Source organism: Salmo trutta, chromosome 12 (genome assembly GCF_901001165.1).
Source record: "Salmo trutta chromosome 12, fSalTru1.1, whole genome shotgun sequence".
In the NCBI taxonomy this organism is placed as follows: Eukaryota; Metazoa; Chordata; class Actinopteri; order Salmoniformes; family Salmonidae; genus Salmo; species Salmo trutta.
The window spans coordinates 79992562-80121080 of NC_042968.1; the positions used below are offsets into that span (position 1 = coordinate 79992562).

Consider the following 128519-nt stretch of genomic DNA (forward strand, 5'->3'; position numbering starts at 1 on the left):
TTTTCGTCCCCCGCGACGCCATTTTCCAAACCTAGCCAACTATTACCGACGAGCAGCATTGTAGAAACTAAATACATTACAAAGGAACGTCTTGATTAGTGTTATGTTAGCTAGCTACATAGTTGCTTTTGTATCATGATGAAGGTGTAGTACTGAAACTATTGAGGTTACCTAGCCAGCTACACTTTCAAACAAAGTCAACAACGCAGCCGCTGCTAGCTAGCCTACTTCACCAGCCAGCAGTACTGTATCATTTTAGTCATTTTAGTCAATAAGATTTTTGCAACGTAAGCTTAACTTTCTGAACATTCGAGACGTGTAGTCCACTTGTCATTCCAATCTCCTTTGCATGAGCGTAGCCTCTTCTGTAGCCTGTCAACTATGTGTCTGTCTATCCCTGTTCTCTCCCCTCTGCACAGGCCATACAAACGCTTCACATCGCGTGGCCGCTGCCACTCTAACCTGGTGGTCCCAGCGCGCACGACCCACGTGGAGTTCCAGGTCTCCGGCAGCCTCTGGAACTGCCGGTCTGCGGCCAACAAGGCAGAGTTAATCTCAGCCTATGCTACCCTCCAGTCCCTCGACTTCTTGGCGCTGACGGAAACATGGATTACCACAGATAACACTGCTACTCCTACTGCTCTCTCCTCGTCTGCCCACGTGTTCTCGCATACCCCGAGAGCATCTGGCCAGCGGGGTGGTGGCACTGGAATCCTCATCTCTCATAAGTGGACATTCTCTCTTTCTCCCCTGACCCATCTGTCTATCGCCTCCTTTGAATTCCATGCTGTCACAGTTACCAGCCCTTTCAAGCTTAACATCCTTATCATTTATCGCCCTCCAGGTTCCCTTGGAGAGTTCATCAATGAGCTTGACGCCTTGATGAGTTCCTTCCGTGAGGATGGCTCACCTCTCACAGTTCTGGGTGACTTTAACCTCCCCACGTCTACCTTTGACTCATTCCTCTCTGCCTCCTTTCTACTCCTCTCCTCTTTTGACCTCACCCTCTCACCTTCCCCCCCTACTCACAAGGCAGGCAATACGCTTGACCTCATCTTTACTAGATGCTGTTCTTCCACTAATCTCATTGCAACTCCCCTCCAAGTCTCCGACCACTACCTTGCATCCTTTTCCCTCTCGCTCTCCTCCAACACTTCTCACTCTGCCCCTACTCGGATGGTATTGCGCCGTCGCAACCTTCGCTCTCTCTCTCCCGCTACTCTCTCCTCTTCCATCCTATTATCTCTTCCCTCTGCTCAAACCTTCACCAACCTATCTCCTGATTCTGCCTCCTCAACCCTCCTCCCTTTCTGCATCCTTTGACTCTCTATGTCCCCTATCCTCCAGGCCGGCTCGGTCCTCCCCTCCTGCTCCGTGGCTCGACGACTCACTGCGAGCTCACAGAACAGGGCTCCGGGCAGCCGAGCGGAAATGGAGGAAAACTCGCGTCCCTGCAGACCTGGCATCCTTTCACTCCCTCCTCTCTACATTTTCCTCTTCTGTCTCTGCTGCTAAAGCCACTTTCTACCACTCTAAATTCCAAGCATCTGCCTCTAACCCTAGGAAGCTCTTTGCCCCCTTCTCCTCCCTCCTGAATCCTCCTCCCCCTCCCCCCCCCCGTCCTCCCTCTCTGCGGATGACTCGTCAACCATTTTGAAAAGAAGGTCGACGACATCCGATCCTCGTTTGCTAAGTCAAACGACACCGCTGGTCCTGCTCACACTGCCCTACCCTGTGCTTTAACCTCTTTCTCCCCTCTCTCTCCAGATGAAATCTCGCGTCTCGTGACGGCCGGCCGCCCAACAACCTGCCCGCTTGACCCTATCCCCTCCTCTCTTCTCCAGACCATTTCCGGAGACCTTCTCCCTTACCTCACCTCGCTCATCAACTCGTCCTTGACCGCTGGCTACGTCCCTTCCGTCTTCAAGAGAGCGAGAGTTGCACCCCTTAAAAAAACCTACACTCGATCCCTCTGATGTTAACAACTACAGACCAGTATCCCTTCTTTCTTTTCTCTCCAAAACTCTTGAACGTGCCGTCCTTGGCCAGCTCTCTTGCTATCTCTCTCAGAATTACCTTCTTGATCCAAATCAGTCAGGTTTCAAGACTGGTCATTCAACTGAGACTGCTCTTCTCTGTGTCACGGGGGCTCTCCGCACTGCTAAAGCTAACTCTCTCTCCTCTCGGCGCGGCCCACGCTTGGATTGCGTCCTACATGACAGGACGCTCCTGCCAGGTGGCGTGGCGAGAATCTGTCTCCGCACCACGTGCTCTCACCACTGGTGTCCCCCAGGGCTCTGTTCTAGGCCCTCTCCTATTCTCGCTATACACCAAGTCACTTGGCTCTGTCATATCCTCACATGGTGTCTCCTATCATTGCTATGCAGACAACACACAATTAATCTTCTCCTTTCCCCCTTCTGATAACCAGGTGGCGAATCGCATCTCTGCATGTCTGGCAGACATATCAGTGTGGATGACGGATTACCTCCTCAAGCTGAACCTCAGGCAAGACGGAACTGCTTTTCCTCCCGGGGAAGGACTGCCCGTTCCATGATCTCGCCATCACGGTTGACAACTCTATTGTGTCCTCCTCCCAGAGTGCTAAGAACCTTGGCGTGACCCTGGACAACACCCTGTCGTTCTCCACTAACATCAAGGCGGTGACCCGATCCTGTAGGTTCATGCTCTACAACATTCGCAGAGTACGACCCTGCCTCACACAGGAAGCGGCGCAGGTCCTAATCCAGGCACTTGTCATCTCCCGTCTGGATTACTGCAACTCGCTGTTGGCTGGGCTCCCTGCCTGTGCCATTAAACCCCTACAACTTATCCAGAATGCCGCAGCCCGTCTGGTGTTCAACCTTCCCAAGTTCTCTCACGTCACCCCACTCCTCCGCTCTCTCCACTGGCTTCCAGTTGAAGCTCGCATCCGCTACAAGACCATGGTGCTTGCCTACGGAGCCGTGAGGGGAACGGCACCTCCGTACCTTCAGGCTCTGATCAGTCCCTACACCCAAACGAGGGCACTGCGCTCATCCACCTCTGGCCTGCTGGCCCCCCTACCTCTGAGGAAGCACAGTTCCCGCTCAGCCCAGTCAAAACTGTTCGCTGCTCTGGCACCCCTATGGTGGAACAAGCTCCCTCACGACGCCAGGACAGCGGAGTCAATCACCACCTTCCGGAGACACCTGAAACCCCACCTCTTTAAGGAATACCTAGGATAGGATAAAGTAATCCTTCTAACCCCCCCCCCCTAAAATATATAGATGTACTATTGTAAAGTGGTTGTTCCACTGGATATCATAAGGTGAATGCACCAATTTGTAAGTCGCTCTGGATAAGAGCGTCTGCTAAATGACTTAAATGTAAATGTAAATGGTGGTGTCAGCATCATGCTGTGGGGATGTTTTTCAGTGGCAGGGACTGGGACACTAGTCAGGTTCGAGATGAATGGAGCAAAGTGTAGAGAGATCCTTGATGAAAACCTGCTCCAGAGCGCTCAGGACCTCAGACTGGGATGAAGGTTCACCTCCCAACAGGACAACAACCCTAAGCACACAGCCAAGACAATGCCAGAGTGGCTTCGGGACAAGTCCTTGAATGGCCCAGCCAAAGCCTGGACTTGAACCCGATCTAACATGTCTGGAGAGACCTGAAAATAGCTGTGCAGCGACGCTCCCCATCCAACCTGACAGAGCTTGAGAGGATCTGCAGAAAAGAATGGGAGAAACTCCCCAAATACAAGTGTGCCAAGCTTGTAGCGTCATACCCAAGACGACTCAAGGCTGTAATCGCTGCCAAATGTGCTTCATCAAAGCACTGAGTGAAGGGTCTGAATACTTATCCCCCAAATTTTTTTTTGCTTTGTCATTATGTGGTATTGTGTGTAGATTGATGAGGGGACAAAACTATTTAATACATTTTAGAATAAGGCTGTAATGTAACAAAATAGTAAAAAGTGAAGTGATTTGAATACTTTCCGAATGCACCGTACATAGCACCGGGTTTTAGGTTAGTGCAGCAACGCTTTTTAGTCCACACAGATTTCGTCTGCGCTTTAGGCTACACCACTCATAATATTTCAGTGGGGCATCCAGAAGCTAATATGGAGTGTGGTTATGAGCCTTCACACCAGGGGGCACTAGAACAGCTTATCTGACTGGCTCTGGCAATAATAACATCACCGTGTTCGAAGATTCACCAAGACTCAAAAGATAGCCTACAATCATTCATAGATTACATCCTGGTTTAATATGTCAACTCGTTAGCCCACACTACCTAATTGCTGACAAGTGATCACAGAATAAAAAGGCCAAAATACTTAACCCTAATTTGCTCCAGGGGCGCCGTACTACTATGGCTGACTCTGTAAAACAACACATTTCACTGTACATATCCGGTGTATGTGACTATATATATTTTTTCTTATTATTTATGTTGTACCTAATATTATCTTGGAGCAGATCATTAAGGGACTAAACGGATCATTTTTGTCCTTTTGTCCTTCTGACCGTAAAATGTAAGGAAGAAAAAGGCGAGTGCAGTTTTTAGATTGTCCACAAGGTGGAACTTCAGTCTTACAGTTAGCACATCGCAAGTGATGCTTGGCCCTTGTGATCATATGCTGTATCTCACTACTAGAAATCTTGTCTGTGGTAAAAATCAAGCATTTCTATTGGGCTACGGCTATTGATCCTCATATGATGGATAACCTTGCTTTAGATATGTCAAGATAAAACGGATAGTGGTAAATGTCTCTTCCTTTGGTGTTTCTGGGATTGAGAGCACTGGCTGAGAGAGATAATGTCCCTAAACAATGGGTGCCCTTCTCTTTTGACCCTCTGTTACAAAGAGCCTTGAGCTTCTTCTAGAGAGTTTTTTTCTCAATCTTTGATCTTCTCCTTCATGTGAAACCATTTTATTGTGTAGAGGTCAGAGGCGTGGCTGGGTGGAGTTCTGAGTCCTCGCCTGTTTGATCTGTGAGGTCAGTTTCAACTCACCTGTGATGTTTTTTGTCCAGTGTCCACTTTTTGTGTTTCATTTCATGTCAAACAGAGAGTCCTCACTGATACTTTGAGGACACAGCTATTGATCAAGGAGGAATGACAAAGTGAGTATCCACTATCCACACAATATAGATTGTTTTGTGGCAAAGCCTTCATGCTCCGCCAGTTCATTTTTGTTCCACTCAGTAGGAATACCCTTTTTCCTTTCAGCTAAGCTAGTTGTCGCCTGCTGGGTGAGTGAGGGTTGCATTTGTTGTGTAATCCTTGAACTGGGTCATCTAATGGCTATACACTTTTTAAATCACAGATCCTATTTTCATCATAAAAATAGTTATTTTAATCCATTTGAAGTTTAGAGGGAATATGACACAGATTATAAACCATAATACAGCTGATAACGCCAGCATAACAACATCTCCCCGAAATGTTTCCCTGGAAAGTTGAGATTAGGGAGGCACGTGGGCGCATGCTGACAATAGGGTGCCAGCCCGGTGCCACCATAATAACATGGTACTGTTTTGTCTGGCATCTCAAGTGGAGGAGAGGCTGTGTTGTGTTGGCTCCAGCTGCCTTCTGCACACTAAATCCCACAGCTTTACATGTTATTTCATTCCTCCAATATTTGTGGATCTAACATGATCCAGGTTAGCCTGAAACCCAGACCTGTTTTGTCTTAGTATTCCACTCCTTTTACTCTGTGTCATACCGTATGTTTGGCATCAATCAATGAATATTTAATAAAGCCATTTTTACATCAGCAGTTGTCACAAAGTGCATGACAAGGAGTGGAAAAGAGTGGAATGTTGTCATAAACAAACTGGTACCAGGCAAGATCCAGGTGTCTTTTGATGAGTATTTCTAGTAGTGTCGTGGTCAACATGGGATTGAACTACCACTGTCCTTTTGTCTGACCCACGGAATAAGATATGCTTTCATATTCCCTTTCTGTGTTTTTAGGGTATTAGGAGAGTGTTCATATTTGACATCAAGGCAGCATAATAAAAAAAGGTTTTATTGTCACTGAATAAGTACAGTGAAATGTGTTGTTTTACAGGGTCAGCCATAGTAGTACGGCGCCCCTCGACCAAATCAGGGTTAAGTGCCTTGCTCAAGGACACATCAACAGATGTTTCACCTTGTCAGCAAGGGTATTCAAACCAGCAACCTTTCGGTTACTGTCCCTCTGACCGCTAGACTACCTGTCATCCTAATAGCTGACCTGGAGGCTGTTTCATCACATCCAGTGTTGGGCTGGGGTCAGCTACTACATGGGAAGTTACTGTCCCTCTAACCGCTAGACTACCTGTCATACTAATAGCTGACCTGGAGGCTGTTTCATCACATCCCGTGTTGGGCTGGGGTCAGCTACTACATGGGAAGTTACTGTCCCTCTGACCGCTAGACTACCTGTCATCCTAATAGCTGACCTGGAGGCTGTTTCATCACATCCAGTGTTGGGCTGGGGTCAGCTACTACATGGGAAGTTACTGTCCCTCTAACCGCTAGACTACCTGTCATCCTAATAGCTGACCTGGAGGCTGTTTCATCACATCCCGTGTTGGGCTGGGGTCAGCTACTACATGGGAAGTTACTGTCCCTCTGACCGCTAGACTACCTGTCATCCTAATAGCTGACCTGGAGGCTGTTTCATCACATCCCGTGTTGGGCTGGGGTCAGCTACTACATGGGAAGTTACTGTCCCTCTGACCGCTAGACTACCTGTCATCCTAATAGCTGACCTGGAGGCTGTTTCATCACATCCAGTGTTGGGCTGGGGTCAGCTACTACATGGGAAGTTACTGTCCCTCTGACCGCTAGACTACCTGTCATCCTAATAGCTGACCTGGAGGCTGTTTCATCACATCCAGTGTTGGCCTGGGGTCAGCTACTACATGGGAAGTTACTGTCCCTCTGACCGCTAGACTACCTGTCATCCTAATAGCTGACCTGGAGGCTGTTTCATCACATCCCGTGTTGGCCTGGGGTCAGCTACTACATGGGAAGTGCTGATGCACAACAAAGACTTTCTCCCCCTAATGTACAGTGCATTCGGAAAGTATTCAGACCCCTTGACGTTTTACACATTTTGTTATGTTACAGCCTTATTCTAAAATGGTTTAAATGTTTTTTTCCGTCTGGCCACTCTACCATAAAGGCCTGATTGGTGGAGTGCTGCAAAAATGGTTGTCCTTCTGGAAGATACTTCCATCTTCACAGAGAAACTCTGGAGCTCTGTCAGAGTGACCATCGGGTCTTGGTCACCTCCCTGACCATGGCTCTTCTCCCCCGATTGATCAGTTTGGCCGGGCGGCCAGCTTTAGGAAGAGTCTTTGGTGTTCCAAACTTCTTACATTTAAGAATCATGGAGGCCACTGTGTTCTTGGGGACCTTCAATGCTGCAGAAAGGTTTTGATACCCTTCCCCAGTTCTGTGCCTTGACAGAATCCTGTCTCGGAGCTCTACGGATAATTCCTTCGACCTCATGGCTTGGTTTTTACTCTGACATGCACTGTCAACTGTGGGACCTTATATAGACAGGTGTGCCTTTCCAAATCATGTCCAATCAATTGAATTTACCACAGTAGTACTCCAATCAAGTTGTAGTAACAGCTCAAGGATGATCAATGGAAACAGGATGCACCTGAGCTCAATTTCGAGTCTCATAGCAAAGGGTCTGAATACTTACATAAATAAGGTATTTCTGTTTTTTATTGTAATACATTTGCAAAAATGTAAAAAAATCTGTTTTCGCTTTGTCATTATGGGGTATTTTGTGTAGATTGATGAGGATATTTTTGTATTTAATCAATTTTAGAATAAGGCTGTAAAGTAACCAAATGTGGAAAAAGTCAAGGTGTCTGAATACTTTCCGAAGGCACTGTAAGTATGTAAGAGCTTTGCTCCTCTTCTATTATTCACTAGAAACTACAAGCCACAAAACACTAGCAAGCCTCTGTCTGAACTCCTAGCAAGCCTCTGTCTGAACTCCTAGCAAGCCTCTGTCTGAACTCCTAGCAAACCTCTGTCTGAACTCCTAGCAAGCCTCTGTCTGAACTCCTAGCAAGCCTCTGTCTGAACTCCTAGCAAGCCTCTGTCTGAACTCCTAGCAAGCCTCTGTTTGAACTAGCAAGCCTCTGTCTGAACTCCTAGCAAGCCTCTGTTTGAACTAGCAAGCCGCTGTCTGAACTCCTAGCAAGCCTCTGTCTGAACTCCTAGCAAGCCTCTGTTTGAACTAGCAAGCCTCTGTTTGAACTCCTAGCAAGCCTCTGTCTGAACTCCTAGCAAGCCTCTGTTTGAACTAGCAAGCCTCTGTCTGAACTCCTAGCAAGCCTCTGTTTGAACTAGCAAGCCTCTGTCTGAACTCCTAGCAAGCCTCTGTCTGAACTCCTAGCAAGACTCTGTCTGAACTCCTAGCAAGCCTCTGTCTGAACTCCTAGCAAGCCTCTGTTTGAACTAGCAAGCCTCTGTCTGAACTCCTAGCAAGCCTCTGTCTGAACTCCTAGCAAGCCTCTGTCTGAACTCCTAGCAAGCCTCTGTCTGAACTCCTAGCAAGCCTCTGTCTGAACTCCTAGCAAGCCTCTGTCTGAACTCCTAGCAAGCCTCTGTCTGAACTCCTAGCAAGCCTCTGTCTGAACTCCTAGCAAGCCTCTGTCTGAATTCCTATTTTTTCTCTAAAGGCTGTGTGCTCCCTCCGCCCGAACCATTTTCCTAAACAGTGTCTAAATTAGAGGCTTTCAGTGAGTCTGACATTCAGTGGGTGAAATAACAGACTAATGCCACTCTGTCTACATAGTACTGTCAAACTGCCAACGGGACGGAGGAATGGAGGGGGTTTCAGTCTGAGGCGACATCTTAATGGACGTTCTCTTTTGATGCCCCTCCGGTCCCCCTGTGAGCATGCAGCGTGTGCTGTCATCCCTCTCCAAACCTCTTCATTAGAAAATGGGGTAAAGAGAACAGGCTACTTGTTACTCTGCACAAAAGGTAACTGGCTGTGGTAACCATAGTGATGGGAGAGAGGATAAAGGAAATCCAGGTCATGTCTTTTTGTTTGAACCTCCCCAAACTCACACCGCCCCTTCCTCCATACCCACCCACTAACCTCCAATTTCATCCACGTCATACAATAAATATGGCGACAATGTTCAGACCCCACATGCCTACACAGTCTCTACAACACCCTCAGCTTTCACGCCATCTTTGTTTCCATACAGTGTAACCAGCATGCCACGCCCCTGAAACAATTGTAACTCTTTATCTCCTGCAGTCGGTCAGAGGGGTGTTCCAGGCTCTAGTCTGTCTGTAGGTCTGCCTCAGACTCAACTGGCATTGAGAGAGACAAAGCCCTCTGCCACACTGACTGCACAGGCACTGACTGATATCACCTTGCAAAGTGCAATAACACACACACACACACACACGCATACATACACACAAACATACACACATGCATGTGGTGCGGGGAGCAGCTGTGATTCCCCAGATGTGATGATAAGTATCTTTGAGGGAGAGAAAGCACAGTACTTCCATACACACATGATGTCATCCTCTAGTCCTCTAGTGTTCACATGGTTTCCTGGCAGTGTGTGTGACTGAGCTCATCCCTAACCCTGGGCCTCTGGATGTAAACCACTTCTGGCTCCTCAGAGCATGAATGGGGTCTCATTAGACACACAGTTTTATGGAGGGGTCATCATCCTACTGGTACTGTCATCACTACTAATTCCTCCCTTTCCACCCGCTCTTCTGAAATCTGTGGCAACCAATTTCAACCCCACTGGACCCTCCAACCCTTGGCTTGCCTCATGGCCTGTCTGTTTGAGTCAGGGCTGCATGTTGGGTCGATGTGATGATGCCCTGTCATGCTTCCTGCTGGTCAGCCACATACTGATGATGTCACTGAGTGCTCCAGCAGAGTGCTGACTGAGCCAGGAAGGAACAGGAAGGAACAGGAAGGAACAGGAAGAGGCCGTATGATGGATCCATTCAGACTGCTGCTGTGATAAAAAGCTTTCTAACAGCACTAATTAGTTTCTCAGAGCCATATTAGCTCATCGGCTCAATCATCAATGAATCTATCAGAAAGTATAAAGGAGCTGCTGAAATATGATCAATAAAAGTGGTCACAGTGGTCTTGCTGATAACTTTTATCATGATGAGATTCATTATCAGCGTATTTAGACTGAAAACTGTGGTGCATAATGGTTAATGTTATTAACATGTGCATCGTTGATGGATTGACTGACTGGCTGGCTGACTGACTGTCTGACTGGCTGACTGGTTGACTGGCTGACTGGCTGACTGACTGGCTGATTGGCTGACTGGCTGACTGGCTGACTGACTGGCTGACTGGCTGACTGACTGGCTAACTGGCTGACTGGCTGACTGACTGGCTGACTGACTGGCTGACTGACTGGCTGACTGGCTGACTGGCTGACTGACTGGCTGACTGACTGACTGACTGGCTGACTGACTGGCTGACTGGCTGACTGGCTGACTGACTGACTGGCTGACTGGCTGACTGGCTGACTGTGTGTCAGACTTCACACTGTTCTAGTCTGGAGAACAGCAGGTGCTCCTTCCAAACCCTCTTTAAAAGATGAAAGACCAGGGACCATGTATCTGTATGTTATCTCACAACACAGCTGTCTCACCATCATATAAATACAACACAGCAGACATTTACATCACTTCACTTTTATGAAGAGAAATATTCATGCATATAAACGTTTAATATGCATCTTGAACTATTTGTATGATCAGATCCTTTGTTAAATGATTGAGGGATGAAGCTGGTGGTTTTCTAGAAACACCACCAGGGTGATAAAATGCAATTTAGCACAAACTGAATTATGGGATCCATTTTCAGGTCAGGATTTGATTATATGATCCTTATTTGATCACAGCTGAAATTAATACCAATGTTTTTATTTGTTTGGCTAGATCTGACAGCGTGGTAGCTGACGAGACACAACAGCTAGGAACACAACAGCTTTAATATTTGATAGTCTAGTGTCTATCATTGCTTCTGTTTCCACTGAATTACAGAAGGATAGTGGGTGAGTTTCTATGGGTATGTATAGTTCTACCAGCCTGAGTCAGGACCCCCCTCCCCCACCTGTCTCCTATAGTTCTACCTGCCTGGGCCAGGACCCCCCTCCCCCACCTGTCTCCTATAGTTCTACCTGCCTGGGCCAGGACCCCCCTCCCCCACCTGTCTCCTATAGTTCTACCTGCCTGGGTCAGGACCCCCCTCCCCCACCTGTCTCCTATAGTTCTACCTGCCTGGGTCAGGACCCCCCTCCCCCACCTGTCTCCTATAGTTCTACCAGCCTGGGTCAGGACCCCCCTCCCCCACCTGTCTCCTATAGTTCTACCAGCCTGGGCCAGGACCCCCCTCCTCCACCTGTCTCCTAAAGTTCTACCAGCCTGGGTCAGGACCCCCTCCCCCACCTGTCTCCTATAGTTCTACCAGCCTGGGTCAGGACCCCCCTCCTCCACCTGTCTCCTAAAGTTCTACCAGCCTGGGTCAGGACCCCCCTCCCCCACCTGTCTCCTATAGTTCTACCTGCCTGGGCCAGGACCCCCTCCCCCACCTGTCTCCTAAAGTTCTCCCAGCCTGGGCCAGGACCCCCCTCCTTCACCTGTCTCCTATAGTTCTACCAGCCTGGGCCAGGACCCCCCTCCTTCACCTGTCTCCTATAGTTCTACCTGCCTGGACCATGCCCCTCTCTACCTGCCTGGACCATGCCCCTCTCTACCTGCCTGGACCATGCCCCTCTCTACCGGCCTGGACCATGCCCCTCTCTACTGGCCTGGACCATGTCCCTCTCTACTGGCCTGGACCATGCCCCTCTCTACCGGCCTGGACCATGTCCCTCTCTACTGGCCTGGACCATGCCCCTCTCTACTGGCCTGGACCATGCCCCTCTCTACCGGCCTGGACCATGCCCCTCTCTACCGGCCTGGACCATGCCCCTCTCTACCGGCCTGGACCATGTCCCTCTCTACTGGCCTGGACCATGCCCCTCTCTACCTGCCTGGACCATGTCCCTCTCTACCGGCCTGGACCATGCCCCTCTCTACCTGCCTGGACCATGCCCCTCTCTACCGGCCTGGACCATGCCCCTCTCTACTGGCCTGGACCATGCCCCTCTCTACTGGCCTGGACCATGCCCCTCTCTACCGGCCTGGACCATGCCCCTCTCTACCGGCCTGGACCATGTCCCTCTCTACCGGCCTGGACCATGTCCCTCTCTACCGGCCTGGACCATGCCCCTCTCTACCGGCCTGGACCATGCCCCTCTCTACCGGCCTGGACCATGTCCCTCTCTACCGGCTTGGACCATGCCCCTCTCTACCGGCCTGGACCATGTCCCTCTCTAATGGCCTGGACCATGTCCCTCTCTACCTGCCTGGACCATGTCCCTCTCTACTGGCCTGGACCATGTCCCTCTCTACCTGCCTGGACCATGTCCCTCTCTACTGGCCTGGACCATGCCCCTCTCTACTGGCCTGGACCATGCCCCTCTCTACCGGCCTGGACCATGCCCCTCTCTACCGGCCTGGACCATGCCCCTCTCTACCGGCCTGGACCATGTCCCTCTCTACCTGCCTGGACCATGTCCCTCTCTACTGGCCTGGACCATGTCCCTCTCTACCTGCCTGGACCATGCCCCTCTCTACCGGCCTGGACCATGTCCCTCTCTACCTGCCTGGACCATGTCCCTCTCTACCGGCCTGGACCATGTCCCTCTCTACTGGCCTGGACCATGTCCCTCTCTGCTAGCCTCATGGACATCAGCCACCATGACCCATCGTCTGTTTACGTCCTCGTCAATCCATCGACATAGCAGCCCCCTTACCCATTGCAGGCCCTTTTTCTCAATACCCCAAAACACCATCTAAAGATCTGCTCTCACCTCACTCCTACGTTGTGCATCAAAGTGTATGTTGTAGGCACAGTAATAGCTAATTCACTGTAGATAATCTGTTCATCATTTGAACAAATTGCTAATTGACTCATGTTGAAATATATGTGTACAGTAAGCTAGGAGTCAAAGGAAAACACATAAGCTTAATCTGATTTAGGTTCTCAGCGGTGGTAAACGTAGTCAAAATTGAAGCCCAAATAAGCTTAATCCACAAGAGCTTTTTAATGAGGCACAGCGCATGTTGAGTTTGGCCGAAGCATTGTGTGACACAGCACCCCACTGAGTGGCTAAGGTCCAAATCTGCCCCCCTTCCTGTGCCAGCCCCACAACCAAATGCACTCGTTGCCCCTCCTGTCTGTGTCCCGGCAGTCTGCGGGCGAGAGGCAGCCCCTCTCAGACAGCTGGGGGAAGTGGTGAGGAGGCAGCCCCTCTCAGACAGCTGGGGGAGGGGGTGAGGAGGCAGCCCCTCTCAGACAGCTGGGGGAGGGGGTGAGGAGGCAGCCCCTCTCAGACAGCTGGGGGAGGGGGTGAGGAGGCAGCCCCTCTCAGACAGCTGGGGGAAGTGGTGAGGAGGCAGCCCCTCTCAGACAGCTGGGGGAGGGGGTGAGGAGGCAGCCCCTCTCAGACTGCTGGGGGAGGGGGTGAGGAGGCAGCCCCTCTCAGACAGCTGGGGGAAGGGGTGAGGAGGCAGCCCCTCTCAGACAGCTGGGGGAAGTGGTGAGGAGGCAGCCCCTCTCAGACAGCTGGGGGAGGGGGTGAGGAGGCAGCCCCTCTCAGACAGCTGGGGGAGGGGGTGAGGAGGCAGCCCCTCTCAGACAGCTGGGGGAAGTGGTGAGGAGGCAGCCCCTCTCAGACAGCTGGGGGAGGGGGTGAGGAGGCAGCCCCTCTCAGACAGCTGGGGGAGGGGGTGAGGAGGCAGCCCCTCTCAGACAGCTGGGGGAGGTGGTGAGGAGGCAGCCCCTCTCAGACAGCTGGGGGAGGGGGTGAGGAGGCAGCCCCTCTCAGACAGCTGGGGGAGGGGGTGAGGAGGCAGCCCCTCTCAGACAGCTGGGGGAGGGGGTGAGGAGGCAGCCCCTCTCAGACAGCTGGGGGAGGGGGTGAGGAGGCAGCCCCTCTCAGACAGCTGGGGGAAGTGGTGAGGAGGCAGCCCCTCTCAGACAGCTGGGGGAGGGGGTGAGGAGGCAGCCCCTCTCAGACAGCTGGGGGAAGGGGTGAGGAGGCAGCCCCTCTCAGACAGCTGGGGGAGGGGGTGAGGAGGCAGCCCCTCTCAGACAGCTGGGGGAAGTGGTGAGGAGGCAGCCCCTCTCAGACAGCTGGGGGAGGGGGTGAGGAGGCAGCCCCTCTCAGACAGCTGGGGGAGGGGGTGAGGAGGCAGCCCCTCTCAGACAGCTGGGGGAGGGGGTGAGGAGGCAGCCCCTCTCAGACAGCTGGGGGAGGGGGTGAGGAGGCAGCCCCTCTCAGACAGCTGGGGGAAGTGGTGAGGAGGCAGCCCCTCTCAGACAGCTGGGGGAGGGGGTGAGGAGGCAGCCCCTCTCAGACAGCTGGGGGAGGGGGTGAGGAGGCAGCCCCTCTCAGACAGCTGGGGGAAGGGGTGAGGAGGCAGCCCCTCTCAGACAGCTGGGGGAAGTGGTGAGGAGGCAGCCCCTCTCAGACAGCTGGGGGAGGGGGTGAGGAGGCAGCCCCTCTCAGACAGCTGGGGGAAGTGGTGAGGAGGCAGCCCCTCTCAGACAGCTGGGGGAGGGGGTGAGGAGGCAGCCCCTCTCAGACAGCTGGGGGAGGGGGTGAGGAGGCAGCCCCTCTCAGACAGCTGGGGGAGGGGGTGAGGAGGCAGCCCCTCTCAGACAGCTGGTGGAGGTGGTGAGGAGGCAGCCCCTCTCAGACAGCTGGGGGAGGGGGTGAGGAGGCAGCCCCTCTCAGACAGCTGGGGGAGGGGGTGAGGAGGCAGCCCCTCTCAGACAGCTGGGGGAAGTGGTGAGGAGGCAGCCCCTCTCAGACAGCTGGGGGAGGGGGTGAGGAGGCAGCCCCTCTCAGACAGCTGGGGGAAGGGGTGAGGAGGCAGCCCCTCTCAGACAGCTGGGGGAGGGGGTGAGGAGGCAGCCCCTCTCAGACAGCTGGGGGAGGGGGTGAGGAGGCAGCCCCTCTCAGACAGCTGGGGGAGGGGGTGAGGAGGCAGCCCCTCTCAGACAGCTGGGGGAGTTGGTGAGGAGGCAGCCCCTCTTAGACAGCTGGGGGAAGTGGTGAGGAGGCAGCCGCTCTCAGACAGCTAGGGGAGGGGGTGAGGAGGCAGCCCCTCTCAGACAGCTGGGGGAGGGGGTGAGGAGGCAGCCCCTCTCAGACAGCTGGGGGAGGGGGTGAGGAGGCATCGGTCAGACTGAATTAGAGTTATGTGTGACATGCACAGGAGAGGCTCCAGAATGCAGCAACAGCTGAGTCTGAAAGTGTGTTTTACGCCTGAGGGGAGAGGGGGGGAGCAGTCAAAATAGTGACCCCTCTGAAAAGGACTAATGTTTCTGGGAGCTCTCTTAGGCGACAAATGGTGGCCTTGTGTTATGTCATGTTAAATAGGAAGAACATTTGTAAAGAATTAGGCTGCTCTATTTAGGTGATCTATTTGACAGAGACAGTCTTTTTGACAGGGACAGTCTTTTTGACAGAGGCAACTGTTTGAACAATCAAACTCCCTGGGATTTAAATATACAAACCATTGTCTGTATCTAATAAAAAACACAGTGGATAGAGAAACAAATGGATACATAACCAAAAGAAAGGCCACCCTTCCCGTGTTCTTGGCACCAGCAGTACCAGAGAGCATGAAACATTAAACAGCAGGACTGTCTCCCTGGTGTAACAGAGGCAGAGATTGGTGGTTTCTGTGGAATGAACGGCCACAAGTAATTTCTTGCTGTGAACTGCAAGATCAATTGGAAACTATTTCCTGAAAATGTCCAACGGAAATAGTTTCACAAATTGAGAAAATCAACCCTCGCTTTGCTCCAGCGGTCCCCATAGGCGCTGAAGTCACCAGCCACTGTTCCAGTGTTCATACCTGGCTTGGTAGAACATTTTGTGTTTTATTTGTCATTGTACTCTGTCATGATTTTTCCTCGTTGATACACTTTGACCTATCGATGGGTTAGGACAAGCAAGAATCAACCTGACTAGAGTTCTGAGAGTATCCAATGACATGCTCCAGGTCAGGTCCCTCAGGTCAGAGGTCTCCTGGTCTACACTTTATGGCTGCACTGCTCTGTCAGAGTTGTGAGTGACTAACGTCAATACTACACCACACTCTCATTTTATGATACATTCTGCCTGGCCATGAGGTGAGGGGACAAATGTAGACAGCACAGCTTTGCAAATCAGTGTGACATCAGCAAGATCAAATGCTCTGGTGACTCACTTGGACCGAGTCCAATGGATCCTATATTTGATGGAGGGCGGTATTGTTATTGACGGTGAAAGGAGCCTTACAAAGAGGTGATGGTGTTATATGACACCACACTACTCCCCTCTGTCACCACAGGGTGATGTAGTGTGTGTGTTGTTGACTGGACCAAGACACACATTTGATTTAAAGAGTCGGCTCGTCTTAAAACCCCAACTCCACAGAAGCAAGGCAGATTGGACACATGCATTGAGGTGTTTAGGCTTTTATCAATACTCCCCAAAGAGGCCCTGCATCACAACACCATTACTGATTAGTTTGAAAGAGATCAAATCAAATTATATTTTATTTGTCACATGCTTCGTAAACAACAGGTGTAGACTAACAGTGAAATGCCTTCTGTCAGGCCCTTTCCAACAATGCAGAGAGAAAAATAGAAAAATAATGAATGTGTAGCATTAGAAATAAATACACAATGAGTAAGGAAACTTGGCTATATACACAGGGTACCAGTACTGAGTAGATGTGCAGGGGTATGAGGTAATTGAGGTAGATATGTACGTATAGGTAGGGATAAAGTAACTAGGCAACATGATAGATAATAAGCAGTAGCAGCAGTGGTATGTGATGAGTCAAAATAGTTAGTGCAAAGTGGGTCAATGCAGATAGTCTGGGATGACTTTGTCTCAGTTCATTACACACAGGATTGTATGATTATAACTTAATACACACACACACACACACACACACACATATAAACACAGGTGCTCATAAACACTTCCACTTGCACTTGAAACACACACCACACACCAGGTGCCTGCCATATAAAGAGCCTCTTATCTGGAAGGACATCAGCACTTTAGAGCTGTCCTTTCTCCTGTCTCTCTGGCAGTGGTGTAGATAATGGGCTTTCACCTTCAGAAGACAAGACACACACACACACAAATACACACACATCCGTCAATGAATCAATCTACAATCCTGCTGTTTCAGCCTCTGGAAATATAACATGGATGTTGTGAAGAGCAGTTCAATCTGTTGGGAGGGGGTTATCAACACTACATTGCTTTACTATAGAAATAGTGGAAAGATCCTGTGGCATCATTTTCTCAAAACACAGGGATCAAATCAACACAGCAGGCAGATTTTTTCTCTCTCCAGATTTGTATTTCTAATTTCAATAGGCAGCATATACAGTGCATGGGTGTCTGAATGAATAAAAAAAACTATTCATCATGGCATAGTAGATTCCCGAAAGTTAAAAAAAAATCAGCTCTGAAAAGGTTTACATCATCCTTTTGTGAGAAATACCCCAAAATGCCGGTCCGTGCCATTGCCATGCTAGGGCGGGTTGGGCGCAGGTCGCCTCTAGGACCCAGCAGTGCAGCCGGTCAGGTAGGCTCAGCTCGTAGACTAGAGAGAGGCAGACAAAGGCAGAGAGCTCGTGCCGCTATCCTGCAGCATCCACACCCACCTCACTCCAAACGCTCCAGCGCGGGTGAGTACCCGATACTTTTTATATTTTGGTTAAACATAATTAAATGGCGAAAACAGATTATGTCAGTATTTAAATGATGTTTCTGACGGTGAGTTAAGTTGTTGTGTTCAGGAATATTGGACACTGTTAAAGGATTGGTTGAATTTTTGCCTATTTAGGCTGTCGGCTATATGAGCAGGTGATTATAGGTGTGCGCGTACCCGTTGGTACAACACTGTCATGGCTCATCTGTATGTACGGCGCCCACCGCTTTTCTCTGAGGTCATATGGACAAATGATCCGGTTTTTTTGTTACTGAAAGCTAGAGGGGCTACTGAAAAACTTTTGTTGTTATTTTTTTTCTATGACTTAAAACCAGCTCAGACTGGCTTAGTGTTACTAGATAAGACACAGATCTGCTGTGATGAGGATGTTTGGGGTGATTGGATGCAGGACGTTGACGGGCAGGTCAGAGTTGTTATCTGGGCGGCTGTAGCCTCACATCTCTGTCGTGTAGTTAGACATGTCACAGTCACACAATAGAACAGCTTTGCAGTCTGTCTGCTGCGCTGGGAGCAGGAATTAGTAGCCTGCCCTGGTTAGGTAAGCATGGTGAGAACATTGTATTATTTTACACATATTCATTTATTTGTGATATTCAGGGTTTGAATGACATATTATCTGTTGGGGTGCGTTATGAGTAGTGGTCTGGACCTTATGGGGATGGCCATTTTCCATACTCAGGGGCCCCTCCCGTAATTTGAGCCCTGATGATTGTAATGCACTGGGGTGAATCATTAGTCCAATAATACTATTATTTGTAGTTGTATCTGTGTGTGATGTAGCACTACAGTAGTAGTAGTGATGGGGGTGTCCCTGTGAGACAATGGGCTGTCCTGAGCGTAGACCATATATAGTCCTAAGTGACATCATAGGGAGAGGGTCAGTGATGAGGGGAGCAGATGGGCTCCCTGCCCCTGTCTGTCGGGAGGAGTACCACTACCCATAACCCATCCCTTCCTGGTCTGGGACCTACCCCCATCCCCATCTCAGGACCTGTCAGAAAAGCTCAGCCAGACTCAGCACCAGGGTGTGCGGGGGAGGGGAGGTCCCAGACACATTAAGGGTGGGGACAAAGTGGTCCTCTCTGTTTGTCTTTATGGAGGAGGACACATGTGTGATGGGGCTGTGAAGAGACAAAGGGAGGAGGACATATCAATCATAATCAGTATTTCGCCATTAAAAGCTGTGAGTTTCATGACCTTTGGCATTGGGGCGTTGCCAGTCTAACACAATCATTGTTTAAGCAGAAATGAGTTAACAAGCCCCTGTTAAGTCATGGAGCCTACATTTGGTTGCCATTACCCAGCAGTAGAGCCATGTGTGGGTATTGTATGTGGAGTGAGAGCGGGTGGTAGCAGGGGTGTGGAGGGGTTAGGCTGCATGTCTTTATCTGAAGCCATCGAGGTGTGGTCACTGGTCACAGCCACTAGGTGAGGATTTGACAGGAAGTGGCCAGGCTTTAATTTGTAAAGCTGCTTCAATCCTTGGCCCAGCCCAGGACTGGTCTGTCTGTCTGTCTGTCTGTCTGTCTGTCTGTCTGTCTGTCTGTCTGTCTGTCTGTCTGTCTGTCTGTCTGTCTGTCTGTCTGTCTGTCTGTCTGTCTGTCTGTCTGTCTGTCTGTCTGGCAGGCAGGCAGGCAGGCAGGCAGGCAGGCAGGCAGGCAGGCAGGCAGGCACAGATCAGAGCTTTAAATGTCACAGATAGCAGCCTCTAGTCTACACACCCTCACTAGCGGCAGGTTGATGTTTATTGGGACGAGTATTGTCCTGGAGGCAGAACTGAGCAATTTGCGCTAGATGGGCCAGCTGCAAAGCCTAAATTGGCTAAATTGTAAAAATTTACAAAAAACAAAAATGAGCTTTTTGTCTTAATTTAAAGTTACTGTTAGGCATTGTGGTTAGGGTTAAGTTTTAAAATCAAATGTTCTGACTTTGTGGCTGTACAAGCTAGTGACCACTCTGCAGAACTGCCTCCAGAACAAGATTCATGCCAAAAATGTTTATCTTGCCCACTAATTAATGGCCAAGATGGACTGAACATGTTGACATAACAATGTATGCCAAAGCCCATTTATTGCTAGTTAAAGCTGTTTTTCCAGTTCTTTAATGTGTGATGAAGCTTTGTGTGGCCATTAATCAAACTCCCCCACTGTGTTGATCAGCGGTCAGATAGAACCTGACCTCCCTCCTCACATGCGGGTCTGTGTGTTGGGTAGGGGCATGGTGAACAGCAGCTGTTACAGGGCTACCCTCTGGAGGTGACTGTTTATTTCAGTCCTACCGATAATCAAACTGACAAGCCCAGATCTAACACCTAGAAATCCAATAATTGTCCTGAGCACTGGGTTTATGTGCTGTTTAAAAGTAGATTTAACTACATGGTGCATTGAGGTGTATTATAAAGTTACCTTACAATGTAAGTCTCACTCTGTATAAAATTAATTACTGAGTCATTGATCATCTACATATGATGATTGATTGATCAATCAATGTTCACAAATAGTCTTAAGAATGTATTTGTGGAGTTGATTGTGCGTGATAATCTTGTGTATCAGAGAGGCAGCCGTTCTGGAAGAGTGTCAGTCAGTCTGTCACCAGTGAATCAGAGTTGGGATTCTACCTCTCTTTTCCTAAACACAGGCCTAGCTTTGCTACATTTCCCCAGAGAGCAGCACCCCCAGCCTCGTTCTAATACTAACACTGCATTAGGAATTTAGCAGACGAATCTAATTCTCGACAGGATATGAAAGTGCCCCAGGGGGCTCACAACAAGAACAGTATATTTTTGTGGGATGGGTTGGGGTGGATAGTTAAGGCCACTTGAAAAGGGCTTGTCATCAGGCAGAGGCATGTGATGTTAGTAGGAGGAGGGATGGAGGGATGGAGGGGGTCCTGTTATGTGTTTTGGTCTAGTCCAGGAAGGGGATGTGGTCTCTGTGGGACGGAGGTCAGACTGTCATAAATGACTCTCATTTATCACACATCATCTGCTCCTGCCTCCTGCAGCCACTACACCTCCTGCCCACTTCAACACAACACCCTACTGGCCCATATCCTGGGAGTCAGCTTGGGGGGGCCACAGTGACAAATGCTTTGTTTGTGAACAGTGGGCGTGAGCTTATTGACGAGTGGTTATTGATCAGAATTGTTTAGAAGAGGCATTTTGGGGCAATTGAGTGAGAGGGGCTATTGATGATGGTTGAACGATATAGGAAAAAGATAGGCCTGGAGCTAAACAGAGCACCCATATTGTCCCTAGAGTACTGATGTTGTTTTACTTGGTAGTTACTGTACTTTGATAGAAGTTGAAAGATAAAAAGATGGCATACCTTGTGACTTGCAGTGTAAAATACAAAGCCACTTGTTCCTGTTATCAGATGTCTTTTACAGAGAAGCTGTTCGCCTTGTAAGCATGGCTACAAATGCAGCCAGACAGCCCAGACTTGAGTGTCAGCCCATTCTAGGCAGGTGTAGATGAGGTTTGTCCCACTGCAGCTAACCTCATTCACAAGTCTTGTACAGTACAATATGGCTGCTGTGACTGTGCTCTAGCACGTGGATACTGCTGTAGTGCACTGAGTCTTTGTTCTGACATGGAGCAGCCAGCATTCAGCTCTACTGTGCGGTCATCATAACCTCACGTTTTCCATCTCATACAGAGGAATTCTATTCACTTTGATTAGATCACACAGAGATGGCTAATGACATTCATTAGAAAGGGGGCTTTCTGTGTCGTTGTAGCGAAGCAACCTGCCCCACGACTCTGACGTGTTTCTTTGTCTGCTCTGCAGTCGGCTAGTTCCACTCCTGAATGCTCGGAATGGAAACGTTCGTTGGACTGAACAGACAGACTGCCAGTCTGACCTGGGCAGGGCAGGACTCCCAGCATGTTCCAGGGCACAGCGTTTCAACGATGACCTTCACTGTGCCCTCTGTCCTCCTATGGCGGGGACATTGTTTGACTGGTGTGAGATGTGAGACATGGCAGAGAGGGTGACTGATGCTGGGATCCCATTCAGAGTGGCACAGTAATGAGTGCTCTCTGCCCGTTTAGTGGCTAATCTCCTCATTATTCCAAACTGTCTATTGCAAAGTTCCAGTCCGAACTGGGTAGCAGCAAACACGTCTCTGGCCAGCCAACCAACCAGCCAGTCAGCCAGCCAGTCAGTCAGTCAGCCAGCCAGCCAGCCAGCCAGCCAGCCAGCCAGTTAGTCAGCCAGCCAGCCAGTCCCTCCCACCATGCTTTCTTTTCTTCGGTCTTTTTGCGGAGGGGATAAAACGGTCTGTTTGCGTTTAAAAAGAGCAGATGTTAGTGGAGAGTTTTGGCAGGAGCGCGCTGTGCTCTCTACCCCTCGCAGCATCTACAGGCTTTACAGAGAGATCTGGACTGCCCAGAAAGAGACCATTCCTGCTAGGCTGCTCAGGCCTTTACACAAGCTATGTTATCTGCCAAAAGACACCAAATAGAAAACCATTTAAAAAATACATTGAATCATTTTTTTACCCTCAACCTTAGTCATGGTTCTTTCTTTCAGAGTCTTTGTATGCTATAAGGTTTTAGACCGGCTTCCTTTGCACATTGGATTATGTAAACTCGTGGGTGGATCACCCCATGTACCTTTCCCAGTGGTAGAGGATGAGTAACCACTGAAACGGGTGAATACACCCTCACACATGGTGCTCAGCACCACACATCGATGTAGTGACTGTGATACCATGGACTTTACATCAGTGACTGTGATACCATGGACTTTACATCAGTGACTGTGATACCATGGACTTTACATCAGTGACTGTGATACCATGGACTTTACATCTGTGACTGTGATACCATGGACTTTACATCAGTGACTAACGCTCCAAATGTTCAGCTCAGCTCTCTGGTCCAAGAGCCCTTTATGGGATGATGATTCTACAGTAGACCCTGCTCATAGCTCAGACCCCGAGGTGTGGGATGATGATTCTACAGTAGACCCTGCTCATAGCTCAGACCCCGAGGTGTGGGATGATGATTCTACAGTAGACCCTGCTCATAGCTCAGACCCGAGGTGTGGGATGATGATTCTACAGTAGACCCTGCTCATAGCTCAGACCCCGAGGTGTGGGATGATGATTCTACAGTAGACCCTGCTCATAGCTCAGACCCGAGGTGTGGGATGATGATTCTACAGTAGACCCTGCTCATAGCTCAGACCCCGAGGTGTGGGATGATGATTCTACAGTAGACCCTGCTCATAGCTCAGACCCTGAGGTGTGGGATGATGATTCTACAGTAGACCCTGCTCATAGCTCAGACCCCGAGGTGTGGGATGATGATTCTACAGTAGAACCTGCTCATAGCTCAGACCCCGAGGTGTGGGATGATGATTCTACAGTAGACCCTGCTCATAGCTCAGACCCGAGGTGTGGGATGATGATTCTACAGTAGACCCTGCTCATAGCTCAGACCCCGAGGTGTGGGATGATGATTCTACAGTAGACCCTGCTCATAGCTCAGACCCCGAGGTGTGGGATGATGATTCTACAGTAGACCCTGCTCATAGCTCAGACCCGAGGTGTGGGATGATGATTCTACAGTAGACCCTGCTCATAGCTCAGACCCCGAGGTGTGGGATGATGATTCTACAGTAGACCCTGCTCATAGCTCAGACCCGAGGTGTGGGATGATGATTCTACAGTAGACCCTGCTCATAGCTCAGACCCCGAGGTGTGGGATGATGATTCTACAGTAGACCCTGCTCATAGCTCAGACCCCGAGGTGTGGGATGATGATTCTACAGTAGACCCTGCTCATAGCTCAGACCCCGAGGTGTGGGATGATGATTCTACAGTAGACCCTGCTCATAGCTCAGACCCGAGGTGTGGGATGATGATTCTACAGTAGACCCTGCTCATAGCTCAGACCCCGAGGTGTGGGATGATGATTCTACAGTAGACCCTGCTCATAGCTCAGACCCCGAGGTGTGGGATGATGATTCTACAGTAGACCCTGCTCATAGCTCAGACCCCGAGGTGTGGGATGATGATTCTACAGTAGACCCTGCTCATAGCTCAGACCCCGAGGTGTGGGATGATGATTCTACAGTAGACCCTGCTCATAGCTCAGACCCGAGGTGTGGGATGATGATTCTACAGTAGACCCTGCTCATAGCTCAGACCCCGAGGTGTGGGATGATGATTCTACAGTAGACCCTGCTCATAGCTCAGACCCCGAGGTGTGGGATGATGATTCTACAGTAGACCCTGCTCATAGCTCAGACCCCGAGGTGTGGGATGATGATTCTACAGTAGACCCTGCTCATAGCTCAGACCCCGAGGTGTGGGATGATGAGTCTACAGTAGACCCTGCTCATAGCTCAGACCCGAGGTGTGGGATGATGATTCTACAGTAGACCCTGCTCATAGCTCAGACCCCGAGGTGTGGGATGATGATTCTACAGTAGACCCTGCTCATAGCTCAGACCCGAGGTGTGGGATGATGATTCTACAGTAGACCCTGCTCATAGCTCAGACCCCGAGGTGTGGGATGATGATTCTACAGTAGACCCTGCTCATAGCTCAGACCCCGAGGTGTGGGATGATGATTCTACAGTAGACCCTGCTCGTAGCTCAGACCCCGAGGTGTGGGATGATGATGCTACAGTAGACCCTGCTCATAGCTCAGACCCCGAGGTGTGGGATGATGATTCTACAGTAGACCCTGCTCATAGCTCAGACCCGAGGTGTGGGATGATGATTCTACAGTAGACCCTGCTCATAGCTCAGACCCCGAGGTGTGGGATGATGATTCTACAGTAGACCCTGCTCATAGCTCAGACCCCGAGGTGTGGGATGATGATTCTACAGTAGACCCTGCTCATAGCTCAGACCCCGAGGTGTGGGATGATGATTCTACAGTAGACCCTGCTCATAGCTCAGACCCCGAGGTGTGGGATGATGATTCTACAGTAGACCCTGCTCATAGCTCAGACCCCGAGGTGTGGGATGATCCTCTGATTCAGATGGTCCTGGCTTGTTTCTGACATAGCTGTTCTTTAAAATGACCCAGGTGGTGAAACATTTTTGTTAGCCTTTTCATGTAAGATATACAGTACTTGCAAATGCACATCCCAAAAATGTGTATATTGTCATGGTTGTAAGTCAATGGGGAACTGTACAGAGATCAGATACAGAAACCAGAATCACATTAAGCACATATTGCATGCTGGCATTTATTGTCATGAATCTTTACCTGGAGGCAGTTCTACAGAGTGGTCACTAGCTGTTACAGCCACAAAGTCAGAAAATCTGATTTTAAATACAACCCACACTGCTAACCCTAACCTTAAATGAAGACCAAAAAGCATTTTTTAAAATTTTTATTTAATTTTTACAATATAGACAATTTTCCAGCTGGCCCATCTAGCGGAAATCGCTCAGTTCTGCCTCCAGGACAAGACTCATGACAATCATTGTCAACCTGCGCACATATCCTGGAGCCAGAGGGAAAGTGTCTCGTTTCTCACCCTGGTCAGACCACAAACAGCAACACTCTCTGATGAGACATTTTTCTCCAAAATATCACACATCCACTTGGCCTTCTTAATAATAGTCCCTTCCTGGCCACTCCCTTCCCCTCTCTGAAGGACGCGGGCTGAATGTAGGGTAGATGACGTACAGACGTACAGGCAAAGCAACCTCCGCTCTACAGGAAACCTGAACTTCCCATTTAGTGCATACCATGTTTAGTATGTAGTGTATGTTCATAACTAATGGGTGAAGGGTTGTAATGCCTACATAGGACATGTACTACTGAGTATACAGCTGAGTGATTCTGTTCACCTGACGTTAAATATTGATCCCCTGTTCACTCGGGAACATGCTAAACGAGGCTTGTGTTTCTGTTGCTGCGCTGTCATGGCAGAACATTCTCCGGTTCCTTTCACACACACACACACACACAGAGAAGGGCTGAGGGTTAACACATCTGTGTCTGTCTGTGACTGGGTGGGCTAATCGATAGGGAGGGCTGGAATTGATTGGGCTGGCCTAGCCTCTCTTCATCTTGCAGAAACCAAACACCCTCTGGAGAGGCAGGGCATGGGGAGGCAGGGCATGGGGAGGCAGGGCATGGGGAGGCAGGGCATGGGGAGGCAGGGCATGGGGAGGCAGGGCATGGAGAGGCAGGGCATGGGGAGACAGGGCATGGAGAGGCAGGGCATGGGGAGGCAGGGCATGGGGAGGCAGGGCATGGGGAGGCAGGGCATGAAGAGACAGGGCATGAAGAGACAGGGCATGGAGAGGCAGGGCATGGAGAGGCAGGGCATGGAGAGACAGGGCATGGAGAGACAGGGCATGGAGAGACAGGGCATGGAGAGACAGGGCATGGAGAGACAGGGCATGGAGAGACAGGGCATGGGGAGACAGGGTATGGGGAGACAGGGAGAGACAGGGCATGGGGAGACAGTGCATGGAGAGGCAGGGCATGGGGAGACAGGGCATGGGGAGGCAGGGCATGGGGAGGCAGGGCATGAAGAGACAGGGCATGGTGAGGCAGGGCATGGGGAGGCAGGGCATGAAGAGACAGGGCATGGGGAGGCAGGGCATGAAGAGACAGGGCATGGGGAGGCAGGGCATGGAGAGGCAGGGCATGGAGAGGCAGGGCATGGAGAGACAGGGCATGGAGAGACAGGGCATGGGGAGACAGGGCATGGGGAGACAGGGCATGGGGAGACAGGGAGAGACAGGGCATGGGGAGACATGGTATGGGGAGACATGGTATGGGGAGACAGGGAGAGACAGGGCATGGGGAGACAGGGAGAGACAGGGTATGGGGAGACAGGGTATGGGGAGACAGGGTATGGGGAGACAGGGAGAGACAGGGCATGGGGAGACAGGGAGAGACAGGGCATGGGGAGACAGGGAGAGACAGGGTATGGGGAGACATGGGGAGACGGGGTATGGGGAGACATGGTATGTATGGGCAGACATGGGGAGACATGGGGAGACATGGGTATAGGGAGACAGGGTATGTATGGGCAGACATGGGAGACATGGTATGGGGAGACATGGTATGGGGAGACAGGGCATGGGGAGACATGGTATGGAGAGACAGGGCATGGGGAGACAGGGCATGGGGAGACAGGGCATGGGGAGACAGGGCATGGGGAGACAGGGCATGGAGAGACAGGGCATGGAGAGACAGGGCATGGGGAGACATGGAGACAGGGCATGGGGAGACAGGGTATGGGGAGACAGGGGGAGACAGGGTAGGGGGAGACAGGGTAGGGGGAGACAGGGGGAGACAGGGTAGGGGGAGACAGGGTATGGGGAGACAGGGGGCGACAGAGCATGGGGAGACAGGGCATGGGGAGACAGGGGGAGACAGGGTAGGGGGAGACAGGGCATGGGGAGACGGGGAGACAGGGTATGGGGAGACAGGGTATGGGGAGACAGGGCATGGGGAGACAGGGAGAGACAGGGCATGGGGAGACATGGCATGGGGAGACAGGGTATGGGGAGACACGGGGAGACAGGGCATGGGGAGACAGGGCATGGGGAGACGGTATGGGAAGACATGGGGAGACGGGGGGAGACAGGGCATGGGGAGACAGGGTATGGGGAGACATGGGGAGACAGGGCATGGGGAGACAGGGCATGGGGAGACAGGGTATGGGGAGACATGGTATAGGGAGACATGGGGAGACAGGGCAGGGGGAGACAGGGGGAGACAGGGCAGGGAGAGACAGGGTATGGGGAGACAGGGGGAGACAGGGCAGGGGGAGACAGGGCAGGGGGAGACATGGGGAGACAGGGCAGGGGGAGACAGGGCATGGGGAGACAGGGGGCGACAGAGCATGGGGAGACAGGGCATGGGGAGACAGGGAGAGACAGGGCATGGGGAGACAGGGGGAGACAGGGTATGGGGAGACAGGGTATGGGGAGACAGGGGGAGACAGGGTATGGGGAGACAGGGCATGGGGAGATATGGAGACAGGGTATGGGGAGACATGGAGACAGGGTATGGGGAGACAGGGCATGGGGAGAGGGAGAGACAGGGCATGGGGAGACATGGCATGGGGAGACAGGGTATGGGGAGACATGGGGAGACAGGGCATGGGGAGACAGGGCATGGGGAGACGGTATGGGAAGACATGGGGAGACAGGGGGAGACAGGGCATGGGGAGACATGGTATAGGGAGACATGGGGAGACAGGGCATGGGGAGACAGGGTATGGGGAGACATGGGGAGACAGGGTATGGGGAGACAGGGCATGGGGAGACATGGAGACAGGGCATGGGGAGACAGGGCATGGGGAGACGGGGTATGGGGAGACAGGGAGAGACAGGGTATGGGGAGACATGGGGAGACAGGGCATGGGGAGACAGGGTATGGGAAGACATGGGGAGAGAGGGTATGGGGAGACAGGGGGAGACAGGGCATGGGGAGACAGGGTATGGGGAGACATGGTATAGGGAGACATGGGGAGACAGGGCAGGGGAGACAGGGGGAGACAGGGCAGGGGGAGACAGGGTATGGGGAGACAGAGCATGGGGAGACAGGGTATGGGGAGACATGGTATAGGGAGACATGGGGAGACAGGGCAGGGGGAGACGGGGAGACAGGGCAGGGGGAGACAGGGTATGGGGAGACAGGGGGAGACAGGGCAGGGGGAGACAGGACAGGGGGAGACATGGGGAGACATGGGGAGACAGGGCAGGGGGAGACAGGGGGAGACAGCGCATGGGGAGACATGGGGAGACATGGGTATGGGGAGACATGGGTATGGGGAGACATGGGTATGGGGAGACAGGGCATGGGGAGACATGGTATGGGGAGACATGGGGAGACAGGGTATGGGGAGACATGGTATGGGGAGACATGGGGAGACAGGGTATGGGGAGACAGGGTATGGGGAGACATGGTATGGGGAGACAGGGTATGGGTAGACATGGTATGGAGAGACATGGGGAGACATGGTATGGGGAGACATGGGGAGACAGGGTATGGGGAGACATGGGGAGACAGGGTATGGGGAGACATGGTATAGGGAGACATGGGGAGACAGGGCAGGGGGAGACAGGGGGAGACAGGGCAGGGGGAGACAGGGCAGGGGGAGAAAGGACAGGGGGAGACAGGGCAGGGGGAGACAGGGCAGGGGAGACAGGGGGAGACAGGGCATGGGGAGACAGGGCAGGGGGAGACAGGGCAGGGGGAGAAAGGACAGGGGGAGACAGGGCAGGGGGAGACAGGGGGAGACAGGGCAGGGGAGACAGGGGGAGACAGGGCATGGGGAGACATGGGGAGACATGGGTATGGGGAGACATGGGTATGGGGAGACAGGGCATGGGGAGACATGGTATGGGGAGACATGGTATGGGGAGACATGGGGAGACAGGGTATGGGGAGACATGGTATGGGGAGACATGGTATGGGGAGACATGGGGAGACATGGTATGGGGAGACATGGGGAGACAGGGTATGGGGAGACATGGGGAGACAGGGTATGGGGAGACATGGTATGGGGAGACATGGTATGGGGAGACATGGGGAGACAGGGTATGGGGAGACATGGTATATGGGGACATGGGGAGACAGGGCAGGGGGAGACAGGGCAGGGGGAGACAGGGTATGGGGAGACAGGGTATGGGGAGACATGGTATAGGGAGACATGGGGAGACAGGGCAGGGGGAGACAGGGCAGGGGGAGACAGGGCAGGAGGAGACAGGACAGGGGGAGACATGGGGAGACAGGGCAGGGGGAGACAGGGCAGGGGGAGAAAGGACAGGGGGAGACAGGGCAGGGGGAGACAGGGGGAGACAGGGCAGGGGAGACAGGGCATGGGGAGACATGGGGAGACATGGGTATGGGGAGACATGGGTATGGGGAGACAGGGCATGGGGAGACATGGTATGGGGAGACATGGTATGGGGAGACATGGTATGGGGAGACATGGGGAGACAGGGTATGGGGAGACATGGTATGGGGAGACATGGGGAGACAGGGTATGGGGAGACATGGGGAGACAGGGTATGGGGAGACATGGTATGGGGAGACATGGTATGGGGAGACATGGTATGGGGAGACATGGGGAGACAGGGTATGGGGAGACATGGGTATGGGGAGACAGGGCATGGGGAGACATGGTATGGGGAGACATGGTATGGGGAGACATGGGGAGACAGGGTATGGGGAGACATGGTATGGGGAGACATGGTATGGGGAGACATGGGGAGACATGGTATGGGGGAGACATGGGGAGACAGGGTATGGGGAGACAGGGGAGACAGGGTATGGGGAGACATGGTATGGGGAGACATGGTATGGGGAGACATGGGGAGACAGGGTATGGGGAGACATGGTATATGGGGACATGGGGAGACAGGGCAGGGGGAGACAGGGCAGGGGGAGACAGGGTATGGGGAGACAGGGTATGGGGAGACATGGTATAGGGAGACATGGGGAGACAGGGCAGGGGGAGACAGGGCAGGGGGAGACAGGGCAGGAGGAGACAGGACAGGGGGAGACATGGGGAGACAGGGCAGGGGGAGACAGGGCAGGGGGAGAAAGGACAGGGGGAGACAGGGCAGGGGGAGACAGGGGGAGACAGGGCAGGGGAGACAGGGCATGGGGAGACATGGGGAGACATGGGTATGGGGAGACATGGGTATGGGGAGACAGGGCATGGGGAGACATGGTATGGGGAGACATGGTATGGGGAGACATGGTATGGGGAGACATGGGGAGACAGGGTATGGGGAGACATGGTATGGGGAGACATGGGAGACAGGGTATGGGGAGACATGGGGAGACAGGGTATGGGGAGACATGGTATGGGGAGACATGGTATGGGGAGACATGGTATGGGGAGACATGGGGAGACAGGGTATGGGGAGACATGGTATATGGGGACATGGGGAGACAGGGCAGGGGAGACAGGGCAGGGGGAGACAGGGTATGGGGAGACAGGGTATGGGGAGACATGGTATAGGGAGACATGGGGAGACAGGGCAGGGGGAGACAGGGCAGGGGGAGACAGGGTATGGGGAGACAGGGGGAGACAGGGCAGGGGGAGACAGGGCAGGGGGAGACATGGGGAGACATGGGGAGACATGGGGAGACAGGGCAGGGGAGAAAGGACAGGGGGAGACAGGGCAGGGGGAGACATGGGGAGACATGGGGAGACAGGGCAGGGGGAGACATGGGTATGGGGAGACATGGGTATGGGGAGACATGGGTATGGGGAGACATGGGTATGGGGAGACATGGTATGTTTAGACATGGTATGGGAAGACATGGGGAGACAGGGTATGGGGAGACATGGTATGGGGAGACATGGGGAGACATGGTATGGGGAGACATGGGGAGACAGGGTATGGGGAGACATGGTATGGGGATACATGGGGAGACATGGTATGGGGAGACATGGTATGGGGAGACATGGTATAGCGAGACATGGGGAGACAGGGCATGGGGAGACAGGGTATGGGGAGACATGGGGAGACAGGGTATGGGAAGACATGTTATGGGGAGACATGGTATGGGGAGACATGGGGAGACAGGGTATAGGGAGACAGGGTATGGGGAGAAATGGTATGGGGAGACATGGCATGGGGAGACTGGTATGGGGAGACAGGGTATGGGGAGACAGGGTATGGGGAGACACGGTATGGGGAGACAGGGTATGGGGAGACATGGGGAGACAGGGAGAGACAGGGTATGGGGAGACAGGGTATGGGGAGACATGGTATGGGGAGACAGGGTATGGGGAGACAGGGTATGGGGAGACATGGGGAGACAGGGAGAGACAGGGCATGGGGAGACAGGGTATGGGGAGATATGGTATGGGGAGACAGGGAGAGACAGGGCATGGGGAGACAGGACATGGGAGACATGGAGAGACAGGACATGGATTGACTGGGCATGGGAGGCATGGAGAGACAGGGCATGGGAGGCATGGAGAGCCAGGACATGGGAGGCATGGAGAGACAGGACATGGAGTGACTGGGCATGGGAGGCATGGAGAGCCAGGACATGGGAGGCATGGAGAGCCAGGACATGGGAGGCATGGAGAGCCAGGACATGGGAGGCATGGAGAGACAGGACATGGGAGGCATGGAGAGACAGGACATGGGGGAGCAGGGCATGGGAGGCATGGAGAGACAAGGCATGGGGGAGCAATCATGGGGGAGCTGAGCATGGGAGGCATGGCTTAGTTTCCTGCATGTGAACCCCAGCACAGCTGTGGTGCATGGTACACTACTGTATTAGAGGGATAGAGATGGAAAGGGATACCCATTGCAGGGGAATTTCACAGTAGCTAGATGGTGGAATGTTGAGGGATTCATTTTCCACTTTGGTACTCTGTTATTGAATAGCCCTTTTTAGATGTTCATGCCTTAACTAAAATATCTCTACCAAGTGTCCTTAGTTTTATACTGTATGATCATCAGTATAACTCATAGTGTTATGTTTTTCCAATGCCAGACTTCCCAGAGCTCACCACAACCAGCACCTCTCTACCACGGACCTTCCCTGACATCTGTCACCATGGAGCTGGACTTCGGCCATTTTGACGAGCGCGACAAGCCCCGTACCCCACGGGGTGGGCGCATGAACGGGCTGCCTAGCCCTACCCACAGCGCCCACTGCAGCTTCTACCGCACGCGCACCCTGCAGGCCCTCACCAACGAGAAGAAGGCCAAGAAGGTGAGGTTCTACCGCAACGGAGACCGCTACTTCAAGGGAATCGTGTACGCCGTGGCTGTGGAACGCTTCCGCACCTTCGACGCCCTGCTGGCCGACCTGACGCGCTCCCTCTCCGACCACATCAACCTGCCTCAGGGGGTCCGCTTCATCTTCTCCATCGACGGAACGCGCAAGATCACCACCATGGACGAGCTGGAGGAAGGTGAGCTCACAGGGGTTGGGTGGTAGGGAGTGGGGGTCATGGTAGAGGAAGGTGAGCTCACAGGGGTTGGGTGGTAGGGAGTGGGGGTCATTATGGAGGAAGGTGAGCTCACAGGGGTTGGGTGGTAGGGAGTGGGGGTCATTATAGAGGAAGGTGAGCTCACAGGGGTTGGGTGGTAGGGAGTGGGGGTCATTATGGAGGAAGGTGAGCTCACAGGGGTTGGGTGGTAAGGAGTGGGGGTCATTATAGAGGAAGGTGAGCTCACAGGGGTTGGGTGGTAGGGAGTGGGGGTCATGGTAGAGGAAGGTGAGCTCACAGGGGTTGGGTGGTAGGGAGTGGGGGTCATTATAGAGGAAAGTGAGCTCACAGGGGTTGGGTGGTAGGGAGTGGGGGTCATTGTGGAGGAAGGTGAGCTCACAGGGGTTGGGTGGTAGGGAGTGGGGGTCATTATGGAGGAAGGTGAGCTCACAGGGGTTGGGTGGTAGGGAGTGGGGGTCATTATGGAGGAAGGTGAGCTCACAGGGTTTGGGTGGTAGGGAGTGGGGGTCATTGTGGAGGAAGGTGAGCTCACAGGGTTTGGGTGGTAGGGAGTGGGGGTCATTATAGAGGAAAGTGAGCTCACAGGGGTTGGGTGGTAGGGAGTGGGGGTCATGGTAGAGGAAGGTGAGCTCACAGGGGTTGGGTGGTAGGGAGTGGGGGTCATTATAGAGGAAAGTGAGCTCACAGGGGTTGGGTGGTAGGGAGTGGGGGTCATGGTAGAGGAAGGTGAGCTCACAGGGGTTGGGTGGTAGGGAGTGGGGGTCATTATAGAGGAAGGTGAGCTCACAGGGGTTGGGTGGTAGGGAGTGGGGGGTCATTGTGGAGGAAGGTGAGCTTACAGGGTTTGGGTGGTAAGGAGTGGGGGTCATTATGGAGGAAGGTGAGCTCACAGGGGTTGGGTGGTAGGGAGTGGGGGTCATTGTGGAGGAAGGTGAGCTCACAGGGTTTGGGTGGTAGGGAGTGGGGGTCATTGTGGAGGAAGGTGAGCTCACAGGGGTTGGGTGGTAAGGAGTGGGGGTCATTATAGAGGAAGGTGAGCTCACAGGGGTTGGGTGGTAGGGAGTGGGGGTCATTGTGGAGGAAGGTGAGCTCACAGGGTTTGGGTGGTAGGGAGTGGGGGTCATTATGGAGGAAGGTGAGCTCACAGGGTTTGGGTGGTAGGGAGTGGGGGTCATTGTGGAGGAAGGTGAGCTCACAGGGGTTGGGTGGTAGGGAGTTGGGGTCATTATGGAGGAAGGTGAGCTCACAGGGTTTGGGTGGTAGGGAGTGGGGGTCATTGTGGAGGAAGGTGAGCTCACAGGGGTTGGGTGGTAAGGAGTGGGGGTCATTATAGAGGAAGGTGAGCTCACAGGGGTTGGGTGGTAGGGAGTGGGGGTCATTGTGGAGGAAGGTGAGCTCACAGGGGTTGGGTGGTAGGGAGTGGGGGTCATTATGAAGGAAGGTGAGCTCACAGGGGTTGGGTGGTAGTGAGTGGGGGTCATTATGAAGGAAGGTGAGCTCACAGGGGTTGGGTGGTAGGGAGTGGGGGTCATTATGGAGGAAGGTGAGCTCACGGCGGTTGGGTGGTAGGGAGTGGGGGTCATTGTGGAGGAAGGTGAGCTCACGGCGGTTGGGTGGTAGGGAGTAGGGCTGTAGGCTATGTCATAACATTTTGCCAACCGGTAATTGTCATGCAAAAGACTGCCGGTTTCACGGTAATTGACGTTAATTAACATAAACATGTTTAGCATCTCCAGGCCTCCACACAAGCTGTATTTAAGATGCTGATACGCAACATTGGGAACAGCTACATTTAAAAAGTGTCATCAATCAATTTCATTTACACCATCACAACAAATCCACTATCTATGTTAGGCAGGTCTAAAGAAACATGATGATATGAAGAAAATGTATTTCAGAAGAACAGAATATGAGTTGGCCTACTGTATGTTTTCTGGCTATGCTCCATGTCATAGACCTGGCTATGCTCCATGTCATAGACCTGGCTATGCTCCATGCCATAGACCTGGCTATGCTCCACCTGGCTATGCTCCATGTCATAGACCTGGCTATGCTCCATGTCATAGACCTGGCTATGCTCCCTGCCATAGACCTGGCTATGCTCCATGTCATAGACCTGGCTATGCTCCATGTCATAGACCTGGCTATCCTCCATGTCATAGACCTGGCTATGCTCCATGTCATAGACCTGGCTATGCTCCATGCCATAGACCTGGCTATGCTCCCTGCCATAGACCTGGCTATGCTCCATGTCATAGACCTGGCTATGCTCCATGCCATAGACCTGGCTATGCTCCCTGCCATAGACCTGGCTATGCTCCCTGCCATAGACCTGGCTATGCTCCCTGCCATAGACCTGGCTATGCTCCATGTCGTAGACCTGGCTATGCTCCATGCCGTAGACCTGGCTATGCTCCCTGCCGTAGACCTGGCTATGCTCCCTGCCGTAGACCTGGCTATGCTCCATGCCGTAGACCTGGCTATGCTCCATGTCGTAGACCTGGCTATGCTCCATGTCGTAGACCTGGCTATGCTCCATGTCGTAGACCTGGCTATGCTCCATGTCGTAGACCTGGCTATGCTCCATGCCGTAGACCTGGCTATGCTCCATGTCGTAGACCTGGCTATGCTCCCTGCCGTATACCTGGCTATGCTCCCTGCCGTAGACCTGGCTATGCTCCCTGCCGTAGACCTGGCTATGCTCCCTGCCGTAGACCTGGCTATGCTCCATGTCGTAGACCTGGCTATGCTCCCTGCCGTAGACCTGGCTATGCTCCATGTCGTAGACCTGGCTATGCTCCCTGCCGTAGACCTGGCTATGCTCCATGTCGTAGACCTGGCTATGCTCCATGCCGTAGACCTGGCTATGCTCCATGCCATAGACCTGGCTATGCTCCATGCCATAGACCTGGCTATGCTCCATGTCATAGACCTGGCTATGCTCCCTGCCATAGACCTGGCTATGCTCCATGTCATAGACCTGGCTATGCTCCATGCCATAGGCTGTAGGCTTGTTCATTTATCCGACAAGATATGTTTATGTCCAATGCCATTATTTTATATTATATGATTTTATAGTAAGAAGAATAGAATTGAACTTAACTGAATGAAATAGAAGTTATATTTTTCCCATTCTGGCGCGAGTGCAAATATGAAGTGGATATGTGGAGCGTAAAAGTGATCATTTGAAACAGGTCCTATATGCTTGATTTTTGAGTTATTTGGCAACTTTAGTTGTGAATGATAGAAACCTTAGAATATCTTACAAATCAAAATGTATATGGGCTGCATGACGGGACTATAGGCTATTGATGATTTGAGAAAGTCGCAAAGAAATGCTTGCTCTCTGTTCCTTGCCTCAGGCTGCACATGCTGTGTCCCCTCTCATCAAGTGATCATATTTTCACCCATCAGACTATTCTCTCGTCTTTACTAATATGTAACATTTGTTTTGATTTAGAATGGCCCATTTATCAAATGGGCAAGAACAGGAGCAAGACAAGAAATATGTCTGGAATAGCAAATGGAGTCCACATTCCCGCCAGTATGGTTTTAAGTCATGTCGAGTAGGCTACTCGGGTATTTAAGTCATGTCGAGTAGGCTACTCGGGTTTTTAAGTCATGTCGAGTAGGCTACTCGGGTTTTTAAGTCATGTCGAGTAGGCTACTCGGGTATTTAAGTCATGTCGAGTAGGCTACTCGGGTTTTTAAGTCATGTCGAGTAGGCTACTCGGGTATTTAAGTCATGTCGAGTAGGCTACTCGGGTTTTTAAGTCATGTCGAGTAGGCTACTCGGGTATTTTCGCTGCAGGACAGGTGATATTCCGCCCAAACTCTGTATGCCATGGGCTCTCCAACCCTGTTCCTGCAGCTACCCAGTGCTTCATTTGGGAAACCAAGTGAAATTTGTTCGGCAACATCAATAGTAACATGTTTTCACATTGAAACATATTTCATTATACGGTTGACACCTGGAGAAAGGAATGAAGAAGAGAGAGGAGATGGAACTCATGGTGGTGAGATATTCTGTAGCTAAATGTAATGTCAGCCTATTAATTATAAAAATGGCCTATTACCAGGCTATTCCAAATCAAATACAAATGCACTATAATTGTAGGCTAAGGCTAAATTAAACAAATTCAGATTATCTTAAATCAGTTTTTTTTTGTGTTTTTCTGCTGTGTGTAATTTGTGGTAGGCTATTAATTGTGTAATGGCACAATCATAATTGTAATTCAGTTTTTTTTCGGGCTTGGGCTCATATACAGTATCGGCCAATGCTTATGCATAAGTTATAATATGCATATGAGTGTTTTGAATGAATCATCACCTTAGAAAGCGCTGTCCTTTTCGTTGTGTTAGGCTTTGAAACATCCACAACGACCATGTTTTACACTCAGTGTGAACCTGCTGTTGAACTTCTTTTTCAAATTGATCAAACACAGTGAGGTGAGTTTTAAAAGCACATACTGTTTTGATGATAAGTGTTTGATGGGATTTTCAATTGGATTTACATTGTCATAGTGGTTAGAGGGACAATAGAGCCCAGAGCACCGGGCCAGTAGGACCTGCTGGTTGTTAGTTGGTTGGGTCCTTTAATGCATGTTCAGAGTGCATTAAATGAGATTATCGTGACTCAACAGTCATGTAGAATTTTACTGCGGTCATGACTCATGACTGCCAGTGTGGCAGTAATACTGTCACTGCAACAGCCCAAGTAGGGAGTGGGGGTCATTATGGAGGAAGGTGAGCTCACAGGGGTTGGGTGGTAGGGAGTGGGGGGTCATTGTGGAGGAAGGTGAGCTCACAGGGGTTGGGTGGTAGGGAGTGGGGGTCATTATGGAGGAAGGTGAGCTCACAGGGGTTGGGTGGTAGGGAGTGGGGGTCATTATGGAGGAAGGTGAGCTCACAGGGGTTGGGTGGTAGGGAGTGGGGGTCATTATGGAGGAAGGTGAGCTCACAGGAGTTGGGTGGTAGGGAGTGGGGGTCATTATGGAGGAAGGTGAGCTCACAGGGGTTGGGTGGTAGGGAGTGGGGGTCATTATGGAGGAAGGTGAGCTCACAGGGGTTGGGTGGTAGGGAGTAGGGGTCATTATGGAGGAAGGTGAGCTCACAGGGGGGTTGGGCGGTAGGGAGTGGGGGTCATTATGGAGGAAGGTGAGCTCACAGGGGTTGGGTGGTAGGGAGTGGGGGTCATTATGGAGGAAGATGAGCTCACAGGGGTTGGGTGGTAGGGAGTGGGGGTCATTATAGAGGAAGGTGAGCTCACAGGGGTTGGGTGGTAGGGAGTGGGGGTCATTATGGAGGAAGGTGAGCTCACAGGGGTTGGGTGGTAGGGAGTGGGGGTCATTATGGAGGAAGGTGAGCTCACAGGGGGGTTGGGCGGTAGGGAGTGGGGGTCATTATGGAGGAAGGTGAGCTCACGGGGGTTGGGTGGTAGGGAGTGGGGGTCATTATGGAGGAAGGTGAGCTCACGGGGGTTGGGCGGTAGGGAGTGGGGGTCATTATGGAGGAAGGTGAGCTCACAGGGAAGTCGGGTGGTAGGGAGTGGGGGTCATTGTGGAGGAAGGTGAGCTCACAGGTGGTAGAGAGTGGGGGTCATTATAGAGGAAGGTGAGCTCACAGGGGTTGGGTGGTAGGGAGTGGGGTTCATTATGGATAAAGGTGAGGTCACAGGGGGGTTGGGTGGTAGGGAGTGGGGGTCATTATGGATAAAGTTGAGATCAGGGGGGTTGGGTGGTAGGGAGTGGGGGTCATTATGGATAAAGGTGAGCTCACAGGGGTTGGGTGGTAGGGAGTGGGGTTCATTATGGATAAAGGTGAGGTCACAGGGGGGTTGGGTGGTAGGGAGTGGGGGTCATTATGGATAAAGTTGAGATCAGGGGGGTTGGGTGGTAGGGAGTGGGGGTCATTATGGATAAAGTTGAGATTACAGGGGGGTTGGGTGGTAGGGAGTGGGGGTCATTATGGATAAAGTTGAGATCACAGGGGGGTTGGGCGGTAGGGAGTGGGGGTCATTATGGATAAAGTTGAGATCACAGGGGGGTTGGGTGGTAGGGAGTGGGGGTCATTATGGAGGAAGGTGAGGTCACAGGGGGGTTGGGTGGTAGGGAGTGGGGGTCATAATGGAGGAAGTTGAGATCACAGGGGGGTTGGGCGGTAGGGAGTGGGGGTCATTATGGAGGAAGTTGAGATCACAGGGGGGTTGGGCGGTAGGGAGTGGGGGTCATTATGGAGGAAGTTGAGATCACAGGGGGGTTGGGTGGTAGGGAGTGGGGGTCATAATGGAGGAATTTGGGATCACAGGGGGGTTGGGCGGTAGGGAGTGGGGGTCATTATGGATAAAGTTGAGATCACAGGGGGGTTGGGTGGTAGGGAGTGGGGGTCATTATGGAGGAAGTTGAGATCACAGGGGGGTTGGGCGGTAGGGAGTGGGGGTCATTATGGAGGAAGTTGAGATCACAGGGGGGTTGGGCGGTAGGGAGTGGGGGTCATTATGGAGGAAGTTGAGATCACAGGGGGTTGGGTGGTAGGGAGTGGGGGTGTTTGTGCATAGTTTCCTCCTTAGGTGACCCCTATCATTGTAAGTTCTGTTAATGTGATTAGGAAAGGATACACAGCGGTATTCTGATGGCCATCACCAGCTCTGTCTGTCTTCACCTGTAACACGGGAATAACGAGAGGCGTGAACGTCTTCTGCTCTGACATGATGAGTCTAGTCTGGCTGGTCTAGTCTGGCTGTAATCTCTGCATATTAAATAGGATTGTCTGATGGTTTACAGGGTGATGGAGCAGTGGGTCGGTGTACTATGCTAGTTTACACAGTGTCCTCCAGAGACTCTGGAGCCACTCTGCTAAAAGCTGGTACTTGTTGAGCAGCAGAAGTACAGTCACTTCAGTCATGCTGTTAAATCTCAATAATTCATTAGCAGTGATTCAGTCAGCGCCTCAGGAGCCAGCGAGCAGCAGTCTCAGCAGACCTATGATAGCATCAGAATGTCATCTAGACCGGAGGTTCTTCAACTTTTTCAGCTCCAGACCCAAGTGAGAAATGTACTGTCCTCAAACGACCCAAATTAAGAACTAGTCTGAAATTAGAAATGTTTACTCATAATTCGCGACCCTCCGCTCACATGCCCAGGGCCACTTTGGTTCCCAAGCCATAGTTTAGGAAACCCTGATCTAGATTAACTCTCCTAATATGAGGAGTTGAGGTTGTGGTAGAAGACCTCTGTGCTGGTTTAAAATGTTACCACCACTGTTCCTTCACTTTGCCACCGCTGTTCCTTCACTTTACCACCGCTGTTCCTTCACTTTACCACCGCTGTTCCTTCACTTTATCACCGCTGTTCCTTCACTTTACCACCGCTGTTCCTTCACTTTACCACCGCTGTTCCGTCACTTTACCACCGCTGTTCCTTCACTTTACCACCGCTGTTCCTTCACTTTACCACCGCTGTTCCTTCACGTTACCACCGCTGATCCTTCACTTTACCACCGCTGTTCCTTCACTTTACCACCGCTGTTCCGTCACTTTATCACCGCTGTTCCTTCACTTTACCACCGCTGTTCCTTCACTTTACCACCGCTGTTCCTTCACTTTATCACCGCTGTTCCTTCACTTTACCACCGCTGTTCCTTCACTTTACCACCGCTGTTCCTTCACTTTACCACCGCTGTTCCTTCACTTTACCACCGCTGTTCCTTCACTTTATCACCGCTGTTCCTTCACTTTATCACCGCTGTTCCTTCACTTTATCACCGCTGTTCCTTCACTTTACCACCGCTGTTCCTTCACTTTACCACCGCTGTTCCTTCACTTTACCACTGCTGTTCCTTCACGTTATCACCCTGTTCCTTCACTTTACCACCGCTGTTCCTTCACTTTACCACCGCTGTTCCTTCACTTTACCACCGCTGTTCCTTCACTTTACCACCGCTGTTCCGTCACTTTATCACCGCTGTTCCTTCACTTTACCACCGCTGTTCCTTCACGTTACCACCGCTGTTCCTTCACGTTACCACCGCTGATCCTTCACTTTACCACCGCTGTTCCTTCACTTTACCACCGCTGTTCCTTCACTTTACCACTGCTGTTCCTTCACTTTACCACCGCTGTTCCTTCACCCTGTTCCTTCACTTTACCACTGCTGTTCCTTCACTTTACCACTGCTGTTCCTTCACTTTACCACCGCTGTTCCTTCACTTTACCACCACTGTTCCTTCACTTTACCACCGCTGTTCCTTCACGTTATCACCCTGTTCCTTCACTTTACCACCGCTGTTCCTTCACTTTGCCACTGCTGTTCCTTCACTTTACCACCGCTGTTCCTTCACTTTACCACCGCTGTTCCTTCACGTTACCACCGCTGTTCCTTCACTTTACCACCGCTGTTCCTTCACTTTACCACCGCTGTTCCTTCACTTTACCACTGCTGTTCCTTCACTTTACCACCGCTGTTCCTTCACTTTACCACTGCTGTTCCTTCACTTTACCACCGCTGTTCCTTCACGTTACCACCGCTGTTCCTTCACTTTACCACCGCTGTTCCTTCACTTTGCCACCGCTGTTCCTTCACTTTGCCACCGCTGTTCCTTCACTTTGCCACCGCTGTTCCTTCACTTTACCACCGCTGTTCCTTCACTTTACCACCGCTGTTCCTTCACTTTACCACCGCTGTTCCTTCACGTTACCACCGCTGTTCCTTCACGTTACCACCGCTGTTCCTTCACTTTACCACTGCTGTTCCTTCACTTTACCACCGCTGTTCCTTCACGTTATCACCCTGTTCCTTCACTTTACCACCGCTGTTCCTTCACTTTACCACCGCTGTTCCACCACTTTACCACCACTGTTCCACCACTTTACTGACTGCTTTAGTGCTCTGTGGGTCTTTTTAAAGGTTGATGGATTGTGATAATGATGCATACTACTGTCCTCATGATCATCATAGTCAGTAGGGTGGACACGGATAGTGAAACAGTTTTCACAATTCTGTCTTCCTCCTCTCATTGATATGCATGGTGTAGTGGTAGTCTGTTGCTGTCATTGTGTGAAACCCTACACTATTATTAGAGATTCTCACTGAGGTTTTTATCCAGTCAGTGACTCTCACTGGAATGTACATGTGGAATTCTCCGCTCATAAGTGGAGGGAGAGAGAGCATTGCAATGAGTGCTTGGCAGGATCCAAAGCTGTAATCGCTGCGTCTGCATCCAGGAATTAGGAAATGGTTTCTAAACGGAGCCTGTTGTCCCAGTGGAACCATCCATCCATCTGCCTGGAGGCTGGAGCACAGGCAGCATTCTGTTTGATGAGCCGACAGACGGGGTCTCGGCCCCTCTCCTTGGCGTGATGTCTCCTTCCCTCATTAGGGGGACTCCCCCACCTTTGATGTGATCGCTGAGTCTCAGACTCTTCATAATTATCCATACGGGAGTCTTCCAGCCAGCTCAGCCAATCTCTCTGAAGCAGAATATCATGGAGACTGCTGGATGCTCTACAAACTGCCCTATCCCACCTGGACAAGAGGAACACCTATGTGAGAATGCTGTTAATCGACTACAGCTCAGCATTCAACACAACAGTCCACTCCAAGCTTGACACTGCTTAAGGACCTGGGTATAAGCACCTCCCTCTGCAACTGGATCCTGGACTTCCTGACAGGCAGACCTCGGGTGGTGAGAGGAGTCAATAACACCTCAGCCACGGTGGCCCTCAACACGGGGGGGCCTCCCAGGGGTGCATGCTCAGCCCCCTCCTGTACATCTCTTACTACTACTGTTGAGGGGGGTATTAATATAACAGAGTTATTCCTTCTTAAGGTTGCTAAGGGGGGTTATATTAGTGGGAACTATCAAAGTCTACCAGTAAACTAACAGAATTCTGGTAACTTTCAGGGTTTGGAATTTCATCAAGTGATATCTAGTGGCATTTTTGGGTACTTCAGATTCACACGTGTCTGTAATTATCTCTGTCCCTCTGTGTTGCCTTACTGCATGTAAAATATATAAAATAAGAGGATTTGAAAATAAAAATTTGAATGACAAAGCTGTAAAACATTCTCCTAAATAAACACCAATGATTACCATTGGTGTTTAATATTATTTTTAATTACATTTTTATTTGAGTAATTTAGCAGATGCTCTTATCCCGAGTGACTCACAGGAGCAATGACTTGCTCAAGGGCGAAGGTGTCACGTCCTGACCATAGAAAGCTGTTCTTTTCTATGGTAGAGTAGGTCAGGGCGTGACAAGGGTTTTTTCTAGTTTAGATTTTCTATGTTATGTTCTAGTTTTTGTATTTCTATGTTGGGCTTTTTTGGGATGATCTCCAATTAGAGGCAGCTGGTCATGGTGGTCTCTAAATGGAGATCATACTTAAGTAGTTGTTTTTTCCACCTGGGTTTGTGGGAGAATGTTTTTGAGTAAGTGTCTGTTGTAACTCTTCGTCACGGTTTGTTGTTTTGTTATTTTCAGTTTATTTGTATGTATTGCATAGTTTCACAGTTTAATAAAGAAAATGTGGAACGATACACACGCTGCGCTTTGGTCCGCTCCTTCATCCTACGACAACCGTGACAGGTTTCAGCATATATATACAGTATATATTTTTACACACATTTATTTGACTATGTCAGTATGTCTTTGGAAATGTTTTGGCGCCAAACTGGTGGCAGTTGTGAAAAAAAAGTCCATAGTTGAGTTGCAGAATTCATAAAAAATAATGCATTTGTTGATTCTATAATTGTTTTCATTAATTAGGCTATTTTCTCTTGAATCATATGATTTATCCACTAGAAACTCATGGACAATAGGGACACAGATATAGAAAAAATATATATTTTTAAAGTTATTCAAGTATAAATGACCAAAGTTGCCATAGATTACTTAAGTTACAGAATACTCAGGTAAATTTGGTAAATTACCAGTAGCTTTGCAACTCTATTCCTTCTTGTTAGAAAGGCGAAAAATAAGGCGGAAGTGGGTCTGTAACTATATAAAAACAGGCTCTCCTGGGAATGAAGTGATTCACAGTCTGAGGAGGCTGACAGGTAGGTGGAGCTGAGCTTCCTCTCTCTCTCCAGACACCAGCTGGTTCCCTGTATAGGGGAGAAGAACTGTTGCTGCCTGCCAAGAGAAATAGATCATATTGGGGCCTATTAATTGAATATAAATAGAGCGTACTGCTACTTAGCGTTCTAAAACGTTTTAGATTATGTTATGTTGCCAGCTGGGAAATAATCTATGGTTGTTAAAAGGGATGACTTGAGGAAAAAAAGAGAGCCTGCGTGTTTGGACTACAACCAAAGAGAAAAAAAGCAAGGACAAATGAAAAAGGGTGTGAAGGGCCATGTAGTGAAAGTGAAGGAATGTAGAAGGCAATAAAAGAATTCTTGTAGTTTCACTATACAGCAGTTCATTACACTATGCTATTTGAAATACAGCTTGCCAGTAAATGTACTCTACCTTTGGGTTCATTACCTTGAGACCACACCCCTCAGAGTAAGAAAACCCTGTAACCATATACACTTCACTCTGATGCAATTACTTACCTCTTCCTCTCGACTCGTATGACCCGGGAATTCAGTGTCCTCTGCCAGTGTTGATTAAGACTCTCCCTCAACGCCATCTGCCCTGGAGGCAGAGTTTTTCAATTACACTCAACACCCCTGGCTAATTGTGCTGTTCACTTCCCTGGATATCCTCCCTCTTTCCTACTGACACATTATGTCTTGTCTTTCTGCTGACACCAATGAACAGCAACACAAAACAACATGCCAATTCATTCCAGTGTGTGGCACATGTATTTTCCAAAAAGCTTGGAAGCCCTTCAGGGGGTGTTTCTAGGGAAGGGGGTGGGTGAAAGGGGATGGGATTATACAAATGATACAAAGAGATAAACCCTGGCATAATTTGATCAAAATGAGGTGATCATCTCTTGTTTACTGCCTAGGAAAGAGAGGGGCCTTGAGGGAGTGGTTGTATGTTGTGTGGGGCGGCTGAGGCGGGCCAGGTGGAGACAATGTATGGCACTAGTGGCATACTGCAGTTTCATTTTACATTTACTGTTTTGTCATTTAGCAGATGCTCTTATGCAGAGCAACTTACAGTAGTGAATGCATAAATGTTTCCATACTGGTCCCCCGTGGGAATCGAACCCACAACCCTGGTATTGCACATGCCATGCTCTACCTACTGCGCCCCCCCCCCCCCCCCCGCAAGATCAGAAAAATGTGCAGTTTCATAGATAATCTCATGCTATTCTACACATTTTGCAATCAGGCTGAGAGAATTTTGGATTTTTAAAGCTAATTACTTGCACTTCTACACATTTGCCATGTGCCGGTTTTTTTAGAGATCCTATAAAATGATTAGGGGCTATGTCATAAACCCTCAACGTTCCAGAATGGCGTGAAAATGGCAGCCATATTGGTCAGGGAGAAATCCAAACCAGTCTAATTGGAATGAATGGCAGTAGATGCATACTCCTGATTTTTACTTATGCAGGAAAATTAAACAAAGATGTGATATATCAGAAATTCTATAATAGAAAACTTGTCAACCTAAAATATTGTCATATAATCATAAAAAGTTTATTATGGGTTTTATACACATTTTCTGTATGAATAGCCCCCCAAAAAAATCCAAACATAAAGATCTCAATGTTTATTTTCTTGGAAAGCTGAGAGTCCTTTTATATGATACAATATCAGTACTTGTAACTTGTCTAAGTCCTATCATCAACTGATTTCAGCCAGTGTATGTGTAACATGGGTCGTATAAAGGTGACCAAGGCGCAGCGTGTAGAGTGCTCATATTTCCTTTTAATGAAAATACTTTTATACAAAACGACCGACAGTTCCGTCAGGTGAACTACACTAAACAGAAAACTACCCACAAAACCCAGGAAGAAAAACCCCTACTTAAATATGATCTCTAATCAGAGGCAATGAGGATCAGCTGCCTCCAATTAGAGATCAACCCCAAACAATCCCAACATAGAAATAGACAAACTAGAGCCTAAACATAGAAATAGAAAACATAGATTAGCACAAAACACCCTCTGTCACGCCCTGCCCTACTCTACTATAGAAAATTACATCTTACTAGGGTCAGGACGTGACAGTATGGGTGGGAATTGAATGCATAGTTTGAATGGAAAGTTGACACATTGGTAGTTAATTTGAAAAATGTATGAAATAATTGTCTGGATAGCTAGCTAACAAACATACAGTGCAGATACATTTTTCAAATGTATTATTTTACACGGTCTTATCACAACACTAGCAAACTATGTTCTACCAGCTCCCTGACCAAAATGGCTGACCTTTATCCCATCATAAGAAGGTGTGTGTGGTACACCAGTGTATGGCACAGCAGGGAGAGTGTGTGTGTGTTTGTGCAAGAGCGAGAGTTTGTGTGTGGTGGCGGGAAGAGGACAGGTCCTCCTCTTACAGAGGATAATGAACTCTGCGCTGTATTATCCCCCACTGTCCTTGTCTGATGCTGCATTGGCACAGGGAGGGATGTCCTCTGGATCTCTCTGGCTCTCTCTGCCTACATGAGAGAGCCTCCACACTGCAGTGTCTGACTGTCTGGGCTACATGATGGAGAGACCAGGGAGGGACATATGGAAATGGAGGAGAGATGGGTAGAGACATGGAGGAGAGATAGAGGGTATTATGAAAAACAGATAGAGGGGGGTGGCTGGCTGCTCCTCTTTCTCATTTAGGTCACTAACAGTGCAGTGTATGTAGGGAAATGAACCCAGACTGCTGAAGGAGGCTTCCGGATGCTTCGGGCGCCAGCCGAACCGGTAAGGAGAACCGAACGAGTATGCTCGCATACTCCCTTAAAATACCATTGCTTGAAAAATGAGAGAAAAGTGGCAATAGTACTGTTTGTCCATCTTGAGACGCTGTAGCCAGTATACACTTCCTCAAAATGGTCAGAATTAATCTAAGATAACTCAAGAAATCTGTCATTCGTTTTGACGGTTTTTTTTTGCAGAGGAAATCTTAGTCGCACAATCTATCTAAGATGTTTGGTGCAGTATTTCTCATGGAAATGAGTCGTCTATTGTTGAATGACAACAAACACTTAATTGAAGAATCCCTACCATTGACCAATCACAGACGAAGGGGCGTAGACTTTCGTGTGCACGAACAGCCGAAATACCCGTTACGGAAGACCATTTAGAGGAAGGCTTACATGATACAGTATTAGCCTGAGTTAGCTGCCGCACCACCTTACAGGCCTCTAGACCTTACGGTACTGTACGGGTCAGAGAACTGGATCTCAGCCCAAGCTGCCAGTCCACCCAGGCATAAGGCTTAGTGGGACTGGCTGACTCTATAGACTCGCTCAATTATAATAATGAGAGGTGGCAGGCAGTTCTCCACCGTTCTACTACTGAATCTGCTAGATCTGATGAAAGAGAGAGATAAATATATTCTTTCCAGGTGCTGTGAGTAAGCAGTGCACTCTAGGTAGATGCTGTCATAACACTGTTTGAAAAGCTGTTTCTGCTGTCTCTGCACTTTCACACAGGACAGCCACAGTTTCAGATGCAGCGTTATGTGCTCGTGTAATGTATTCACTTTCCATTGGAAAAACGTGTAGAAATATACCTCTGATACGGTGTTGGATCTCATGACACAACATATCATGATTTTGAGCACCACATGTAGGAAGACTTCTAGTAGAAGTTCACATTAGTATTTCGACTAGACATAGAATATTATATTATAACAGTGTTTTGATGCACAAAGAGCTCATTTTAGACTTAACTTATTAATTTGCTTAGGCAAAGTCATGTAAATAATTGTGTGCATTCTCCAGGGATGAACATGCTACAGTAGGCTATGTAGCTATGATCACATCTCAATGACAGTGCATTCTCTGTGTGGCGTCTGGAACAAATGCAGAGAATATAATGAGTAGGAAGGAGGTGCCAAGTAGTCATGCGGTTATGAGCATTGGACCAGCAACCGAAAGGTTGTTGGTTTGAATCCCCTAGCTGACTACGTGACAGATCTGTCGGTGCCCTTGTGCGACGCACTTAACCCTAATGGCTCCTGTAAGTCGCTCTGGATAAGAGCATCTAGTAAAATGTAAATGTAGAGTGAGCTCTGTCCATCAACCATGTGACCTGTCACATACACCCACTGACAGGCAGATCTGGGGGAATTCAGGGCTGACTATGTGGAAGCAGAAGCCCACTGCTTTTCAAAGTAAAGAAAAGTAAAGGTTTGTCATAGTTTCATTGTTGTTCTGGTCTTCCTGTCCTCTGGTGTGTCATTGCTCCTCTGGTCTTCCTGTCCTCTGGTGTGTCATTGCTCCTCTGGTCTTCCTGTCCTCTGGTGTGTCATTGCTCCTCTGGTCTTCCTGTCCTCTGGTGTGTCATTGCTCCTCTGGTCTTCCTGTCCTCTGGTGTGTCATTGTTGTTCTGGTCTTCCTGTCCTCTGGTGTGTCATTGTTGTTCTGGTCTTCCTGTCCTCTGGTGTGTCATTGTTGTTCTGGTCTTCCTGTCCTCTGGTGTGTCATTGTTGTTCTGGTCTTCCTGTCCTCTGGTGTGCCATTGCTCCTCTGGTCTTCCTGTCCTCTGGTGTGTCATTGCTCCTCTGGTCTTCCTGTCCTCTGGTGTGTCATTGCTCCTCTAGCACCTAGCTAGCTCTCATCACCAGCCTGATGAGTTTTGTCTCCCAGCTCTCGCTCCTGCAGATTCCATCTATCTTTCTCTGGTTCACTTCCTCTCTGTGACAGGGATCATCAGTCTATCCACTGACTGTCCTGTCTCTTCTCCTCTTCTCTCCTCTCTTCAGCCTCTAAACATTACGCTTGCTTCTCCTCTCCACTTTAGGGTCATGTGGTTTGAATAGTTATACCTAATTTCTAGCCCCTTTCATGTACCTAGTCTCTCTGTATATCAAATGTTTATCCCTGACTCTCTTAACTGGAGGCCAGTATAGACGTCATCCTGTCACTGGTCTATAGAAAAGACCTATAGCTGGCCCTGGTGTGCTGAAACCCCTGAACCACAGTGACCGGTCCCGTTACTGCTCTTCCTACAGTACACTACCTACAGGTCACAGTAGAACCACCCTCCTCCTACAGGCCACAGTAGAACCACCCTCCTCCTACAGGTCACAGTAGAACCACCCTCCTCCTATAGGTCACAGTAGAACCACCCTCCTCCTACAGGTCACAGTAGAACCACCCTCCTCCTACAGGTCACAGTAGAACCACCCTCCTCCTACAGGTCACAGTAGAACCACCCTCCTCCTCCAGGTCACAGTAGAACCACCCTCCTCCTACAGGCCACAGTAGAACCACCCTCCTCCTACAGGTCACAGTAGAACCACCCTCCTCCTACAGGTCACAGTAGAACCACCCTCCTCCTACAGGTCACAGTAGAACCACCCTCCTCCTTCAGGTCACAGTAGAACCACCCTCCTCCTTCAGGTCACAGTAGAACCACCCTCCTCCTACAGGTCACAGTAGAACCACCCTCCTCCTTCAGGTCACAGTAGAACCACCCTCCTCCTTCAGGTCACAGTAGAACCACCCTCCTCCTACAGGCCACAGTAGAACCACCCTCCTCCTACAGGTCACAGTAGAACCACCCTCCTCTTATAGGTCACAGTAGACCCACCCTCCTCCTACAGGCCACAGTAGAACCACCCTCCTCCTACAGGCCACAGTAGAACCACCCTCCTCCTACAGGTCACAGTAGAACCACCCTCCTCCTACAGGCCACAGTAGAACCACCCTCTTCCTATAGGTCACAGTAGAACCACCCTCCTCCTATAGGTCACAGTAGAACCACCCTCCTCCTTCAGGTCACAGTAGAACCACCCTCCTCCTACAGGTCACAGTAGAACCACCCTCCTCCTACAGGTCACAGTAGAACCACCCTCCTCCTACAGGCCACAGTAGAACCACCCTCCTCCTATAGGTCACAGTAGAACCACCCTCCTCCTACAGGCCACAGTAGAACCACCGTCCTCCTATAGGTCACAGTAGAACCACCCTCCTCCTACAGGTCACAGTAGAACCACCCTCCTCCTATAGGTCACAGTAGAACCACCCTCGTCCTACAGGCCACAGTAGAACCACCCTCCTCCTATAGGTCACAGTAGAACCACCCTCCTCCTATAGGTCACAGTAGAACCACCCTCCTCCTACAGGTCACAGTAGAACCACCCTCCTCCTACAGGCCACAGTAGAACCACCCTCTTCCTATAGGTCACAGTAGAACCACCCTCCTCCTATAGGTCACAGTAGAACCACCCTCCTCCTATAGGTCACAGTAGAAGCACAGGTCTTCATGATCAGCACCAATTAGCCTGAAGCTAGCCCGGCCAGGGCTCCTGTGCTACCACCGAAGCCCACTCCTGGGCTACAATATCCGGACCCCTTCTACTGCCGGTACGGGGCATGGAACCCCACCGATCCTCTACGACTGGAATACCGACATAATCTGCCCGAGGATTCCAACAGGCCCCTCAGGCGCAACGTCCGTTGAAGGCCCATTCTGCTAACTACTAGCTACCTAGAGCTACTTGGAACCCTACTAATTCCACGACTGGTCTATCGACGTCTACACGAAGAGGGAAAAACAGACTTACCCCCATCGCGACGTCCCACAAAGGCTAACTTGCTAACACCGGTTTATTAACTGCTAGCTTGCCAGCCCCGGTTTGCTAACTGCTAGCTTGTTTAGTCCCGGCCTACTAACTGTTAGCTTGTTAGCATCGGCCTGCTAACTGTCTGAATCGCCGTGTCCCCAGTCAGCCCAACCACTCACTGGACCCATATGTTCACTTGGCTACGCATGCCTCTCTCTAATATCAATATGCCTCGTCCATTACTGTCCTGGTTAGTGATTACTGTCTTATTTCACTGTAGAGCCTCTAGCCCTGCTCAATATGCCTTAACCAACCATGTTGTTCCACCTCCTACATATGCGATGACATCACTTGGTTTAAACGTCTCTAGAGACTATATCTCTCATCATTACTCAATGCCTAGGTTTACCTCCAGTGTACTCACATCCTAACTTACCTTTGTCTGTACACTATGCCTTGAATCTATGCTATCGTGCCCAGAAACCTGCTCCTTTTACTCTCTGTTCCGAATGTGCTAGACGGCCAGTTCGTATAGCCTTTAGCCGTACCCTTATCCTACTTCTCCTCTGTTCCTCTGGTGATGTGGAGGTTAATCCAGGTCCTGCAGTGCCTAGCTCCATTCCCACTCCCCAGGTGCTCTCATTTGTTGACTTCTGTAACCGTAAAAGCCTTGGTTTCATGCATGTTAACATTAGAAGCCTACTCCCTAAGTTTGTTTTACTCGCTGCTTTAGCACACTTTGCCAACCCGGATGTCTTACCCGTGTCTGAATCCTGGCTTAGGAAAACCACTAAAAACCCTGAAATCTCCATCGATAACTATAACATTTTCCGCCAAGATAGAACTGCCAAAGGGGGCGGTGTTGCAATCTACTGCAAAGATAGCCTGCAGAGTTCTGTATTAGTATCCAAGTCTGTACCCAAACAATTCGAGCTTCTACTTCTAAAAATGCACCTTTCCAGAAACAAGTCTCTCACTGTTGCCGCTTGCTATAGAACTCCCTCTGCCCCCAGCTGTGCCCTCGATACCATATGTGAATTGATTGCCCCCCATCTATCTTCTGAGCTCGTGCTACTAGGTGGCCTAAACTGGGACATGCTTAACACCCCGGCCATCCTACAATCTAAGCTTGACGCCCTCAATCCCACACAAATAATCAATGAACCTACCAGGTACAACCCCAAATCTGTAAACACGGGCACCCTCATAGATGTCATCCTAACTAACTCACCCTCCAAATACACCTCTGCTGTTTTCAATCAAGATCTCAGCGATCACTGCCTCATTGCCTGCATCCGTAATGGGTCTGCGACCAAACGACCACCCGTTATCACTGTCAAACGCTCCCTAAAACACTTCTGCGAGCAGGCCTTTCTAATCGACCTGGCCGGGGTATCCTGGAATGACATTGACCTCATCCCGTCAGTAGATGATGCCTGTCTATTCTTTAAAAGTGCCTTCCTCACCATTTTAAATAAGCATGCCCCACTCAAAAAATGTAGAACTAGGAATAGATATAGTCCTTGGTTCACTCCAGACTTGTCTGACCTTGACCAGCACAAAAACATCCTGTGGTGTTCTGCATTAGCATTGAATAGCCCCCGTGATATGCAACTTTTCAGGGAAGTTAGGAACAAATATACATAGGCAGTTAGAAAAGCTAAGGCTAGCTTTTTCAAACAGAAATTTGCATCCTGTAGTACTAACTCAAAAAAGTTCTGGGACACTGTAAAGTCCATGGAGAATAAGAGCACCTCCTCCCAGCTGTCCACTGCTCTGAGGCTAGGAAACACTGTTACCACCGATAAATCCACTATAATTGAGAATTTCAATAAGCATTTCTTTATGGCTGGCCATGCTTTCCACCTGGCTACCCCTACCCCGGTCAACTGCCCGGCACCCTCCACAGCAACCCGCCAATGACCCCACCATTTCTCCTTCACCCAAATCTAGATAGCTGATTTTCTGAAAGAGCTGCAAAACCTGGACTCATACAAATCAGCCGGGCTAGACAATCTGGACCCTCTCTTTCTAAAATTATCTGCCAAAATTGTTGCAACCCCTATTACTAGCCTGTTCAACATCTCTTTCGTATCGTCTGAGATTCCCAAAGATTGGAAAGCTGCCGCGGTCATCCCCCTCTTCAAAGGGGGTGACACTCTAGACCCAAACTGCTACAGACCTATATCTATCCTACCCTGTCTTTCTAAGGTCTTCGAAAGCCAAGTTAACAAACAGATTACCGACCATTTCGAATCCCACTGTACCTTCTCCACTATGCAATCTGGTTTCAGAGCTGGTCATGGGTGCACCTCAGCCACGCTCAAGGTCCTAAACGACATCATAACCGCCATCGATAAGAGACATTACTGTGCAGCCATATTCATCGACCTGGCCAAGGCTTTCGACTCTGTCAATCACCACATTCTTATTGGTAGATTCGACAGCCTTGGTTTCTCAAATGATTGCCTCGCCTGGTTCACCAACTACTTCTCAGACAGAGTTCAGTGTGTCAAATCCAGTTCTCTGCTGCCAATGACTGGAACGAACTGCAAAAATCTCAGAAACTGGAGACTCATATCTCCCTCACTAACTTTATGCACCAGCTGTCAGAGCAGCTCACAGATCACTGCACCTGTACATAGCCCATCTGTAAACAGCCCATCTATCTTCCTCATCCCCATACTGTATTTATGTATTTATCTTGCTCCTTTGCACCCCAGTATTTCTACTTGCACATTCATCTTCTGCTCATCTACCATTCCAGTGTTTAATTGCTATATTGTAATTACTTCGCCACCATGGCCTATTTATTGCCTTAACTTACCTCATTTGCACTCACTGTATATAGACTTTTTGTTTTCTTTTGTTCTACTGTATTATTGACTGTATGTTTTGTTCATTCCATGTGTAACTCTGTGTTGTTGTATGCGTCGAATTGCTTTGCTTTATCTTGGCCAGGTCGCAGTTGCATATGAGAACTTGTTCTCAACTAGCCTACCTAGTTAAATAAAGGTGAAATAAAAAAATCAGTATTTTTAAAACTTGGAGAGCATTACCACACCTAGGATCTAAGGTAATTCCATCAGCTGATGTTAAGAAGTTGATACACCCACTAAGAGGACCACGTCATTGTCACCGTGTGTTGATGCAGGTGACCCTAGAGTGCAGGTGGAGTGTGAGTGATGTAACAGGAAGTCCAGAGTATGAGTATGGACTAATGCTTCAGCTTAGGTGTAATAACGCCCTCTTCACATTGCTGTAATAAAGCATGGTGGAGGAGTACTCATGGAGTGGTATGACATTACAATATTGTATGTTCTGTATGTGTTTGAGAGAATGGGGGGAGGGAGAAAAAAGAAGGAGCGTCACGTTGGGGTTCATTTTCTTTAGTAGTCAGTTTTCTTGATTGCTATTCCATCACTGTCTGGCGTATCTCTAACAGAGCAGTCTCCTCCTGCTGTTTGATGATTGGGGGAGAGTTCAGTGCACAGGTCACCATGCTTTGGATTAGGTTCATGGAGATGCTATAGCAATTACTGACAGGGTGGAAGCACACGTCACTGGCTCGTTTTTTTAAACTTCTGGGAAAATAACTGCTAGTTTGCCAACACACTATGAGATTCGGTAGAGCTAGATTGTCCTGTTTGAGTAGAAGGCTGTTTTTCTGTCCTCAGTTTATCTTGAATCCATGCATTTAGATCAGATGTAGTGGGGATGCATAGTTTACATGAAGATGTGTTGATATTTTCTCCCTCAAGAAGGTCTATGTGACATCTGAGCTGGTTATCCTACAGGCTTTAACTCCACACCTCTACTTACAATAGTACTGATGTTGGGTTCCTGTTGAAGCAAATATTTCCTCAGGGAGTTGGAAACCAATGTTTTTAGATTTTTTTTTGTTTATATCAAACAAAGTTGAATATTTCATATTCCTTACGACGTTCTCTCTTTGTCTCTCCTCTCACCCCCTCAGGAGAGAGCTATGTCTGTGCGTCCGAGAACGTCTACAAGAAGGTCGACTACACAAAGAACGTCAACCCCAACTGGTCTGTGAACGTGAAGGCCTCGGCCAGCCAGAAAAACCTGCAGAGCCTGGCCAGCAAGCAGGCCAACGAGGCCCGGGAGGGTAAGGAGTTTGTTCGGCCCAAGCTGGTGACGGTGATGCGGAGTGGCGTGAAGCCGAGGAAGGCCGTCCGCGTGCTGCTCAACAAGAAGACAGCGCACTCCTTCGAACAGGTGCTCACCGACATCACAGAGGCCATCAAGCTGGAGAGCGGAGTGGTCAAGAGGATCTACACACTGGACGGAAAGCAGGTAGGTCACACAGTCACTCACACTAGCACACCTCAACGCCCAGTTCACCTCCAGAATGTTAGTTGGACTCAGATAGATGTCAGACTAAGGTCACATTCAGCACTACTAACCTGGAGTCATTATACAAACATCTGAAACAAACATGAATCAAAAATATACCTAACAAGTCTCTTGTGTTTAGTTCTGTCTCTGTTGATATTGAGAGGCAGCCTGACAATGCCCTATAGTTTGTTTTGCTGTCCCTATAAGGTAGTTTCTATTGAGGCTCTAGGGAACATGCAAACTGGAATAAGAGGATAAAAGCTGGAATAAGTAAAGAGTATGTTTAAATACTGATGTCATTTCAAATCATTCAAAGAAGAGGATGAAGTCATGCTGTCATCCCAAAGACGTTTCCTATTACCACAATGAGGTGTTACCTGGTGTATGCCTGGGCCAAGCTTTATGGTGTTCCTGCAGGTTGATCATCCCATTTTGGGTTGTTAGGTGCTGTGTAGAGAAACCAACCGCTCCACAGCAGCACCAGCACCAGGAAGTTGAGTCCATGGGTCGGGGGCGACTCACTGACAAGGTGCAACTCATTTGTCTGTTGAGACATACCCACACCTCCCTGACCTGACTAAGCAGCCTACCAGTTGGCTGAGGTGGGAAACTTCATCAGAAACGGTGCAGATGGCTCAGATCAAAGACTGACGCTTCTTCAGAGAGCTGGACTGACATCAGAAAGTCCCACAGCGATCCATCCATCACTCAGTCAGAAAGGAAGACAGACAGAGGGAGGCAGGAGACCCACTCTTTTGCTGCCTTGGCTCCCAGCTCTCTACCAGACCTGCAGTGGAATGGACACACCCATATAGGCTAGTTACTGATAATATGTGAATTGGCTGTTTCATCATGATCTTCATGACTCAGATGAGAGAGAATAGACCTCTACAGCCCAACCATGAAAAGAACATTGCCTTGTTATGAGGGGTTGTAATGCACCATAAAGCATATGAACATTTAAATGACTAATATCCATATGAATCTATTTACACTGCCAGGAGGCCACTCAAAGTGCAGCAATTAGCAGCTGTAAAGACAAAGGGCCAGCTGTCCGTAGGCTCTTAAAGCAGCTTTAAAGGTTTTCGGTACAATAGAGTAGTAGAAGTGGAGGTAATGACAGTGTGTGAGGGCTCCTCTGAGAGGTTAAAGTGCCTCTACCTCAGCAGGCAGCCACAGCCCTGGCCTGGTCAGCCCCAGAGACACACAGAGGACACGTCAGGAGGCACAAACCACCCTGATGACCTGACATAGAGAGAGGACATTACACCCACCTTCTAAAGGGTGTCGGCAGTGGTAGAGCGGAATCTGACATTTTTCGTTTTTTAACGATGGCATCGTTGATTTCATGTCCTTGCTGGGAGCAAAAGACAATTCTGCCCCGTCATAATGCATCTGACCCTGTTCGTTAGAATGTCCTCTTCTCTTCTCCTGGCTGTCCAACACCACTCAGTGCTGCAAGAGGCCAGGCTCAATTAGGTTCCAGTACTATAGACCCAGTCCTAGCCAGGCTGAGTGTTTACAGATATGGTTAAACTGACTGCTAATCTCTTGTGTCTGGACCACTCTGATTGTATCAGTCATCAAACATGCATCTGAGGCCACGGTCGGCAGACTAACTAAGGAAATCCCCCCCCCCCCCCTCTGCTTTTGTGGGGAAGTCAGATCTCCTCTGCTTTATGTTCTGCTGATTGAGGAGAAAGGGATTGTGCTCCCTCTGTCTCTGTTATTTCTTCATTATTATTCCTGTTAGTAATGGACAGATGTGAGTCAGCAGGCTTTAGAGGAGGACAGAGCTGCAGTGTGGAGATAGCAGGCTGATTCGACTTTAATATCCCACCCTAGAGGCTCACTGCATGGCTGCCCCAGGTCACTGTCTCCTAGTAACCCCTTAAGATTTCTGTCACTTTGAGCCTAGGTAGTGTTGTGTATTTTGTTTTAGATATAAGGCAGCTATGGATCAATATGGATGGAAACATGCTGGACATATGTCTGTGCATGCGCACATGCGTGTTTGTATGTGTACACAATACTGTCCAGGATTTATATTCACATTCAGTCTCACATTAAGTCTGATCAGCATATTTCACTGACCCAGCCTGGAGCGATCTCAAACAGGAAACTGAAACTCACAAAACCTGGATGTAGGGCTATGACGGTCTTGGAATTTGAGGTTACGGTCATTGGCCAGGCCAATGACCGTAGCCCATGGTCACCGTCATAACCGTTGGGAGGGGGGATTGGCGCATGTCAGACTCAAAATAAACACGTTACTTTTCTCTGCAACTTCACTATTACCATTACACGTTGTTATTATCAGAAGCATTTCATTAGTATTCAAGTTATTGTTACCTCTAAGTATTAGTCTAGTTTACAAATGAAGAAACATCAGATTGGAGAAGAATTACTGAAAGAATATAGATTTCTGATTTTGAAGCACTAAACCATTCACACCAAGTCCGATGCGTTTTGCCCTCCACTTTTCCGAACAATTCGCATAACGTCACCTCATTCTCTGTGGCAATATGTTGTTCAAAGTAGAGTTCTTCACGGGTCCCAAAAATTCTGACTGTACCCGAGGTGACCGAGGTGACCAAGAACCCGATGGTCACTCTGACAGAGCTCTAGAGTTGTGGAAAAAATCAAAGGGTCTGAATACTTTCCGGGTACACAACGAATAGCAATATAGTTTGAAACTTTTTTTAAACTAATAGGCCTAGGCCTATTGGAGAAGAGAAGCATCGATCGATCCTCTTGCTTGCTGAATGGCTATAAAATAGTCTACAATCAACTGGTGGGAAAGTTTGAATGGTGATAGACACGTGTAGCCTAGCTCTGGTGTGATGTGATCACATTGGCTAAATTCATACCTTGCTGCACTGATGCATTGCAAATGTAAAAAACAGGCAGAGAGAAATGTATTAATTCAATTCACACAATAAACTTGTTTTGAATAAATAATTGAGGGATTGTGGCAGGACGATATTTTCGCAGTTGGCGTGAACGGTGTCATAAACAAATGTGCTCGTATTTATAATGATTCTGACAAAAATAATAGACTTTTATAGAAAGGGCCTTTACTGAAAATAGGCCTTTTACATGACGGGAGCGTTTGACAGGCTACTTTAGGAAACTCTCAGAATGGACATACCGTAGACGATAGACTCAGAGCCAGAACTACCTAGTCAACTGCTGTTGAATAATTCATGAATGGTCAGACACATCAACCTTTTTTAAGAGAAGACCAATTCATGTATTTACTAGCAAGCAATGAAAATGTGCATTGTATAAAATAAAGTCTTTTTTTAAACTGAAGTGGCATAGCCTATAGACAGGATACTGCCTCTTCACCACCGTGGGATTAGCTGCTGGAGCACCAAACAACAGTTGGAAAGAGGAGATGTAGACAGTTTAAAAGACAGACGGACTAAGTTAGCTAAATAATTGCTTTATCTACATAAAAAAATGATAATAATAATGAATTGTTTAAACGGTTTTGACGGTTATTTTATTTTCATGGCCGTCTTCATCCCTAACCGTCAGTTACACAGTTATACTGCACCATCACAGCCATACCTGCATGAGAAGTACAGGAATAATATGCCAAACCTCTTTAGCGTTTATACAAAATGGGGGTGTTTTTCCTAAATGAGAGACGGTGTCAAAAGTTCATTGTCTGCTTAAAGGCACTAGATCTTCTGTTGGATTGAATCTCAGATCTGTTGTCTCTCTCTAACTCTATCTCTAGGATCTGTTGTCTCTCTCTAACTCTATCTCTAGGATCTGTTGTCTCTCTCTCTAACTCTATCTCTAGGATCTGTTCTCTCTCTCTCTAACTCTATCTCTAGGATCTGTTGTCTCTCTCTAACTCTATCTCTAGGATCTGTTCTCTCTCTCTAACTCTATCTCTAGGATCTGTTCTCTCTCTCTCTAACTCTATCTCTAGGATCTGTTCTCTCTCTCTCTAACTCTATCTCTAGGATCTGTTGTCTCTCTCTAACTCTATCTCTAGGATCTGTTCTCTCTCTCTAACTCTATCTCTAGGATCTGTTCTCTCTCTCTCTAACTCTATCTCTAGGATCTGTTCTCTCTCTCTCTAACTCTATCTCTAGGATCTGTTGTCTCTCTCTAACTCTATCTCTAGGATCTGTTCTCTCTCTAACTCTATCTCTAGGATCTGTTGTCTCTCTCTAACTCTATCTCTAGGATCTGTTGTCTCTCTCTAACTCTATCTCTAGGATCTGTTCTCTCTCTCTAACTCTATCTCTAGGATCTGTTGTCTCTCTCTAACTCTATCTCTAGGATCTGTTGTCTCTCTCTAACTCTATCTCTAGGATCTGTTGTCTCTCTCTAACTCTATCTCTAGGATCTGTTGGCTGTTGCATGCTATGAATGTTTAATAAGATGCACTTCATACACTGATTTTATTGCTGGCTGTATGATTGCATGTGCCATATGTACAGTTTGATGTGATATGATTGTCCATATCATCTGTTTTTTCTTTGTGTGAAACCCACACGTTTGCCTTTGGTCTGTGTATTACGCAGTACGCTCTTAAACCCACATGGCTCTCAGATGCCGTAGTGTGTAGCAGTAACAAAGCCACTCTAACCATGTGTTCACCAGCCTAATCAAAGTGTATTATTATACACTGTGTCTGTTTCTCAGAATGTCTCCAGTCCTGAGGGTCATTGTAATGCACAGACACGTAGGGTTCACCTCCGCTTCTGGAGTGATGAAACTGCGATGTGAGTAGTATTAGGGCTCTCTTTGTGTGCTGAAGCTGGCGAGGCGGGGTGGCTAGGCTAGCTGCAGACTGCAGGCGAAGCAAGGGCGATGTGCTGCTGGTGATATGGTAGGGGGAGTCTTGATGCAGTGCCAGCCCCTCCCTGATCCTGCACCGTTCCTCCTCTTCCCATTCCGCACACTGACAGCTGGTGTGACTGGTTGCTAGGAGACCACATCCGAAGCACAAAGAGAGCCCAGCTGGTGTGGACTGGTCTATCAGTCACCACATCCAGTGTGTGTGTGTGTGTTTCAATATCAGCTGCCATGTATGCAGTGCTTGACTTGGACTGAAATAGGTGTCTGTGCTCATTTTGGGGACAGGTACGGTTTCTGTTTAGCACCACGATACTGTTGAGCTAATATTCCATAAGAGGAACAGGAGCTCAAGTAGTAGCTAGAACATTTAAGATGCCGGTACTCCTGCCCAAGTTAAGTACTGCATGTATGTAAGGCATGTTCATTGTACACTGTCTGGGTGTGTGTGTGCTTTGCATAAGAATTTGACAGTGTGTGTGTAAAAGGGAGCGAGAGAGAGAGAAGCAGATTCGTGGGGCCAGCTTATTGCATGTTATCCAGCAATTTGTCCTTGAATGCGGACTTCAGCACTGTTTATTGCTATGTGAAGATATAGCCCCCCACCAGTCGCCGCCCCCCTCCTTCGCTGTCAGTGAGTAAAACGCCACAATTTTCTCCTCACCAGCCTGCGCATTCAGACCCAAGGAGAACAGGGGCGGGGTGATGGGGTACAGGATGCATTCTCCAGTTTAAAAAACAGAAAATTGGGATCTGTTTTATATTCACTGCAGGGGATAATTATTCCTTGTATCTAAAAAGCTGGAGTGAATTCCTTCATTCGCCCTCTCCTGTCTTTCCAGGGTACATCAGGGAGGAGAGACTTATTTTCCTGGCAGCCATTTTGTCCCTATTTTTTCCTAATAGCTGTGTTCATGGTAGAGTGACTCACTAACTGCCACTGTCCTTTTAACTTGAGGGCTCTCCCAGAACAGGTGTTTTTTGTAGCTTGTCCTTGGCTTATAACAGCAAGTTCAGGCAAATTGTCGATCAGATTCTTTGTGACTTACACCACAATCGTTTTCTAATATTTGCTGTATTGGGAGTAGCTCTCCAATCTTTCTTTCAATCATCTATTCCTTTAAGGAAGTGATGAGTACACTGTGTTGTGGCCTCTCGTTTTAGAATGTTCGTTATTGCATCAAGGTCCTGAGCTGAGCTTGGCCATATGTCTTGTAAACTCATTTCCTACAAAGAGGCACTATAGATGCTAATTAGCACTCAATTCAATCTCATACATCCATGTTCCCTGCACAAGGTCACGCTGCAATTGTCTTAGCACAGTACACCCCCCACCCCCAGCCCCACCCCCAGCCGCCACCCATCCAGTTTGGCCAGTGAATCAGTGGATATGGTTTAGGTACATATGCTTCATGTTTAAATGTTCCCAGGTTGAATGCCTGAAAATCTGCCTTTCCTCTGGAGATTGCAGGGTTCTTTCTTTCTGCTCCTCTGATCAGGGGAGGGTTTGCAAGGCATGCAGTGGAGGCGGTTGTCATGGCAATTTAGTCCACAGTGATTGACTCGGTGTCTGTGACAATGGCTACGCAGCAAAATACGCTGAGTGTGCTCTTTACATTCTGTAACGGAGCTAGCCACAGAACTCCTAACCTCTCACATTCGTATTCACAATCATTCCTTCCTCCTACCCTGCCTCGCTAGTACAGGATTTGAGAGAGAGATGGATGAGCTGAACAAGGGGCATGGCCACATCATAAAGCATCCTGACTGAACAGACATAGCTGCAGGCATCCGGTACTGCCCTCACCCCAAGCCCCATATCTAGCCCACATCAACAAGTGACCACAACCTGTGGGGATGAGCAGAATAAATCTAATAACACCAGAGCCACATCAGTCAGAGCCACATGGCCAGCCTGGCCGTCTCAATGGAGATAGCATGGAGGCAGCAGTGTGTGCATGGCGGAACCTCGGAAGCATTTGGAGCCCATTAGTGACATCACAGCTGTGATGTGTGACCCTGGGGGCCTCTGGAACATCAGGCACCAGCTGGCCCCCATAACTCTGCGGAGCTGGCTGCCCCGGCTGGCTGCCGCTGCAGGCTGCCCCGGCTGGCTGCTCGGCTGGCTGCTCGGCTGGCTGCCCGGCTGGCTGCTCGGCTGGCTGCTCGGCTGGCTGCCCGGCTGGCTGACTTCTGTTTCACTACTGCTGCCCTCAACACCGTTGAAAGCACCAAGCATGGGCCAATCAGAGCTCTGTAATAGGCTGATCGTGGTCTTTTACAGGCAGGGACCTGTTCATTTAACAGTTTTATGTTTTATTAGTCATATCTACAGGATACACGTGTATACACTGTCAAATGAAATGCTTACTTGCAGGTTTCGTCTCGACAATGCAACAACAGTAATAAATACGAAAAGATAAGAATATGAACAAAATAAATAAAATAAGCATTTTAGCATCAGTATAATACAGGAAGGCCCAATTTATAGTCCAATATTTTACGTGTGTTTGGGAAGGGGGAATTGTTTTAAATTGTGCCGTATTTAGAAAACATAAGTCTGGTAGCAGCAGTTGTGATGTGTTTGTGTGTGTGTAGCATGAATGTACCGGGTGTGTGCCTGCCTGCCTGAGTGAGTGCATGTGTACTAAGGTGCTGAGAATCAGTGCAGGTGGTCAGTTCAGGTCAAATGTTCAGCAGTCTGATGGCTTGTAGATAGAAACTGTCTCTGAGCCTGTTGATATTGGACCTCATGCTCCGATACTTTCTGATCGACGGTAAGGGTGTAAACAGCTCGTGGCTAGGCTTAGCTGGTGCTTAAGGAAGAAAGGTTAATGGTGATTGACTGTTAAGACCATGTTTCATTATAATAGTACTGACCAGTGGACAGATGGTAACGTTAACGTAGTGATTTGAGCATGGTTTGACTGCCATGGTTATGAAATACTAGACCGGAGGATGTTGTCGTTACACATCGTGGCCTCCTTCCTTCACCCCTGGTTCCTCTGGGTGGTCTGCACTCAACACTACCGCTCCTGTAACGGAGTGTGGGATTGTAACCGCTCCTTGCGACCTACAGTATTTGTCCTTATATGGAAGAAAACAAGCTGCATATAAATCAGAACATTTCCTCTAGACTTTTTAATTGGATAGATAATAAGGTTAGAAATAAAGAATGAGAAGCGAGGCATTCTGCAAGGTAGGAGAGATTAGAAGACCAGACTCTTGACTCAGTATCCCTTTGTTTTGTCCCCGCAAACAACTTTCATTATTGGAACAAAAATATTTTTCCGTCAGGGATTTCCTTGACTTGAGTGTGTATTTATTTTGAGTACTTTGCTGGGAATGTTTCAGTGTCATAACAATCTTAACATAAATAAGCCCTGGCAGCCTCAGTCCTCTCTGCCTGATGCTTCCTGATACACAGGACTGACTCAATTACCAGAGTGCACAAGGAGAGAGGGATGGGGGATTCTGACCCTGTTCCCAACCTCCGTAACACATTCTACCCTACTGCCACTCTGTATCTCTATATAGAGAAAAGAATAGGAGTTCATTTGACCTCACCAGCAAGAGGCTCTTCAGTCAGCCCTTATCAGATTACAAACAGAGGAGTGCAGGTAACAGAGAGAGCAGGTCCAATATCCACCTCTAGGCTCCCTGAACAGTGATTAGTGTGTGTGTGTGTGTGTGTGTGTGTGTGTGTGTGTGTGTGTGTGTGTGTGTGTGTGTGTGTGTGTGTGTGTGTGTGTGTGTGTGTGTGTGTGTGTGTGTGTGTGTGTGTTTGTGTGTTTGTGTGTGTGTGTGCACGCGAGTGCACCTGTATTTGTGTCAGCTGTTGTTGCAGTAATTAATAATCTAGTGTGTTACTCTGAAGAAGGGCTCATATGTCTGTTGAGAGGGCAGTTACAAGCACTCACTTTAAGTTATATTAAGTAGCATGCTCTACTTAGGGTAGTTAGTCCAACTGCACACTGAGAGCAGGGGAGAAACCACCCAGAGAGCCGTCTGAAAAGCTTGGTTAATACGGCACTAAACCCACCACAGAGCCTGAGTCCACCTCCAGTGACTCACCATCCCCCCCAACAATACGTGAAGGCTTTGAAGGGTTCTCAAAGTTTCAGAACAGTGACTAAGATAGAAACAGCATATTTTGTGTTGTGAGCTGCACACCCACGACACTGCCTCTAAATCCTGCTAATCCTCCTTTCCATGGGCCTGTCTTATCCTTAAACCAGCCTCTTCGTTTCCTCTTCTCTGGCTTCAAAGCGCCGGTCTCACCAAAATATCACAGTCCTACTCCCTACCTCCCTCAGGAAAACACACACATGACTGCTGGGCTAGATAAGGTATTTGGTTTTTTTTTGTAAATAGGTCATTTCAGTTGGCTGTTTGGAGAGTAATGGAGCGGAGGTTCTGAAACATGGCTCTGGAATCAAAGATTAGGATTCTAATCCCCGTTGAGGTAAACATATATGCCATTTCGAAAAGAAACACCATCCTTTCATAGAATTCCCCCAAATATCCTAATATTGTGGCATTACCTGTACTGTAATACGAAGATATATTGGAACAAATGGTATTGTAAAAAGTTACATTATTGGGGAACATTGATGTTTGACTTTCAAAGAGTCTTTGGTAAAGTGTATCCAAGATGCTGCTTTGCTGTCACGCTTGATCCCTTCCCAATCTCTCCGGGACCAAAAAGCTTGTTCAGTTATCAGAGAGCTGACTGTGGACTTTGAGGTATTTCAGAGTTTTTTCCCCCCAAAGAATGCTGATGTACACTAATATAAAATAATGTATTTTCTAATGCCCGGTGTGGATTAGGCTCTGACATTCAAACACACGTCTCAAAGCCACATTGCGTCAGAGGAGGCACAGTATACGGTGTTATTGGCCGCCAGTCCTTCCCCTGCAGCTGTTCCTTGATCTGTGTTCTGTATGGATAGAAATGGGACATGGAATCAGTGTCCAACCACTCAAATGTGTGCAATGCATGTTTATTGGCTCTATAGTTTTATTGATCATGTGTAGCAGAAACATTTGGAGGGAGGGAGATATTTGCCATTATAACTACTCACATGGTATTTCACCATCTTCATATGAACTGATTTTTATTTTTTTATTTCACCTTTATTTAACCAGGTAGGCTAGTTGAGAACAAGTTCTCATTTGCAACTGCGACCTGGCCAAGATCAAGCATGGCAGTTAGACACATACAACACAGAGTTACACATGGAATGAACAAAACCAAGTACTAAGTCATGTTTTGCAGAGGGGTCAAATACTTATTTCCCTCATTAAAATGCAAATCAATTTATAACATTTTTGACATGCGTTTTTCTGGATTTTTTTGTTGTTATTCTGTCTCTCACTGTTCAAATAAACCTACCATTAAAATTATAGACGGATCCTTTCCGTGTCAGTGGGCAAACGTACAAAATCAGCAGGGGATCAAATACTTTTTTCCCCCACTGTATGTTTGGCAGCATGAGTGAAGGATGCTTTGTTGCAAAATAGGAAGCCGATTCTAGATTTAATTTTGGATTGGAGATGCTTAATATGAGTCTGGAAGGAGAGTTTACAGTCTAGCCAGACACCCAGGTATTTGTAGTTATCCACGTATTCTAAGTCAGAGCTGTCCAGAGTAGTGATGCTGGATGGGCAGGCAGGTGCGGGCAGTGATAGAGGGATTACATAATGTGTTATTTTCCTTTATTTCTGCAGCTCATATATTTCCAGAATAATCCCTGGCAAAGAAGTTTGCCATCAATTTCCTTCCTTTCAATTAAAATAACTGAAACAAATGTTGATTATCAGCCTAGTGTGATTTAGGCTTGTTATAAAAAGGTTGTAATCCATTCGCTTAACATTACAGACCAGATGTGATTAAGAACGAAAGCACATACACTATTACCTTTCACACAATCAATAGGAAAAAGTAGCCCAGTGGTTTATCAACTGCACTCAGGCAGTGGTGAGGGAAATGCAGTGTTTTGTGACGATACAAGGGTCCTGTTTTAGGCATGCTTCAGAGCCCACACTATCAATCATGGGGAGGAGTCTGCAGAGGAGGAATAGAGTGGGGAGTTGCCCTCAGATCAGCTACCGGTTCCTTCTGGATTCAGGCTCAGGACTTTATTCTGTCACTGTGCTGGTGCATAGTGTGGGTAGTGGTGGTGGAGACATCTTAAACATAAATATCTATTGTTCTGTTGCATGTTCCTTACGACTTTCACAAAGGACTTTATTTTCTGTCTTATATCTTTCACATTTCTAATGCCATTCAGCCATTAACTCAGACATTGGGAATGCACATGTATGGATTTCTCTAGAAAACCTAGCCATGTCTTCTCCACCTGCATGCTTGTCCTGCCCACTGCCCCCCTTCTCATCTCATGGGGGACAATACTCTGCTCATCTTACCCCCCGCTCTCTCCATGTCTCTGAGAAAGCCTAGTGCGGCAGAAACTACTGCAGCATGCACTCCTCTACTACACCTCATTTCCCATGTTCCTAGGTCTTTAATATTTCACATGGTGCTTGTTTTGTTTCACGATATCATAGCCTGTGTCTATGGAAGGAGATGATATAGTGAATCTGAGATGTTGCTAAATTGCTCTGGGAAGAGCTGCCGAAATGATTTAGCATGGCTGCTTGGCTCTGTAGAAAGAAGATCCCTCGTTTGTCTCTCCTCGCCCCTCGCCTCTCGCCCCTGTCTTCTGGAAAGTATAGCAGTGGTAAGGCCTGCTGGCTGTTACTGTGCTGGCTCTACAACAACAGCTAGCAAAGCCCCACAGTCCCACAGACAGCCCCCGGCAGATCAGTAGGTATCACAGGCTATCGATTGGCTCACCTGACCGTCCATGCTGACTGAAATACCCAAGACAACCCCAACAAAGTTCTCTCAAAGTTTACGGTTGTTCTTTTTGACTTATGCTAAGCAATACTGTATGAGTTGCATAAATCTTTGCATGATTGTTTAATAGTAAGATAACTGTGAACGGGGAGCACTGGATGCATATGAAACAGCTGCATCCTGTAATAGAAAGCAGACATGCATCTGACTGTCACCAACTCAGATCTGTTTTTCAGATGAAATAGGAGCAGATCACTGATAGTTTACTCATTGACTCTTAACTCCATTCTCTTTGACTCCTCGTTAACATTAGTTGTGAGTCTCAAGTGTTGGTAAGATAAGTTAGATCTCTTCCATGTCCCAGACCTGTGCTCCTTCCTGATTACATTAGCCAACCATCTCACCCAAAATGCACTAATTGCTCTGCTTTTGTTGTGCATGGAGATGAATTAACATGGTTTCCCGGGGCAACAGTAGGGATGGCGACAGTCCAGGCAGAGATGCAGAGAGAGAAGAGGTGTCTCAGGGCTAGTCATTTGTTCATTTATTTATTTCCGCCCAAAAGTGATATGGGAATAAATGCATTCAAGCCAAACCTCCCGTGGCTGTTCTACAAGGAGAGATGATTCCAGAGTTGGGATTGGGGGAAATGCTTCCTGCTGCTTGTCAGATTTGGCACAATAATCAAGGTCAGAGTCAAGGAACTGGTGTTCAGCCATAATTATCTGGCATTAAATCGTGTTGCTCTGTTCAGACATAACTGAAGTCTTTGTTTCTTAGACAAAATGGTAAGCCAGTCGTAAGAAAGGTTGTTCGCTATGTATCGACGTGTATAGATATATTTTTGTTGGAATTCGACTCTATCTTTCAACACTGTAAATCGAAAGCCTAGGTGCATTTTTTAATTTGAAACCAGCTTGGTGCTGATTTATAATTAATAGTCAAATGATGGACCTTTTGTTTGCAGTACATGTTTGCTTCAAATACAGCGCCAATTTTCTGCTGTCAAACTGTGAAATATTACCCCATCTGCTATCTGAAAAATGAGGGAGGCATATATTTTCTGTTATTCTTATTGGCTTGTATAACATGAATCATATCATAGCTACAGTTATCCACACCATTCAACATCAGAACGAGGTTACACTAGCGTGCATGTTTCATTCCTGCTATATCAGCTCTCCTCCTGGAGGTGAGCTGTAGTGCCTTCTCTTAGCCGTGCCTCTACCAACTCTTTCTCCAAGGTTGTGAAGATGAATTCCTTTCAAAGGCAAAGCGTCTGGGCCTAGGACTAGGTAATTGGGTTGTGTTACTCCACTATTTCTTTAGACTGGATATTGGAAGGAAAACAAATGTTTTCACTGCCTTTAGAGAAATTATAGAATTGTCCATATGCTTGAGGGCACTCTCAATAGTTTTGCTGAGTTGTTGGTTTATAGGAATAGATTTGACTTTATTACTCACTAATCCACTGCTATCAGATTGTAAAGCATCTGGGAGAATGAACAATTGTTTGGAATTGTGTCAAGAAAAGAGCTTTGAATAATTCAGTTGGTGTAGTTGTGGGGTCCCTGCTTGGCTGCTGGTACTGGTGGTAGTTTGGGGGGGCCATGTGGCCCTGACAGCTGGTAAAACAGGGATTAGGGGTGGGGGACACCTGCAGTCAGGGAGGGGCCAGGCTCTCAACAGGACACCCAGTACTGCTGCTGCAGATCAGGGAGGGGCCAGGCTCTCAACAGGACACCCACTACTGCTGCTGCAGATCAGGGAGGGGCCAGGCTCTCAACAGGACATCCACTACTGCTGCTGCAGATCAGGGAGGGGCCAGGCTCTCAACAGGACACCCACTACTGCTGCTGCAGATCAGGGAGGGGCCAGGCTCTCAACAGGACATCCACTACTGCTGCTGCAGATCAGGGAGGGGCCAGGCTCTCAACAGGACACCCACTACTGCTGCTGCAGATCAGGGAGGGGCCAGGCTCTCAACAGGACATCCAGTACTGCTGCTGCAGATCAGGGAGGGGCCAGGCTCTCAACAGGACACCCACTACTGCTGCTGCAGATCAGGGAGGGTGGCTACAGACCCAGACACACATACTTCATATTGGCATAGACTATGCCCTGTAAATACTGTACATACTGTACTGTGGAAAAAATCATACATGTAGACTGTGTAGACACATTTAAATGAACATACAGTACCAGTCAAAAGTTTACACACCTAATCATTCCAGGGTTTTTCTTTATTTTTACTATTTTCTACAAGACATCAAAACTATGAAATAAATCATATGGAATCATATGGTAACCAAATAATATATATTTTATATTATATGGAGTGCTGCATCAGATGACCTGGCCTCCACAATCACCCAACCTCAACCCAAATGAGATGGTTTTGGGTGAGTTGGACCGCAGAGTGAAGGAAAAGCAGCCAACAAGTGCTCAGCATATGTGGTAACTCCTTCAAGACTGTTGGAAAAGCATTCCAGGTGAAGCTGGTTGAGAGAATGCCACGCGTGTGCAATGGCTACTTTGAAGAATCTCAAATCTAAAATATATTTTGATTTGTTGAACACTTTTTTGGTTACTACATAATTCCATATGTGTTATTTCGTAGTTTTGATGTCTTCACTATTATTCTACAATGTAGAAAATACTAAAAATTAAGAAAAACCCTTGAATGAGTAGGTGTCCACATTTTTGACTGGTACTGTATATGTAGACAATACAGGGATTAATATTAAAACATCTTGAAAGTGTCTTGTGTCACCCCACCACTGGATCCTGTTGCTAGGCGACAGTAGAGCCCATATATACCTGGTTCTAACATGCATCCTTTGTCCTGATCTTGTCCACATTCTGATTGTGCCCACATTTTCAGACAGATCGTGATCTGATCTTCCGACCACCTCCAGAGGTCGTCAGGCACGCATTGTGTCTGGATATCTTACAAGTGTAGACTGAACTGGACAGTGAAACTATTTAAATCATGATTATCCTCCTTCTAAAATCATTGACAGGTACCACCATTGACTTATGGCATCAATATGTGTCTTAAAATAACGAATAAATATTATTTTGAAAGAATAGCTGTCAAATAATTTGCATACAGGGAGGGTCTTGGAAATCTGGTCACAATGCGGACACAGTGGACAGATATGAGACACATTTTAATACCATGTGTAGATGCACATCTGAAAATGTGGGCACAATCAGAATATGGATCAAATCAGGGCAAAGGATGCATGCTAGCGTCAGGTATAAATGAGGCTTAGATGACGACGTGGCTTGACCTTTTCACACAGAGACATGATGCTCATCTTCTTTAATATTGCCCAATCTTGACTACAGTCATGGCTGTGAGGGACTGTGACATTTCACATTTCAGCCTCCGGTACGCTGCATACACAGATGTCTGCTTCAACATGTTTGGAAATATAAGACAGTTCTCAGAAAAGAAGGTTAGTTTACAAAAGAAAAATGGATCTCTTCTAATGGACACGTATATTATCTGATTCATGTGGTATTTAGTTTACTGACACAAGAACACGCCAGTCGATCAGAATATATCATGAAGTACCAGTAATTGCTGTCTGTCTAGACAGAAAAAGACTTTGAAGTCAGATTTTGCAGTTCATTTTTTTGCGGAGTTACACCACTTTGACTTTGTAGGGAAGTACAGACATCTGCCTCTTGTAGCATCTGTCCCTAGAGGTGTAAAGATGATAGTGCATTCATGCTTTTGTGTTATACCCTGACAGATTTTGTCAGATTTGAATGTTGCCTCTAGTGTGTGTTTTCGAGATTCTCAGACTCCCCTTGTATTTTCAAAAACACACATGACAAATATCCTCAAGGACACATTGAGTTTCCATTTGTTTGATCAAGTCCATATAGAACCTGTAGATGCAGCAGGCCACATGGGACCACACGGCTGTGAGGAAGACTGAAGAGGAAAGCAAACTAGCATCCCCCCCCCCATCCCAGCCCATCCAACCCCTCCAAACACTACATCCTTCTTCCAGTACTGGGAGTGCGGTGCAGATGAGAGCAGGAGGGTGGAGAGTGTGAGCTCTCTCACTTCCTCAACTTACTCCTGATTTATGGAAATCGCAGCGCAAACACCCTGTGAGCGGTTGCTGATAAGGCTTCCTTTTGAATATGTCAGCTTCTCCTTGGCACCCCTGAGAGCCGAGTACAGGACTAATCATTCTCCTGCTGTCAACGTTTAACAGGGAGGGGATTAGAGAAGGGAGCTGCACTGGCTCAGTCTGTCTGGGCAGCCTCAGCCTCCCTCCCTCACCATCCCTCTGCCTTGGTCTCGGCCTCTGCCCCAGCCTCTCTAACTAGCCTCATGCTCCTCTCAAGGGCCCAGTCAGTCACACTGCATAAAGGCTACAGTCAACAGACACATTGTCTTTTCCTTTGAAGAGGGCTTTAGTTTTGGCTCAAACAAGCGTTGGTGCCTAGTGGAAGACTTGCTGTCTCCGTTCTTGGCTGGACTGGGCTTTTTGTTGAAAGGTCATTGGTTCCTGTTTAGGAACTACAGGGATGTATATCATGTAGAATGAGAGACCTAGTCCTATCCTATCCCATTGCATTGTTCTTTTCCTCTTTGGCTGGCTTCATACTGAAGATTCAGTAACCGAAGACAACAGAGTGGAAAATGCAGTGTGCCTCGCCTGCAGTGTAATTGTTTCATTAATATTAAATAAGATAAAACATTTTGCTTGCTTGGTTACATGATTAGCTTGCGAGATCCTTCCAGTCATTGTGATTGCAGGGGGTATTGATCCACAGAGCAGTGCCATATTTATGTATGATTGCTTAATTAGGTGGTTATCTCTGTTTGACAGATCTGTGTTCTGATTGACAGGTCAGTGTGGCAGTAGCTGTGGAGGATTAGCTCCATGTTGACCTATCAGATACCAGGGGAAACAGCCAGGGGCCAGGATGGAACAACGCTGGTTCTAGTGCCATTATCACTGCTACAGATGTAGGATCTTCATTTGAGCCAGTTTGCTTCACCAGGGAAATAATCCTGCAGCAACAGGAAATGCTGTATAGCATACAATGTATGGATCAACTGCTGTTTATATAGGGGCCTAGCATAGGAGGCTGCTGAGGGGAGGACGGCTCATAATAATGGCCGGAACAGAGCAAATGGAATGACATCAAGCACATGGAAACCATGTGTTTTATGTTGTTGATACCTTTCCACTGACTCCGCTCCAGTCATTACCACGAGCCCATCCTCCCCAATTAAGGTGCCACCAACCTCCTGTGGAGCCTAGCTGTATATAGGAGCCTAGCTGTATATAGGAGCCTAGCTGTATATAGGAGCCTAGCTGTATATAGGAGCCTAGCTGTATATAGGAGCCTAGCTGTATATAGGAGCCTAGCTGTATATAGCAGCCTAGCTGTATATAGGAGCCTAGCTGTATATAGGAGCCTAGCTGTATATAGGAGCCTAGCTGTATATAGCAGCCTAGCTGTATATAGCAGCCTAGCTGATTGCTGTACAATTGGTTATGGTGAGACAAGATGCTGAAATATTTAGAGCTCATTTGTATGGATCAAATCTACATAAGAGTTGAATGTAAAACAAGCATATATCATGTGTCTCTATGGCAACAGGGGAAGATTCCAACCTGTGCTTTCACCTTTCAGCTGTGTGTAGAAGCTGCTGCCGGGCTCCATATAGAGAAACATACCACACACAACAGTGTTCCAGAGCCTAACACACTATCACCTGATCTGTGATACTAGATTAGTTCTACTCATTTCTAACACCCCTTGCAGTATCTCCATGTTTCCAAAGACAGTTCCATACAGTATAACAATAGACCTAATAGAGCTGGTGTGTGTGTGTCAGCCACTATGGGCACTGTCCCAGGATGCACTTGGATAGGATTAGCCAAAAACACAATTTTATCCCCAGCATGATAATGAGAGCCTATGTTTGGATTACACACATTTTCCGGGCCCACAAGTCATTCTCACAGCCAATCTGCATGTTCGGATGTCAATGTATGTCTACATCTTAATTAGTGGCGCACCCTAGACCCCCCCGTGTGCCTTCACCCCACCCTACCCCTCAGGGAGGCAGGGCCAGGGAGAAGGGAAGGAGAGGGGATGGAGGGGTACGGAGCAGGGAGCTGTACCCAGGGGAGAGGCACCGAGCTGGGATTAGCTCTAATGGGATTACACTGGTACGGCCATTTTAGCCAGGCCTGGAAGGGAGCAGGAATATTGGGATGACATCATGTCCTCTTCTGGTTGCTGCTGGCTGACACTGCATTCTGTCGATCTGGTCGTTGGGGCGGCAGAAAGTTGAGTTTATGTAAAAAAAATATAAAAAAATATATATATATATATATATATATATATATATATATATATATATAATGAAATTACATTTGACCCAGTGAATCCTCTTAAGTGTTATTTCAGTGGGCCAGTTGTCTCTCAGACTGAAGGAGATGCATTGCAGCAATGTGAAGTCTATGTCCAGGAGATGAGCTGCTGAATTCTGGGAAGCTCTCCAGTAGTAACTGTCGTATGTTGTGTAACCTTGACTGCTGTGGACATAGATGACGGAGATGAACTGGGATAGGCAGACTGTTCTCAGGCTCCCTGCACAGTGTGGAGCCTGTGTGTCTGTTTCCCTGGTTACCCTGCTCATTGATTTCACTCATTCTGCTTTTGTTTTATGAGCGCTAGTGGTCTTACAGCTCCAATGGCTTTTAGATGAAGTGTACATGTAATTATGGTAATATGAAGCTTGTAGATGGGAGTTGTTTCCCTCCAATCACTCAGAACACACACACACACACACACACACACACACACACACACACACACACACACACACACACACACACACACACACACACACACACACACACACAAAGCTAGGCTGAGCTGCTGTATAACTCCTCCAATTTGTTCAATAGTATCAAGGCTAAAGGATTAACCATTAACACTAGAACTGCCTGGCCTTTCAGCCTATCAGTACTCGCTAGAGAACGTTGCCTGGCGTCACCTTTAGCATATGCATATCAACCTGACAATGTAGAAACAAACAAGATGATGATGATAATTTAACCAGCCAGGTAAACAAAAGCATCAGTGCATGAACAATGAATTGCCACAATAAATATTTATGGAAATATATTCATGACAAGATATAAAAACGATAATTTGTTGATTGTATTGGACACGGATTACCAGGACGTGTACTGTGAGCATGCACTGACCAGCTGGCAAGGGTCTTCACTGACATTTTCAACCTCTCCCTGTCCGAGTCTGTAATACCAACATGTTTTAAAACCTGTTTGGGAAAGGGGGCAGTATTTTCACACCCGGATGAAAAGTGTGACCAAAGCAAACTGCCTGTTACTAAGGCCCAGAAGCTAGGATATGCATATGTTTGGTAGATTTGGATAGAAAACACTCTAGAGTTTCTAAAACTGTTAAAATAATGTCTATGAGTATAACAAAACTGATATGGCAGGCGAAAACCTGAGGAAAATCCATCCAGGAAGTGCCATTATTTTGAAATGGGTGTTTTTCCATTGAAAGCCTATCCACCATATAAAGGGATATGACCCAGATTGCGTTCCCTATGGCTTCCACTAGATGTGAACAGTCTTTAGACATTGTTTCAGGCTTTTATTCTGAAAAATGAGGGAGAATGACCACTTTGAATGAGTGGACAGTGGAAAGTCCCAGACCTATTTGGTGCACCTTTTGTAATTTTTCCTTTATATTGACGACGCTATTGTCCGGTTGAAATATTATTGATTATTTAGACAAAAAACAACCTGAGGATTGATTATAAACATCATTTGACATGTTTCTACGAACTTTACTGGTACTATTTGGATTTTTCGTCTACCTGTTGTGACCCCCTTTGAGCCAATGGATTACTGAACAAAACGCGCCAACAAAATGGAGGTTTTTGGACATAAAGAGGGACTTTATCGAACAAAGCGAACATTTATTGTGTAACATGGAGTCTTGTGAGTGCAACCATATGCAGATCATCAAAGGTAAGTGATTCATTTTATGGCTATTTCTGACTTTTGTTACTCCTCTACTTGGCTGGAAAATGTTTGTATGGTTTTGTACGCGGGGCGCTGTCCTCAGATAATCGCATGGTATGCTTTCGCCGTAAAGCCTTTCTGAAATCTGACACAGCGGCTGGATTAACAAGAAGTTAATATTTAAGCTGATGTATAACACTTGTATGTTTTATGAATTTTTATTATGAGTATTTCTGTTTTTGAATTTGGCACTCTGCAATTTCACCGGATGTTGGCCAGGTGTGCCGCTAGCGGGACGCCTTTCCCAAACAGGTTTTAAGCAGACCACCATAGTCCCTGTGCCCAAGAACACCAAGGTAACCTGCCTAACTGACTACCGACCCGTAGCACTTACGTCTGTAGCCATGACGTGATTTGAAAGGCTGGTCATGGCTCACATCAACACCATCATCCCAGAAACACTAGACCCACTCCAATTTGCATACCGCCCCAACAGATCCACAGATATTTCAATGTCCATTGCACTCCTTACTGCCCTTTCCCACCTGGACAAAAGGAACACCAATGTGAGAATGCTATTCATTGACTACTGCTCAGCGTTCAACACCATAGTGCCCTCAAAGCTCATCAATAAGCTAAGGACCTTGGGACTAAACACCTCCCTCTGCAACTGGATCCTGGACTTCCTGACGGGCCGCCCCCAGGTGGTAAGGGTAGGCAACAACACATCCGCCACACTGATCCTTAACATAGGGGCCCCTCAGGTGTGCGTGCTCAGCCCCCTCCTGTACTCCCTGTTCACTCATGACTGCATGGCCAAACACGACTCCAACACCATCATTCAATTTGCCGATGACAACAGTGGTAGACCTGATCACCGAGAACGATGAGACAGCCTATAGGGAGGAGGTCAGAGACCTGGCCGTGTGGTGTCAGGACAACCTCTCCCTCAACGTGATCAAGACAAAGGAGATGATTGTGGATTACAGGAAAAAGAGGACTGAGCCCACCCCCATTCTCATCGATGGGGCTGCAGTGGAGCAGGTTGAGCGCTTCAAGTTCCTTGGTGTCCACATCACCAACAAACTAACATGGTCCAAGCACACCAAGACAGTCGTGAAGAGGGCACGACAAAACCTATTCCCCCTCAGGAGACTGAAAAGATTTGGCATGGGTCCTCAAAAGGTTCTACAGCTGCACCATCGAGAGCATCCTGACGGGTTGCATCACTGCCTGGTATGGCAACTGCTCGGCCTCCGACCTCAAGGCATCCATCCCAGACTCCTGTCTCACCGTGGCATCCATCCCAGACTCCTGTCTCACCGTGGCATCCATCCCAGACTCCTGTCTCACCGTGGCATCCCTCCCAGACTCCGGTCTCACCGTGCCATCCCTTCCAGACTCCTGTCTCACCGTGGCATCCATCCCAGACTCCTGTCTCACCGTGCCATCCCTCCCAGACTCTGGTCTCACCGTGGCATCCATCCCAGACTCCTGTCTCACCGTGGCATCCATCCCAGACTCCTGTCTCACCGTGGCATCCCTCCCAGACTCCTGTCTCACCGTGGCATCCCTCCCAGACTCCTGTCTCACCATGCCATCCCTCCCAGACTCCTGTCTCACCGTGCCATCCCTCCCAGACTCCTGTCTCACCGTGGCATCCCTCCCAGACTCCGGTCGCACCGTGCCGTCCCTCCCAGACTCCTGTCTCACCGTGGCATCCATCCCAGACTCCTGTCTCACCGTGCCATCCCTCCCAGACTCCTGTCTCACCGTGCCCTCCCTCCCAGAATCCTGTCTCACCGTGGCATCCCTCCCAGACTCCTGTCTCACCGTGGCATCCCTCCCAGACTCCTGTCTCACCGTGCCGTCCCTCCCAGACTCCTGTCTCACCGTGGCATCCATCCCAGACTCCTGTCTCTCCGTGCGATCCCTCCCAGACTCCTGTCTCTCCGTGCCATCCCTCCCAGACTCCTGTCTCACCGTGGCATCCCTCCCAGACTCCTGTCTCACCGTGCCATCCTTCCCAGACTCCTGTCTCACCGTGCCATCCCTCCCAGACTCCTGTCTCACCGTGCCATCCCTCCCAGACTCCTGTCTCACCGTGGCATCCCTCCCAGACTCCTGTCTCACCGTGCCATCCCTCCCAGACTCTGGTCTCACCGTGCCATCCATCCCAGACTCCTGTCTCACCGTGCCATCCATCCCAGACTCCTGTCTCACCGTGGCATCCCTCCCAGACTCCTGTCTCACCGTGGCATCCCTCCCAGACTCCTGTCTCACCGTGGCATCCCTCCCAGACTCCTGTCTCACCGTGCCATCCCTCCCAGACTCCTGTCTCACCGTGCGATCCCTCCCAGACTCCTGTCTCACCGTGCCATCCCTCCCAGACTCTGGTCTCACCGTGCCATCCCTCCCAGACTCCTGTCTCACCGTGGCATCCCTCCCAGACTCCTGTCTCACCGTGGCATCCCTCCCAGACTCCGGTCGCACCGTGCCATCCCTCCCAGACTCCTGTCTCACCGTGCCATCCCTCCCAGACTCCTGTCTCACCGTGCGATCCCTCCCAGACTCCTGTCTCACCGTGCCATCCCTCCCAGACTCTGGTCTCACCGTGCCATCCCTCCCAGACTCCTGTCTCACCGTGGCATCCCTCCCAGACTCCTGTCTCACCGTGCCATCCCTCCCAGACTCCGGTCGCACCGTGCCATCCCTCCCAGACTCCGGTCTCACCGTGCCATCCCTCCCAGACTCCTGTCTCACCGTGCGATCCCTCCCAGACTCCTGTTTCACCGTGCCATCCCTCCCAGACTCCTGTCTCACCGTGGCATCCATCCCAGACTCCTGTCTCACCGTGCCATCCCTCCCAGACTCCTGTCTCACCGTGCCATCCCTCCCAGACTCCTGTCTCACCGTGCCATCCCTCCCAGACTCTGGTCTCACCGTGCCATCCCTCCCAGACTCCTGTCTCACCATGGCATCCCTCCCAGACTCCTGTCTCACCGTGCCATCCCTCCCAGACTCCTGTCTCACCGTGCCATCCATCCCAGACTCCTGTCTCACCGTGGCATCCATCCCAGACTCCTGTCTCACCGTGGCATCCCTCCCAGACTCCTGTCTCACCGTGGCATCCCTCCCAGACTCCTGTCTCACCGTGCCATCCCTCCCAGACTACTGTCTCACCGTGGCATCCATCCCAGACTCCTGTCTCACCGTGCCATCCCTCCCAGACTCCGGTCTCACCGTGGCATCCATCCCAGACTCCTGTCTCACCGTGGCATCCATCCCAGACTCCTGTCTCACCGTGGCATCCATCCCAGACTCCTGTCTCACCGTGGCATCCCTCCCAGACTCCTGTCTCACCGTGGCATCCCTCACAGACTCCTGTCTCACCGTGGCATCCTTCCCAGACTCCTGTCTCACCGTGCCATCCCTCCCAGACTCCTGTCTCACCGTGCCATCCCTCCCAGACTCTGGTCTCACCGTGCCATCCATCCCAGACTCCTGTCTCACCGTGCCATCCCTCCCAGACTCCTGTCTCACCGTGGCATCCCTCCCAGACTCTGGTCTCACCGTGCCATCCCTCCCAGACTCCTGTCTCACCGTGGCATCCCTCCCAGACTCCTGTCTCACCGTGGCATCCCTCCCAGACTCCGGTCGCACCGTGCCATCCCTCCCAGACTCCGGTCTCACCGTGCCATCCCTCCCAGACTCCTGTCTCACCGTGCGATCCCTCCCAGACTCCTGTTTCACCGTGCCATCCCTCCCAGACTCCTGTCTCACCGTGGCATCCATCCCAGACTCCTGTCTCACCGTGCCATCCATCCCAGACTCCTGTCTCACCGTGGCATCCATCCCAGACTCCTGTCTCACCGTGGCATCCATCCCAGACTCCTGTCTCACCGTGGCATCCCTCCCAGACTCCTGTCTCACCGTGGCATCCCTCACAGACTCCTGTCTCACCGTGGCATCCTTCCCAGACTCCTGTCTCACCGTGCCATCCCTCCCAGACTCCTGTCTCACCGTGCCATCCCTCCCAGACTCTGGTCTCACCGTGCCATCCATCCCAGACTCCTGTCTCACCGTGCCATCCCTCCCAGACTCCTGTCTCACCGTGGCATCCCTCCCAGACTCTGGTCTCACCGTGCCATCCCTCCCAGACTCCTGTCTCACCATGGCATCCCTCCCAGACTCCTGTCTCACCGTGGCATCCCTCCCAGACTCCGGTCGCACCGTGCCATCCCTCCCAGACTCCGGTCTCACCGTGCCATCCCTCCCAGACTCCTGTCTCACCGTGCGATCCCTCCCAGACTCCTGTTTCACCGTGCCATCCCTCCCAGACTCCTGTCTCACCGTGGCATCCATCCCAGACTCCTGTCTCACCGTGCCATCCCTCCCAGACTCCTGTCTCACCGTGCCATCCCTCCCAGACTCCTGTCTCACCGTGCCATCCCTCCCAGACTCCTGTCTCACCGTGCCATCCCTCCCAGACTCTGGTCTCACCGTGCCATCCCTCCCAGACTCCTGTCTCACCGTGCCATCCCTCCCAGACTCCTGTCTCACCGTGGCATCCCTCCCAGACTCCTGTCTCACCGTGCCATCCCTCCCAGACTCCTGTCTCACCGTGCCATCCCTCCCAGACTCCTGTCTCACCGTGCCATCCCTCCCAGACTCCTGTCTCACCGTGCGATCCCTCCCAGACTCCTGTCTCACCGTGCCATCCCTCCCAGACTCTGGTCTCACCGTGCCATCCCTCCCAGACTCCTGTCTCACCGTGGCATCTCTCCCAGACTCCTGTCTCACCGTGCCATCCCTCCCAGACTCCTGTCTCACCGTGCCATCCCTCCCAGACTCCTGTCTCACTGTGACATCCCTCCCAGACTCCTGTCTCACCGTGGCATCCATCCCAGACTCCGGTCTCACCGTGGCATCCATCCCAGACTCCGGTCTCACCGTGGCATCCCTCCCAGACTCCGGTCTCACCGTGGCATCCATCCCAGACTCCGGTCTCACCGTGGCATCCATCCCAGACTCCGGTCTCACCGTGGCATCCATCCCAGACTCCGGTCGCACCGTGGCATCCATCCCAGACTCCGGTCGCACCGTGCCATCCCTCCTAGACTCCTGTCTCACCGTGGCAGTTGAGGATCACTGTCTCAGTTGGCTCTGTTCTGGTTTTTCTGCAGCGAGTCTCAGGCATCAGAGGCGGAGGCTCGAAATCAACATCAGAATCAGATGAAGACTCTTCATCAGCAAGCTTAATATCCAATCCGCCATGCGACTCCAACTCAGTGCATCCAGTCGTTTGGTTGGGCTTGCCTTTGTGAACTACACACATTGTATGTTGTACTCAGTGTCTGATTTGACTCTCCCAGTGGAAGATGCACCATTATCAGTTTGTTTCTCCATTTCTAACATTGACAACAGAGTAGCATATTTTAATGTTACTAGTTTTTGAATAGTTGCCAGAGCAATGCTGCCGCACGAGTGGTCATGTGGCGAATGCATGGACATCATGGATATTCTTGGAAAAATGACATTTGCAAATAGAGCTGCACCTATTGAATTTTGAGAGTTATTTGACAAATGTGTCATAGAAATGGCAGAATATGCTCTTTCTGATATTATATAGAAATGAAAATGTTTTACCTGCATGTGACTCTGAAGGAGGATATGATAAAAATGATGGTTCTTTCCCTGCATCTGTCAATTACAAGATGCACCCATCGCTTCATGGATTGTACAGTTTGACAACTGATAGTCCTAATATTGTCACCCATCAGATTATTGTCAATTTAATCAGGTCTATAGGCTAACTTTTATTATGTGTAATTAGTTTGGGTATAGTTTCGGGGTAGTTTCAATGGGCCGGCTGTGCAGGCTGACTGGCATTGTTTGTTTCCCGCTCATTAACTTGGATAGAGTCAAGGAAATGTTTTGCATTTTTTGAAAGGCCTACTGCATCACGTAACATGTTTTCGTTCCCCTTACAATAAATGAGATTAGTAATAGAGTTACCGTAAATAAAAACAGTCCTGTGACAGCTTGTTTTGACAAAGTAAAACATAAAAGAGAATGGTATCAACCCGCAAGGCACACGGTCAAATGAATAACATGCGGGCCAACGCTGATACATAGGCTTAACACAAACTCCTCATTACACCATTGTTGTTCTGAATGAAATCAACCTCTTCACCCTCATCATTCAGTTAGGCCTATCTTCAATTTGATTGTGAAGTAACTTCCACATTTATCGCCCATTCCATCCACTTGTCATTAATTCAGTGGGCTGGCATCGTTTGCTTCACTGGATAGAGTCACGGAAATGTTTAGCATTATTCTAAAGGCCTACTGCAGCATCTTTTTGTTTCCCTTACAATAAATTTGATTAGAAAAAGAGTTATAGTAAATAAATCCTTCCCAAAACAGCTTATTTTTAAAAAGTAAAGTGTAAAAGAGAATGCCATCAACCCGCAAGGCTGCTGATAAATACATATAACACAAACTCTGCCTTTCTAAATTCACCCTCCTTATCATTCAGTTAGGCCTCATTTTTTATTCAATTGTATAGTAAGGTGCACAATTATCGGCCATTCATCTATTTGTCATTCATTCAGTGAGGAAAGCGAGATGCATTAGCGTCTGGCTGGGTACCAACGTCCTACAGCACATTTCTTGGCGGGTTAAGTTTGGAATAGGTGTGGAGAAAAAAACAGTTAAGGCTATAAATAGTGTAAAATACAAACATTTACGAAAAGCCCGGGTCGGAGCAGGATTTACACTGTAGCTTTTTTTGCGGGAAGATTTTTAAAATGTATTTACTAAATCAAACGTCAGTGGCCGTTGGCCTATGGCAGTTCTAGTGTTACGTGCTCATTCTCACAGCCCTCCGAAGTGGAGGTCTTTAGTTACAGTGTTAGCTACTAATCCAAATGCGCTGTCTAATCAGACCAATGGCAGAGTAGTAATAAAGGACTTGGACCGACAGAAGAGTAGGAAAGGCCTTGTCTGCGATTGCATGAACTCAGACAGAATGGATTGGCATTGACCTGTCATCTCACATCAGATGTTTTTGAACTCCTTTTCTTCTTTGAGGGAGCGTAGATCCCCCTTTCTGAGTGGTGTGATGATATGTCAGTGATGCTGCTGAGGGGGGAGCTGTTGATTGGCCTTGATGTGCTGAAGAGGCAGCTGTTGATTGGCCTTGATGTGTTCCTCTGTCTTTCCTCTTATTGCAGAGTGTCTGGCCTAGTTGGTGGCCTAGACGGTCCCTCCCCTGAGTTCATCTCCAGCTCTCTCTGTGTGTGTGTCTACTGTATATATGAATGCTGGTAGCCAGTCTGACAGGCACACCCGCGTTGAAGGTCACCCCCTCCTCCCCTTTCCTCCCTGGTCCATGTTTGTGGGGCGTCTTCTCCCCCATCCACTCAGATCACATCACCACTGCCTGCTGCCCTGTCAGCCACAGCCTCATCCTACGACTGTGCTCCCAAACCTCCTCTGTCTCACTGTGTGGCAATGTGACTGTTGCCCTGCAAAAATGAAGCCCTGAGCAAAGCCATTTATTATAGATGTAGATGTGCCTCTATCTTCACAGCAGTAAGCATCATATGATATCTGGAGAATGATCTCACTCAGACCCACTCTTCTCCCAAGATGCACAGCTTTCCTCTTTAATATTCAGTGATAAGTCTCGGCTGAGAGGAGGGTCTATGAACAAATGTCGCTGTATGTTAGGGTATAACTTTATATAGAATTTAGTATCAATGCAACTACAATGTAAGTAAATGCACAGTTGAAATCAAACTGCAATTGTGATGTATTGAGAAAGGTGACAACTTGAATCGCTCTGGATAAGTACTTTAATAAGAGCAACCAAAGGCATGATTGAAATGACCCATACAGTATTTCCAAACCTCCTCCTTACTGTTCATGTTAATGGTTGGGTAAAGCCTTGTGGTGATTAGATATTTGATCTTAGTGTAAGTGTACAGCGTGTCTCTGACCGGCCCCTGTCCTCCTTATGGTTAGTGAGATGTGATTGGCTGGCAGGTCGGTGTAAACTGTGGTATCTGCCTGACTGAGTTGTGATTGGCTGACTGGTCAATTTAAGCTGTGGCGTCTGCCTGGCTGAGGCTTGTGATTGGTTGGCTGGTCCGTGTAAGCTGTGGTGACTGTGGTGCTGAGAGGTGAAAGGAGTTGACAGATGAGGGTTAGTGGCCCCACCTTACCCTGGCTAGCTCAACACAGTTCCTTATGTGAGCTGGTGGAAGCGAGCCCAATCAGGATTACGCTGGTGTCTACAGGCAACGTGTCATGCTCTCTGCTGTCTCGGACCTGATCTGCTCCGACTTCCGTGAATACTTTTTCTCAATGTAATACTTCCTTAGCAAGATGGAGGACAGGACAACACAGCTGGCAAAAGTGGTTGCAGTGATGTCAAAATGACCATCTTGCTCACTGGGAAGTCTCCTCTGCCTTTGTCCCCAGGTCCTCCTCCTGTACTGCTCCTACTGTCCATGTCCCTTCTGGACCTTTCTAGGCCATGTGTGTCACAGTGATAGTGCTGTCAGATCAGACAGGCATTTCTATAATCAGGAGCTCTGCAGTCAATTAGCTCTACGTGTGTGTCAGCACAAATCCCCACAAAATCAGTGGCTGTCACACTAGATGACATGACAGCTCCTCTTGTCTAAAGTGCACTGGTGTGCTGAGTGGGCTGCCTATAGCACCATACAGCAGTGGCTGCACTCATGTCTGAGCATAAACATAAACATTCAGTTGATTTAGTTGATCAAGTAGTGCTTCTCAATGACGTAGGACTGAAAACATGGTTAGATGGGTATATACTTAGACAGACAGCGTGTGGTTTGATTCCCTGGTGGTAATGGTAGTGCAATATGACTGACTTTTCTGGAGGGACACGGGATCTCTGGAAAGGCTGACTATCTACGGCTTCATGTGGATCAGACTATTTTATTTCCATTACTGCAGCAACACACTCATTCGTTTTCTATTCAGCCCACATCCCCACACCACAGTTTCCAAAACGCTTCTCGCTGGCTATGAGTTCCAATGTTTTTCTCTAGAAATTGATGAATTCTCAAAATAACAAGTCTAGGGTCACTGACTGTATTGATGATCTGATTTCATACACGGACATGTTTGGATGCCCTCAGGCCAGTACTCTGGTCACTGACATGTCATTCAAAAGTAGTGGACTTGATAGATAGTATGAGATAGAATTATAATTGTAATGTTGACCATCACTGCATAAAGCAATACATGGGAGGCTTATTCTCTATAGACCATTATATTTGACCTACATTTTCTGTCTTCTAAGAAGTTATACTGTATTAGAGGTCGACCGATTATGATTTTTCAATGCCGATACTGATTATTGGAGGACCAAAAAAAGCAGATACCGATTAATCGTCCAAATTTATTCTTAAAAAAAAATATATATATATCTTTTTTAAATATATAGTGTGTGTGTGTGTGTGTGTGTGTGTGTGTGTGTGTGTGTGTAATAATGACAATTACAACAATACTGAATGAACAATTAACACTTTTATTTTAACTTAATATAATACATAAATAAAATCTATTAAGTCTCAAATAAATAATGAAACATGTTCAATTTGGTTTAAATAATGCAAAAAACACAATGTTGGGAAAGAATGTAAAAGTGCAGCATGTGCCATGTAAAAAAGCTAACGTTTAAGTTCCTTGCTCAGAACATGAGAACATATGAAAGCTGGTGGTTCAATATTCCCAGTTCTTCAATATTCCCAGTTAAGAAGTTTTAGGTTGTAGTTATTATAGGAATTATGACGCGTCGACTATTTCTCTCTGTACCATTTGTATTTCATATGCCTTTTGACTATTGGATGTTCTTATAGGCACTTTAGTATTGCCAGACTAATCTCGGGAGTTGATAGGATTGAAGTCATAAACAGCACTGTGCAAACGCAGTAAAGTGCTGTTTGAATGAATGCTTACGATTCTGGCAAATTAGTTACGGTCTTCACACAGTTGGCAAAGAGCCAGGCGGCCCAGACTGTTACATATACCCTGACTCTGCTTGCGCTGAACGAAGAGAAGTGACACAATTTCCCCAGTTAATATCGCCTGCTAAAATGAATTTCTTTTAACTAAATATGCAGGTTTAAAATATATACTTGTGTGTATTGATTTTAAGAAAAGCATTGATGTTTATGGTTACGTACATTTGTTCAACGATTGTGCTTTTTTCGCGAATGCGCTTTTGTTAAATCATCCCCCGTTTGGCAAAGTTGAAGTAGGCTGTGATTCGATGGCAAATTAACAGGCACCGCAATGATTATATGCAACGCAGGACAAGCTAGTTAACCTAGTAATATCCTCAACCATGTGTAGTTAACTAGTGATTATGTGAAGATTGATTGTTTTTTATAAGATAAGTTTAATGCTAGCTAGCAACTTACCTTGGCTCCTTGCTGCACTCGCGTAACAGGTGGTCAGCCTGCCACGCAGTTTCCTCATGGATTGCAATGTAATCGGCCATAATCAGCATCCAAAAAGGCCAATTACCGATTGTTATGAAAACTTGATATCGGCCCTAATTAATCTGCCATGCCGATTTAATCGGTCCACCTCTATACTGTATTGCTCCTTTTGTCTGTCTGCTGGATTCTCATCACTCTAATAATGACCTCTGACTCATCCAGAGTGACCCTGAACAAAAGCATGGGGGAGTGGGTGTAGGGGACACAGAAAGACAGAGACAGATATGAACCATAGACATACTGTGGTCCAACTATGACCTCCCTCATAGGGCCCTGTGGCTTGCTTCACCCCCGCAGCCCCCCTCTCCTCCCGCTCTCCATTGATTTCATTAACGGTGCAGCTGGGGAGCCCGGCCAGCCTTGATGGGCAGTTGTCAACAAAGGGTCTGACACCTAGATCCCCCAGAGACCTCCAAAGACCCCCATTTACATCCCATCTCCATCAGCACCACCTAGGGATGTGCTGGGGGGCTGGGTTGGGGGTTAGAGGGACCCCATCACGCTCCCCATCTGAGAAATGATTGACTGCCTGAGAGGCATCCTTAAAAGGTCACCATTATAGCTACATCCCTGTTAAATGGGACACAGCAATTGTAAGATTAAAGGAAATAGAAAAGTTATTTATTTTTAAGCTTACAATATTGTGTTCAACAGACACTCCATTCATTTTAGAGGTCTACAATGACAAAGCAATAAGAAAGGGATTACATATATATAGCCATTTTGTTTGACACTAAGGTTTGTGCTACTCCTACCCCCTGGCCATGGCCTGGACCCGTGGGACATGGAAGGGGTACATCTTCCAGACGCCATGCCATCCGGACACTCCTCCACTTTTAGCAGAATTTCCAGTAGAGAAGACAAGCATCATGGCAGCTGCCAGGGCGGGGCGCGCCACAATTAGCAGCAGCTCATAGTTTAGACGTGTGTCACAAAAGAGGTTGTGATGTGATGTAATACCTTCCAGGGCCTGAACCTCTGGGGTGTGGCCCCCTGCTTGGACCCCCTGTCACCAGGGAGACCAGAGAGTAGGACTGTGTTTTGGAGGTGGGGTGTGGGAGGGCCTATTAAACATGCTACCCAGTAACAAGGCTTTTCTATTGGAGGATCATCAGTGAAAGGGGTGTGGCCAGAGACATCTGTCCAGTAAGCAGCCTCTGATATGAACAGCTGCAGTGGAGGGGAGCAGACCCTAGAGGAATGGTTTAAACTGAGCTGTGTTATACACAGTAATTAGTGATTTATGAAAGACTCAGTAACGTTAGACTGTGTGTGTGATTGTAACGTGTGGCTCTAATAGCCATGCTAACATGTCAAGTGTCCTTAAGAGGCACAAGCAGCTTTCTTTCATTTGCTGAATACTACCTATAGGCCTAGCTGTTATAGGTGAGTTCTCTTTCAGTCAACTCGGTTCAACATCTCACTATGGGACGCACACCTGTGCAGGTTATTGGCTCTCATTGGCGGGTCATTGGTCCCATAGTGACCAATGAGAATCGGGGTTACATACCGTAAACCAACGTTTTTGACTGCTGTTGGACTACATTAGAAGGCTTCGGCAGTATCCAGATTGTCATACCTTCATACCGACCTTGTACCATCCCGGAGTATTTAGTAATACTGGCACTGACCACAAGGGGCACTATTTTCAAACCTCACTGAGCCTCTGTATTCCGAAGATTAGCAATGCTAACAAGTACAAGTAAAATCCCATAGACAATGCTAACGAAATGCTAACAAGCGATTGCAAACATTTTATACAATCTCTAACCTAAACTATTTGCAGGACAGACTTCCCAGCTCATGAAATTATATAAAAAAAATTCTGCTCACCGTTTGCTGCGTGCACAAAACACATATTAGACAGCAAGGCTCTTGATCCAGGAGGGGATTTTCTGCTGTTACCAAGCAAAGCTTGATTTTGGAAGAAGCTATCACTTAGCTAGATAGCTAACTACCTACTAAATTAGCAAATCAAATGCACAACTTCAGACCGTTTAGCACATTTTAGACAGTTAACTTTATAGTTATAACATTTCTAGCTGGCAAACATTTAGTTCTAAAATGCCATACCCTAACTACAATAGATCACCTGGCACGTGCTGCACAACAGTGACTCACAAGGTTCCGGTCTCATGTTGTGTGTTTGTAAACAAACACCACATGACTGGGGACTACCAGTAAGCTTCATAATGAAATATTATGTGACAGGTGAAGTGAAGAACACAATTTTCTTTATCGCCTATCGCCTAACGTATTGTACAAGTTGACTGCAGGTCTTTACTTTTAAGTAGCTACAAATATTTAAATGTATAAAAAAAACTTCAAAGAAATAGTTTAGATGGTATTGAAAAAGTATCCCGTGGCTCTTTCTGAATACCCTGGTATACGGTATGTACGGTACACCGCCCAAGCCTAGAAGGCTGAAGGAGATCTGCCTCATTAGATGTCATCTTAGATACATTCACCTCTGTCTCCTATATACTGAAGATTTCAGTTCCTCCTAATACAATTTCTTGATCTAGGATGTTAGTCTTTTATCCCATGTCTTAGTCAGTCCTTTCCTATCCACATAATTTATAATCCGCAACCATCTACAATTTAAGCGGTATTAAATACGAGGTTTTAAATAATTCTAGGAGCTAGCCCCATAGCTATTCACTAATCTCAAACCTTGCACAATTATAAGCAACATTTTTTTAATTAACACACAGTCAGCATTTTAAAAACACTTGAGAGAAATAGAGAATGTTAATGAAGAATGAGACTGGCCCTCTTTTTGGAGCACAGGTTTACTGCTGAATTTCCCTGCTCTTTCTGTGTGTAGCTGTTACTGTAATGTTGTTACTGATCAGTGGCGGCCCGCCCATCAGGGCGTTAGAGGCGATTGTTAAAAATATATACAGTGCCAGTCAAAAGTTTGGACACACCTACTCATTCAAGGGTTTGTCTTTATTTTTACTATTTTCTACATTGTAGAATAGTAGTGAAGACATCAAAACTATGAAATAACATATATGGAGTTATGTAGTAACCAAAAAAATTTTTAACAGATTTTAGATTCTTCAAAGTAGCCACCCTTTGCCTTGATGACAGCTTTGCACACTCTTCGCATTCCCTCAACCAGCTTCTTGAGGAATGCTTTTCCAACAGTCTTGAAGGAGTTGAGCACTTGTTGGCTGCTTTTCCTGCACTCTGCAGTCCAACTCCAAAACCATCTCAATTGGGTTGAGGTCAGGTGATTGTGGCGGCCAGGTCATCTGATGCAGCACTCCATCACTCTCCTTCTTGGTAAAATAGCCCTTACACAGCCTGGAGTTGTGTTTTGGGTCATTGTCCTGTTGAAAAACAAATGACACGACGCTCCGCCATTCCACCACGACTGGTCTGCCGACGTAACTCCATCCGCTGTGCCCCCAACGGCCTTTGCCGGACGTCGCAGCAGGCGCTTCTACTAGCCCCGGCCTGCTAAATTTAAATGGCGTGTCTACAGCTTGCTAGGTAGTAACGACTACCCAGCGGCTTCCCTGTTTCATCTATTGCTGTTCACTGGACCCTATGATCACTTGGCTACATAGCTGATGCCTGCTGGACTGTTCATTAATCACGGTATTCCATTTTGTTTATTTTTGTTTCTGTCGGCCCCAGCCTCGAACTCGGGCCCTGTGTGTAGTTAACTGACCCTCTCTGCCCATTCATTGCCATTTTACCTGCTGTTGTTGTCTTAGCTGATTAGCTGTTGTTGTCTTAGCTAGCTCTCCCAATTAACACCTGTGATTGCTTCATGCCTCGCTTTATGTCTCTCTAATGTCAATATGCCTTGTATATTGTTGTTTAGGATAGATATCATTGTTTTAGTTTACTGCAGAGCCCCTAGGCCCACTCAACATGCCTCAGATACCTCCTTTTTCCCACCTCCCACACATGCGGTGACCTCACCCAGCATAACTAGTACGTCCAGAGATGCAACCTCTCTTATCGTCACACAATGCCTGAGTTTACCTCCACTGTACCCGCTCCCCACCATAACCCTGTCTGTACATTATTCCCTGAATCTATTCTACCACACCCAGAAATCTGCTCCTTTTATTCTCTGTCCCCAACGCACTTGACGACCAGTTTTGATAACCTTTAGCCGTACCCTCATCCTACTCCTCCTCTGTTCCTCGGGTGATGTGGAGGTTTACCCAGGCCCTGCGTGTCCCCAGGCACTCTCATTTGTTGACTTCTGTAACTGAAAAACCTTGGTTTCATGCATGTTAACATCAGAAGCCTCCTCCGTAAGTTTATTTTAGTCACTGCTTTAGCACACTCTGCCAACCCTGATGTCCTTGCTGTGTCTGAATCCTGGCTTAGGAAGGCTACCAAAAATTCTGAGATTTCCATCCCTGACTACAACATTTTCCATCAAGATAGAACTGCCAAAGGGGCTGGAGTTGCAATCTACTGCAGAGATAGCTTGCAAAGTTCTGTCATACTTTCCAGGTCTATGCCCAAACAATTCGAGCTTCTAATTAAAACAATTAATCTCTCCAGAAATAAGTCTCTCACTGTTGCCGCCTGTTATAGACCCCCCTCAGCTCCCAGCTGTGCCCTAGACACAATATTTGAATTGATTGCCCCTCATCTAACTTCAGAGTTCGTTCTGTTAGGTGACCTAAACTGGGATATGCTTAACACCCCGACAGTCCTACAATCTAAGATAGATGCCCTCAATCTCACACAAATTTTCAAGGAACCCACCAGGTACAACCCTAAATCCGTAAACATGGGCACCCTAATAGATATTATCCTGACCAACTTGCCCTTCAAATACACCTCTGCTGTTTTCAATCAGGATCTCAGCGATCAGTACCTCATTGCCTGCATCCTCTATGGGTGTGCGGTCAAACGACGACCCCTCATCACGCTCCCTAAAACACTTATTCTCTCTGGAGATAGCAGGAGCGGTAGAGATACTCTGAATGATCGGCTATGAAAAGCCAACTGACATTTACTCCTGAGGTGCTGACCTGTTGCACCCTCGACAACCACTGTGATTATTATTATTTGACCCTGCTGGTCATCTATGAACATTTGAACATCTTGGCTATGTTCTGTTATAATCTCCACCCAGCACAGCCAGAAGAGGACCGGCCACTCCTCATAGCCTGGTTCCTCTCTAGGTTTCTTCCTAGGTTCTGGCCTTTCTAGAGAGTTTTTCCAAGCCACCGTGCTTCTACACCTGCATTGCTTGCTGTTTGGGGTTTTAGGCTGGGTTTCTGTATAGCACTTTGAGACATCATCTGTTGTAAGAAGGGCTTTATAAATAGATTTGATTTGATTCTGCGAGCAGGGCTTTCTAATCAACCTGGCCCGGGTATCCTAGAAGGATATTGAACTCATCCTGTCAGTCGAGGATGCCTGGTTGTTCTTTAACCTCTATGGGCTAGGTGGGACGCTTGCAGAAAATAAGAAATGCTATTACTTCAATTTCTCAAACATATGACTAATTTACACCATTTTAAAGACAAGACTCTCGTTAATCTAACCACACTGTCCGATTTCAAAAAGGCTTTACAACGAAAGCAAAACATTAGATTATGTCAGCAGAGTACCCAGCCAGAAATAATCAGACACCCATTTTTCAAGCTAGCATATAATGTCACAAAAACCAAAACCACAGCTAAATGCAGCACTAACCTTTGATGATCTTCATCAGATGACACTCCTAGGACATTATGTTATACAATACATGCATGTTTTGTTCAATCAAGTTCATATTTATATCAAAAAACAGCTTTTTACATTAGCATGTGACTAGCATGTGACTAGCATTCCCACCGAAACTTCCGGTGAATTTACTAAATTACTCACGATAAACGTTCACAAAAAACATAACAATTATTTTAAGAATTATAGATACAGAACTCCTTTATGCAATCGCTATGTCCGATTTTAAAATAGCTTTTCGGTGAAAGCACATTTTGCAATATTCTGAGTAGATAGCTCGCCATCACGGGCTAGCTATTTAGACACCCACCAAGTTTAGCCCTCACCAAAGTCAGATTTACTATAAGAAAAATTGGATTACCTTTGCTGTTCTTCGTCAGAATGCACTCCCAGGACTTCTACTTCAATAACAAATGTTGGTTTGGTTCCAAATAATCCATAGTTATATCCAAATAGCGGTGTTTTGTTTGTGCGTTCAAGACACTATCCGAAGGGTAAAGAAGGGTGACGCGCCCGATGCGTTTCGTGACAAAAAATGTCAAAATATTCCATTACCGTACTTCGAAGCATGTCAAACGCTGTTTAAAATCAATTTTTATGCGATTTTTCTCGTAAAAAAGCGATAATATTCCGACCGGGAGTCGTTGTTTTCGTTCAAAGAGAGAGAAAGTAAACATGGTGTCGGCTCGTGCATGCGCCTCCAGTCTCATTGTCCTCAGATCGACCACTATCCAAATGCGCTAATGTTTTTCAGCCATGGCCTGCGAAGTCACCATTCATCGTTCTGGCGCCTTCTGAGAGCCTATGGGAGCGTTAGAAAATGTCACGTTATGCCAGAGATCCCCTGTTTTGGTTAGAGATGATCAAGAAGGCCAAGAAATAGTCAGAGAGAGCGCTTCCTGTTTGGAATCTTCTCAGGTTTTGGCCTGCCAAATGAGTTCTGTTATACTCACAGACACCATTCAAACAGTTTTAGAAACTTTAGGGTGTTTTCTATCCAAATCAAACAATTATATGCATATTCTAGTTACTGGGCAGGAGTAGTAACCAGATTAAATCGGGTACGTTTTTTATCCGGCCGTGCAAATACTGCCCCCTATCCCCAACAGGTTAAAAGTAATTTCCTCACCACCTTAAATAAGCATGCCCCTTTCAAAAAATGTAGAACTAAAAACAGATATAGCCCTTGGTTCATTCCAGATCTGACTGCCCTCGACCAGCACAAAAACAGCCTGTGGCGGACTGCAATAGAATCGAATAGTCCCCGCGATAAGCAACTGTTCAGGGAAGTCAGGAACCAATACATGCTGTCAGTCAGGAAAGCAAAGGCTAGCTTTTTCAAACAGAAATTTGCATCCTGTAGCTCCAACTCCAAAAACTTTGGGACACTGTAAAGTCCATGGAGAACAAGAGCACCTCCTCCCAGCTGCCCACTACACTGAGGCTAGGTAACACTGTCACCACTGATAAATCCACAATAATTGAGAATTTCAACAAGCATTTCTCTACGGCTGGCCATGCTTTCCTCCTGGCTACCCCAACACCGGCCAACAGCTCCGCACCCCCCGCAGCTACTTGCCCAAGCCTCCCCAGCTTCTCCTTCTCCCAAATCCAGATAGCAGATGTTCTGAAAAAGCTGCAAAATCTGAAACCCTACAAATCAGCTGGGCTAGACAAACTGGACCCTCTCTTTCTAAAATGATCTTCCGCCATTGTTGCAACCCCACTTACCAGTCTGTTCAACCTCTCTTTCGTATCTTCCGAGATCCCTAAAGACTGGAAAGCTTCCGCGGTCATCCCACTCTTCAAAGGGGGTGACACTTTAGACCCAAACTGTTATAGACCTATATCCATCCTGCCCTGCCTTTCTAATGTCTTCGAAAACCAAGTTAATAAACAGATCACTGACCATTTCGAATCTCACCGTACCTTCTCCGCTGTGAAACCCGGTTTCCGAAATGGTCACGGGTGCACCTCAGCCACGCTCAAGGTACTAAACGATAACATAACCGCCATTGATAAAAGATTGTACTGTGCAGCCATCTTCATTGACCTGGACAAGGCTTTCGACTCTGTCAATCACCATATTCTTATCGGCAGACTCAACAGCCTTGGTTTCTCAAATGACTGCCTCGCCTGGTTCACCAACTCCTTCTCAGACAGATTTCAGTGTGTCAAATCGGAGGGCCTGTTGTCCGGACCTCTGGCAGTCTCTATGGGGGTACCACAGGGTTCAATTCTCAGGCCGACTCTTTTCTCTGTATATATCAAAGATGTCGCTCTTGCTGCGGGTGATTCCCTGATCCACCTCTACGCAGACTAAACCATTCTGCATACATCTGGCTCTTCTTTGGACACTGTGTTAACAAACCTCCAAACGAGCTTCAATGCCACACAACACTCCTTCCGTGGCCTCCAACTGCTCTTAAACGCTAGCTAAACTAAATTGCATGCTTTTCCAACTGCATGCTTTTCCACCGTTCGCTGCCCCACCCGCCCGCCCGACAAGCATCACTACTCTGGACGGTTCTGACTTAGAATATGTGGACAACTACTAATACCTAGGTGCCTGGCTAGACTGTAAACTCTCCTTCCAGACTCATAGTAAACATCTCCAATCCAAAATTAAATCTAGAATCGGCTTCCTATTTCGCAACAAAGCCTCCTTCACTCACGTCGCCTAACATACCCTTGTAAAACTAACTATCCTACCGATCCTCGACTTCGGCGATGTCATTTACAAAATAGCCTTCAACACTCTACTCAGCAAACTGGATGCAGTCTATCACAGTGCCATCTGTTTTGTCACCAAAGCCCCATATACCACCCACCACTGCGACCTGTATGGTTTAGTCGGCTGGCCCTCGTTACATATTCGTTGCCAGACTCACTGGCTCCAGGTCATCTATAAGTCTTTGCTAGGTAAAGCTCCGCCTTATCTCAGTTCACTGGTCACGATAACAACACCCACCCGTAGCACACGTTCCAGCATGTATATCTCTCTGGTCACCCCCAAAGCCAACACCTCCTTTGGCCGCCTTTCCTTCCAGTTCTCTGCTGCCAATGACTGGAACGAATTGCAAAAATCGCTGAAGCTGGAGGCTTATATTTCCCTCACTAACTTTAAACATCAGCTATCCGAGCAGCTAACCGATCGCTGCAGCTGTACATAGCCCATCTGTAAATAGCCCATCCAATCTACCTACCTCATCCCCATATTGTTTTTATTTTATTTACTTTTCTGCTCTTTTGCACACCAGTATTTCTACTTGCACATCATCATCTGCACATCTATCACTCCAGTGTTATTTGCTAAATTGTAATTACTTGCTACTATGGCCTATTTATTGCCTTACCTCCTCACGCCATTTGCACACACTGTATATAGACTTTCTTTTTTCTGTTGTGTTATTGACTGTTCGCTTGTTCATTCCATGTGTAACTGTGTTGTTGTTTCTGTCGCACTGCTTTGCTTTATCTTGGCCAGGTTGCAGTTGTAAATGAGAACTTGTTCTCAACTAGCCTACGTGGTTAAATAAAGGTGAAATAAATAAATAAAAATAAAATAGTCCCACTAAGTGCAAACCAGATGGGATGGCGTATCACTGCAAAATGCTGTGGTAGCCATGCTGGTTAAGATGTGCCTTGAATTCTAAATAAATCACAGACAGTGTCACCACTAAAGCACCCCCACACCATCACACCACCTCCTCCATTCTTCATGGTAGGAACCACACATGCGGAGATCATCTATTCACCTATTCTGTGTCTCTATCATGGTCGTCGTATGAATGAGACCAAGGTGCAGCGTGTGGATCGTTCCACATCTTTATTTATCTGTGAAACTATGCAAGACATACAATAAACTAATAAACAAAAACAACAAACTGTAACGAAGAGGTGGAACATACACTAACTCAAAATAATCTCCCACAAACACTAGTGGGAAAAACAACAACTTAAATTTGATCCCCAATTAGAGACAACGATGACCAGCTGCCTCTAATTGGGAATCATTCGAAAACCCCAACCTAGAAAAAGAACCTGGAACACAACATAGAAAATTTAAACTAGACAAAAACCCCAACATAGAAAAAAGAAAGTAGAACCAACATAGAAATAAATAAACTAGACAAAACCCCCCAGTCACGCCCTGACCTACTCTACAATAGAAAAATACAAGCTCTCTATGGTCAGGACGTGACAGTCTCACAAAGACACAGAGGTTGGAACCAAAATTCTCAAATTTGGAATCATCAGACCAAAGGACAGATTTCCAGTCCAATGTCCATTGCTCGTGTTTCTTAGACCAAGCAAGTCTCTTCTTATTATTGGTGTCCTTTAGTAGTGGTTTCTTTGCAGCAATTCAACCATGAAGGCCTGATTCACGCAGTCTCCTCTGAGCAGTTGATGTTGAGATGTGTCTGTTACTTGAATTCTGTGCGGCATTTATTTGGGCTGCAATCTGAGGTGCAGTTAACACTAATGAACTTATCCTCTGCAGCAGGGGTAATTCAGGGTCTTCCTTTTCTGTGGCGGTCCTCATGAGAGCTAGTTTCATCATAGCGCTTGGTCATTTTTGGGACTGCACTAGAAACTTTCAAAGTTTTTGAAATGTTCCAGATTGACAGACCTTCATGTCTTAAAGTAATGATGGACTGTCATTTCTCTTTGCTTATTTGAGCTGTTCTAGCCATAATATGAACTTGGTCTTTTACCAAATAGGGCTATCTTCCGTATACAACCCCTACCTTGTCACAACACAAATTATTGGCTCAAGCTCATTAATTAGGTAGGAAATTCCACAAATTAACTTTTTAACAAGAAAAACCTGTTAATTGAAATGCATTCCAGGTGACTACCTCATGAAGCTGTTGAGAGAATGCCAAGAGTGTGCAAAGCTGTTATCAAGGAAAAGGGTGGCTACTTTGAAGAATTTAAAATATAAAATATATTTTGACTTGTTTAAAATTTTTTGTGCTATTTCATAGTTTTGATGTCTTCACTATTATTATACAATGGAGTAAAAATAAAGAAAAACCCTTGAATGAGCGGGTGTGTCCAGACGTTTGACTGTGTGTGTGTGTGTGTGTGTGTGTGTGTGTGTGCGCGCGCGCACATGCGTGCGTATACAGTTTACATACACTTAGGTTGGAGTCATTAAAACTGTTTTTTCAACCACTACACAAATTTCTTGTTAACAAACTATTTTCTGCAAGTCGCTTAGGACATCTACTGTGTGCATGACACAAGTAATTTTTCCAACAATTGTTTACAGACATATTATTTCACTTATAATTCACTGTATCACAATTCCAGGGGGCTAGAAGTTTATGTACACTAAGTTGACTGTGCCTTTAAACAGCTTGGAAAATTCCAGAAAATGATGTCATGGCTTTAGAAACTTCTGATAGGCTAATTGACATCATTTGAGTCAATTGGAGGTGTACCTGTGTATGTATTTCAAGGCCTACCTTCAAACTCAGTGCCTCTTTGCTTGACATCATGGGAAAATCAAAAGAAATCAGCCAAGACCTAAGAAAATAAATTGTAGACCTCCACAAGTCTGGTAGCATCCTTGGGAGCAAAGTAGATGTCCTAACCGACTTGCCAAAACTATAGTTTTTTTAACAAGAGATCTGTGGAGTGGTTGAAAAATGAGTTTTAATGACTCCAACCTAAGTGTATGTAAACTTCTGACTTCAACTGTATATATATTTATATATAGATATATATCATTCATTCATTCATGGATTATGTTTTAAATGCTCATGAAAGTGTGGTAAATGTGTAAATTGTTGCTGTTTCTAAAATCTATTGTTCAAAACAAGCTGTTCAGTTACTTATTTCTCAGCCCCCCTGTGACTCTGACAGCAGCTCCGCTGGCATATAGGATGTGCCAACATTTCTTGGATTGTTTTTACAGCTATTTGCTATGAGGGCGAACTGCCCCAATGAAATCGCAGGATTTCATAGCATAAAATTTAACAGCACAAAGTTAATGGACTGTCCTGGGGCGCTCAAATGTACGCTCAGACATAACTTCTGGGTCTGCTCTAGTCTCCCTCCCAATGAGTCTCTCGCGCCATACAAGTTGCATGTGAAACTAAATCTGCTCTATTAGGTACAATTAACGTGTTTATTAGTGTGTAAATAAATAATTGTATCAGTCGTGGGAGCCTGGGACCTGATACATGGTACAGCTACATCCAACATCAGTGGAAGGACAGAGCTGTATATACTAGCTAGAACCTTCTCATCGCAGATCTGGTAGGACAGGAAAGCATGACTGTGTCTGTTCTACTGTAGGTGACAGGGTAAAAACCGGGTGTCACAAAGCATTATCAAATTAATTACCCAGCTACAGTAATTTTGAGAAACATTGAGAAATGGTTTGGTCGATTTTTGGGGGGTCAAATTAGCCAGTTACATGTTGTACCTTTTTGATAAGCAGCTAGCTAGCTAGTTAGCTACCATGCCAATTTCAAGCTAATATCCCAGCTAGCACATAACATTCTGAGAACAATATGCTTCTTAGATCTTGGTGAGAGCTTTGTTGTCCATTGGTTATTTTGCATTGAACCTTCCCACATCGTATGGGAATAGTGCAGAATAGTTGCTTGTCTTTGGAACATTCTCAGCAGATTTAAGGAACTTGGCATTTCATTTGGTTTTTGACATGCAGCAGTGAAATGGGTGTATTTATGCTGTTGTTCAAATGCATTGATCGCTCTATACAGCAGCTATATCTTCTCAAAGAAACTACCAGTAGTTTGAAAACTTGGCATCATATTTCTCTCATGCTGCTTTGTTGACACTCCAAACACCCCTGCACCCCGTGCCCCGGGTATTCAGCCAATCTGCTCCCGCCACTGTTAGTAGCATCATGTGACCTGGGAGAAAATGAGGAGTCAAGGAGGTAGTAGTGCTGAGATGTTACACTGGTCACTGTCTAAGATGGATTTATTTTATATCTGATATGTGTTGTTGCAGGCCTGCATTCTAAAATGGTACTGTGTCTCTCTGCTCCTCCAGGTCACCTGTCTTCAGGATTTCTTTGGTGATGATGATGTCTTCATTGCCTGTGGCCCAGAGAAGTTCCGCTATGCCCAGGATGACTTCTCTCTGGATGAGAATGGTGAGAGCAGCCACACCAGTAGTCACTAACTATACCACTGTAACACTGCTAGTCACTAACTACACCACTGTAACACTGCTAGTCACTAACTACACCACTGTAACACTGCTAGTCACTAACTACACCACTGTAACACTGCTAGTCACTAACTACACCACTGTAACACCACTAGTTACTAACTACACCTCTGTATCACCACTAGTTATGAATTACACCCCTAGTTACTAACTACACTACTATTTACTAACTTCACCACTGTAACACTGCTAGTCACTAACTACACCACTAGTTACTAACTACACCACTGTATCACCACTAGTGACTAACTACACCACTGTAACACCACTAGTTATGAACGACACCACTACATTTACATTTACATTTAGTCATTTAGCAGACGCTCTTATCCAGAGCGACTTACAGTAGTGAATGCATACATTTCATACATTTTCATACATTTTTTTTTCTTCCTGTAGTTACTAACTACACCACTAGTTACTAACTACACCACTGTAACACTGCTAGTCACTAACTACACCACAGTAACACTGCTAGTCACTAGCTACACCACTAGTTACTAACTACACCACTGTAACACCACTAGTTACGAACTACACCACAATATCACCACTAGTTACTAACTACACCACTAGTTACTAACTACACCACTGTAACACTGCTAGTCACTAACTACACCACTAGTTACTAACTACACGACTGTAACACCACTAGTTACTAACTACACCACTAGTTACTAACTACACCACTGTAACACTGCTAGTCACTAGCTACACCACAGTAACACTGCTAGTCACTAGTTACACCACAGTAGCACTGCTAGTCACTAACTACACCACTGTAAGACTGCTAGTCACTAACTACACCACTGTAACACTGCTAGTCACTAACTACACCACTGTACCACCGCTAGTCACTAACTACACCACTGTAACACTGCTAGTCACTAACTACACCACTGTAACACTGCTAGTCACTAACTACACCACTGTACCACCGCTAGTCACTAACTACACCACTGTAACACTGCTAGTCACTAACTACACCACTGTAACACTGCTAGTCACTAACTACACCACTGTAACACTGCTAGTCACTAACTACACCACTGTACCACCGCTAGTTACTAACTACACCACTGTAACACTGCTAGTCACTAACTACACCACTGTAACACTGCTAGTCACTAACTACACCACTGTAACACTGCTAGTCACTAACTACACCACTGTAACACCACTAGTTACTAACTACACCACTAGTTACTAACTACACCACTGTAACACTGCTAGTCACTAACTACACCACTGTACCACCGCTAGTCACTAACTACACCACTGTAACACTGCTAGTCAATAACATACCACTTTATCACCACGAATCACTAACTACACGGCTAGTCACTAACTACACCACTGTACCACCGCTAGTCACTAACTACACCACTGTAACACTGCTAGTCACTAACATACCACTTTATCACCACTAATCACTAACTACACGGCTAGTCACTAACTACACCACTGTACCACCGCTAGTCACTAACTACACCACTGTAACACTGCTAGTCACTAACATACCACTTTATCACCACGAATCACTAACTACACGGCTAGTCACTAACTACACCACTGTACCACCGCTAGTCACTAACTACACCACTGTAACACTGCTAGTCACTAGCTATACCACTGTAACACGGCTAGTCCCCCTTCAAACCACTCTCACTGAATCACTGTTCCCTGCTTAAGTCCCTGGGACCAGAACTTGTTTCCCTCATACACTGCAAAAGTCACTGATTTACTGTCGTCAAATATTACTGTTACTGTTCTATCTACAATATTGTCAATTTTCTATGATGTGATGTGTATTATATTTGTACTGTATACACTGCAACATAGGAAGTGTTGTAACCTTTGGTGAAATTCTCTAATCTGTCAATGTGATTGGTATTTTAGTCACTGTATATTTCTTTCTCTCTCTCACACAGACACACACACACACACACACACACACACACACACACACACACACACACACACAGTGCAGATAGGAACTCGTAGGTCTGATTTAGAAAGGAAATAATCTCTCTGAAATATATAGTTAAATAAAATATCAGCACCCCAGAAAACCCAGATTTTGGCTAGAGGCCAGACTCAGTTATGTCAACATACAGCTCAGTCCACATGTAGATTATGGTAGCTAGCTGTTCAATGGAGTGGCTGGCAAATACATCACATAGCCTTTTTCTTTTGTTTCCTTTCGGAGTTTTTTCTTTATAGTCCAATGCTTAGGTCTTTCAAATCAGTATTGCACTAGAGCTCATTATTTAGATGGTGTTTATGTAAATGAGGTTTTAGACATGTAAATAGAGTGGTAAGTAGTCTCTAGGGCACCTCAAATGTCAAACAGGATCAGGCACCGCCAGGGCCATAATGGAAAGGACTTAAGAATGGCCATTCTATGTGTTCCTCCCATCATATTCTAAAAGACAGGCTTACAGGCAGGACAGGCATTTCCAGGCTACACTAGAACATATGCCTCTTACATACCAGAATAAATATACATATAGTGTGTGCCTGTGTGTAGTGAATGTAAATGTAAAGTTTTGGTCTGCTGTGTTGTGTGCAGTAAGCAGCAGGGAAAGATACGTCTGGGTGGAGGAACATCCATTCATCTTGTTGGTAACAGGTTTAGATCATTGGTGCTGATACTGACTCTGAGTGGAGGAGAGAAGTAGAGCTACACTACCCAGCCTGGCCACTTCCTACAGGTGTTTAAAGGCTATTTTCACATAATAGCTACACAGGCCACTGCACACTCAGCTCCCTCTCTCATACCTAGTCACACCTCTCTATAGCAGAGAGCTCAGTAACAAGGGAAAGTCATAAAATACATGATTACGGTACACTATTAGTGTAGGATTGATATGTTTTAGGCAGGGTCCGTTTCCTAACCCCCTGCCTGCCCTCTCACTGGGTCCTTGACTGAAGGAGTTGGCCCGTGTGCTTTAATGTTGTGGTTCCTTTCTTTCAGCGCTCTACCCCTCTGGAACCAAACCCAAATCAGCCCAGGGGGCCTTTAATAACCAAGGTCAGTGGGGTCATGCCGACATCACACTGACATATTATGTCTGCTGGAGACCACTAAGTTGGCCTGGGTGGGGCCAGGGGCGGGGGACGGAGTGGCCCTGTCTTTCACACACTGCACTGGTCCTGCACTGGTCCTGCACTGGTCCAAACTGATACAGCACAGTCAGAGATAATCCAACCCTATCACCATACACAGACATATTTGGTATAGATTTGGATCCTGTTGCTTAATCGGATTTGCACGTAAAAATGTATCCAGTTTTGATGGCCATTGCAGGAGACAGGGGGGAGTGTATTTAGCTCACTATTTAATAAGCATCACTAAAAGCAGAATTGGATCGATCACCTTCAGTTGGCCATGGCAAATGTGGACTGAACTCAAAGCCCTTTAGTTAACCCTTTAAAAGTCTAAATACATAAGGCTATTTCAGATAAGTCAACTCTGTCATTTTAAGAACACTTCTGTCATCTTTGGGTCATACAATTTCCTCTCCCTGTCGGTGTAGCAGAGCATTTCAAAGACTAAACCACTCTGCCAGAGAGGGGCGAGGTGAGCGTGGTGTAGAGGGGAAGTGAGTGTCTAATATGCTCTTTAGGTGTGAAGGATTTTTGAATACCCGGCGGCATTTCACACGAGCACTGGCACACAGACATCTGGCTGTGTGACTCCTGGTGCGTGAAGGTTAGGAGAGAGAAGACAAACAGACATTGTGTGATCAGCTCTCCGCTGGCAGGAAAGACAGACAGAGAGGAGGGTGGAGGGATGGACACTAGAGGAGGGTGGAGGGATGGACACTAGAGGAGGTAGGAGGGATGGACACTAGAGGAGGTAGGAGTGTTGAGCGCTAGAGGAGGTAAGAGTGTTGGGCGCTAGAGGAGGGAGGAGTGTTGGGTGCTAGAGGAGGGAGGAGTGTTGAGCGCTAGAGGAGGTAAGAGTGTTGGGCGCTAGAGGAGGGAGGAGTGTTGGGCGCTAGAGGAGGGAGGAGTGTTGGGCGCTAGAGGAGGGAGGAGTGTTGGGTGCTAGAGGAGGGAGGAGTGTTGGGCGCTAGAGGAGGGAGGAGTGTTGGGAGCTAGAGGAGGGAGGAGTGTTGGGTGCTAGAGAAGATAGGAGGGTTGGGCGCTAGAGGAGGTAGGAGGGTTGGGCGCTAGAGGAGGGAGGAGTGTTGGGCGCTAGAGGAGGAAGGAGGGTTGGGCGCTAGAGGAGGTAGGAGGGTTGGGCGCTAGAGGAGGTAGGAGTGTTGGGCGCTAGAGGATGGAGGAGTGTTGGGCGCTAGAGGGAGGAGGGTTGGGCGTTAGAGGAGGGAGGAGTGTTGGGCGCTAGAGGAGGGAGGAGTGTTGGGCGCTAGAGGAGGTAGGAGTGTTGGGCGCTAGAGGAGGTAGGAGGGTTGGGCGCTAGAGGAGGTAGGAGGGTTGGGCGCTAGAGGAGGTAGGAGGGTTGGGCGTTAGAGGAGGGAGGAGTGTTGGGCGCTAGAGGATGGAGGAGTGTTGGGCGCTAGAGGGAGGAGGGTTGGGCGTTAGAGGAGGGAGGAGTGTTGGGCGCTAGAGGAGGGAGGAGTGTTGGGCGCTAGAGGAGGTAGGAGGGTTGGGCGCTAGAGGAGGTAAGAGTGTTGGGCGCTAGAGGAGGTAGGAGTGTTGGGCGCTAGAGGAGGGAGAAGGGTTGGGCGCTAGAGGATGGAGGAGTGTTGGGCGCCAGAGGAGGGAGAAGGGTTGGGCGCTAGAGGATGGAGGAGTGTTGGGTGCTAGAGGATGGAGGAGTGTTGGGCGCTAGAGGATGGAGGAGTGTTGGGCGCTAGAGGATGGAGGAGTGTTGGGCGCTAGAGGAGGGAGGAGTGTTGGGCGCTAGAGGAGGTAGGAGGGTTGGGCGCTAGAGGAGGTAGGAGTGTTGGGCGCTAGAGGGAGGAGGGTTGGGCGCTAGAGGATGGAGGAGTGTTGGGCGCTAGAGGGAGGAGGGTTGGGCGTTAGAGGAGGTAGGAGGGTTGGGCGCTAGAGGAGGGAGGAGGGTTGGGCGCTAGAGGAGGTAGGAGGGTTGGGCGTTAGAGGAGGGAGGAGTGTTGGGTGCTAGAGAAGATAGGAGGGTTGGGCGCTAGAGGAGGGAGGAGTTTTGGGCGCTAGAGGAAGTAGGAGTGTTGGGCGCTAGAGGAGGTAGGAGTGTTGGGCGCTAGAGGAGGGTGGAGGGTTGGGCGCTAGAGGAGGTAGGAGTGTTGGGCGCTAGAGGAGGTAGGAGTGTTGGGCGCTAGAGGAGGAAGGAGGGTTTGGCGCTAGAGAAGATAGGAGGGTTGGGCGCTAGAGGAGGGAGGAGTTTTGGGCGCTAGAGGAGGTAGGAGTGTTGGGCGCTAGAGGAGGTAGGAATGTTGGGCGCTAGAGGAGGGTGGAGGGTTGGGCGCTAGAGGAGGTAGGAGTGTTGGGCGCTAGAGGAGGTAGGAGTGTTGGGCGCTAGAGGAGCAAGGAGGGTTGGGCGCTAGAGGAGGGATGAGGGTTGGGCGCTAGAGGAGGTAGGAGGGTTGGGCGCTAGAGGAGGGATGAGGGTTGGGCGCTAGAGGAGGGAGGAGTGTTGGGCGCTAGAGGAGGTAGGAGGGTTGGGCGCTAGAGGAGGGAGGAGTGTTGGGCGCTAGAGGAGGTAGGAGGGTTGGGCGCTAGAGGAGGGAGGAGTGTTGGGCGCTAGAGGAGGGAGGAGGGTTGGGCGCTAGAGGAGGGAGGAGTGTTGGGCGCTAGAGGAGGGAGGAGTGTTGGGAGCTAGAGGGGGTAGGAGTGTTGGGCGCTAGAGGAGGTAGGAGGGTTGGGCGCTAGAGGAGGGAGGAGGGTTGGGCGCTAGAGGAGGGAGGATGGTTGGGCGCTAGAGGAGGTAGGAGTGTTGGGCGCTAGAGGAGGGAGGAGGGTTGGGCGCTAGAGGAGGGAGGAGGGTTGGGCGCTAGAGGAGGTAGGAGGGTTTGGCGCTAGAGGAGGGAGGAGTGTTGGGCGCTAGAGGAGGGAGGAGGGTTGGGCGCTAGAGGAGGGAGGAGTGTTGGGCGCTAGAGGAGGGAGGAGTGTTGGGAGCTAGAGGAGGTAGGAGTGTTGGGCGCTAGAGGAGGTAGGAGGGTTGGGCGCTAGATGAGGGAGGAGGGTTGGGCGCTAGAGGAGGGAGGATGGTTGGGCGCTAGAGGAGGTAGGAGTGTTGGGCGCTAGAGGAGGGAGGAGGGTTTGGCGCTAGAGGAGGTAGGAGTGTTGGGCGCTAGAGGAGGGATGAGGGTTGGGCGCTAGAGGAGGGAGGAGGGTTGGGCGCTAGAGGAGGGAGGAGGGTTGGGCGCTAGAGGAGGTAGGAGGGTTTGGCGCTAGAAGAGGTAGGAGTGTTGGGCGCTAGAGGAGGGATGAGGGTTGGGCGCTAGAGGAGGGAGGAGTGTTGGGCGCTACAGGAGGGAGGAGGGTTGGGCGCTAGAGGGAGGAGGGTTGGGCGCTAGATGAGTTAGGAGGGTTGGGCGCTAGAGGAGGGAGGAGGGTTTGGCGCTAGAGGAGGTAGGAGTGTTGGGCGCTAGAGGAGGGAGGAGTGTTGGGCGCTAGAGGAGGGAGGAGTGTTGGGCACTAGAGGAGGGAGGAGGGTTGGGCGCTAGAGGATGGAGGAGTGTTGGGCGCTAGAGGGAGGAGGGTTGGGCGCTAGAGGAGGGAGGAGGGTTGGGCGCTAGAGGAGGGAGGAGGGTTGGGCGCTAGAGGATGGAGGAGTGTTGGGCGCTAGAGGGAGGAGGGTTGGGCGCTAGAGGATGGAGGAGTGTTGGGCACTAGAGGAGGGAGGAGGGTTGGGCGCTAGAGGAGGTAGGAGGGTTTGGCGCTAGAGGAGGGATGAGGGTTGGGTGCTAGAGGAGGGATGGAGAGGAGGAGTCTTTGTGGCTGTCAGCTTCATGCTGCACTGTTTACACTGATTTATGCAATGACCCGGAATAAACTGCATGACATACCCAACTACTGTACAGACAGTAAACCTCACCGCTCTGCATACTGTCTACAGACAGTAAACCGCACCGCTCTGCATACTGTCTGCAGACAGTAAACCTCATCGCTCTGCATACTGTCTACAGACAGTAAACCTCACCGCTCTGCATACTGTCTACAAACAGTAAACCTCACCGCTCTGCATACTGTCTACAGACAGTAAACCTCACCGCTCTGCATACTGTCTACAGACAGTAAACCTCATCGCTCTGCATACTGTCTACAGACAGTAAACCTCACTGCTCTGCATACTGTCTACAGACAGTAAACCTCACCGCTCTGCATACTGTCTACAGACAGTAAACCTCACCGCTCTGCATACTGTCTACAGACAGTAAACCTCACCGCTCTGCATACTGTCTACAGACAGTAAACCTCACCGCTCTGCATACTGTCTACAGACAGTAAACCTCACCGCTCTGCATACTGTCTACAGACAGTAAACCTCACCGCTCTGCATACTGTCTACAGACAGTAAACCTCACCGCTTTGCATACTGTCTACAGACAGTAAACCTTCCCGCTCTACATACACAATATATAATTGCTGTACACACGGAAACCACATAGACTGAAGCTCACTATGAAGCTAGTCTTTGTACAACAGAGACCAGCAAACTACCCCATAATCCCCCTTGCTGAAAACATTTCAGCAACAATGGACTTCATTAAAGACACATCTGTATGCCATTTGGTAATCAATTAATATTTTACAGTGTCCATGTCAATCTGTTTTTATGAACTTCTATTTCTTTGTCAATGCTGCCTTTCACATGAAAGATGCTACTGTGATTACTGTTTGTCTGATGCTCACACACTGTGTGTGTGTGTGTGTGTGTGTGTGTCTGTCTGTCTGTCTGTCTGTCTGTCTGTCTGTCTGTCTGTCTGTCTGTCTGTCTGTCTGTCTGTCTGTCTGTCTGTCTGTCTGTCTGTCTGTCTCTGTCTGTCTGTCTGTCTGTCTGTCTACGTTTCTCTTCACAGAAGGGTGCAGGATGATGAAGAAGAAAGGTTCTAAGAGTCCAGGTCCGATCCGGCGCAGCAAGTCTCCTGCTGAATCGAGTGAGCTCATTGTTGTCTCATCTACTATGTGACTCCATGCTGGCCCACATAGACTTTATTACAGATACTACTACTCACCTTTACTATGAGCATCCATCCAGCCACCCTGATTCTAAACGCAGCTAGATTTAAACCATCTGACATGGATACATGTGGTTATTACTGTTTTTACATGTCATTATCATAATGTGACTTTCTGTTCTATTGATTTTGTTTCATTCATTTTTTTATGTTGAATTATATGTCTGTAATTTGCATGTTGCTGTCCAGGATTTGATTGCACAGTCAGGGTGTTTAAACCCTGGTGCCCGTTGTTGTCTGTTCTGTCTGCCATGTCTGTCTATACTGTGAGTGAGACAGTGAGGCTGACAATGTTTACTGGTGGGCACTGCCCTCTAACCTCAACACAACACCTTCTGCATGCTGTGTTGCCCTATACTCCCACTAATAAATCAAAATGGGGACTCAAAAAAATCCAGCCTTTGTTTGATCAGGATAATGCACTAACTACTAGACCTGTTATAACTATTAGACCTGTTATGACTACTAGACCTGTTATACCTACTAGACCTGTAATACCTACTAGACCTGTTATACCTACTGGACCTGTTATAACTACTAGACCTGTTATACCTACTACACCTGTTAGACCTACTAGACCTGTTATAACTACTAGAACTGTTATACCTACTAGACCTGTTACGACTACTACACCTGTTATAACTACTAGACCTGTTATAACTATTAGACCTGTTATACCTACTACACCTGTTATACCTACTAGACCTGTTATATCTACTAGAAGTGTTAGACCAACTGGACCTGTTATAACTACTACACCTGTTATAACTACTAGACCTGTTATACCTACTAGACCTGTTACGACTACTACACCTGTTAGACCAACTGGACCTGTTATAACTACTGGACCTGTTATAACTACTGGGCCAGTTATAACTACTAGAACTGTTAGACCAACTGGACCTGTTATAACTACTGGACCTGTTATAACTACTGGGCCAGTTATAACTACTAGGCCAGTTATACCTACTAAACCTACTAGACCTGTTACGACTACTAGACCTGTTACGACTACTAGAGCTGTTATAACTACTAGACCTGTTATACCTACTAGACCTGTTATACCTACTAGACCTGTTACGTCTACTACACCTGTTAGATCTACTAGACCTGTTATAACTACTAGACCTGTTATACCTACTAGACCTGTTATACCTACTAGACCTGTTACGTCTACTACACCTGTTAGATCTACTAGACCTGTTATAACTACTAGAACTGTTAGACCAACTGGAACTGTTATAACTACTGGACCTGTTATAACTACTGGGCCAGTTATAACTACTAGGCCAGTTATAACTACTAGACCTACTAGACCAGTTATACCTACTAGACCTGTTATTACTACTGGACCTGTTATAACTACTAGGCCAGTTATATCTACTAGACCAGTTATACCTACTAAACCTACTAGACCTGTTACGACTACTAGACCTGTTACAACTACTAGACCTTTTATACCTACTAGACCTGTTATATCTACTAGAACTGTTATAACTACTAGAGCTGTTATAACTACTAGACCTGTTATACCTACTAGACCTGTTATACCTACTAGACCTGTTATACCTACTAGACCTGTTAGATCTACTAGACCTGTTATAACTACTAGACCTGTTATACCTACTAGACCTGTTATACCTACTAGACCTGTTACGTCTACTACACCTGTTAGATCTACTAGACCTGTTATAACTACTAGACCTGTTATGACTACTAGACCTGTTATATCTACTAGAACTGTTAGACCAACTGGACCTGTTATAACTACTGGACCTGTTATAACTACTGGGCCAGTTATAACTACTAGGCCAGTTATAACTACTAGACCTGTTATAACTGCTAGACCAGTTATACCTACTAGACCTGTTATTACTACTGGGCCTGTTATAACTACTAGGCCAGTTATAACTACTAGACCTACTAGACCTTTTATACCTACTGGACCTGTTATAACTACTGGGCCAGTTATATCTACTAGACCTGTTATACCTACTAAGCCTACTAGACCTGTTATGACTACTAGACCTGTTATGACTACTAGACATGTTATACCTACTAGACCTGTTATACCTACTAGACCTGTTATGACTACTAGACCTGTTATACCTACTAGACCTGTTATGACTACTAGACCTGTTATGACTACTAGACCTGTTCTACCTGCTAGACCTGTTATGACTACTAGACCTGTTATGACTACTAGACCTGTTATGACTACTAGACCTGTTCTACCTACTAGACCTGTTATGACTACTAGACCTGTTATGACTACTAGACCTGTTATGACTACTAGACCTGTTCTATCTAGAAAAAAGAAACGCACACCTATAAAGGCGAGGTGCTGGCTAGCGGAGTAGAACACTAGAAAATAAAGGAAAGCCGCACACTCTAAGAGCTCAGATGCAGAAATGTAATAACCAACGTTTCGACAGCGAAGCTGTCTTCATCAGGGTATCATCACAAACACTGCGAGATGAGTCTTTTATATAGTGTCAAGAGACACACAGGTGTTTGTAATCATGGCCAAGTATGGCCTAATATCATTGGTTAACTCGAATATTTTAAAAAATGGTATACAAAGAACATACAAAAAGACAAACATATGGATAATATACGATCATAGCATTTGTAGTCTAAAATGTATCTAACAAACAATTACAATGGCAAAATCACTAGACCTGTTCTACCTACTAGACCTGTTATGACTACTAGACCTGTTATACCTACTAGACCTGTTATGACTACTAGACCTGTTATACCTACTAGACCTGTTATACCTACTAGACCTGTTATGACTACTAGACCTGTTATGACTACTAGACCTGTTCTACCTACTAGACCTGTTATGACTACTAGACCTGTTATACCTACTAGACCTGTTATGACTACTAGACCTGTTATACCTACTAGACCTGTTATACCTACTAGACCTGTTATGACTACTAGACCTGTTCTACCTGCTAGACCTGTTATGACTACTAGACCTGTTATGACTACTAGACCTGTTATACCTACTAGACCTGTTATGACTACTAGACCTGTTATACCTACTAGACCTGTTATACCTACTAGACCTGTTATGACTACTAGACCTGTTATGACTACTAGACCTGTTATACCTACTAGACCTGTTATACCTACTAGACCTGTTATGACTACTAGACCTGTTATAACTACTAGACCTGTTATGACAACTAGACCTGTTATACCTACTAGACCTGTTATACCTACTAGACCTGTTATACCTACTAGACCTGTTATACCTACTAGACCTGTTATGACTACTAGACCTGTTATACCTACTAGACCTGTTATGACTACTAGACCTGTTATACCTACTAGACCTGTTATACCTACTAGACCTGTTATGACTACTAGACCTGTTATACCTACTAGACCTGTTATGACTACTAGACCTGTTATACCTACTAGACCTGTTATACCTACTAGACCTGTTATGACTACTAGACCTGTTATACCTACTAGACCTGTTATGACTACTAGACCTGTTATACCTACTAGACCTGTTATACCTACTAGACCTGTTATGACTACTAGACCTGTTATACCTACTAGACCTGTTATACCTACTAGACCTGTTATGACTACTAGACCTGTTATGACTACTAGACCTGTTATGACTACTAGACCTGTTATACCTACTAGACCTGTTATGACTACTAGACCTGTTATGACTACTAGACCTGTTCTACCTACTCATCATATTGGTCAGAGGGTTCACTAGACAGGTGAAAGGTTGATGGCACAAGATGGCACCATTTTTCACTTTATTCTCACACCAATTCATCCAGTGATGTGCACACATAGGCTAAGATAAGCACACACCATTAAGGTGCTTTCCTATCTGACATGTGTCACGCCGACTGATTGGTTTAGTGTCGCATGCTCCCTGGTCATGTGTCACTCCACAGTGAGGTGCTTGCTCAGACTGAACTCACTGATCAAACGTTGGCTATTTGACGTACATTTGTGCACCTCCATTAAGTGTTAGGTTTAATATTTCAGTGCGTACCAGTGGAGCCCAGGCTTGTAAAGGCAGCAGATGGACAGCCAAGTGACTAGGCCTTCTAATGTCCAAGGTTAAACAGCCTCTTTATTGTGATGAGGGTAGAGTGGCCACCCGGGTGGGTGATGGAATCAGGATGGGTGGGGGGACACATAGGGTAGAGACAGGGGTAGAGGGTACCAGTGTTGGCCTGTTTTATTTGATCTGATGCAGCCACGTCATGAGCAGGAGAACATGAGACAAATGTCTCAATGAAAACGATTTTTACAGCCTCCACGGAGGTACCAATGTTACACTGCAGTCAGACACATTATCAAAATAGTTTGGTTTTAAAGGACATCATCACACTGTTTTATGTTTGGTATTTCATTGTTTTAGCTTGGTCTGAAAATATTTATTGTATATTGATTATATGTTTATCATGGTGGTAGTAAACTTAAGCCTGACTGCCAGCATGCTTGCTCCCTTTTATGTACCTTCCCAATATTAACCCTACTAACTCCCTCCTCCAATGGTGGTTTGGGTGTTACTCTTTTGTTTTGTTTGTTTGTTTAGTGTTGTTGCACATTTTTGTTATTTTTCTTCAATTGAAATAAAATCCAGGTTTTCTGTGATGCATGTTTCTGTGTACCCCTGCTTCTCTCCGTAACACCCTGCTTCTCTCCGTAACACCCTGCTTCTCTCCGTAACACCCTGCTTCTCTCCGTAACACCCTGCTTCTCTCCGTAACACCCTGCTTCTCTCCGTAACACCCTGCTTCTCTCCGTAACACCCTGCTTCTCTCCGTAACACCCTGCTTCTCTCCGTAACAACCTGCTTCTCTCCGTAACACCCTGCGTCTCTCCGTAACACCCTGCTTCTCTCCGTAACACCCTGTGCTTATTTTTTTATTCCATTTATATTTAAAGCCTGGAATCAGACTAAAAGTTGTCTGTATGTGACAGGAAAAGGTCATCTCCTTGCCATTATACTGCCCTACAGCACCCTACACCCATAGGCCAATCTTCTGAAATAGGCATGGACTAGAATAGTCCATATCTTCATTGCTTTCATATCATTCATTCTTGGCTTTTTAGTTCTGGTTTTAGTTAAATAGACATTTTAGATCTGGATGAAGATATGAACTTTATGGAATTTAAGTTGGCTTCATCTGCAAAGCTCTGCTCTTGTGCTACTGTACCTGTTTACAATTCAGCCTGGAAGAGAGAGTGGCCATCTGTTTTAGTCTTTCCTTCGGGATTCAGTTTTGCTCTTTTAAAAAGTGTTACTCCACAAACTACGACATCACACCACTCTGATGTAAACGCTGTCTAGGCCAGGGGTATCTTAGCAACCTGAAAGGGCTGTAGAGTAATGGCCAAATGTCCCCCGGCAGGGAGGAACAAACAGGGACCCAGTCAGTCAGCTGCCCAGAGAGAGACTGTCCACAACCAAGTGAGGGCCAAGCACTCAATGAATCAATCAAATGTATTGTATAAAGTCCTTTTTACATCAGCAGTTGTCATAAAGTCCTATACAGATACTCAGCTTAAAACTCCACAGAGCAAGCAATGCAGATGTAGAAGCATAGTGGCTAGGAAAAACACCCTAGAAAGGCAGGAATCAAGAGAGGAACCGGGCTCTGAGGAGTGGCCAGACCTCTTCTGGCTGTGATAGACATTACTCCTGGCATACAGGTCTTACACAATCTAATTCACTGGTCTCTCTCTTATTCTCTCTCTGTATACCTTTTCTTTCTCACTCCGTCTGGGTTCTCACAGCCAACGGGACGGGCTCCAGCAGCCAGCTCTCTACCCCAATTTCCAAGCAGTCCCCCACCTCCACCCCCAACAGCCCAGGCATCCACCGCAAGCAGTCCCCCACCTCCACCCCCAACAGCCCAGGCATCCACCGCAAGCAGAAGGTACCCCATCCTCTCCACTACCTATCCCTCCCTCTCTCCCCCCCTCTCTCTTCCCCTGTTCTCCCTTATACTCCCTTCTCTCTTAATCTCTCTCATACTTCACCTACAAGCCCATAGCTCAGCTCAGAACTCATTGAACAGGATCTGTCCCCTAGCTCAGACGTTTTCAAACGAGGATCCACGGGTCCACTGAAGTACTCAGGGAGTCCGCACATTTTTTTGATTTTTAACATTTTTATTTTATGTATCTGCATCCCATATGAAGGAAGTTAGAGGTAGTTTCACAAGCCAATGCTATCTAGCGTTAGTGTAATGACTGGAAGTCTACAGGAACAGTTAGCATGCTAGCTGTTTCTGTTCATCCGACTAGGGAAGTAGATAAATGGCTATCTTGAACTACCCATTTATTATGGAGGAAATTACAGTCATTGGAGCCAATTACAGGTTTTTTTCTGTATAGAAAATTCTTAGTCTTAGTCGGCCATTTTCAGGATGGAAAACTGTCAACTTAAACAACCAAAACCAGATCGAAGAATAATTAATACCATCTTTGAGAACTAACAATCAAATTAAAGCTAGACACTAGCTAGGTTTCTACTTAATTGGTGACAGATTTTCATGTGAATGTTCTAAAATCCGCATAAAGAAAATATACACCTTCCCAGCAGTGGTGTGTGCACACAAAGTACTTTATCGCTTAAGTTTTCATGTACCAAATACATTTTCAGCTCTACCGATAGTTTTGTCACAAAAACTGTTGCGTTGAATAGTGTGGGTAGGGTGTGCCATGCCGGTATGCTTGTCTACATGATGAGATTATTATGGAGAATATTTTTATTTGTCAAACGGCAGTCAAGCATCGATCATCATGTCACCAGAATCAGACCCTCGATATTTATTGGAAAAGATAATTAAGATTACTGTGCACTTTCCCCACCCTGTGAAGTTTATCATAAGTTAGTTCATCTGTAGCCTAATAAACTGCATTGTTTCCAGAGTCGTAGTGGGAGGACTAGGGCTGTTGCGGTGACTATATTTCCGCGGTCACGAGTCATGAATGCAGTCAAATTCCACATGACCGTTTAGTCACGATAATTAGGCTTCTCCAAGCTTTGATGCTGCTGCTGGTCATTAGTAGCCTACCAAACTTGATAACTGCCTAGTACTCAGCACTCTATTGTCCCTCTAATCACTCTGACATCGATGCAAATGTAATAGAAAATCTAATCAAACACTTCATGAGAGCCCATGAGCTCATGTTGCGCAACATTTCTTTAGGCTATGCAATTGAGTGAGAAAACAGAGTCATGGCCTCTAATAAAAAGAGGAGGATCCCATCAGCTTTCTATAGGCTAGGCCTACTATATTTATTTCTCAACTTTCCTGATATTAAGCACATTGCTTATATTTACAACAGGAGTGTAACGTAGACGCTGGGAGTAGGGAAGCACGTGCAGGTGGTGAGTTTAATAATAAACGGAACAGAGAACAATATAACAAACACGAGTAGCGTATAGACATGCAACACACAGTTCCATTCCCCAGACAGTATTGACTAAGGGAGTGACATATTTAGGGGAGGTAATCAGTGAAGTGATGGAGTCCAGGTGTGCCTAATGATGAATGCCTGATCGTGTAATGGTAAATGCTAGGACCGGCGGTTAGTAAACCGGCGACGTCGAACGCCGGAGGGAAGGAGCGGGAGTAGACGTGACAAGGAGTATAGCCTACCTGGCTGGCATGAAAATAAACCATTGGGAAAAGCATCCTCCATTTGCTATTTAAGTGCATAGATGACATGTATTTTTTTCCCGCTGCCCCTGTTTCGATACAGGCGCATGATAATGGTCCATTCTAAATCAAAACAAATTTCATACATACAGTACCAGTCAAACGTTTGGACACACCTACTCCTTCCAAGGTTTTTCTTTATCTTTACTATTTTCTACATTGGTAGAATAATACTGAAGACATTAAAACTATGAAATAACACATATGGAATCATGTATTAACCAAAAAAGTATTAAACAAATCAAAATATATTTTATATTTGAGATTCTTCAAAGTAGCCACCCTTTGCCTTGATGACAGCTTTGCACATTCTAGGCATTCTCTCAACCAAGAAACATGAGCAATTGATATTAGACTGGTGGAAATCTGTCTTCTGGTCTGATGAGTCCAAATTGAGATCCTTGGTTCCAACCGCAGTGTCTTTGTGAGACGCAGTGGTGTACGGATGCTCTCCGCATGTGTGGTTCCCACCATGAAGCATGGAGGTGTGATGGTGACACTGTCTGTGATTTATTTAGAATTCAAGGCACACTAACCAGCATGGCTACCACAGAATTCTGCAGCAATACGCCATCCCATCTGGTTTGCACTTAGTGGGACTATCATTTGTTTTTCAACAGGACAATGACCCAACACACCTCCAGGCTGTGTAAGGGCTATTTTACCAAGAAGGAGAGTGATGGATTGTTGCATCAGATGACCTCGCCTCCACAATCACCCAACCTCAACCCAATTGAGGTGGTTTGTGATGAGTTGGACCGCTGAATGAAGCAAAAGCAGCCAACAAGTGCTCAGCATATGTGGGAACTCCTTCAAAACTGTTGGAAAAGCTTTCCTCATGAAGCTGGTTGAGAGAATGCTAAGAGTGTACAAAGCTGTCATCAAGGCAAAGGGTGGATACTTTGAAGAATCTAAAATATAAAACAGAAATGCTTTATTTACATAAGTATTCAGACCCTTTGTTATGAGACTCGAAATTGAGCTCAGGTGCATCCCGTTTCCATTGATCATCCTTGAGATGATACTACAACTTGAAGTCCACCTGTGGTAAATTCAATTGATTGGACATGATTTGGAAAGGCACACACCTGTTTATATAAGGTCCCACAGTTGACAGTGCATGTCAGAGCAGAAACCAAGCCATGAGGTTGAAGGAATTGTCCGTAGAGCTCCTGGACATGATTCTTTCGCAGCACAGATCTTGGGAAGGGTTCCAAAAAAATGTCTGCAGCATTGAAGGTCCGCAAGAACATAGTGGCCTCCATCATTCTTAAATGGAAGAACTGGCATTGGTCAGTTGGGGGAGAAGGGCAATTGGGGGAGAAGGGCATTGGTCAGGGAGGTGACCAAGAATCCAATGGTCACTCTGACAGAGTTTGAGTTCCTCTGTGGAGATGGGAGAACCTTCCAGAAGGACAACAATCTCTGCAGCACTCCACCAGTCAGGCCTTTATGGTAGAGTGGCCAGACTGAAGCCACTCCTCTGTAAAAGGCACATGACAGCCCGCTTGGAGTTTGCCAGAAGGCACCTAAAGACTCTCAGACCATGAGAAACAAGATTCTCTGGTCTGATGAAACCAAGATTGAACTCATTGGCCTGAATCCAAGCGTCACGTCTGGAGGAAACCTGGCACAATCCCTATGGTGAAGCATGGTGTTGACAGCAGCATGCTGTGGGGATGTTTTTCAGCGACAGGGACCGGGAGACAAGTCAGGATTGAGGGAAAGATGAATGGAGAAAAGTACAGAGAGATCCTTGATGAAAACCTGCTCCAGAGCGCTCATGACCTCAGAATAGGGCAAAGGTTCACCTTCCAACAGGACAATGACCCTAAGCACACAGCCAAGACAATGCATGAGTGGCTTTGGGACAGGTCCTTGAGTGGCCCATCCAGTGCCCGGACTTGAACCCGATTGAACATCTCTGGAGAGACCTGAAAATAGCTGTGCAGCAACGCTCCCTATCCAACCTGACAAAGCTTGAGAAGATCTGCAGAGAAGAATGGGAGAAACTCCTCAAATACAGGTGTGCCAAGCTTGTAGGTTAATACCCAAGAAGACTTGAGGCTGTAATCGCTGCCAAAGGTGCCTCAACAAAGTACTTAGTAAAGGGTCTGAATACTTATGTAAATGTAATATTTCCATTTTTTTAATAATCTTGCACAAATAAAAAAAACAGTTTTTGGGGTATTGTGTGTAGATTGGTGAGGGGGGGGATTATTTCATCCATTTTAGAATAAGGTTGTAATGAAACAAAATGTGGAAAAAGTCAAGGGGTCTGAATACTTTCTGAATGCACTGTGTCTGCAATATTAAAGCAAAACATGTATAATAATAGTTAGTCACAAAAGATCCCCCATGTTATGAAATTGGACCGACCGTTCCTGTTTCCATCACAACTCTCGTTATTTTTTTTCATACGGTATGACTTGACTCGAATAAAAACTGTAGATGGAAACATGGTTTGTCAGGGAGAATCGAAAATTCCAAAATCCGGGCTTTCAGGGCACAAGCCCATATATTATTTTATAATGTTTCCGCAGAGGAACACCGCAGTAGCCATGGCAAAATGCATAGAATTGCAGGAAATTAGCTTTAAAAACATCAAAATTGTCCCTCAGCGCCATGGAAAAATGGGTAGAATTGCAGAATGTGCTTTACTATAGCAAATGTTCTCTATGGCGCCAAGATACCTGCACCTTTCTAGCTAATAGACTGTTAGTCTCCACTTTCTCTTCTAGTGAACTGTGGGAGGTCATAATAATGAAACTGTCTACCAAATATATTCATAAAATGTTGATTACTTCTACTTGCCATTATCATTTATCTGATGATAAGACAATATGTGTTTATTTATTCTTTTGTTAATATATACCTGGTCTGCCAGTTTGCCTGGACGGGGGTCCCGGGGCAAGAAAAGTTTGAAACCCCCTGCCCCAGCTCATTCAGATAATGATCCTCCATGTTTTTCCCTGTAGGATCTCTACCTGCCCCTATCTCTGGATGATGATGATTCTCTTGGCGAGTCTATGTAGAGTCTCCTACCTGTCTGTCTCTGTCTGTCAGTCAGCTGCTGCTGCCTGCCTGTCTCACCCAGGCCTACCTACCACTCAGATGTATCTCTGATGCTCTCCACCTTCACTAACGGCCAGCGCCCTCTAGTGTTCCTGGAGGACTTCTCCATTTGATCTCTCCCTGGTGCCACGCGTTGTCTACCTGGCCTTGGCCACCACGGCTGTTCCACCTTTTGCTGCTTGAGAATTCACGACTAGATCATGTTTTTATATCCTATGTTGTTAAGAATGTATATGCTGGGCGTATACGACAATGATGTACGAATTACCGCCTCTAACAAATTCACCAAATCATTATATTGTGTGAAAGTTCACTATTACATGTTTATTGTTATACTTTCAGAGAGAGAGCACATCATTTATTTACAAGCAATTTGAAAAAGGCAGTTCCCACAATATATCTACAGTGTCTTTTTAACTTGAAAACCATGCATTCTGATATAGTGCAAACAACACATTTTCCAAATTCAAGTGAACAATTCCAAGCAGCAAATGGAGTATTTATCCAGGGATGTAGTAGTCAAACTTGAGTCAAAGTTTTAATAATGTCCCTCTGTATCCATCTCTCTTTCTGTGCTATGGTTCAAGGTGTTAAAGTCATGAACATTTTTAGGGGAAGGCTCTTTAGCTATGAGAGGTGAATGTCCTTTTCATCTGCTGTAAATATTGTGTATAGCCATCGCTACATCCCAGCTAATGCCTAACATTCATGCTTCCATCGAACGTCAATACAATGTCTGCCAAACGTTGAATCAACATAACATGTTTTTCATCTATCTATGAGGGGAAGAAAACTGCAAGGCACAGGAGCCAAGAAGCTCTGAAACCGTTAGAGTAGGAGTACTGGGGGGGGGGGGGGGGTCCTCTTAGTGTGTAGAAGCCAACCAACCAACCAAAGCCAGAAAATGTGGCCCTTTTTTTAAAACAAACAAGCACATCTTTTTTTATTAAAAAAGGTTTTAGGATTTTTAAGTCTATTTTAGCATGATTATCTTTCCTCCTTTTTCAAACTGATTCTAAGGAGACTTTAATGTTCATGTGATAAAGCCAGGTGTACTATATTGAGGCAAGTTTTGAATAAACGAGCAACGTGGAAATCTGAAATGTAGATCATCTGTAATGCCCCAGTAGAGTCATACGTGTAGGCTACATGTACTGTCTGTATGTTACTTGGACCTCCCATTAGTCCAATCTGACCAGACCATGTCCATATAGGGGAAATAGATTTTCACCAGCATAGAAAAACAATAAGTAGAGCTTCTCACATTTTGCATGGCTAAATCTTGTTTCTTTTTTTCTTAGTGCTTAATGATTGAATACAAAGTTTTTAGATAGGAGGAAATTGCATTTTTGGATTTGTTCAAAAAAAAAGTTGAATTTTATTGTTGATAAAATGATGTTAAAAGTAATATACGTATATGTCTAAAACAATAGCTGATTTTCCTTTTCTTGAAGAATAACACATGAATGGTTATAATAATGTTATGTTCCTGGAGAGAATGTCCAATTAAATCTGATGGACACATTGTGTAATGGAAAGTGAATTGGTGCAGGCATACAGGGACATTTTTCTGTGGCAGTCATCGCAAGGAATAGTGACATACTAGTCTATTAGGTAGACAGACTATGTATTACGTATGTCAGGTGATCCAGTGTGCACCTCTCTCTGGATCTACCTGACTCTGCAAAAATAATCAGCTAAATTGGACCCAAGTGAGCAGCGCAGCAACTAGACTCCTCCCACCCCCCTTCTGCCGGGTGATGTCATTGTGATGTCAGCACTACAGCTAGTCCAACTGGAGGTCCACTTTTACACCGTCTGGGAATCAACACTGTGTAAAATAAAACCTTAAGAGTTTGTTTTTCTTATGTGGACATTTCAGTTCTACTTTATCTCACCAGCTGTTTGATATCTTTTGTCTTTGCCCCAGATTTTCTTCAGCTTAACATTGTGTCAGTTGTTTTGTGTGAAGCTGCAGTCACCATGTAAGACAGGAGGTCAACACCTCTCAGCTCCAGTGGTGCCTTTTTTTTTATTAAAAAAAGAATAAATAGGAAAACTAAGACTTGTTCTTTGTTAACCAACTGTAAAGCATTTTTAAATGTCTTGAATTGTAGCGCTGCGGTCAGCGCAGTGTAAACTCTCATTGTTTGTAGACTGCCAGGATAACTTTATCATGGTGCAAATGTATTATTCTCTTTATGACTTGGGTTACTGGGAAATGTACAATGTCTTTGATGGTGTTTTTTGCAATGTCACAGTGGCTTGTTTCAGTGCTTCGTTCTATGTATTAATCAATTCCCTTTTGCAATTAAAAGAGTTGTATTCCACCTCTCCCTCTGGCTGTATTCCAGTGATGGCTGTTAGCTCAGTCTTAACTGAGCAACACAGTTCTACACTTCTGTCTCATTGTTTTATTCACACTACTACCATACATCAATATCCACACATAGTCATATCCATAAATCATGTTGAAATCACGACAGTCCTTCTAGCTGTTTTTGACCATTATTAGGCTAGTGAACAAAGCAGCTTGTGATGCAGTAGATTATTCTGTGTAATATTAGCATTAGCTCCTCTTAGCTGTATTCTAGAGACATGCAAGCTTGGGTGAATTCTGTGTAATATTAGCATTAGCTCCTCTTAGCTATATTCTAGAGACGTGCAAGCTTGGGTGAATTTGGAAGGAATTTTAAGTGATGATCATATCACCCCCATTTAAAACAGCAAGTAAAAAAATGATGTTTAAGTTGCCATGGTAACAATACAGTTGTATCCTATTCATATGTCCCTTGGTAGTGCTCAGCAGAATGACTTGCACATGGGTGTATTTTGTTGTGCGCGTGTGTGTCTGTGTGCAGATGCATGTGTGTTTGTGGTAGGGGGAAGTCTGAAAGAGATGCAAAGCTGCATAGATATGTAGAGACATCGAGAGCTACAAAAGAATCGTATCAAATGTTATTTGTCACATACTTCGGAAACAACAGGTGTAGACTAACAGTGAAATGCCTACGGGTCCTGTTCCAAGAATTCCAACTGAAAGATAAACAAATGGAAATAGTGACATGAGGAATAAATACACAGTGAATAACACATAACAATGAGTAAAAAATAACATGGTTATATAGAAGGAATGCCACAAGCAGTACCACAGTGTGAGAAACGCTGTATTTCTATTCTGTTCATGAGAACTCACCATTTTGTCCGTCTCCATTGCCATGGAAACACGGAGTCTCAACAGTAAACATTCATCTCCAGTATAAACAGGGGTGTCTGGGGAATTCATTGCGATGTACACTACTGGGGAGTTCCCCTCACGTTTACACTGCTTTCAATGCAGCTGTGACCGTGGCACATTAGTAGACCTGCTGGAAACACAGCCAAGCACTAAATAACTGCTGCTGTTCTCTATGGGTTCCTCTGGTAAAACATACCAGGGCGACTGGAAGACATGTTTTCTCTCTGAAGAGCAGTGTCCAAGATGGTATGTGGAGAGAGAGAGTTGCATGTCAATTATATTCTGGTAGTAAATGCATCTATACAGACAGACAAAATCTGCCTAAATCCATCATATTTACTACAGTATATCTTCATTGTTACTCATATTTTACTGGGGAGAGTGCAACCAAAACTGCAATAAGACAATCCTAAGATAAAGCATTTATCAACACATGCACCCAACCACCTGTATGGGCTAAAAACATCCACAATTACTGTGTACCTTATATAATTCAATACAGATTCATGTCATTCATCCACTAGAATATAACATATTACAGGTATAAATAAACTCTGGCACTTTTGCTGAGAGTTGGTCAACCCTATGAAGGATACAGGACTATTGCCCACAGACAGAAATATGCACACATAGATACACACATGCTTGTACACACACACGTTTGTTTTACTATCCTTGTGGGGACCAAACAATTGATTTCAATTCAAAATTCTATTTTCCCTAAACCTAACCCATAACCTAACCATAGTCCTAAACTTAACCCCAACCCTAATTCCAACCCTCAACATAATTGTAACCCTAAACCTACCCCTAAGCCTAAAACAGCATTTTTTGCTTGTGGGAACAGGCTAAATTAATTTTCCTTGTTTTAATATGCTTGTGAGGACTTCTGGTCCCCACAAGGATAGTAAAGCCAAACACACACCCACCCTCCCACATATACACCACACACACACACACACACACACACACACACACACACACACACACACACACACACACACACACACACACACACACACACACACACACACACACACACACACACACACACACACACACACACAGACAGACATGCTATACACACTTTATGACAAAGTCTATTGGAAATGGACAGGGCACTTGGGCAAATCTATAATTAGGTCCTTACTCTACATTCTACCATGGTGCTAGGAGTTTCCTAATAGAGGGCCGTTCAAACCTTTGTTTTCTCATCTAGTCTAGGAATCTCCTAATAGAGGACCATTCAAACCTTTACACTCTAGTCTACAGTACTGTATTCAAGGACGTTCTGATGAATAACCAATACTATCATCAATGGGTTTGCAAAGAAATGATCTACAATATTTACTCAAGAATAATAAACAGATTGATACAATGGTTCATTTCTTAGATAATGTAGCTAAGTAACTAACAATGTTTGTATGTATTATTTGGAACAACGCAAAGTCCAGTTTACCTTTGAAGGCATGTCAAAAACAGAATAAACAGTCATAAATCATCCCCTATCAGCCATGGATTATAAATCTGTGGTCATTACTGATTATTCATAGCACAGAAAAACATAATCATGATTGTCTGAACTCCATCTCATTCGTTGATTATTTGGCTGTCCATGTGGACGATTCTCAGTCATGCCCACTTTTTGGCCTTTGTTTAAATGAACATTTCTTGTGAGATATTCATTTTGCACATGGATATTTCTTCTGTTATAGACTTTAGAAGGCAAAGAAACAAAGGTTCTGTAGTTTAGAGGATAGTTTGCAAAATGATAGAATTCAACATGTGTGTCTTGCTGAGAGGACGTATGTCCATTTAGTTCTGGTGAGTTTTGTCTTAAAAAAATAATTTATCTTTGTAAAACTAAACATTTCTAAGTAAGAATTTTTTTTAAGTAAGATTGCATGCTAAGTACATTAATGCATGTACCAATATTGGGTTAGGTAGGGGTTTTCTATGATCCTTATATGGACACAGCTATACAATGTAAAGATCAAAACTGCTTGAAATTAAAATCCGAAGCTTTCATTTTTGTGAACATTGCTGTCCTATAAAAAGATCACAAATAAATAAATGTGATTACAAAGAAAACACGATCTGCTTTGTCTGGGTCCCTGGTTCGTTCTTTGTGAACACTGTCACAACATTTGTTATTCCTGTACACAAGCACAACAGATATAAAGCATCCACACAATGCGTAGCACAATTTCCCTTGTGAATAATTACAATAGCTTCATGCACAACCCCAAATGACTCACATGACACTGATCAAACAGGAGAAAACACAAACAAATAAGTGCTCTCTAGGGGAAGACACAAACAAATAAGTGCTCTCTAGGGGAAGACACAAACAAATAAGTGCTCTCTAGGGGAAGACACAAACAAATAAGTGCTCTCTAGGGGAAGACACAAACAAATAAGTGCTCTCTAGGGGAAGACACAAACAAATAAGTGCTCTCTAGGCCATGTCCCTGTGCTCTAATGGCCATGTAGAGTGAATTTGTGGCTTTGACGCCCTCTGCTGCCATGGACAGATCCATGGACATGAAGCTAATGTAGGGCTAGGATTAAGGTTAAGTTAGGTTAGGTTCATGGTTAGCTGGGTTTGAGATGGGCTGTCATGCTGGATTTTGCCCCAAATCCAATATGGTGGCCAAAATCCAATATGGCTGCCGTAATACCATTGAAGGGAGGTTTAGGCACCTATAAATGTAAAGAAAAACTGTATGATAGAAAACCATTTTCAGAGCTGTGTTATATTATCTATACTAATTTCGACTAGTTTGGGGGTAATTATAAAATGGCCACCATAAGCCTACCTACGCATCAATGTTATGGACATTATAACGATCCATGTTTCTAGTCCTGGGCTTTCTGAACATGTTGATGTATATTTGGTAGGAAACAGAGGGTCCAAATCTGCAGAAAGGTGAAAGGAAGGGGGATTTCAGGATACTCCCTGAATGTTCTTGGGGCTGTTTGATATTTGTATGATTTTTTAAATATGTCAACATCTAGCCTTTGTTTTCTACTTCCCCTCTATAGTCTATATCTTCCTGGTATGATAGTTCCCTGTCCAGATAGCAATACCCAGACTGAACTCACTGAACAGCTTTCATACAGAGTCAGTGGTAGACCGTGGAGATGTCTGGGTCCACTGCTTATGTCTATGAAGATGTTAGTGGAAAACAATGTATTTTAGGGGACCCGTTTGATAATGGAGCCGGCAACTCTGACGACGTCTATGAAGACCAAAACTACGAAACTCCATACACATCTCCTGGCTTGAGAAACGAGACTGAGGATGCAGTGACCCCAGGAAGCACAGCACAAGCTGAACACTCAGATAATGTAACTCACTTAGATAATAGCTTTGATGATACAGTGGTAGCAATATATGGTTATAACATCTACCGAAAATACAGAAATGCCCAGGGAGGCGGTGTTGCGGTCTATATTCAGAACCACATTCCTGTAAAGCTTAGAGAGGATCTAATGTTAAATACTGTTGAAGTAATATGGCTACAGGTTAATCTGCCTCACCTAAAGCCCATTCTTGTGAGAATCTGCTATAGACCACCAAGTGCTAACAGTCAGTATCTGGATAATATGTGTGAAATGCTTGATAATGTATGTGATATCAACAGAGAAGTATATTTTCTGGGTGATTTAAATATTGACTGGCTATCATCAAGCTGCCCACTCAGGAAAAAACTTCAAACTGTAACCAGTTGTCAGTCAACCTACCAGGGTAGTTACAAACAGCACAGGAATGAAATCATCAACATGTATTGATCACATCTTTACTAATGCTGCAGATATTTGCTTTAAAGCAGTATCCAAATCCATAGGATGTAGTGATCACAATATAATAGCCAAATCTAGGAAAACCAAAGTTCCAAAGGCTGGGCCTAATATAGTGTATAAGAGGTCATACAAGAAGTTTTGTGGTGATTCATATGTTGATGATGTAAAGAATATTTGCTGGTCTGTGGTGTGTAATGAGGAGCGACCAGACGCTGCACTTGACACATTTATGAAACTACTTATTCCAGTTACTAAAAAGCACACACCCATTAAGAAAATGACTGTTAAATCCCCTTGGATTGATGAGGAATTTAAAAATGCTATGGTTGAAAGCGATGAGGCAAAAGGTACGGCAATTAAGTCTGGCAGCCCAACTGATTGGCAAACGTACTGCAAATTAAGAAATCATGTGATTAAACTAAATAAAAATAAACTACACTATGAAACAAAGATAAATTATATAAAGAATAATAGTAAAAAGCTTTGGGGCAATTTAAATGACATTTTGGGAAAAAAAGCCAACATTGAATCAGATGGCTCATTCATCACAAAGCCCAGTGATATTGCAAACGACTTTAATGACTTTTTGATTGGCAAGATAAGCATACTTAGGCATGACATGCCAGCAACAAATGCTGACACTACACATCCAGGTATATCGGACCAAATTATGAAAGACAAGAATTGTACTTTTGAATTCCGTAAAGTAAGTGTGGAAGAGGTGAAAAAATTAATGTTGTCTATCAACAATGACAAGCCACCGGGGTCTGACAATCTGGATGGAAAATTACTGAGGATAATAGCACACGATATTGCCTCTCCTATTTGCCACATCTTCAATTTAAGCCTACTAGAGAGCATGTGCCCTCAGGCCTGGAGGGAATCTAGTCATTACCTCCCAAGAATAGTAAAGCCCCCTTTACTGGCTCAAATAGCCGACCAATCAGCCTCTTACCAACCCTTTGTTAACTTTTGGAAAAAATGGTGTTTGACCAGAATCAATGCTATTTCACAGTAAAGAAATTGACAACAGAATTTCAGCACGCTTATAGGGAAGGACACTCAATAAGCACAGCACTTACACAAATTAATGATAATTGGCAGAGAGAGATTGATGATAAAATGATTGTCTTGTTAGACTTCTGTGCAGCTTTTGACATTATCGATCATAGTCTGCTGCTGGAAAAACATATGTGTTATGGCTTTACACCCACTGCTATAATGTGGATAAAGAGTTACTTGTCTAACAGAACACAAAGGGTGTTCTTTAATGGAAGCCTCTGAAATATAATCCAGTTAGAATCAGGAATTCCCCAGGGTAGCTGTTTAGGCCCCTTGCTTTTTTCAATTTTTACTAATGACATGAGTAAAGTCAAAGTGTATATGTACGTGGTTGACTCAACACTATACACGTCAGCTACTACAGCGACTGAAATGACTGCAACACTCAACAAAGAGCTGCAGTTAGTTTCATAGTGGGTGGCAAGGAATAATTAGCCCTATATTTTTCTAAAACTAAAAGCATTGTATTTGGAACAATACACTCACTAAACCCTAAACCTCAACTAAATCTTGTAATAAATAATGTGGAAATTCAGCAAGTTGAGATGACTAAACTGCTTGGAGTAACCCTAGATTGTAAACTGTCATGGTCAAAACATATTGATGTTGTAGTAGCTGAGTTGGGGAGAAGTCTGTCCATAATAAAGCGCTGCTCTGCCTTCTTAACAACACTATCAGCAAGGCAGGTCCTACAGGCCCTAGTTTTCTCGCGCCTTGACTACTGTTCAGTCGTGTGGTCAGGTGCCACAAAAAAGGACTTAGGAAAATTGCAATTGGCACAGAACAGGGCAGCACAGCTGGCCCTTGGATGAACACAGAGAGCTAATATTAATAATATGCATGTCAATCTCTCCTGGCTGAAAGTGGAGGAGAGATTGACTTCATCACTACTTTTATTTATGAGAGGTATTGACATGTTGAATGCACCGAGCTGTCTGTCTAAACTACTGGCACACAGCTTGGACACCCATGTATACCCCACAAGAGGTCTCTTCACAGTCCCCAAGTCCAGAACAGACTATGGGAGGCACACAGTGCTATATAGAGCTATGACTACATGGAACTTTATTCCACATCAAGTAACTCATGCCAGCAGTGAAATTAGATTTAAAAAACAGACAAAAAAACACCTTATGGAACAGCGGGGACTGTGAAGCAACACAAACATTGGCACAGACAAATGCATACACACACACACACACACATGATAACATACTCACTATACATATACATGGATTTAGTACTGTAGATATGTGGTAGTGGTGGAGTAGGGGTCTGAGGGCACACAGTGTGTTGTGAAATCTGTGAATGTATTGTAATGTTTTAAAATTGTATAAACCCTTAATTTTGCTGGACCCCAGGAAGAGTAGCTGCTGCTTTGGCAGCGGCTAATGGGGATCCATAATACATACAAATACTAGAGAAAGAGAAAGAGAGTATATAGAGAGAAAGATTGTAGAGAGAGAGAGTAGAAAGAGAGAGTAGAGAGAGAGTAGAGAGAGAGAGTAGAGAGAGGTAGAGAGAAAGAGTAGAGAGAAAGAACGAGAGAGAGAGAGAGCTGAATAGAGAGAGAGAGGGAGAGATAGTGAAGAGATATAGAGTAGGGAGATACAGAGTAGAGATATAGAGTAGAGAGATGTAGAGAGAAAGAATGAGAGAGAGATAGAGTAGAGAGATATAGAGTAGAGATACAGAGTAGAGATATAGAGTAGAGATATAGAGTAGCGAGGTAGAGAGATATAGAGTAGAGATATAGAGTAGAGATATAGAGTAGAGATATAGAGTAGAGAGGTAGAGAGATATAGAGTAGAGATATAGAGTAGAGAGATAGAGTAGAGAGATATAGAGTAGAGAGATATAGAGTAGAGAGAGATAGAGTAGAGAGATATAGTGCAGAGAGAGATAGAGTAGAGAGATATAGAGTAGAGATATAGAGTAGAGAGAGATAGAGTAGAGAGATATAGAGTAGAGAGATATAGAGTAGAGAGGTATAGAGTAGAGAGTTAGAGTAGAGAGATAGAGTAGAGAGATATAGTGCAGAGAGAGATAGAGTAGAGAGATATAGAGTAGAGATACAGAGTAGAGATATAGAGTAGAGAAATATAGAGTAGATAGATGTAGAGAGAAAGAATGAGAGAGAGATAGAGTAGAGCGATATAGAGTAGAGATACAGAGTAGAGATATAGAGTAGAGAGGTAGAGAGATATAGAGTAGAGATATAGAGTAGAGAGATAGAGTAGAGAGATATAGTGCAGAGAGAGATAGAGTAGAGAGATATAGAGTAGAGATATAGAGTAGAGAGATATAGAGTAGAGAGGTATAGAGTAGAGAGTTAGAGTAGAGAGATAGAGTAGAGAGATATAGTGCAGAGAGAGATAGAGTAGAGAGATATAGAGTAGAGATATAGAGTAGAGAGATATTGAGTAGAGATATAGAGTAGAGAGATATAGAGTAGAGAGAGATAGAGTAGAGAGATAGAGTAGAGAGATAGAGTAGAGAGATATAGAGTAGAGATATAGAGTAGAGAGATATAGAGTAGAGATATAGAGTAGAGAGAGAGAGTAGAGAGATATAGAGATATAGAGTAGAGATATAGAGTAGAAAGAGATAGAGTAGAGAGATATAGAGTAGAGAGATATAGAGTAGAGAGAGATTTTTATTTATTTATTTTTATTTTATTTCACCTTTATTTAACCAGGTAGGCAAGTTGAGAACAAGTTCTCATTTACAATTGCGACCTGGCCAAGATAAAGCAAAGCAGTTCGACAACATACAACAACACAGAGTTACACATGGAGTAAACAACATACAGTCAATAATACAGTAGAAAAAAATAAGACTATATACAATGTGAGCAAATGATGTGAGATAAGGGAGGTAAAGGCAAAAAAATGCCATGGTGGCAAAGTAAATAAAGTGTAGCAAGAAAAACACTGGAATGGTAGATTTGTAGTTTGAAGAAAGTTCAAATTCAAATGTAAATAATATGGTGCAAAGGAGCAAAATAAATAAAATAAATAAATACAGTAGGGGAAGAGGTAGTAGTTTGGGCTAAATTATAGATGGGCTATGCACAGGTGCAGTGATCTGTGAGCTGCTCTGACAGCTGGTGCTTAAAGCTAGTGAGGGAGATAAGTGTTTCCAGTTTCAGAGATTTTTGTAGTTCGTTCCAGTCATTGGCAGCAGAGAACTGGAAGGAGAGACGACCAAAGGAGGAGTTGGCTTTAGGGGTGACCAGAGAGATATACCTGCTGGAGCGCGTGCTACAGGTGGGTGCTGCTATGGTGACCAGTGAGCGGAGATAAGGGGGGACTTTACCTAGCAGGGTCTTGTAGATGACCTGGAGCCAATGTGTTTGGCGACGATTATGAAGTGAAGGCCAGCCAACGAGAGCATACAGGTCGCAGTGGTGGGTTGTATATGGGGCTTTGGTGACAAAACGGATGGCACTGTGATAGACTGCATCCAGCTTATTGAGTAGGG

General features: G+C 46.8%; 1 protein-coding gene across 1 annotated transcript; it reads left to right on the plus strand.

The window, feature by feature from the left end:
* Window positions 1-17734: 17734 nt before the first annotated feature.
* On the plus strand, window positions 17735-119265 carry LOC115204332 (neuronal migration protein doublecortin). Its single transcript, XM_029769825.1, has 8 exons — window positions 17735-17826; window positions 32335-32758; window positions 54408-54748; window positions 97819-97921; window positions 100976-101032; window positions 105972-106049; window positions 111921-112063; window positions 116833-119265. The coding sequence occupies exons 2-8, from the start codon at window positions 32398-32400 to the stop codon at window positions 116887-116889; spliced, it is 1140 nt and encodes a 379-aa protein (XP_029625685.1). The 5' UTR covers window positions 17735-17826; window positions 32335-32397; the 3' UTR covers window positions 116890-119265.
* The last annotated feature ends 9254 nt before the right edge of the window (window positions 119266-128519 follow it).

What these genes read in the sequence shown, in the direction of transcription:
- LOC115204332 (XM_029769825.1), top strand. Translation starts at nt 32,398, where the DNA reads ATGGAGCTGGACTTCGGCCATTTTGACGAGCGCGACAAGCCCCGTACC. An exon ending in GGGGGCCTTTAATAACCAAG is followed by an intron (nt 101,033 to 105,971) that starts GTCAGTGGGGTC and finishes TTCTCTTCACAG; the next exon opens with AAGGGTGCAGGATGATGAAG. An exon ending in GCATCCACCGCAAGCAGAAG is followed by an intron (nt 112,064 to 116,832) that starts GTACCCCATCCT and finishes TTTTCCCTGTAG; the next exon opens with GATCTCTACCTGCCCCTATC.